At 39.4% G+C, this 144,179-nt stretch overlaps 2 protein-coding genes and 2 pseudogenes across 3 annotated transcripts; 1 reads left to right on the plus strand and 3 right to left on the minus strand.

Annotated features, from left to right (window-relative positions):
- Positions 1–26,548: 26,548 nt before the first annotated feature.
- On the minus strand, positions 26,549–53,526 carry ANKRD7 (ankyrin repeat domain 7). The gene is made up of 8 exons (XM_088800409.1): positions 53,297–53,526; positions 48,708–48,822; positions 48,379–48,552; positions 47,380–47,486; positions 46,677–46,814; positions 43,353–43,456; positions 27,006–27,058; positions 26,549–26,761 (listed from the first exon to the last, which is right to left on the minus strand). Exons 1-8 carry the CDS (start codon positions 53,524–53,526, stop codon positions 26,549–26,551), a joined length of 1,134 nt encoding a protein of 377 aa, XP_088656535.1.
- Positions 53,527–66,260: 12,734 nt separating this feature from the next.
- On the minus strand, positions 66,261–73,256 carry LSM8 (LSM8 homolog, U6 small nuclear RNA associated). Its single transcript, XM_088799958.1, has 4 exons — positions 73,087–73,256; positions 71,903–71,943; positions 69,072–69,199; positions 66,261–66,528 (listed from the first exon to the last, which is right to left on the minus strand). The coding sequence occupies exons 1-4, from the start codon at positions 73,115–73,117 to the stop codon at positions 66,438–66,440; spliced, it is 291 nt and encodes a 96-aa protein (XP_088656084.1). The 5' UTR covers positions 73,118–73,256; the 3' UTR covers positions 66,261–66,437.
- An 80-nt stretch (positions 73,257–73,336) lies between these two features.
- Positions 73,337–112,002, plus strand: LOC141567629 (serine/threonine-protein kinase MARK2 pseudogene; annotated as a pseudogene). The gene is made up of 3 exons (XR_016021957.1): positions 73,337–73,425; positions 102,983–103,231; positions 108,280–112,002. The product of XR_016021957.1 is annotated as a serine/threonine-protein kinase MARK2 pseudogene (transcript).
- Positions 112,003–130,369: 18,367 nt separating this feature from the next.
- Positions 130,370–132,500, minus strand: LOC109453468 (uncharacterized protein C8orf34 pseudogene; annotated as a pseudogene).
- Between the last annotated feature and the right edge of the window lie 11,679 nt (positions 132,501–144,179).

Raw genomic sequence — 144,179 nt, forward strand, 5'->3', positions numbered from 1 at the left:
AAAAATCTTTAAAAAAATAAAATAAAGATACATAGCTTGCAACAACCATGAAATCATGGAAATAGCATTGGACTTGAAATTAGTATATGTGACTTTGAATCCAGTGTCTATAACTTGGCCTGGTAAAGTATCTCTGAGTCTTGGTTTGTTCACTGCTGGCATGAAAACAACACCTACTTCACAGCCATTGTAATGATAAATTTAAACAAAGTATGTAAACCCAAGTAAGTATCCAAAATGTGTGAATTTTCTAGCTACAGATATACTATCCTAAGGCTATTTACTTTTTAAGTCTTCAGAGCTCCAACTATATTGTAGATGTTCATAAAGTAAAAATTATTATCCGGGGAACTAAGAGCCAATATGGTAACAGAAGGTGGCAAAATCTCTACTGAGTGAATTAAACGTTGCTACTAACAGCACTTTACTTACTGAAAATATTATTAGGAAAAATCGCAGGAGTATTATCTCGCAAACTTTTTCGTTAAAGTCAGGAAGATTTATTTTCAAAACTCCATATTTTCTATTATCAGATATATAGGTATTTATTTTTGTATTTCATAACATTGTAAAGGAAAAACAAAGTATTTTTTCCATGGAAAAATCTAGCGTGGGCAATCCTGAACCCACTTCTGTCAATCCTCAGAGAAATCATGGCTCTTAAAAGTAGCCTATGTAATGGGGCTGAGAGGGCACTAAAGACCTTCCAGTGTAAAATTTAAATAATGGGAGAACTTACTCAGAAATCTTCTAGGGCATTAATGTGTTCATAAAATGAATATATTGATAAGAGATGGGGGCATTTTCTCATTATTAACACAAACTGTTTTTCTGTGAGGAATAAATGATATAGCTACTGAAGATTTCCAGTTCACTTAAAAAGGCATACAACAAAGCTGGACTTACTTGAGTTCAAATTAAAAAGAAGCCAACTAAGGTTTCCAAATGTAAACACTTTTTGATATTGGTAAGAGGGTCCAAGAGCCTGAAATCCTAAGGTAAGGTGGAATAAGAAAGCTGTGAGATATGCATTCAATATAGACTTTGTTGTGTCATCATCTTGGACTTTCTGGCCTGCAAGCTCTCCCTTGAGGGCCCCAATATATTAAATTTGCAGAACTGAGCAAAAGAACCATTGACCTAAATGAACTGGAGTCTTCCTTCCAATTGGAAAATAATTGTTGCTTTCCTCCCTAAAGAAATCTGGTGCTACTTTTATTTACTAATGCTATGGGCAGAATTATGTCACTTACCTATCGATATTAATAGTACAGAGGGGGCTCTACAAGCTGTTAGCACTTAACTTTGACAGATACTCTCAACATATATGACATTACTTTAGCAGCTACTCACCATGAATAATAATTTTGCGTAACAGGTTATTTTATAATGAATCTCTAAGTATTCTACTTTTCTTCTCATCCAGTGTGTATTTAATTATACTCAGTTATTAGTTTTCTGTACTTACTTCATGCACTATGCCTTGTTTTAAATTTTAGTATATAGTTGTCCATTGAAAACTGGCAAATATGCCTAAGGAGGCATGCACTGATGCTTCTCTGATACTCAAGAGAACTGAGATACTTGCTGTGATTTACTTTTAGTGAACTTTTCTTTGAGTTTGAATATGAATTCTATTATTTCTGTTCAGGTAGTAACTTACACATTATTTTTCATCCCTATTAAAATCTTTATCAAAGGACTATTTTCTGTCCATTTAAAACTCTGTTAGGAAAGTTGGTAAGGTGTGCTCCATCCTTTCCTAATGCTTCAAAGATAAATCTGACCCATTAGACCCCTCAGTGTAAAATGAGTTATTTCTACAGATCATGATTTTTGAAGACACTGATTTTGTTTTGCAATTTCCTGGGTGGTCACCTTCTGAAATGTGTCCTGTATAGCAGTGTCAGTCCATGTGCTGCTTCACCTAATAAAATGTGGCATAACATAGCAAATCAGAAGCACATGCAATTAGAAAACGTATCAAGTGTCAGACAAGGTATTTCCTTTTCTAAATATGTGAAGCTCAGTTCTGGAAAATAAATATCTCATTTAAGGATATTTTTAAATACAGAAACCAGTTTTGTCCGGTAAGGTAGCAGGGTTGGGAAGAGGGAAAGGATAACCAAGAACAGGAAAACATGCACACAGAAGTCTGCCAAACCATCTTAGATAACCAAGTTGTCCAAACACAACTAGAGACAACGAGTAACTCCTCAGTATTCTCTTAAGGAGCACTTCCTGGAACATTTTTTAAAATCCCGAGATTTGGGAAGTAACTCTTATCATACTAATATAGTTGGGTGAGGCAGAAAAGGACACACCTAGGGATATTTTGTACTTTTACCTTCTGCCGGGCAGCAGTCCAGAAGTCCCCGAGTAGCAGCGCAGGGGTCCACCGCACTTCCACAGATTCACTTGGCAAGGAGTTAACTAGTCCGCATGGATTTGGAGCGTTTATTGCTTATTGCACCGGAAACAGCATGACTTCATGTTTGCATTAGTTCCCTTTGCCCCAGCAAGTCCACTGGGTGGTGAAGAACCAGGCCCAGGTAGATACTGCACAAACCGTGAAACTGCTAAACGGCTGAGAAACACTGAATTTAGGAAACTGTCAATCTGCCTTCGTGGCTCCACCCAGCTGTAGGGACATAAGGCCCCCAACCTGTAGTTCAGGTCTATACAAGGCCTGCAGTGGTCCTGCCCGACTAAGTCCAGCAATATGTCCTCAGGCTTAAAACGTATTTCCCTGCCCCAAGCTTGCTATGCCTAGGGGAAACCTCTGAATAACTTTAATTGAAATCTTAAAATGAGCTACCTTATGTAAATTACCTAACATATGATAGTATCCTAACATTCTTTTTAACACCAATAGGATTTTTTTTCCTCCTTCCCCATGATAGTTTTGACTTCATGAATTTGGTTGTCCTCTAGTTTCCCCTGTAAAGCAAAGCAAAACAACTAAACAAACACAAAACCTGGAGGCCTACCTAAACCCCAGTTGATCTGGCTGGTACACTGGCGTCTTATCTGACTCCTATTTTCTCTATTAGCTTACATGCCAATCTCTGCTAGGTGGAATCCTATTATAACTCAGATACCTTCCAAGTTCAAACCATCATCATGTAGCTAACTATAGCCCCTATACCCATCCCCCAAGATGCCTCTTACCACCCTACTGCCTTGGAGTAGATCCACTGTGACACTAACCTAGGCCAAGCCTGAATACAGATTGCAACTCATGCTTGGATACAGTGATTTCTTTCTGACCCTTTTATAGGGCGCTGTACTATAGGATTAAAGACCTTCCCCAACCTCAGCTACATCCCTGTCCTACTTATCTTTCCCTCCTTGCCAAGGCATAGCATACCTCTAGTGCTAAAGTTTTGTGAATTCTAAAGCAATGAGGAAAAGAACAGAGCCTAATTTTTTAATATCGCCTACAAGTTTCCTTCATTCATTGATTATAATCCTACTAAAGAATTTTCTGTAATCCTTTCAGGAAACAGGTGTAAGATTTCTGCTTCCAGTATTACTGATTAAGCTCCTTTTAAATCAACCTGATTATTCAGTATGACACAATGGCAGACATAATACCATAGCACTCCAGGGGTAAACTACATGGTGGAATATTTTTCAATTTTTTTTCTTCTTGAATTTGTTTATATACATAGGTCATTCTCTTATTCGGTTAGCCAGTGCCTCAGAGAAGGGATGACACAGGAAAAGACAGAAATAAAATAGTCCTTTTGTTTTAAAATTTCTACGCTTTAGAGCTCATTATAAAAACTTGGCTTTAACTTGGAGTGAGGTAGGAAGTCAGAGGAAATCCAAGAACAGAGGAGTGAGAAGACAATGCCTTACTTGAAAAGATATCTCCAGATGTTCTGTTAATAAACTGAAGGCAAAGCTGGAGTGAAAGCAGGGCCTCTGATTTAGAGGATATAATACTCCAGGTGATTGATGGTGGAAGCTGGACAGGTGTGGCAGCAGTAGAGAGAGTAAACTGCAGTTCTGTCCTGGACATATTTCAGAATGGTAACCTGTTAGTGAAATGAAGAAGTCTAATTAAGAGACCAGCGAGGTTGGCAAGACAATGTGAGTTTAGACACATAGCTTGGGATGTTCTAGCTGTCTTCATCTTTCTTATCTGAAACTGCTCAGGAATTTTTCTCAAGGACTTTGTCTAATGAACAACGTTAATCTTCTCCAGCTATCTGACTATATAATTAAATGAACCAGGATTATTTTATCTGTTTGGAGGCCTGCATGATTTTCCCTTGAGAGGAAACACACAGGTAACTTCAAAGTCTATGCAAACTTCAGTTGGATGCAACTACACAAATGAGTAATGTATGTGTGCATACCTGCTGGGCTGTGTCATGCTGACTGTATGGTAGAAATATGGTAGAAATTCCAAGACAAGCCTTGTATGGTAAGAATATGCTTCATGGAGAAAGAGTCCTTGATCTGGCATCTTAAGACAAGACAGATGGAAGGAAGCAGAGGTTTTCTAGATGAACTCAACCAGGAGACGAAAGCCTCAGAGGCATGAATTACTGTAGCAGTTTCACAGGACTCTAATACCCTCTTCTGAGTTCCAAAGCTTCTGAGTCTTGAGATGACTGATTTTCCATGGGGTGGGGGCAGGCAGGTGTTCAACGGGGACTCCCTCTGAAGAAGAGTGTGCCATAATTTGTGGAAGATGGATAGTTTGACGAAGCACATTTGCCAACAACCCCAACTGAAAGTATGAGTGCAGATTATTTATAAGGTGGTTCAACAGATGTAAATATAAAGTAAGAACACAGTCTCTGCAGTCGAGGAGTGCTACAATTGCTTAGCAAGAGCGGTACCCCACAAGCCAGAGAGGGAGAACATCATCCACTATTTTTCAGAAAACTGCTCTGTTTGAGACACTCTACTAGGCTCTTTACACTATTATTTTGCTTAATCCCCAGAACAAGTTAGGAAGTAGGTATTTTCACCCTCGTTTTACAGATGAGAAAAGCGAGTGTCTGTAAGATTATGTAATTTGTCCAAGAGGTGAATGTTGGACTCAAATACAGGTCTGCCTGATGCCCCTTTAAACTGCTGATGCTTTTTCCACCAGTCTTTTTGTTCCTAATCGCCCTTTATTCAAGAATTTTTTCTCCTGTTTTGCTTATATAGATACATACATATATATGAGATGTATATCCATAGATATAGATAAGTAGATACAAATTAATTTTCTACTCATATAAAACAAACAAAACAGGTAAGTGATCTGTAACCTGAAGCACAGAAGATTTCAGATCATTGCTTTCCTCTATCTACTCTAACACATAGTAGGACTTTTTTTTTTTTTTTACTATTTTTAATAACTGGAGTTTACAAAGCACTTAGCCCCATAATAGCATATAATAAATGTTTATTACATTTCATTGTTTATCACCTATTACTTTGTTTTAACTACATGTTGTTTGTCATACACAAGTTAATTGATATCACTAATTATAACAGATCCTCAGGGAAAAATGCGATTCTCTTTAGAAGTCTCTACTTCACACTGGGATTTGCAGGAGTATATCAGAGTAAAAACGGCAGGGACTGAATGCAGCTTAATTTCAGAAAACATCTGGAAAAGGAATGTGATAACCAGCATCAAATTTCTCCAAGAAAATTTCTTCTGAAAATAATGTTTCTTTATTTCCCTATGCACAGCTGCTGCTCTTCTTGAAGTTAGGAGAGCACACAGAAATGGGACTTCCGTGTCTAGAAACACCCACAGCCACAAACAACCACTTGGCTTTTTTTTTTTTTTTCTTACCATCTAGTTGTCCTTTCTTTCCACTTCCTTCATAAATGCCTCCTCATTCACTATTCTTTCTACAGACCCTTTTATGCTTGTTTCCTAAAGCCTTTACCATCACCTGCCCTTATAAGCTCCAGGTGATTTATGATTTAATTCTGCTCAAATTTGCATTCCGTTCTCTGGTCTCCATTAATATGTTCAGCCTTAAGACAACCAGGAAATCACATGTCCTTTCTTCCCACACATTTTGTGAATAATGGCATTTTGGTTGATCACTTCTGTGACCTGGCTTCACACATCTAAAGCTCTCCAAATGCCAGGCTCACGCTCAGACGCTCTCATATTTTAAATATGTGCAGCAGCCCTATAAATGCAATGACCTCTCTCTTCCCTTGTTAAAATTTTGCATTAAATATCTTAGTCCTTTTTCATTTTTCATAGATAAATATCTACCAAACTTTAGCCTTCTTGCATTTAGGCATCTTTCCAGTTTCCATACTATTTTACATTACTGTTGTAGCTATATTATAATGCTCCTATTATTGTTTTGTTTCAGAACAAAATGTAATCTGGGTGATTTAACACTACCAGTCAATTTCCCAAAACCCTTTTTAATTCAAGAATCAACTTTCTATATTCTGAATACAATGTGATTTTCAAATATATTCTCCAAGTCCATGGCTTGTCCTTTCTCTTAACTGTTCTTTTCAGAGCAAACATTTTTACTTTCAACATGCACATGAATATTTTATATCAGCACTATTTACAATTGCCCCAAATTGGAAATAACCCAAATATACTTCAGTGAGTGAATTAATAAGCAAGCTGTGCTGCATCCATTCAAAGGAATTATATTCATCAATAAAAATGAATGAACTACTACTATACACAACTTGAACCTCAAAGGCATTTTGTTGAGTGAAAGAAGTCTCAGATGGCTATATACCACATGATTCCATTAATATGACATTCTAGGGGGAAAATTTTAGAACAAAGAAAAAAATCAGTGGTTGCCAGGGGTTAAGGGTAGGGAAGAGGGTCTGATTAACAGTCAACAACATGTGTTAAAACTAATGAACCCAACGCCAAAACAATCCATACTGCTACTGTGTTTCCCTGAAAATAAGACCTAACCAGAAAATAAGCCCTAGCATGATTTTTCAGGATGACACCCCCTGAACATATAAGCCCTAATGCATCTTCTGGAGCAAAAATTAATATAAGACTCGGTCTTATTTTCAGAGAAACACGGTATATGCAATTTAAAAAGAAAAGAGTAAGATACTGAAAGCTGACAGGAAATCAACTTTGACTCTACTCACAATCATCCATCAGCCACACCTCGTAGCTCCCTCCACGTGGTAATAAACCCCGAGAAAGAATGCACTGCCCTGTGTACCAGCCAAATAATTTATACTGACAATTGCAGTTATGCTTACATTAATTACCAGAAGTCATTCCAATTGGAAAACAAATGTTCATTATCATTATCATAATTATATAATAACAATAATCATATAATATTCGGATTAAAAACAATATGACTGTATGACTTATTCAGGTTTGTATCCACACAAATCATCCTTTTTTTCTCTAAAATCTTGACCTTCCACTTGCAGACTTACTCACTTCTCTTACTCAGCCTGTTTCATCTGGGTTTATCATTTCCATGTACACATTCCAAAGTCCAATCATTTTTATTTACACCATTTTTTTCCACTAAATTGCAAATTTATTAGAAAATAAATATTTTAAATTCCTTTTGTATCTACCACATTACTTAATTTGATGCTGGGAACATCAAAAGAGCTCCGTAAATACTTGCTATGTGATTATTTATTGTGTATTTCTTCAGTCACCAGATAACCAAGGGCACCTTCTGGACCCCGTCCCCAGACTGAATCCTGGTTCTCCTTAGAACACAGGCTAGAGGGCTCTTTATATTTTTAGCTTTGTTTTTGGTTTCGCATTTCTTATTGCGTAAACTCAATGCAGATCTCAGATATTTCACATCTTTTCATGCTTTTATTTATTTATTTTTCTTATATGAAAGAGATACAGCTCAAATTAATGAGTAGAGTGGTAGTCAGTTCTCATTTATAAACAATGATGTTTGTCAAATGTTTACTGGAACAACTAGATATCTCACAATTAATGAATTAGTAAATTGTTTTGTATTGACTGTTCAGTTTATAACACTTTTATTCATTTAACTAATGGTATTATTATAATGAAAGGATACTAAAACATAAAATTCATTGCTATTGAACTTAAAAATACCTCTGGAAGGTTGGGAATTAGACAATAGCTATCTTTCAGCTGAACTGATGGCATAAAGTATAATTTAGGAACATGAAAGTCTGGAATCAGTGCTGTCTAATAAAGTAGTCACTAACAATATGTGACTACTTAAATTTTAATTTTAATTAAATAAAATTAAACAATTTAAAAATTAATTCCTCATTTGCACTAGGCACATATTAAGCACAAGATAGCCACACATGGCTAGTGGCTTCCATTTTGGAGAACACAGACTAGAACATTCCCATCAATGCAGGAAGTTCTATTGGAGCACCAGTAGTTGGTGGGCATGAAAATGCCTAAATGGAGAGATACTGTTCTTTGGAGTAATCTGTAACTAAATTTATTAAGTAAGTTTAGAATGGCTTACTTGGAATTCTGTTAAGTAAACTTTGGTTAACTGAATAATAATTATACTAAAAATTGTGCAGAAGTACTAAAACCAAAATTAATTTCTATAGTCCCTAAACATATTTCATGACTAGAATATTTTCAAGAAAAAATATTGAAAACTCAAAAAAAAATTTTTTAAATTAAAGTTTATTGGGGTGACAATTGTTAGTAAAGTTACATAGATTTCAGGTGTAGAATTCTGTATTACATCATTTATAAATCACATTGTGTGTTCACCACCTGGAGTCAGTTCTCCTTCCATCACCATATATTTGATCCCCTTTATCCCTCATGTAACACCCCTCTCCCCCCTTACCCTCTGATAACCACTAAACTATTGTCTGTGTCTATCAGTTTTTGTTTCTCATTTGTTTGTCTTGTTCTTTTGTTGTTTTAGGTTTATATACCACATATCAGTGAAATCATATGGTTCTCTGCTTTTTCTGTATGACTTACTTTGCTTAGCATTATAATCTCAAGATCCACCCATGTTGTCACAAATAATCCTATTTCATCTTTTCTTACCACCGAATAGTATTCCATTCTGTATATATATACCACAACTTCTTTATCCATTCATCTATCGAAGGACATTTTGGTTTCCATGTCTTAGCCACCATAAATAAAGCTGCAATGAACATTGGAGCACACTTGTCTTTATGGATAAATGTTTTCAGATTTTTGGGGTAGATACCCAGGAGAGGGATTGCTGGGTCATATGGTAATTCTATTCGTAATTTTTTGAGGAAACTCCACACTGCCTTCTATAGCAGCTGCACCAGTCTGCGTTCCAACCAACAGTGTATAAGGGTTCCTTTTTCTCCACAGCCTCTCCAACACTTGTTATTATTTGTCTTGTTGATGATAGCCATTCTGACCGGGGTGGGGTGATATCTCATTGTGGTTTTTATTTGCATTTCTCTGATGATTAGTAACGTTGAGCATTTTTTCATATGTCTATTTGCTATTTGTATGTCCTCTTTGGAGAAACGTCTCTTCAGGTCCTCTGCCCATTTTTCAATTGGGTTGTTTGGAAAACTCAAAATTTTCCAACACTTCCAAGCCTTTTTACTGATGTAAAAAAACTGTTTTTAATTATAAAAAAATGAATTTTTAGATAAGGATACTTAAAAGTCACAGGAGGAATCATACATTTTTATTTTTAGTTAAAAATAATTCTTTGCTACTTTAAAATTATAATTTCACTGTAAGTAAAATTCATTTTTGTTGATACAGTGACTGTTCCATGTCAGGAATTAAAATATGAATATGGATACATAAGCACTTGGCAAAATCAGACATTTGCTGTATTTGAATATTGAATAATGCAGCATAATCTTGGATATTTGATCATTCAAATGGAGCTGGACTGAAATGTATCATTTCACTCTCTATAAAGAATAGGTTTGCTAAACAAATTGATGATTTCCCCAAATGATAAGTGATCTCCAGTCATTATTAACACTAAAATTCTAAATCTAGTTCAACCTTTTTAAGAAAAATAAATTTTATGGGCTTGTAGAAGACTTACTGCTTAAACCAAAGTAGATGCAACTATTTACAAATGTAGTTCATCAATCTGTTAATTAAAGTAAATCCACTGAGATTTCAACCTAGAAACAGGTTAGTCATTAAAAGTTACTGCATTTGCTTGAAGCCAAAACTGTTCTTTTTTGTGTGATGCTATAATCTATCCATTTAACTTTAGTCTAAAAAAAAAAAGAATCTTTCCAGTCACACCCCAAAATAATGAGTTTTAGCTGTAGTAGTACATAAAAACAGAATAAATATGAAGGTAGCTGACCATGATTGGGATTATCTAGTATACAATCTTAATAAAAAAAAAAAAAGAAAGTAAATTTGTCCAGATATGGCAAGCTACAGAGTTCCAAGAAAACTGGTGGCTACTTTTAAGATGATTATGTTTGTTTGTTTGTTTGTTTGTTTGTTTGTTTGTTTGTTTGTTTTTAATAAGAGAAGGTCCAAGATGGCAGATTAGGTAAATGCTATGTCTACTGCCTCCCAGGATCACATCAAAACTACAAATAAATTATAAAACGAACAAGCTCAAGAATCATCTGAAGACTGAATGCAATAAATAAGAACATAAAGAAGAGCCCACATTGAGACTTGTAGGAACGGTGGAGAACAGATGGAGTTAAATGATATTTTTAGAGGATTTCACCCCAAAGCAGCAGAATATATATTCTTTTCAAGAGCACATGAAACATTTTCCAAGATAGATCACATGTTAGGCCACAAAACGAGGCTCAATGAATTCAAGAAGATTGAAATCATATAAGGCATCTTCTCTGACCACAAGAGTATGAAACTAGAACTCAAGCACACAAAAAAAAAAAACCTGAAAAACACACAAACACATGGAGGCTATATAACATGCTACTAAATAACGAATGGGTCAACAATGATATCAAGAAAAAACTCAAAAGATACATTGAGACAAATGAAAATGAAAAATCTATGGGACATAGTGAAAGCAGTTCTAAGAGGGAAATTCAAAGCAGTGCAGCCCTACCTCAAAAACAAGAAAAATCTCAAAAACACAGTGTAAATTTAAAGCTAAGGGAACTGGAAAAAGAACAGCAAACAAAGCCCAAAGTGAGTACAAGGAAGGAAATAATAGAGATCAGAGCAGAAATAAACAAAATAGAGGCTAAAAAAAGCAATGAAAAGACAAATGAAACCAAGAGATGTTTTTGAAAAGACAAACAAAAATGACAATTCTTTAACCATACTAATCAAGAAAAAAAGAGAAGACCCAAATAAATAAATTCAGAAGTGAAAAAGACGAAGTGACAATGGGCATCACAAAATACCAAAAAATGAAATTTAAGAAAATTCTACAAGCAACTATACAGCAACAAATTAAACAAGCTGGAAGAAATGGATAAACTCCTAGAAGCTACAAATCTAAGGCTGAATCAAGATGAAACAAAAAATCTGAACAGACCAATTACTATTAAAGAAACCAAATCAGTAATCAACAAGCTCCCAACACACGAAAGTCCGGGACCAGATGGCTTCATAGATGAATTTTACCAAACACTCAAAAAAGAATTAACACCTATTCTCCTCAAACTATTCCAAAATGTTAAAGAGGGAAGGTCCCCAAGCTTATTTTACAAGGCCACCATTACCCAGATTCTAAAACCAGACAAAGACATTCCAAGAAAAGAAAAGAAAAAGAAAACTATAGGTTGATATCCCCAATGGACATAGACGTAAAAATCTTTAACAAAATAGCAGCAAACCAAAATCAGCAATACATTAAAAAGATCATACACTACAATCAAGTGGGATTCATTCCTAATATGCAAGTCTGGTTCAATATCTGCAAATCAATTCATGCGATACACCACATAAACAAAATGAAAAATAAAAATCATATGGTCATATCAGTAGATGCATAAAAAGCGTGTGACAAAATTCAGCATCTATTTATGATAAAAATTCTCAGCAAAGAGGGAATAGAGGGAACATATTTCAACATAATATAGGCCACAAACCCACAGCTATTATCATAGTCTTAGGGGAAAGCATTCTCCTTAAGATCAGGAACAAGACAAGGATGCCTATTTTCGCCACTTTTATTCAACGTAGTAATAAAGTCCTAGCCACAGCAATCAGACAGGAAAAAGAAATAAAAGGCATGATACTATATATAGAGAATGATACTATAGATAGAGAACCCCAAAGACTTTATCAAAAAAACTATTAGAACTGATAAATGAATTTAGTAAAGTAGCAGGATACAAAATTAATAATCAGTAATCAGTTGCATTTTTATACACCAATAACAAACTCTCAGAAAAAGAAATTAAGAAAATCCCATTTACAATTGCATCAAAAACAAACAAACAAACAAAAACCTTAGGAATAACTTTAACCAAGGAAGTAAAAGACCTGTACTCAGACAATTATAAGACATTGAAGAGAGAAATTAAAGAAAATAAAAATAAATGGAAACCTATACCATGCTTATTGATAGGAAGAATTAATATAGTTAAAATGTCCATTCTACCCAAAGTAACCTATAGATTCAATGCAATACCTATCAAAATACCAATGGCATTTTTCATAGAACTAGAACAAATATTCCTAAAATTTATATCCAACCATAAAAGACCCCAAATAGTCATGGCAATCCTGAGAAAGAAGAACGAAGCTGGTAGTATCAAGCTGTCTTATATCAAACTATACTGCAAGGCCATAGTAATCAAAATAGCATAGTATTGGCATAAAAATAGATCCATGGAACAGAATAGAGAACCCAGAAATAAATCCATGCCTATATGATCATTTAATCTATGACAAAGAAAGCAAGAATTTGCATTGGAATAAAGACACTCTATTCAATAAATGGTGCTAGGAAAACAACAGACACATGCAAAAAAATATTAAACTGGATCATATTTTTATGCCATATACAAGAATAATCTCAAAATGAATTAAAGACTTAAATGTAAGACCTGAAACCATAAAAGTTCCAGAAGAAAATACAGAAAGTAAACTCTCAGACATTATCCTTAGTAATATTTTTATTTATATATATACTCGGGCAAGGGAAACAAAAGAAAAAAATAAACAAATGGGACTAATCAACCTAAAAATGTTTTCACAGCAAAGGAAACCATCAATAAAATAAGAAGACACCCTACAGAATGGGATAATGTATTTGCCAGTGATACATCTGATAAGGAGTTAATATTGAAAATTTATAGATAGATAGATAGATAGATAGATAGATAGATAGATAGATAGATATTTTTAAAAAAACCTTATACAACTCAACACCAAAAAACAAACAATCCAATTAAAAAATGAGCAGAGGATATGAGTAGACATTTTTCCAAATAGGACATACAGCTGGCCAATAGACATAGGAAAAGATGCTCAACATCATTAATCATTAGAGAAATACAAATAAAAACCACAATGAGATACCACCTCACTCCTGTCACGTGGCTATCATCAATATATCAACAACAAATGTTGGCAAGATTGTGTAGAAAAGGAATCTTTGTGCTCTGTTCATGGAAATGAAAATTGGTACAACCACTATGTAAAACAGTATGAAGATTCCTCAGAAAATTAAAAATAGAACTTACCTTATGACCCAACAATTCCACTCTTGGGTATTTATCCAAAGAAATCCAAAACACTAATTCAAAAAAATATATGCTTACTGCAGTGCTATTCACAATAGCCAAGCTACAGAAATAACAAAAATGCCCATTAATAGATAATTGGATAAAGCATTGTGGTACATTTATGCAGTAGATTATTTCTCTGCTTAAAAAAGAATGAAATCTAACCATGTGCAATAACAAGGAGGGACCTAGGGGATAGTATACTAAGTGAAATAAATCAGACTGAGCAGACAAATACCATATGATCTCACTTATATGTGGAATCTAAAGAACAGAAAAAAATAAACAAACAAAACAGAAATAGACTCATAGACACAGAGAACAAACTGGTGGTTGCTAGATGAAAGGGGGTTTGGGGGATGGGTGAGAAAGGTAAAGGGATTAGGAAGTAAAGATTGGTAGTCACAAACAAGTCACAGGAACATGAAATAGAATATGGGGAATATAGTCAATAATGTTGTAAAAACCATGTGTGGTGTCAGACAGACGGGTACTAGAGTTATCAGGGGGATCTCTTCGTAAATTATATAAATGCCTAACCACTGCACTGTACACCTGAAACTAATATAACATAATATTGAATGTTAACTATAATTAAATATATATATATATATAGTCACAGGATGTAAAGCACAGCATAGGGAATATAGTCAATGGTATTGTAGAAGCTATGTACAATGTCAGATGGGTAGTAGTTCTGTGGGGTTATCACTGAGGGGTCTAAATGTCTAACCATTATGTTGTTTTGTAAACCTGACATTATTAATAAAAAAAGAAAAATCTAAATAAAAGAAATATACCATAAAAATCATGATTTATTTTTTCCAATTTTTGGGTCTTGACATAACTATACTTTTCCAGTACAGAATGATGATTGTAGCCACAGGGAACAAAGTTTTAGAATATGATGTTGAAAATAAGTACTGGTTGTTGACATTACAAACTTTAGGAAAATCGTGAATGTGATTTCAAAGTCAGAAAATGGATGCTGATAATAACTTTATATACCTGTTTATCTTCTCTATATTATTTCTGGAGTAGAATAATTTTTAATTGGTTTACTGCCAATGTTATTTATTTGATATCTATTACTTCTGTCAACTAGAAGGAATTATCTTTATGACAAAAAAGTACAGGGCTAAGTTTTCCTTCTTGTTGGTATTTCCATCTCTCTGCTTACATCACCCCTTTATTCTTGCATGCTGTCCATCCATTAGAACCTTTAGCATATTAATCATTGCTATTTTAAATTTCCAGTCTGACAATTCTGACATCCCTGCCATGTTGTTCTGATACTTGCTTTGTCTCTTCAACTGTATTTTTTCATATTTATGCCTTGTAATTTTTTTCTTGATAGCTGGACAGGATGTACCAGGTGAAAAGAGCAACTGTAAATGGGCCTTGAGTGGTGTGGCAGTAAGGTGTGTGGGAAGGGAAGCAGTCTCTAGTTCTATGATTAGGTCTCGGTCTTATAGTAAGCCTGTGCCTCTGCACTATGAACTTCATAAGTGTTTTAGTAGTTTTCTCCCCCCTTAAGTGAGATGTACGCAGTTGGGTATTTCCCTTCCCTCAGGTTAGGCTTGATAAGCTCAGGTTAATTAGTTTCCCCTGAGGGCAGGTCTTAAGGAGACTAGAGTGCTCTGGCGTATTTCAAGGTGGTTCCTTTCCCCTCCCTCTGCCTCAAGGATGACGGGATTTTTCTCCACTATTTACTGTGGGAACCTGGTCGAGCTCTGATGGTAAATCTTATAAAATTGTGAGGGTCCCCCTGGAATTTTTGACTCTAGACTTGTCTACACAGAGCCTCCAGAAATTCATCAGTTCCAGTTTAGGATTTCATACCCTGGCTCGGGTTCCAGAGGCACTTTTCTGCTTGTGAGTACCCGCTCTGATAAGTAGTGATTCCCTGAATTCACCTGTCTCTCCAATTTTGGAGGCACAGGTTTGCCCTGTGTTCTCCCCTCTTTTAAGGACCCAAGAGGAGTTGTTGATTTTTCTGTCTGTTCAGCTACTTACTTGTTGGGACAGAGTGGTGACTTCCAAGCAACTCATATGCCAAACCAGAAACTGGAAGTCAGCAATTTACTATTTTTTTTTCTTTTGTAATATTTATGTACCACTGGTCATTTTTTTTTTTTTGGGGGGGGGCATATTGGGGAACAGTGTGTTTCTCCAGGGCCCATCAGCTCCAAGTCGTTGTCCTTCAATCTGGTTATGGAGGGCGCAGCTCAACTCCAAGTCCAGTCGCCAGTTTCAATCTTACTGGCAGGGGGAGGCGCAGCCCACCATCCCATGTGGGATTTGAACTGGAAACCTTGCTGTTAAGAGCCCGTGCTCTAACCAACTGAGCCATCCGGCTGCCCCAGCAGTTTACTCTTGATACATAAAAAACTAGAAACTGCACAGGTGTTGATTAATAAGAAAATGGATGAACAAAATAATGGAACACTATTCAACAACAAAAGGAAAAATGTAATAATACATGCACAAATTTGATGATTGTCAAAACAATATGCTGAGAGAAAGCTTTACCCAAGACAGTATATACTATATGACTCTATTTATAGGAAGCTCTAGAATAAGCAAAACTAACTTAGAGTATAAAAACATCAAAATAATTTTGTTGGAGGAAGAGACATGAGGGAATCTTCCTGTGTAATGTTCTGTACCTTGATAGGGGTTTGAGTAGCATAGATACCAGGTATGTGCATTTGTGGGTGTTTATCCCTTAGAGTACTTGAGATTTGAGCATTTCATTATATATAAATATTACCTTAAAATATAAGTAAATATTGCACTCTAGTTAACAATATGCATGCTGAAATATTTAGGGGAAGTGCACTGATATCTGTGACTTAGAAAAGCATCAATTAAAAATGAATTGATGGATGAATAGATGGCTGTGATAATGCAAGTATAAAACACAAGAATCGAGCTAGAGGGTATATGCAAATTCTTTCAAATTTTCTGAATGTTTGAAAATTTCTTTAAAAAATGTTGGGGTTAAAAAAAGGAAATCACAGAAATGTGATGAAGCAGACAGAGCTTTGGCCTTCAATTCGTAAGAAGTGAGGTTTAAATGCCAACTCAACTAATTTCCATCTGTAAACTCATAAGCAGTTTGTCTTCCTCAGCTATGGTTTTCCATTCTATAAAATGAAGATACTAATACTCAGACAACAGGGTGGTAACGATGTTTAGCCAGAAGAGGATACTAGCCCTTAGATAGCTTCAAATTCCTCACCATTTCTTAAATTTCCTCATCGAATATTATTCCAGTCATCACCATGCTTTTAGAAAAGATTTTTGCAAGGTGTTAAAGTATTTGATCTTGGGGACCTCTACTGGTCTATTTCAACTCTAGGATTTTCATGTGATTCCTAACTTAATTTTTAATATTTTTTTGTAAAAGGCCTCTATATTTATTTTTCTCTATATATGTGCACAATTTATTCATCAGGACTTTATTGAACAATGCTGTATATCTCTTCCATTCATTAATAATATAAAATGCTGTACACAACTTTGAAAATTCATAGCAAAATGGTAGTAGCCTCCAAAATAAAACAGAAAGCATAGTTTTTAATTTTATACTTAATTTATAGGTTTAGTTCTCAAGATTATTTAAGCTATCATAAGCACTTTGAAGAAGAAATTGATATAATGGAGGAAATTTAAGCTCTAGTATATAACCCAGTTTTAAACTTCAAAAACCAGTCAAGAACTTTCAGATTTATGGGTCAGAAAGAAAAAAAAATCAAACTGGAGGGTTTACTTTTTTCAATGATTTTGTTCATTCATTGTAAAAACTTAAAAGACTGACACATAAGTGATTGCACAAAACTTCTTACATGAGATATTCTCTCTTTACGCATCATCATCATCGTCGCCATCACATAGTTCAATAAACTGACTCCAAAGAGAAAGAGCCTGCGTTGAAACACCAACACAGCCGGGCAATACTGGGAAGATTTGACGAGCAGAACACAGTTTCGATTTTTGCTGTTTTCTCTTAGAAGAGATTTTATAGCCAAAAAAAAGTAGCGTAATAGATGTGCTTAACACAGTCATAAAAGAGATTTAAAACTAAACTTGCTTGTCTTTTGGAAAAAGCCTTTTGGGAAATAACCAAGCACTTTTATAGTATGAGTTTTAGGAATTTCTTAAGAATGAATAGTATTTATTAGCAAATTAAATCTGTTGACTGTAAAGTTTATTGTCTTAAAACTGGAAAATTCTGTTAGAGTACAACTTTCAAAATATTACCTTTTGAGGAAATCTGAATTTTCAGTATCTAAAACAAACTACCTCAAAATGCTGACATTTTGAGTTTTACTATGATTTCTTAGCTTCCCTTTTTTTGGGTGGGGTGTACTAAAATACTAAATACAATTTCCTCCATTTTATTATTTAAACTAAACTCCACTATTCATTTGTATTTCTGTTTATATTTATTATATTTAAATATAATAGAACAATCAATTTATATGTGAACATATTCACACCAAAATATACAAGAATAAGTTACATTTGTATGAATTTCTGTTTAATCTAAAGGTTGCCCTCTTAAAAGATCCTCCCCGAAGGTTTATATCTATAGAGCTAAAAGAAACTGCTGTAATATAAAATATTATTAATGCATTTTTCCAATGCTAAATAACTCATCATACAAATGAAAGAAAAAAGGGAATACAAAATTTTCAGTATGTGTTGTGCATATTAACAACATATCGAAAAAGAAATTTAGCTATGAGTTTTCATACCAGCTTCTTCAGAACAGTGCTTCTCAACTGGAGGTGATTTTTGCCCCATGGGACATTTGGTAATATCTAGAAACATGTTTTTGTTGTCATGATGGGGGTAGAGGAATGCTTATTGGCATATGATGCTAGAGGCCAAGGGTATTGCTAGACATCCTACGATGCCAAGACAGTCTCCTAAAGTGAAAAATTACCTGTCCCAAAGTGTCAATATTGTCACAGGTAGAAACTTTGTTCTAGAGGGAGAAAATAAATTCCAAACCCCATGTAATTTATTAAGTAGAGACAATAAAACCATTGAAGAAGATGGTAACATACATAACAATCGACAGATCCTAATTGTACCAGTTCCAGTTTACATTCCCACCAGCAGTATACAAGGGTTCCCTCTTCTCCATGCTCCTTGTCAGCCAGCATTTATCGATTGTCTTTTTTATAATAGACATTCTAAAATGTGTGAGGTGATATCTCATTTTAGTTTTGGTGATTAATTTCCCTGACAAGTAATGATATTGAGCCTTTCGTATACATATTGACCATTTGTGTTTTCTTTAGAAATATGTCTAATTCCTGTGCCCATTTTTTAATTGGGTTATTTGGTTTTTGCATTTGGTTTTTGCTATTGAGTTGTATGAGTTCCTTATATTTTTTTGATATTAACCCCTTATCAGCTGTGTGGTTTGCAAATATTTTCTCCCACGCCATAGATTGTTTTTTTTCATTTTGTTGATAATTTCCTTTTCTCTGCAAAAGCTTTTTAGTTTGAAGTAGTCCCACTTGTTTATTATTGCTTTTGTTGCTTGTGCTTTTGGTGCTAAATCAAAAATATCATGCCATGACCAATGTCAAGGAGCTTATCCCCTATGTTTTTTCTAGGATTTTTACAGTTTCAGTTCTTACGTTCAAACCTTTAGTCTATTTTGAGTTGTTTCTTGTGTATGGTGTAAGGAGGGGGTCCAATTTTGTTCTTTTGCATGTGAATATCCAGTTTTCCCAGCACCATTTATTGAAGAAACTATCTTTTCCCCATTGTGTATTCCTGTTTGCCCTTGTCAAAATTTAATTGACCATGTATGCCTGGGTTTATTTCTAGGCCCTCTATTCTGTCCCATTGAACTATGTGTCTGTTTTTATGCCAATACCATACTATTTTGATTACTGTAGTTTTGTAATATAGTTTGAAATCTGGCCCCATGTTATCTTACACCTCATACGTACCAACAATCTAGAATTGGGTTTTCAAATGCAAATAAGTGAATAATGAGAAAATTGAAACAAGATTAAAGCATGCACAGTCAAGAGTCATGGGGAAGGATGAGATAGCCATGGGAGGAGGGGTTTGGAGTACGATGTGAGAAGATGAGTCCCCTGAGCCAAAGAGAAAGTGGCTTTAATGACTTTTTACATGGTTCTGCAGACATAGGAGGAGACATGTCTTGAGGACGTTAGGATGTAGACTGAGACTGAACACAAAGTAAAGAAGTAGGGCAGATACCCAGCATTTTTCAAAAGCACATTTAGTAGGCAGGATTTCATAGGTCTCACTAGGTGAAGGCTTTGCTTAGAGAAATCTGAGCAGGTGCATATGTAGAAACTGAGAACAAAGGTCCTAAACAACCACATGAGGATTTCTGTGATCTGAGGTAGAAAAAAAAGAGGAATCCAACTTGGACAAGAACAAAGATGACTGACACCTCTGGCCACACTGGCTAAAAAACTTTTAACCAGATTCTATTCAATGACTTGTGGAAATTTAGTAGAAAAAGCCCTTATAATAGGTCATAGAATCTCAGTCCACACACTCAATTATTCAAGAACTGTATCAAATTTATGTAAACTAATTTAATTACGATTCTGAACCCATTGATCATGCTGATAGACAATTCAACCCAATTACACTTGAGGCTCCTTTTTCACTGCAAGGTTGTACAGAAGTACGGGTAGGCCCCTTGGTCGTTAGCAATCAATCTGTACTGACAATCATTCTCCCAGTTGTCCTGCTCCTCTGACCTCTGCTGCATCCACGCCACATTCAGGACATGGGAACCTTGAGGGACAATGGGAAGGAACCCCAGTTGTAAGGGCCTACTGTCACTCGGTGATGCCAACAAGAAAAAAAATGAACCATCCCTGAACACACAAATATCTATCCCCTTCCCAATCTCTGGGAACTTTTCCGACCTCTCTGTGTGCTCAGTAGCCTTCTCCCTCTAGCATTTCCTCTTCAAAAGGCTTAGCTTTTGGGGGTCCAGTTTTGTTCTTTTGCATGTGAATATCCAGTTTTCCCTACATGATTTATTAAAGAAACTATCCTCCTTCGCTTTTCTTAAAGAGGATTCTTTGAGTTCAGGACCTTCTGCTTTCAGTCTTCCTCAATTCCTAAGGCAAGATATCACCAACTCTAGCAACCTATTTAAACTAGAGAGAAATAAAAGCTGGAGGGAGAACACACACTCAATGTTTTAGTAGATTGTCCTTTTACACATAGTTTATTTATTTATAACTTCAGTATCACAGCTATAACTTCAGTATATGAGCTCCACCTGGTGGTAATTGCAGATATAGTCACATCAGTATTCAAATCTCGGTGTTCAATTACCTACCCACTAGACAATACCAAGTCCAAAACTCAGGACAGGACAGCACCATGGAAAAGCACTGCCCCTGCCTGGCAGACTACTTCCTCCAGTTCCAGCACCACCAGCACTATAACAGTGTCAGCACAGATTTCCCAGGTAATAAGGGGAGAAATGGTCAAATTGCCCCAAATCAGAACCTATACTTCCTATACTGAGGCTCTACTGTTAGATCACCAGGCCCCATTTTCCTTTTCTCTGCAAACTAGGTTTTATTGGAGCTCCCTTAACCATCAAATTGTCTGAATCCCATTGATGACTTTTCTTGCCGTTGGTTTCATGACCTCTGTATACAGTAGAGATGCAAATGGATATTTGGGATTGAGGCACCACCAGAGCTGCTGAGCCACAGCACATTAAGTTCTCATTTAAAGAACCTCTTAGAGTGTTGTTGCATCGATCTGCCTTACAATTAAGGTACCCAAAGTAGAAAACTTCATGTAAGAAGTAGCCATTACAGAGGGTTATTTTAGTAGTTTATTTTTGTCAGTTTGCTGGTTATTCCCCTTTACCACCTACCTTGTCCCAGATTCCTTCTTAGCCCTTCTTTGTGCCTTATTTTATACTCCATGGTGCTGAGTCCTGTGCATTGCATCTTGCCAGCTGGCTCCCATTTGTATTCAGCCGATTGGAAACATCAGTAAATGAGAGGGTGAGAGGAGCAAGAGATTCCCTATGTTCTTTGAGATATGTTCACGGCAGTGTTTTGCATCCCTCCACTACTCCAGTTTCTGTCCCTGTCTATGGACTCCAGCTTTCACTGGGTTAGTTAAGGTATCTCTGTGTTGCTAGTCTCTAAATTCCTCAATGTCTTTGTTGATTTCCTTAATCTTGCCGTAATTCCTTAAATCCTATGTCCATTAAAGTCTCCTATCATCTGAGTTTGATTCTATTTCTTTCTGGGACTCTGATTCTTACAATGGATATTCTACATGTTACACATATTACTTGTGTTTTTTATCACTTCATTCATGTTGTAATTTAGTCTTCTCAAGCTAGCTAGCAGATGAAATTCTCCATAAACAGCACTGATCAGATGAGGACTAAGCAAGGAGATAACTCACTGCTAATCACCACCAAAAACATTACAGTTGCTACAGCTTAGTGGTGAAAGGGTTAGCTTCGATATTACTAAAATGAATAAGGAACAGGAATAACAAGATCTCCTCGATACTTTCTACAATCTAGAACATTCACTAATGCCAATAAGTTGAATTAATCTTAGCACTAGATCATTTTGTATGAACAGTCATTTCCGCTGCTGATGTGTTTGTCATATCACTGTGTTATTTGCAGCGTATGGCAGGGCTGGTGATTTATTGGACAGTTTACAGCACCAATAGGTTATGCTGAATTCAGCAGAGTTACCCAGCAAAAAGAAATATTATATGAGGGCAGTATTTGTTTGATATAAAAACATCTAAGCATATTTCTCCCTTATTTAAATTTGCTCATGGAAACCACTTACAGATAAACTCATGTTCACAGATAAGTGAACAGTGAATGTGTTTCCAATGTGCTACTGCATTCCAACCCAGTGCCAAAAACATGGGAACTGTGTTTTCATAAATAAAAAGTGACGGGCCATGTCATGCCCTTCTCTTTAAATCCTCTCCCCAGGAGTGTATGTGTGGTGGGGAAGGCTTAGATTCACACTGGCAAGGGAATTGAATATTGATAGAACGTTTGACAGTTTGTGGATGAACGTTTCAGCACAGAACACAAAGATCATGTTCACTCGAAATTTAGCAGGTTTCATTTGATTTGGCCAGTTAATTAGAAATATAGTGCTTGCAAAAGTAAAACAGAACCACACCACAAGAAATCCATATACTATTTAATACTCAACCATGTTCTCCCCAGTTCTTCCGCGGTTCTGCTGCCGCCGGGCCCAGTGAGCCAGCGAGCGCGCTTACTCTCTGGAAAAGCCACCCGTTCTCTAGGAGGCTAGGGTTGGCGTCGTGCCAGCCCACGAGTGTGCGCTTATCTGCGTGCCAATCTAGTGACATCAAACCAGAAACCGCTGGAGGCCATTTTGAATGAAACGGAAACATTTATTGAAGGGTATGCAACAGAGGTGGGCGTTAGATGGGGCGGGTGAGGTAGTGGGTGCCGACGGCAGGAGGCTCCACCTGCTCACCAGCGGCGTTGGGGGCAAACTCGAGGTCCCAGACAGACGAGAAGGTCTCGGTGTACTGCACCTCGGGGTTCCAGCACTTCGAGTCCTCCCGCTGCAGCTGCCACTCAAGCTCTACTGTCACCTGTCCAGTGCTGTCCTGGTTGATGAAGCTCTGGAACTTGCTGGGGGCAAAGTCGACGGGAGGATTGGTGGGAACCAGCATATTTTTTATGAGATCTGAGGAGGAGCTTCCTGAACCCGAATCCTCCCATGAGCGGGGACGGGTGGAAGCTGCCGCCTGTGTGGGGAATCTTGGCCCAGATCGGGCCCTGCAGGTAAATGCCGCGGTTCTGCCAGACCATGCCCTGCAGCACCGCCATTGCATTCAGGATCGCGTTGGTGGGCGCCACCGAGGCCATCTGTGTGTTGGTGGCCACCTTCCCCACTGATTGTAGGCAGTGGGATTTGTGGGCCAAATCTTGTCCTCATCCCTGTACATCATCTGGTCCCTGGTCACCCCCGTACGGGGAGCACCGTTCTTGCCAAAGATGAGCACGCCTGACACAGGGAACGTCGACACGTCTGGGCTGGTCGCCTGAGCCATGCAGGGGTTGATGGCACTGGCCCGGCAGTCAATGTTAAACTTGTTCATCTGGTCCCGGGCCATCCACTTGCTGTGCGCCTTGTGCTGCGGGAGACTCTCGGGGCCAGGCAGCCAGTTGCGGTACTGGGGGGCCATGTTGGCCTTGCGAAACTGCAGCCGGTTGACTGTGTTGATATTGGTGGACTGCATCCACGAACTGGGGTACCGGTCCATGAACGGGTTAACCAGGTGGTGCATGCTCTGGAGGTGCATGTACATCGAGTGAAAGGGTACGTCCTCAAACTCGTACGTGGAGGCGTAGTTGTTGCCCATCCGCAGCATCTGGCTTGGCATGTACTCGAGGCAGTAGAAGCTGCTGCGAGCTGCGGCGTTGTCCCCGTTGTTGAGCGTGTCGTAGGCGTACTGGGGGACCGTGAAGACGTGGGCCGGGAAGGGAGGCAGCGTTCCCTCGTGCGCGTTGCCTAGCACGTGCGGGAACTGGTAGTCCGAGTCCGCAAAGACCTGGATGGTGCTGGTGAGGTTATTGGTGATGGTCGTGGCTCCCTCCTGCGTAGTGACCTCCTTAACCTGGACGTTGAACAGCTTGAAGGAAAGTCTCTTGGACCAGATACCCCAATTGTATTTGACGAAGCACTGCCAGTCTCGGGGTGAAAAGCAGTACTGGAAGCGTTAAAGTCAAAGTATCCCCACGGAGTAGAGTAGCTGTAGAAATTGTCCTTGCTGGTGGCTCCCTTTGAGTCGATGCGCTTGTACTGGTGGTGGTTGTAGTGGGCAGGACCCAGGTCCCGGCGGACTCGGTGAGCACGTGGTTGCCAATCCATTTTGAATCGCAACGCCAATTTCCCGAGGAGCTCCCACTGCATCAGCACCCCGCATGTCGTCCTTGGTGGAGCGCTGCCTCCTGTAGCCATGACAGCAGACCCAGCAGGCGGGGGCACAGGGACGTTTGGATGGACGTTGGGATATGAAGAGGCAGAGTCTCCTCCTTCTCTAGTTTGATTGGGCTGCGGCCGCTTTATGGGCGTTCTTGGTGGCTCCTGAGGTCGCTGTTTCTCCCGAGTCTTCTCCTCCGGGAGGGGCCTCTTGCTCCCAGGAGCCTCCGAGGAGTTTCTGGTTCAACGAGGCCAAAAGGCTCAAGCAGTCGCTTTTTGGCCTGAAAGACTGCTCTTCCGAGGTTTCTCCCAAAACAGGTGTCGTCAGAGTGCTTCTCCTGGAATTCTCTGTCGGCATGGTTGCACTTGAGGTAGGGGTTGTCTCCCGCCTCGAGCTGCTCGCTGTAGCCGACGTGCTCTAGAGCGATGGCGTCTGCGCGACTGACCCGGTCTCCCTTATCCAGACCATTGAACGGTCCGAGATATTTATATCCCGGAAGGACCAGACCCCGAGAAGAGTCTTGGTGACGCTGGTGAGGCCACGGTTTGGGCGCTCCAGCCTTGCATTTATTCCACTGGCGCCGACCAGCAGAGAAAGTGTCCTCCAACCAGCCTGGAAAATGACCATCAGCCATGTCTGTTGAGTCAATCATTGTGCTTTATTGCAGTTATTGAGATCAACATTGTCAACATTGGTGAGATTACAGGCAGAACACTGGCCCTCCGCCCCCCCCCCCCCCCCCCGCCCAGAATATGATGAACTGCGCATAGCTTTTTATACTCTGGGCGTGGGATATTTACATCAATTACAGCAAAGGGATTTCTGCCAACTTTTGGCTTTTCAAAAACTGGCAAATTCTCTACAAATTTGACCCCCAGAAAGCATTCTGTAGTTTTCTGCCCCGTGCTCCAGACAAATATTGACATCCTGATTCATTTTCTCACAAATTTTACACAGAAAGAGCATTTTATCGAGCCCCAAGTGTTTAGAACACTTTGATTTGTACCTGAGAGCAAAGTGGATAAGATCGTCTGTCTCGGACGAGTGTGAATCTCCAGCTGCGACCCACGCCCGCTTCTCCGGACTTTTATACTCTTCCGGGGTGGGCCTTTTGGAGGAGACTGCCTTCCTCACAAAAAACTCGTGAGACCGATGCTCGTTGGCGGTGGCCCAGGCGAAAAAGTCTTTGACCTCCCGCTTAGTCACTTTCCCAAAGTCTGGCTCCAAACGGTAAGTCAGTTCCAACTTGAACATGCGGTCCTGTAACGGCTGTTGGTGTTCAAAGGTCTTCGAGTTTCCGTCAGTGACCACGCACATGTTGGTGTTGGAGGTGATGATGACCGGTGTGGGTTCAGTCTGCTGCGAGGCTTGCATTTCTGGTCCACTCACACTGCCGAGCCCCCAGGATGGCCTTGGCCAACTCCATGACCTTGGCCGTCATCTTGCCCTCCTCCCACAAAATCACTGTCTTGTCCACACAATCATGAAGAGAAAGTTCTCGCTGGTCCAGTTGACGCGCCCATAAAAGGGCACAGCATGGGCAATAGCCACCGCAATGTTGGTCTTGCCCGTGGGCGCAGGTGCAAAGAGCCAGACGGTGTTCCGCTTGCCCAACTTTCTCCGGCACCAGCCCAGCACCACTGAGCCGGCGTAGGCCGGGTCGTAGCCGTTGAGGTGAAAGATGCGGTGGACGCGGTTGTCCTCGATGCTCTGGCGATGCAGACCCGACCAGGTAGTCCGAGGCCGTCTTGGTCAGGCTCACGATTTTGCTGGCGTTGTCCAGAGCCGACTTGATTTGCGAGCGGGCATTGCCCGTCGCGTTGTAAGAGATACAGGCTTCCTGGTTCTCCTGAATCCATTGCTCTCTGACGTAATGCCGTTCTCCACCAGCCAGTTAACGAGCTCCATGTACTGGTGAGTAGCGCGACTCCGGTACACTGGGTCTCCCGAGGTCCTCGAGGACGAGGAGTTTTGTCGTCTGCACTCTCGAGCAAGCTGGCCACGGTCTCTGCCAGGAGCTCCTTCCTCCACGAGCTGTTTGCGGCTCCTGGAGGTTGAGGGCGGCCCGCTGGAGATTAGTCCACGCCCACTGAAGTTCGGGCTGCTGCTTCGGCAGCAAATAAGACGGGCTGTAGCCCTCGTTTCACACGCGATTGGGTCCCCCAACTCGCGTTTTTGAAATGCTCAGCCAATCAGGAATGCGCGGGATGACGCCGCGGTAAATTTGACTCACCAACCGTTCCTCAATCTGCGCCAGGTACCGGCCTAGCACCATGCTCTTGACGCCATTGGTATCGATGAGCACGTGCAGGGGATGGCAAATTTGCCGGTGCTCAAACTGGATAACGTACCTGGGGTCGGTACTCGTTCAGGAACTCGTGCTGCAGCTTCTCTGGTGTATAGCCTTGGTACACCGGAAGAGTTACACAACTCCTTTGGTACGGAATCCAAATTTTAAATAAATTAATGTAGCTTACTTAAAAAAAAAAACTGGATATGTTATTAAATTGTTTGTAAATGTCTTTAATAATTTACAGACAGCATAAATTTAGGAGTAAAAGGGAAAATGTTGAGACATGATTCCTTGAGATACCTAAAAATTTATCCTGTGTCCTATTTAAATCAAATTCATAGTAAATTCTGAGACTTTTCAAATAAGTGATTGTGTCACCTCCATTGCTACAAGGATGTTTTTCACTTATAAGCTAATTATGTGCAAGGTCTTAGGCAAACATTTGCCTCATTACCTAGATCTGGTATCTACAAATATGTTTTAAAGATACCCGCCATCTCAAGTAGAAAATATAGTTGGGGGCCTCACTGTCTTTCTATTATAGTGCATTAAATTTAAATTAAATAAATAACTCTTGATTAAAGAGATTTAGCTCCAGTAAATCCTTAAAGAGCATAAAAGTAAAAGCTAAAATAAAACTTCAGAATTAAATAAAAATTATTGTGTAATCTAGATAATTTCAGAATTTATTTTTACAGATGGAAAAGCTAATTTAAGTCACTACATAATCAGATTACATATTACCATGCTAGACACTCTAAGGGACACAAACATATAAAGTACCACCACTCAGAAAGCTGTCCTTACAGGAGTAGATATATAGCACATATCCCACAACAATTATTGAATATCGGTTATTGAATTATATGACTGTGATTTGATAGCATATTGCTGTGAGGTGATGTCTTAGTTTAGGTTTTTAAGCCATGCCTTCTCATCCCTGATTCAGTTATGACACCCCCTCTCCCCTAACACACTTCCCAGAGTTCCAAAGCCTTTCCAGCATTGCTCATCTCTCCTAACGTCTCTCCTCACTTCTCTAGTGAAAATTAGCCCTCTTCTTGATGCTGCTGCTTTTCCAAAGTCCCAGCTCGAAGATTTTATAGCAGTACTTAGATCGAGCAGGGTGAGACTGTGACAATGCAAAACACTTGTACGTTGAGCATTAACTTCCAAAATGGAATGAGAAAAATTTTCTTCCACATTTTCGTTTTTTTTTTTTTTTTTAATTTCCTATAGCTCACAGTTGCTAGCTGAGTATTACTAAGAATTTGTATTTAGTACTCTTCTAACAATAGCTTGAATTTATAAATTGAATTCATTTTAAAAATTTTATTTTCTAATGAACAGCAAAAAAAAAAAGAAAAGAAAAAAGAAATGAGTAAGTCCTCTGTTATAGAATAGCTAACACATAATTATTTAACTTAATTCTCACACCAGATCATGTAAATGAAACTGAGTCTTAAATAGGCTTGGAAATTTGACCATGGTTTCAGAGCTCAAAAATGGCAGGGCATGGATTCAAATCCAATATCTCAATGGAAAACCTGGGACTGTTTCTACAACTCATTGAGTTGGGGTTTAGGTTTTTATCTTAGTAGGCTGGGGAGTAGACTGAAAGCCAGGACCCAGGTAGTCATGGCACAGCTCGAAAGTAGCTTTCTTCAAGGCCTCCCCTGAATGTGAATGTGCTCACAGTCACCATGAAAGAATGACAACACAAAATATAAATATATTCAGTGCAATATAGCCTAGTGGTTCTTAAGCAAGAATAAAGTCAACAACTCTGAATATGTTTGTGAGATTATACCTAGAGCAATGACACAGAAGGCTTCAGCGTTTGTTGTTATTAGGCTCGGCTAGTGAATGACCATCAACTGTGATTGGTTGGCCATCAGCTGTCTCCGGTTAGCCAATTGGCTACTGATGTAACTGCAGGGCTGCCGTTGATTGGTTGATTGGTTGGCAGGCAAAGAAGTGAATGGTGGACTACCGATGGTGTGGCTACTACTGTGTGTGTCTCCCCGGACTGCCAGAGAGAATATAGTGGTATGACTCCCCTATCTGTGGCTCTGTGGGTGTTCCTTTTTGGCCTCACCATGTCCTGCGTTCTTATGCGGGGAGCGGGACCAGAGGCCCCACAGGCCACCCCACACGACAACTTGATATGAGAATTTGCTGGATTTTAGTTAAAACTTCCAATACGATTTGATAGAAAAGAGTATTCTCAAACAATGTATAAATTGTACTCAAAGGGACTTAAATGTGCATTATGAAATTATTTTCATATTTTTCCAAAAAAAGCAAAATTCCCAATGTTAATTTTAGAAAAAATATATATTCGTTCAGTTTACCAATAATTATAAACATATTATAAACTATGAGTACTGTGTATGTAAATTAAATTTAAATGAATTTTTAAAATGTAATTACATTTCCTGATACAAAAGCAAGAATCATCAATTTTACTTGTGAAACTCAGATGCCACCTATTGTTTAGAAAAATAATACATCATCTTTGTTAGAATTTTATTTTTACTAACAATTTGCATGTCTGGAGAAACATGAACATTTATACATAAAACAGAGACTGGCTCTTCAACTGTATAGAATAGAGCATTCCAGGACATAAAATCATTAAATGAAGCTCTCTGAAATTGATGTTAGGTGAGAAAGAGTAAATTATCTTTAAGTACCCATACTTTCAGAGGAGTACATTTTTCCCTAATAATTGGTTTTATATGTATATAATTTTTAATTAAATTTCATATTTTTAGGTTATTGTCATTTCATATGCTGTTGTAAGGAATAAGAGAAATCTTATTGACCCTTTATCCTGGGTTGTCCCATGCTAAGCTATACTTTAATAGCCAGGATTTGGTCATTGATAAGGTCAAAATATAGAACATTTTTATCATCACAAGAATACTTGTGTGGCCTTCTTATAGCCACACCCATTTCCTTCCCACCTCCCAGCACGTCAAACCTTTGCAACCACTAATCTGTTCTTCATTTCTATAGTTTTACATTTAAAGAATATGATATAAATGGAATTATATTGTGTGTAAAGGTTGGGGACTCGCTTTTTCACTCAGCATGATTCCCTGGAAATTCACCCAGGTATGTATCAATAGTTCATTCTGTTTTACTGTTGAATAGTATTCCATGGTATGGACATAGCAGAATTTGTTTAACCATTTACCCCTTGAAGACATCTCGGTTGTATTCAGTTTGGAGCTTTTATAAATAAAGCTACAGTGAACACTAGTGTATAGGTTTTTGTGTGAACATGTTTTCATTTCTCTGGGATAAATGCCCAAGAGTACAATTGCTGGTTTCTATGGTAGTTACATGTTCAATATTTAAAGAAACTGCCAAATTATTTTCCAGAGTGGCTGTACCATTTTATATTCCCATTAGCAATGTATGAGTGGTTCTGTTTCTGTGCCTTAGCCAGAATTTGACACTGACTCTGTTTTTATTTTAGCCATTCTGATAAATATACAGCGGTATCTCATTGTAGTTTTAATTTGCATTTCCCTAATGATGTTGAAACTATTTTCATGTGCTTATATTTTCCATCTGTTTACCTTCTTTGGTGAAATGTCTTCTCATGTGTTTTGTCCTTTTTCTAACTGGATTGCGTTTTTTTGTTTGTTTGTTTGTTTTTACTGTTGAGTTTTGAGAGTCCTGCATACAAGAGTCCTCATGTATTCTAGATACTATGAGTGTTTTGTCAGATGTGTAATTTGCAAATAGTTACTTCCAGATTGTAGCTTGTGTTTTTATCCTTTTAACAGAGGATAAAGCAAGGTCTTTCACAGAGCAAAAGTTTTAAATTTTTATGAGGTCCAATTTATCAATTTTTTTCCTTGAGTAGCCCATGCTTTTGGTATCAGGTCTAAAAACTCTGCCTAGCTCTAGAACCCAAAGATTTTTCTCCGTTTTTTTTGTTTAAATCTAAAAGTTGTATAGTTTTATACCTTATATTTAAGCAGTGATCCACTTTCAGTTCATTTTCATATAAAGTGTGAAACTTATGTCAAAGTTCTCTGTTTGTTTTTGCCTGTGGATGTACAATTGCTCCAGCATCATTTTCTGAATAGCTTATCTTGAATTGCTTGAATTGCTTTTACACCTTTGTCAAAATCAGGCATATTTGTGGGGGTCTATTTCTGCATTCTTTTGTCTAATCCACTGATCTATATATCGATCCTTCCACCAATACCACACCATCTATATTACTGTTGCTAATAATTAGTCTTTAAATCACATAGAATTATTCCTCCCACTTTATTCTTTTGCAAAATTGTTTTAGCAATTCTCATTCCTTTGCCTTTCCACATAAATTTTAGAATCTTGCCTATGTCTATAACAAATCTTTCTGGAATATTGATAAGGTTGCATTAAATCTGCATCTGCTTCAAGAGAATTGTCATCATTACTATGTTGAGTCTTCTAATCTGCAAACATGTCTCTCCATTTTTTGAGATTTTCTTTGATTTCTCTCAATGAGGATTTTGTAGTTTTCAGTATATAAATTCTGTGCATGTTTTGTTAAGTATTTCATTTATGAAATTGTATTTTTAATTTTGGTGTCACATGTTCATTGCTAATATATAGAAACACTATTGATTTTTTTATATTTATCTTGTTTCTTGAAAAGTTGACAAACTCACTTAGTTTCAGTATTTTTGTAGACTGCTTCAGATTTTATATTTATACAATCATATCACTTGCAAATAGGTACAATATTTTTTTCTTTCTAATCTTTGTGACTTTTTTGTTTTCCTTGACTTTATTGCACTGTCTAGAACTGCTAGCAATATGCTGAATAAGTAAAGCCATCTGAATCTAGAGTTTTCTCTGTGGAAAGTCATTTATTTAGCTATATAGCTTTAATAAATGTCTATGTTATGCATTTCTTCTTGAATGACTTTTAATCGTTTACACATTTTAAGGTATTTGTTAATTTTATCTATGCAATCATATTTATTGGAATACAGTTATTGATATTATTCTTTATAATCCATTGAACATCTGTATAATCTGTAATGATCACTCCTTATTTATTTCTGATATTTGTATTTTCTTGATCATTCTTGCTATAAGTTTAATATTTTTAGTTTCACTGATTTTTGTTGCTATTTTATGATTTCCGCTCTTTACTTCTTTCTTCATGCCTTGTGTCTGCTCCCCTCCCCCCCCCGAAGTTTGTTAAGGCAGAATCTTAAATTATTCATTTGAGATAATTATTCTTTTATTTTATTTTATTTTTAACATGTTTTATTAGTTTCAGGTGCACAAAACAATGTAATAGTTAGACATTTATCATTTATATCCCTCACACAGTGACAACCCCCCTTCCCCCATCCACTACCCCTCTGACATCACACACCGCCATTACATTTCCACTGTCTCTATTCCTAATGCTGTACTCCACTTCTTGTAACTATATATATATATATATATATATATATATATATATATATATATATATATATATATGAAATTGTAGTTGACATTCATTATTATTCAGCTTCAGGTTCAGATGTGCGGTGCAGTGATCAGGCATCTACATCATCCCTAAGGTGGTCTCCCTAATGAGACAAGTGTCCATCGGATACCCTACAAAATCTTTACAACATTATTGATTACATTCCCCAAATTGACTTTCATAACCCCATGGCAATCTTGTGGTTACCGGTTGTGCTTTTGAATCCCCTTACCTTCCCCTTTATCCCCCCTCCCATCTAGCAACCCTCAGTTTTTCCTCTATGTCTCTGAGACTATTTCTGATTAGTTCATTCATTTATTCTCTTCTTTAGATTCCACATATAAGTGAGATCATATGGTATTTGTCTTTCTCTGTCTGACTTATTTCACTTAACATAATGTTCTCTAGGTCCATCCATATTGTTGCAAATGGTAAGATTTCATTCTTTATGGCTGCGTAATACTCCATTGTATAAATGTACCACAGTTTCTTAATCCAGTTGTCTACCAATGGGCATTTTGGTTGTTTCTATCAAACTAAAAAGTTTTTTCACAGCAAAGGAAACCATCAATAAAACAAAAAGGGATCCTACTGAATAGAAGATATTTGCCAATGAAATATCCGATAAGGGGTTAATATCCCAAATGTATAACAAACTCACTCAACTCAACTCCAAAAAATCAAACAACCCAATTAAAAAATGGGCAGAAGACATAAAGAGATATTTTTCTAAAAAGGACATACAGATGGCAAACAGACATATGAAAAAATGCTCAAACTCATTAATCATTAGAGAAATGCAAATAAAAACCCCAATGAGATACCACCTCACCCCAGTCAAAATGGCTATCATCAATAAATCAACAAACAAGTGCTGGCACAGATGTGGAGAAAAGGGAACACTTGTGCACTGTTGGTGGGATTGCAGATTGGTGCAGCCACTATGGAAAACAGTATGGAGGTATCTCAAAAATCTGAAAATGGAACTACTTTATGATCCCGCAGTTCCACTCCTAGGTATCTATCCAGAGAAATCCAAAACTCCAATTCAAAAACTCTATGCACCCCTATGTTTATTACAGCACTATACACAATAGCCAAGACATTGAGATGATTACTCTTTTAATATAAGCATTGAGGGCATGACTTTCCCTCTAAGCACTGTTTTAGCTGTCTTACTAAAGCTGCTTTAGAAGCATCCCACAAATTTTGGTAAGTTCTCATTTCATTTTTTAAAATTCAATATATTTTCCAATTGTCCTGTGATTTCTTTGGTATATGGTCAATTAAAAATATGTTGTTTAATTTCCAAATATTGATGGATATTCAGATATATTTTTATAGATTTTAGGTTTCATTGTCATTTAATCTTTGTAAATCTGTTGAGATTTGCATTATGGTCCATAATATAGTTTATCTGGGTGAATGTTCTGTGTGTACTTGGGGAAAAAATAGTGTATTCTATTGCAGGTGGAATGTTTCATAAATGTAAATTATGTCACATTTGGTGATGGTGTTTCTAAATCCTTGCTGATGTTTTCATCTACTTCTTCTACAAATTATCAAAAGAAGAGTGTTGAAGTTTGAAACTATAATTGTAGATTTGTCTCTCTCTCTCTCTCTCTCTCTCTCTCTCTCTCTCTCTCTCTCTCTCTCTCTCTCTCTCTCTCTGTCCTTTTGGTTGTATCAGTTTTACTTAATGTATTTTGAAGCTCTGTTACTATATATATATACATTTTTAGGGTTGGATGTCCTCTTAGTGAACTCTATGTTATTATACAGTGTCCTTCTTTATCTTTATAGACAGTATAGAATGGGATCTTGCTTTTTTATCTGATGCTGATATTCTCTGCCTTTTAATTGGGATGTTTAGATCCTTTACGTAAATGAATTATTGATATGTTTGAATTTAAATCTGCCATGTTATTTTTTTTCTATTTGTCCACACTTTTTTGGTATTTCCTTTCTTTCCTACCTTTTTTTGGAATACATACATATATTTTTAATGGTTCCGTTTCATCTCCACTATTGACTTATGGTTGTATCTCTTTTATACTTAATTGTGTGGTTGCTCTTGGATTTAATACACACAACACACACACACACACACACACACAACACACATACACACATACACCCCTTATCACAGCCTATCTTCCAATAATATTATAGGACTTCACATGTAGCATAAGACCTCATAATAGTACACTTCTGTATCATCTCCACTCTGTGTCTCAAATTAAGATATCTACAAGCTGCTCATCTGGTCCTCAGTGGTTTCTTACAAGCTCATATAGATGCTGGGAGAATTCAGTGGTTTGTATCTGCAAGACTTAGGCCTCCTTTTTCTTACTGGGTCTTGGTGAAGGGATGCCCTCAGCTCCTAGAGGTCATTCTCATGTCCTTTCCACATGGTCCCTTTCATCTTCAAAGCCAGCAGGAGAATTTCCCTATCCACATCTCTCTCATACTTACATCTCTAACTTCTTATCAGACTTCTAGATCTAGATTTAAATGTCTTATGTGATCAGACAAGGCCCAAACAGGATCATCTCCCCTTTCTCATTTAAGATCACATAATCACAGGAATGATATCTCATCATATTCACAGGTTCCATCCACACTCAAGGTAAGAGTCACTGGCGGTCATTTTATACTTCTGCCTACCACACAAGGCATGGACACTCTTGTAAGCTAAAATATAATTTGTTAAATAAGAAGGGTAAGAGATTTTCAATCTGTAACTTCTCTAGTATTTAAAAAAATCTTACTGGACGTATAATGGGAACTCACTAAGTATTTGTTGACTGAAACCCCTGCTTCTCTTTGTGCATAGCAGACTTCTAAAGTGTACACTGATTGACATTATTCTCTAGCACTCTCAGTTGCCTTAATTGTTCAAGGCAATCAGGTGTCCTAAATTCCACTTGTATGGCCTGCTGGTTGAATACTCCAACAAAATCCCAAGTGAAATAATAGTTCCTAGGAAAAGAAGCATGACTTCACTCACTATTTCCTGCATTATGGAAACTCTAAATATAAAAAAAAAGTAAAAGGAGAAAATCAGTCAATACACATACATGTGTAATCTAGATCTATATACTGATCACATAATCAGGAAATAAGATCTAGTGGGAATTTCTTGGAATCTTGTAGACAAAAATCAGCGAGTTGGTGTTTCTAGATACCTGACACACATTGCAAAATAAAGCACCATTTCTATTATCTCTCAATTCATTTTTAATCTCATCTTTCTTTTCTCTTGGACGTATTTTTAATGCCCTTTCCCACTTCAACTTTGTCTAGTTACTACCTCTTTGCCTCAGCTCCCCCTGTTTTTTCTTTGCAATTTCTTCTTTCCATCTGTTCAGGTATTTTCTGCACTCTGGACTGGTTCCCACCCATCTTTTCGGTCCATGTATCCTTCTCTACTCTCCCCGTCTCTGCTCTCTCTCTCTCCTTAGACCCCAGTTCTCACTACTGTCCTATCCTCTGGTTCACCTCCTATCTCCACTGTCTCTTTAAAACAATCACTTGCTTACTTTTATATAAATTAGTTTTTAATCCTCAGTTCCTAAGTATTATGTCTGTAACGAGACACTACGTTTTATCTAGGATAAGGGTACATATCTATAACATCAGTGTATAAAGACAAGACATAAGAAAGATAAAGTGTTTTTATCCTGTATAATCTGAACCGGTAGACACTATTGGAAAACACACATAGCTCCCGAATATCTCCGATCAGTTTCTATCTCTATCTCTGTGTATCCTGCATAGAACTCTAGTATACAAAGCTGAGCAGTACTTAGATTGTCCACTAGATGGCAAACAATTACACGGCGAGACTGACAAGAGACAAAAGCTTTTATAGAATTATAAAGAAAAGGCAGTTTTGTTTTTTTGGTTTTTTGCTTCTTTTTACAAATGACACATGTACCAAATAAATAAAATATGCTTAATGAAATAAAATCACCTTAAAATAAATAAAATCACCTTAACTTTCTATCCAAGACAAAATTCTTCCAAATTCCTGTTACCTTATAATTATTTATTAATCAGAAGCAAAGCAAAAATAAACAGGAGCAAGATTATGTAGAAGAAATGTTTCTGAGCTATAGGGAATAATAAAGGTTTATAATAATCATTCATCATTATAATAAATAAAATGAAAATGTACTATAAGTAGCTCTGTGAGTAAAATGGTCTAGAGTTAAAAACACTATAATTATACACTGATGAGTAATAACTATCTATGTCCATAGGGGAAATATTAATGATCGCATGAGGTGGTTGTATTCAAATAACATGACAGTTCAGTGAAGGATGAGTTTACTATTGGGGGTAGAGTTGATTACTACACGGAGTCACTGACTTAATAATCTGTGAAACCTAATTAAAATGATCTCTGCCACATGCAATCAAAATGACATACGCAATAAAATGACAATAGGTCAGTAGCATTGATATATCAGATATTCATGCAAGTGAATAAACAAGTGGGACTACATCAAACTAAAAAGCTTCTGCACAGCGAGAGAAACAATCATCAAAATGAAAAGGCAACCTATGAAATGGGATAATATATTTGCAAATCGTATATCTGATAAGGGATTAATATCCAAAATATATAAAGAGCTCATACAACTCAAGAGCAAAACAGATAACAACCCAATTAAAAAATGGGCAGAGGACTGAACAGTTTTAGTAAGACACACAAATGGTCACCAGGTACTTGAAAACGTGCTGGAGATCATGAAAAATCAGGCAAATGCAAATCAACACCATAATGAGACGTCACGTCATACCTGTTAAAATGGCTGTCATCAAAAAGTACCTGTTCACAAACAGAGAAAGACAAATACCATATGTTTTTACTTATATGTGGAATCTAAGAAATAAAATAAATGAACAAACCAAACAGAAAAAAAATACCCATTCACAAGACATAGTATATGAGTACAAAGGGGAAAAAGATATAACTAGGTTAAAGGTGTTGATGTCGGAAATTATCTTGGATTTTCTGAGTAAACCCAGTGTAAGTACAAAGGTCCTTATCTGTGCAAAGGGGAGGCAGGAGAGTCAGAGGAAGAGATGTGATGATAGAAGCAGAGGTCAGAGTAATTCACTTTCTAGCCAAGGAATGTGGGCAGCATCTAGAAGCTGGAAAAGGAAAGGAAACAGATTCTTCCCGGAGCCTCCAGCAGGAAATGCGTCCTGCTGACATCTTGATTTTAGACCTGTGAGACCCATTTTGGACTTCTGACCTTCAGATCACTAAGATAAAATAATTTGTGTTGCTTTAAGCCACTTATTTGTGGTAATTTGTTAGAGCAGCAATAAGAAACTGATATAATTCCTTAGGAAAGAATATCAGGTTATTTCTTTTCAAGCAAGAAAGTGATTACCTGAATTAGAGTCAGATGCACTTACATCTCAGAAAAGACTGCAGGATACAAGCACACCTCAGGTAGCGCTAATGAAAACGGTTCCCTTGCAGCTGGTAAAATAATGGTTTGCAGAGAAAGGTCTGATTTCTTGAGAATGTACTAGAGTAAGAATTGCCAGTGAGATACATACTCTGGAGGCGACAAGACACTTGCAAGTTTCACTAGCAAAAGAAAAACGATTCTCATAATAAAAGAGACCAATGAGGGAGTAGCAATGAGCTGTGATGGGACAATTAGGGAAGCGGAAGGGTGTAGGATCCAGGAATAGGACACAGATTCTGTGTCCTGAGGACTGTATGAATGAAATGGCCAGGAGCTACATGCTGTGACGCTCTCCTCTCCGGTAGTTTTTGTATTAGTCAGATTTTCCTGGGACAGTAAACCATCCCAAAGTCTCAGTGGCTTAAACAATAACAATTAGTTCTTACTCAGGAGTCTTGGCTATGGCTCTATTGGGCCTAAGTGGGTTCCTGGTATCGAGTAACCTTCAGTTCAGGTCTATACTATGTCAAGCTTGGACCCTGGCTGAAGTAGCTGCTATCTAAGCTACTGTTCTCGAGAAGATGTAAGAGAGCAAGATGGTGACGGGCTTCTGCTAGAAAAAGTCCCCAGTCACTTCTACACATGGAAGTCATATGGGCAAGCCAAGTCAGCGGGAAAGGGAAGTGGGTCAGGAGAGTGAATATTCGCTGAACAATATTCCAATCTACTGTAACACCGTAACACTTCAGTAAAGCTAGGAAAATACTGACATACCTGGTGTCATGTGAAACTTGGTGAAAACCAAGTTTATGGTGCGTTTTGTGTTAAGATCTGCACAGAACTGAAACTGTAAGCCCAAGGGAGTAAGGAAAACGGCAACAGAAAAAACTGGATAACAGTTTAATTTCTTCAACATAAAGTAAAAGGAAAGTAAACTAATATTTTGATAAGCAATGTCTCTTTATTACATGCTGTGCTGAATAATTTCATTCTCATTTACTTTCCCAAATTTTTCAGATGAGGAAACAAGTTCAGACACTTTAAGTTTCTTGCCCAAGTTCCTCTAGTTTGTGTTCCATGACGGTAACTCAGGAATGTATCATTAAGGAAAAGTGAAGAACTAAGGAGCAAGGGACTCTGAGTGGAGTCAGCGGGCATTGTTAAAGTGACTCTTTAACAACAGAAGAGTAGAAAAATACAAAAAGATGGCAAATCCCATCAAAATTGGAAAGCATGTGTTTTACATGGAAATGAGGTTCAAATAAGCTGGATCAGTAGCCCAGGCAAAGGTATGCCCATGGGTTTCTGGAAGACAACAATAAATGCAGCACCAACATCCAGGAAATTGGCTGGTATCAGCCGAGGCTGCAGTTTCTCAGAGACATCCAAGGAAACAAATTCAGAAAGGTTTGTGGCAGAGTTGAGACAGGGCCGCCACCAGCCCACAGAAATCCTTTTAGAAATTAGGACAATGTGTCCTCTCTTCCTCTGCCACAGCCCTGTGTCAGGGCACATGGTTTGGTCAGTCCCACTGGCTCCCTCCAAGAGAATGGCCTAAATCTGCATAGCTTTCTGCCAAGACCCTCGTTTGGTTGTGATAAGAAGTGGGGTGGATTGAAGATTGAAGACTTCAATCATAAAGGGTATTTTCCGCCAAGCTGTCCACTGGGTGAGAAAAATAGTCTATTTATATGGCTGCCTAAAGTCAGATATGTATTAAATAGTTGTTTCCTGTTGTTAAGCTGCCTAAAGGAAGAGTAGTTTAGATATTACCAGCACACTAAGAAGTAATTCATACTTTGACAATATACTAAGATTTTAAATACTTGGGAGAATTCACACCAATGAGCAGGCAATTATACTCAAGTCAAATATGTTGTGCTAAAACATGTTGTTTCAGAGTACGAGTACGCATGTTCCCAAATGGGCAGTCTGCACAAATTCAGTTACAAACTACAAAGTTCTTTCTCTGTCACATCTAGTTTTTTATTAGGTATCCCATGTCAAAATTCCACCCAGCCTTCAGGACCTGAATCAAATTTCTTCTTCTCCACCAGGGTTAGCCTTGGTGAAGCTTCCACAAATGATCTCTCCCTCCTCTGATTCTTGGGTGTATTGCTCCTGCCTTTCTTCCGAATTAGCTTTTATTATAATGAGTAAGTTTTCATTGGAAGACCCAGTGAAATCTTGTTTGTCCTTCAAACCCAGCCAAAAGCTTCTCTTTCATTTGAAATTGCTCCTGACCGCCCCTAACCCACCCTAGGTAATTTATCACTCCCTCCCTCTATGCTAATGGTAAATGTAGTATACATATACCCTGTTTCCCCAAAAATAAGACCTAGCCGGACAATCAGCTCTAATGCGTCTTTTGGAGCAAAAATTAATATAAGGCTCTGTATTATATTATATTATATTATATTATATTATATTATATTATATTATATTATATTGACCCGGTCTTATTTTACTATAAGACCAGTCTTACGTTAATTTTTGCTCCAAAAGTTGGATTAGAGCTGATTATCTGGCTAGGTCTTATTCTCAGGGAAACACGGTAATCTGAGCCTTGTTGACTTACATAGTTGAGAAATACTGAACATTTGTGAGCTCACCAGGGGCACAACGTATTAGATATCTTTTTCATCCACAGGACATTATAGAATCTAGATCAGTGTTTCTAATCAGGGCACTGTTGACACTGGGAGCCAGATAAGTACTTGCTGTAGGGTCTGTCCTGTGCATTGTGGGCTATTTAGCAGTATCCTCCATATTGACAACCAAAAATCTCTCCAGATGTTGCCAAATATTCCCTGGGGGACAAAATTGCTCCCAGTTGAGAACCACTGATCTAAACTGTAGTGGAAGTAAAATGTGCAGTGACTCGATGCCAAGAAGTGTCAGATTTGTTTGTTTTTTTCTGCTATATTTCTTTCACATCACATAGTATTAGAAGGGGGTTCAGCAAACATATTTAAATGAATGAGGGGTTTAAATAAGTTGCAAATAATACTGAGTCATTAAAAACAGAGTTTACAAGGATGGTATATATTCGTCTATTCATGGGAGAAACGGTGTGTGGTATATTGGTTAATGGGGCAAATCTTAGATCAGACTGGGTAGGTTCAAATCCAGAATGCATGGGTGTATACCCCAGCTGTCAGCTTCCTAATTCAGTAACTGGAGCACATCGTTAAACCTTGCTGCACCTCCCATCTTCATCATAAAATGAGGTGCAAGTAGTACTTCCCCCAAAAAGCCTACGTGAAGGTTACCAGTTAAGGTATGTCAAAGGCTTGGAGCACTGCCTGACGAGTGTCAGTTATTATGATGCGTTCAACAAATTGAGTACCTGTTATACACCAGGCACTTTATAAGTGAGGGGGATTTAGCTATGAACAAACAATTCAAGCTCTCATGCAGCTTGCAATCCAAAAGCAACGCGGACAGGGATAAATTATAAAGCGCTGCAAGCGATAGAATGGCAGGGCAGCCTGAAGAGGCTTCACCACGGGCTCCTACGAGGCGAGGAAACTGCAAGGAGGCAGCTAAAGGAAGTGTCTTCTGGGGGAAAGCTCTTTAGTCAGATCGTAATGCACGTGTTTAAGGTATGGCAAGGAGCAGTGCAAACTGCTTACCGTGTGTTGTGTTTTTAAAAAGAAAAATGCAAAATTGTAAACTCTCTTTGATGGGGAAAAAAGAAAACTGCAAATTTTAAAAGACTACAAAAACATGCCAAAAATTTAACAAATGTTTTGAGTGATGACACTACGGTTAATGTACTTTTTTCTTTCTATAATACCCAAAATTTTCTGAATATGCATTAATGTAGTATTTTTTAACAATCAAAAAGTCTTCATCAATGAAAATATTTGTAAATAAAAGAATTTCTAATCACACAGGATTATTTATAATTTTTCCTCTACTTTGTAGCTGAAATGTGAATATTTTTACTTTATTTAAATATTCTAATACACACCTAACACAATATGTTGCAAAGTTTGCTCTTACTTATATTCCATTTAGTATTTTGACTAAAAAGGTTTTTTTTCTGCCTGTATACTGAACACAATTGTATCTTTTCAACAGATAGTTCATAGGCTAGACATTTGTCTTTTGAAATTTCTTCATATCTTCTACTGTGAAAACTGCTCTCAGTTTAAGAAACTTTTCTTTAAATGAGTAGTCAGGAAAAATGTTATGATAGTTCACTTAACTGCTCTTTCAAGATAGACTTCTAATTCAAGGCAGCAAGCAGCAAAGGATTTGTAGAAATGTGGTTACACATCTAGAAAGCAAGTAATATTTGTAATGTCTTCATTGATGTTCAAATATTTTTACTCCTAAGTACATTTCTTAAAGTCTATGCCTCAGCTACAACACAATTATAATTTAGCACTGATACTTTTGCATTTTATAGTAACTTTTAAAAATGAATAATTATCCCCTTTGGATCTGACAGAAATACAACTTCTCAGGTTTGACATCTTTTGCAATATTTTTTGGTAATTTTCTTAACCCAATATTTCTATTATGCTTTAAAACACACAAAAACTAACATTTTGCTAGAAGCTGGAAACGTATTACCATGAGTGAAAGGACCTCTGGAGGTGGTTTTAAAGTGTAAACCACAGAAATTCGTTACTTCTTATAGCTATGTGGACATTTAAAAAAAGAGAGATGGTAGGAGAGCAGTATATAAGGATATCAATCAAGAATCCAGAAAAACAAACTTTCTTGAAAAAGTGTGTGAGAGTAAGTTATGAAAAAGGAACTCAGGGAAATTCTCTCTTAAATTTACTCCCTTCAATTCAATAGGGCCAAGCATTGTTGTAGGTATCATAACTACAGACTCGAGAGGATGGAGAGTGTTTAAATAATGTGGTTCCTAGTGAATACAGAGAACAATTGCATACATTTCTATTTCATCCAACAATAAAAAATGCCAATGTAAAATGTATTCACACAAAAAAGCTGATTTTCACAGACCTAAATAACTATATATATATTTTAAAATAGCACCAGAAGTTATTTTAATAGATGCATGGTATTTTCAGTTCTTCACAAATATTGTTATTGAATTTAAGTTTTATGTAATGATTAGGTACATATTATATTAACTATTATCCAATGTACTTATCTGAAGTGTTTTTAAAATAATTTACCGATAGTTTTATATCTATTAAAATCTCTATGTAATGCAAAAAATATTTTATTTTTATAACTAGTCAAGAGACTAGGGATAAAAATTATCCTTAATCATTCAGTATATCTTTACATTACATTTTCAGTAAACACAGAGCCAGAATATTTTAATCACAAATATTCTTAAGAATAGTTCTTAAAAATATTTAGCATTTCAAAATAGCAGAAAATTTCAATCTCAAATATATTACTTGAGAAATCTGTGTACTTTCCTAAAAGATAAACAAATAAAAACCAACAAGAAAAACTACATATTCAGTTTTTATTTTCTTACCATCCTCCAGTTCTTCTGTATTAAGTGTAGTGCCCAAGGTTGTATCTTCAGATATCTTTTTAATGTTCTTATCCTTTCTATAATTAGCAATTAATTGATGATATCTATCCATAAAGGAAAAAATATATATGAATATCAGCATTCATAAATAGTCAATTCAATACATAACTCTCAAATTAAAACCTCAGACATTAGTTAACGCCTTCCCAAGTATGTCACATACTGGCTGCTGACCTCAAGCTTCCTCTTACGCCAACTCCATCAACAGACACCGTGTGTGTGTGTGTGTGTGTGTGTGTGTGTCTTTTTATTATTATTAGTTTCTGGTTTACAAAACAACATAATGATTAGACAGTTACACCCCTCAGTGATAATCCCACCAAGTCTACTACCCATCTGACACCGTACATAGCTATTACAATACCATTGACTATATTCCCTATTCTATACTTTATATCCTGTGACTATATATATGTCTATATTTAATTATAGTTGACATTCAGCATTATTTTATATCAGTTTCAGGTGTGCAACGCAGTGGTTAGGCATTTATATAATCTATGAAGTGAGCCCCCCAATAAGTCCAGTACAGATCAGATCTGACACCCTAGATAGTCTTAAAACATTATTGATTATATTTCCCATTCTGTATTTCCCATCCCCATGACTGTTTTGTTACTACCAATTTGTACTTTCTAATCCCTTCACCATCTCACCCATCCCCCAACCCATCCCCCAACCCCCCTCTCATCTAGCAACCATCAGTTTGTTCTCTGTATCTATGAGTCGATTTCTATTTTGTTTGCTTGTTTCTTCTCTTCTTTAGATTCCACATATAAGTAAGATCATGTGGTATTTGTCTTTCTCAGTCTGACTTATTTCATTTAGCATAATATCCCATAGGTCCATCCATGTTTTTGCAAATGATAAGATTTTATTATTTTTTATGGCAGAGTAATACTCCATTGTATAAATGTACCACAATTGCTTCATCTAATCGTCTATTGATTGGCATTTCAGTTGTTTCCATATCTTGGCGCTGCAGTAAACATAGGCATGCATACATTTTTTCCAATTCGTGTTTTAGATTTCTTTAGTTAAATACCCAGGAGTGGAATTGCTGGGTCATAAGGTAGCTCTGTTTTTAATTTTCTGAGGAACCTCCGTACTGTTTTCCACAGTGGCTGCATCAATTTGCAATGCCATCAACAGCACATGAGGGTTCCCTTTTCTCCACATCCTCACCAACACCTGTTGTTTGTTGATTTATTGATGGAAGCCATTCTGACAGGTGTGAGGTGGTATCTCATTGCGGCTTTTATTTGCATTTCTCTGGTGATTAGTGACATTGAGCATCTTTTCATATGTCGATTGGCCAACTGTATGTCCTCTTTGGAGAGATATCTATTCAGGTCCTGTGCCCATTTTTTAATTGGATTTTTGAGGTTTTTTTGGTGTTGAGTTGTATGAGTTTTTTTTTAAATAAATTTTGGATATTAACCCCTTATCAGATGTATCATTGGCAAATATCTTCTCCCATTCAGTAGGATGTCTTTTTGTTTTGTTGATGGTTTCCTTTGCTGTGAAAAAAAACTTTTTAGGTTGATGTAGTCCCATTAGTTTTTTCTTTTGTTTCCCTTGCCTGGGGAGATATATCAGTAAAAATATTACTAAGGGTAATGTGTGAGAATTTGTTTCCTATATTTTCTTCTATGAGTTTTATGGTTTCGGGTCTTACATTTAAGTCTTTAATCCATTTTGAGTTTATTCTTGTATATGGCATAGGAAGGTGGGACACTATTTTCATTTCATGTACTCCCATTCTCTGGCACTTCTTTTCTTCCTGCCATCACAAATGAGCCACTAGCAAGGTAGAAAAGGTGGCTTTAGGTTCTATTTGGTCTATTAGTTTGCTTGGGTTGCCATAACAAAATACCAGACTGAGTGACTTAAATAATAGAAATGTATTTTCTCACAGTTCTGGAGGCTGGAAGTCCAAGATCAAGGTGCCAGCAGGGTTGGTTTCTTCTAGGGACCGTAATGGAAGGATATGTTCCAGGCTTCCCTCCTTGGCTAGTGGATGACTATCCTCTTGCTGCTTCTTCTCACACAATGGCCCTCTGTGCATGAGCACTTCTGGTGTCTCTCTGAACGTCCTAATCTCCCCTTCTTATAAAGACACCAGTCAGATTGGATTAGGGCCCAACCTAGTGCACAGTCATTTTAACTCAATGCCTCTTTAAAAGCCGTTTCTCCAAATACAGTCATCCAAATTATGAGGTACTCAGGGTTAGGGCTTTAACACATGAATTTGAGGGTGGGGGTACACATTTCAACTCATAACACTTGGGCTTAACAGTAAATTGACAAGTGAAAACAATTAACTTGGACTGAAATATACCCAGTAACGAATATGCCTTTCTCTATGCCTGAAAAGAGCCCATTCTAGTCACGCATTAATAGACATACGGTTTCAGAATTTCAGTGAAAGGAATAAGGCAATGTATGGATTAAAGCTAACTGTAAAATAAATATCTAAATACAATTCCCTCATTTGACAGTGTCACTGATTTTTCAGAATTCTACATATGAAACCTATGTAACTTTCTTAACAATTGTCACCCCAATAAACTTTAAAAAAAAAAACCACTATATGAGAAACATTTTCTATGCTTCCATCCTAAATAAGCTGTAGAACCTATGTAACAAGGAAGAGAGCTAACAAATGATACAAATAAGCATCTGTTAAATATGGTAGATAGGTAACAGCTACTCAAGCAACCCAAGTCACCATTACAGAAAGCTTCATTCCCATTGCAGAAGAGGGGCAACACAGAAAAAAAATCTAAATTGTTTTTTGGTTTTTTTCTGTTCATTGCATCTTATTTTCTCATTGACTATTAAAATAAAATAAAAACCTATTCATACATGAAAAGTTTTATCTTTTGGGTTAATGAGAATATATTTATCACATTGCTGATGTGCAAACACAATGAAAGGAGCTTGTGTGGATTAATCCTCTTTTGCCCAAATATTTTATTAATGGCTGTGTCACTAGTTGCTGGAATTCCTGTCCTACGTAATTCAAATTCCCATGCCACTAGGAGTCAATCTGTAGACTCGGCTACCTGTAGTTCTTATATTGATTGGACCCTGCAAATAGGTGAAAGCAAACGGTCCAAGGATCCTTGGGACCAGAGTCCTAGTGTGGTCACCCCTTCTGCACAGTCTATTCCAGCTTTGTATTTTGGGGCTCATTTCTTTCCTTACAGTTGTATGGATCAAATTCCATACAACTGTTAAAAGACATGCAGTATCACTTACATAGTAAAACCATTAAAAGAAGCGTATTCCTCAGCTGTGAATCCATAAATATCTTGGCAAGACAGGTCCACTTCTCGCTGAAGAAGAAGACTGACTAAACTTGATGGTTCATTACCTAGAGCAATCATAAGGCCTGTTCTGGAGCAAGAGACATAAATGTCTGTTATGGATCTTAAACGTGTCTTGTACTTTTCCTTTTCTTAACTTAGTCTTCTAAATTTACTGTTCAAATGTAGAAACTCTACCAGGAAAAGAGTCAGGGCAAGAATGTAAGAAGTGGGGTAGATCTGCTCAAAAAGGAGTGCCAATCCAGGATCACATCATGGACTCTGAAGATAAAGGGTCTCGAGGAAGCAGCTAGCTCAATGATTTTCAATCCCTGCTCCCCGAAACCCTAGTGTTTTCAAGACGTTTCAAAATTCTATGAATGAATGTGTCTAGGCCACTGGGTCCCCTACACCCATTTAGCTACAGCATCTAGGATTTAGACATTGAGTTTCTGTGTAAGATTATTATTATAAGTAGTAATAATAATAACCCACCAATGTGGTCCAACTGTTTGATTTTACAGACAAACAGATCTCGGTAATTTGCCCAACATCATATGACCAGAACTTTTTCCAGTAACAAAAATAGCAACAGTTATATATAAAATCCCATTAAGTAGCTGTAATTATATGCTCTTATTTAGCATTAATTATACCTTTGATTCTTATCTGAAGCATTCACATCTGCCCCTCTCTTCAGAAGAAATTCTACCATTTCTGCATTATTTTCAGTAATGGCAAGTAAAAGCGGAGTATATCCATCCTGAAAACATTATTTCAAAATGATTATAAATATTGTACCAATGTTAACATGCCTTTTAGATTTAATTTAAAAGTGTGCTCATAATAAACCTCTGATGTATACTTTAATTTTTAAAAGCTTTTGAGACATAACAAAATATGATTTCAAAGACCAAAGGAATAAATTGGACTTGGGCCAGTCAAAAAGAAAAGTCTCAACTTTAGGTGTCAACCTTGGGCCAGAGCAGCCTGGATTACTTAAGTGATGAGCACCTAGCATTTAATGTAAGTACTGCAAACCATACATTCACATTTCATAACACTATTACAGTTGGACTTCCATAGAGTTTCATTTAAACCTCCAAGGCTGCCACTTATTTGGGGCTGTTATGTAGACAAAATATCTACAGTGAACTAAAGTGTTACAAAGTTTTAAAAAGTACTCATCAGTTATCCATAACGTCTCAATAGAAGATTTGGATTACTTTTAGTATTGAAAGTGATTTTCTAATTCAACCCTATTCCTACCATTATTAAGAGTTCCTACCATTTCTATTTATACATGTATAAACAGAAAAAAATGTAGACTTTATGCTTTTCAATCAATATTCATTTATATGAAAATCAAATATTTCTCATACAGGCTTTTAAACAGTTATCACTATTAAATGTGATGTTGCTTTGGAAGTCAGGATTATGGTCTGAAACAAAATGAAGAAAGACTTTTAAACAAGGAAAACCGTATCAGTATTTGATAATGTCATTCTCCTTCCCAATTTCATTTTGGAAAATTCAAACTTTATATAACACGGGTTTCAACAGATGTGAATTATCTGCAATGAACACCTTCTTCCAATTGCCTTCTAAAATATGAGCTTTCTAAAACATAACGTATCATTTTTCATAGAGACGACCTTATTTTGAGCTTCAAGATTCGCATTATGTTCAAGCAATTTTCTGACTAACGAGACACTTTGACCACAGACAGCATAATGAAGGGCAGTGTTGCCATCCAAATCCACCAGATTTGGGTCTCCACCTTGGTCTAGAAGAATAGTCGCACAATCCTCCTTTTCAAACTGTATCGCCTGTCAATACAACAAAAACATGATAAACCAATTTATTACGCAAGATATGATATATTAAACTAGTGTTTAATATTATTTTTAAAAATAAATTCAATAAAAGTTAACTAAGAAAAGAATTCAAACACATTCCAGTTGAAAAGGAAAAATGAACACACCTTAATCAATGGAGACCTGTTTTCACTATCCCACACATTTATTTTGCATTGTTTCTCAATTAAGAGACATACAACATTTGAATATCCATAAGTACAGGCCAGGTGCAAAGGTGTTCTATATCAATTCAAGAAAACACAAGTTCGAGAAGTTACTTACTCTACTCAAGAACATGCCAGATCATATATTATTAAAGTATTTGCTTCATGTACTTATTTATATCTAAACAAAATTTACATTAATTATAATTGCTTTTTACTGAATTATTATTTATGTAATAGGAAGTTGCTCCAGCCTCAACACAAACACACAGGGCCAAACAGTTTTAAGCCCATCTAAAATAACTCCTGGCCGTAGCTTAGCAAATCATAGCAAATATTTTGATCCACCTCCTTTATCCACTACTATACTTGTACATATCTCAAGAATTCAGTCCCAGGGAACTCAGGTGGCTTTTACTCAATCTTTGGATCCACCTCTCTTTCCAACTCCAGTTCTCTATTTTAATTGATTTTAAGCAGGAGAAGGAGAAGAAGAAAAAGCCTGCTGAGAGAACATAAATGGCATTTGGGTCGTTCCCAGTAGGTCTTCCCAAAGTGGCTGCTGCATGCCTGCTAGATAATTTCACTCTTCTAATTGAAGTCTAGACTGCACTGTGACATGAAACCTTTTGTAAACATCTCAGAGTCCCAGAGAACATAGGAAATCAGCCACAAATTCAACAAAATAAAATAGCTCTGAAAACTTCAGCTTTCTAGGGAAGTTCTGAGCAGTATAGTCCTGTGAGCTTTTACACAAAATCTGAAAACAAGACGAATCTGGCCTGAGCAGGCCTGAAACATTACAAAGGTGACAGTACCACTCACACCTTCAGCACAGCCTTTACAAGATTGTTACTTGGAATATGTGGCATCCTGTTCAATGAGCCACCCTGGTTTAAAGAGACAAAACGTCTGCAGAACATACAGATTCAACATCTGCCTTCATTTCATTTTGAGTTTTAGATTTAATGTAGATCTAATGTAGGTCTGAGTAGTGTGGCTAAAAGCATTAATTTGGAATTGAGCCTTCACCTACCAGGCTATATATGATCTGAGGGACTTTTTTGTGGAAAGCCATAAAGGTGATTCAATTTTATAGCTGGAATAAATAAACATCTCCTGTTTATTTTCAAACTTAGTCAGCGCAGTACTCTGGAAATAAAAGCATAAATAGAAGCCAAATAAGCAAAGCACATTAACAGGGAGCTACTTTGGTTTAATGAGGAGCCTGCAATGAGGCTTTGCAGGTCTTGGTTTAAAGAACACTGATCTAGTCACAGCTCTGATTTGACAGATGAGGAGAGTTAGGGTCAAGGTTAGATAAATGCTGAGCTGGTCTCAAATTCAGATCTTGAGGCCCGGACAACCTGCTCATTAACTGTCATGGTGTTTCCCCCATTCTCTACTAAGCAGAAATATCCACTTTTCATATCATTATTTCTACTAGAAAATGTATTTAGAATATTTCCATAAGGCCATTCTTTAGATGTACATATAGTTATATGAGGTATCAGAGACATTTATCATAATGCTCTGAAAATGAGTTTATGAAACATTCTATAAAACATTTTAGTTCATCTGTTAAAAAAATTTAAGCAGCGCAAAGCAGAAGCCTCCCCTGACCATTCTCATTCTACCTACTGCCTCCTGCCCAAATCTCATCTCCTCAGAAACAGTGATTTTAATTTTAGTATGTATCCTTTCAGATGTTATTTCTCTCATTTTCAACCTTTCTACACACACACACACACACACACACACACACACACACACACACTCAAATAAAATATACAGCTTGAGATTTGTTACTGACCTCAATCGAGGTATAATTTATATACAAAATTTTAAGTGTACGATTTTCTGAGTTTTGACCAATATACAGTCATCTAAGCACCACCATAAGTATGACAAAGAACATTTCCGTCACCCTAAAAAGTTCCCTCACGCTCCTATACAATCAATACCCCTTCTCATCTGAAACCCCAGGTAACCACTATATTTTTGCCTCTTCTAAAGAGGCTATACTTTTGCCTCTTCTAAAATTTTACATAAGTGGAGTCATTTAACATATAATCTTTAGTATCTGACTTATTTCACTTCACATGACACTTTTGAGATTCATCCACATTATTGCATGCATCAGTAATTCATTCTTTTCACTAATAAAAGATATCCCTTTATTGCTGAATAGTTATATGGATGGATGGATTTATCTTATTTATCTATGCACGGATGTACGTATTCGTTCATCAGAAAACATTTATTAAGCACATACTATGGCTAGGCAGGGTTCTAGATGACGAGGATAGAGCAGCAAACAAAACAGACAAAAATACCTGCGCTTATGGATCATACACACTACTGGAAGGTGGTAAACACAAAACTTAAAATACGACTATGCCAGACAGTATTAAGTGCAAAAGAGAAAAATCAGGCAGGGAAGAAGGATAGGAAATGTCAGCAAGGAGAGGGGCTATAATTGCAGGTGGAGTAGCCAGGGAAGCCCTCACTGAGAAGGTGACAGACACCTGAAGTGAGTGAGAGCGAACCATGTGAGTATCTGTGAGAAAAGCTCTCCAGGCAAAGAGGACAGCAAGTCCGAGGGCCTGGGTGCACTTCTGGCATTTCTGTGGAGCACTGAGGAGGCCATGGTAGCTGGACATGAGTGAAAGGGAGAGTTGTAGAAGGTGAGATCAGAAAGGGAACAGGGTGACGGTGAAGGTCATGTAGGAAGGTCACGTAGGAAGGACTCTGGCTTTTACCGCTAATGAGATGGAAAGCCAGTGGAAGTTAAGGCAAGGAGTGACATCGTTTGACATACATTTTATATGATCTTTGTGGCTACTGTGTGGAGAAGAAACTGAAAAAGTTAAAAGGCAGAAAACTACTTTGGAGGCCATAAATTCTGGTTAAGACATGATGGTGACTTTGATTGGGGAGGTAACTGTGAAAGTGGCAAGAAATGGTTGGATTTTAGTTATATTTTGAAAGTGAAGCCAATGAGATTTGCTGTCAAATGGAGGATGTGAAAGAATGAGAGGAGTCAAGAATTAATCTGGGGTTTCTGGCCTAAACAACTGAAAGAAAGGCTTTGCCATTTATAGAAAAAGAGCAGATTTGAGGCAGAATAACAGGGCTGCAGTTTGGGGATGTTGGAGACACGGACCAGTGATGTGACGGAGCCAGTGGCTCTCACAAACCAACTGTTCAGTTTCCAGGAATCATTAGAGCCAGTTGACCTCACACTGGTAGCTTCAAAGCAGGGCTTCTCCTTGCTTTCCCTCTCACTCCTCCAAGGGCCTGTTATTAAACATTTAGCAGCATACCACAGCCTATTAGATACCCAAACGGAAGTATCGGCATTTATAAATATATGACTCTAGAGTTCAGGGGAGAAGTCTAGCTGGAGATAAAAAGTTGGAAAGACTGGAATATAGATATTTAAAGCCAATCTCTCTTCACCATGCAAGTGAAGATTAAAAGAGAGAGACAGAGAGAAAGAGAGAGAGAGAGAGAGAGAGAGAATGAGAATGAATATATCATTTTAAGGTCTGAGCCCTCAGATTTTTACTAGGCACAAAAGTGAGGAGAAACCAGCAAAGGAGTCTGAAAAGTGTCCAGAGAAGTAGGAGAAATGCCAGGGGAAGCAAATGTTCTGGAAGACAATACAATACTTCCAATACTACTGATAGGGTGAGTAACGTATTTGGCTGAGATGCCAGCCAAGTAAGACAGAATTGACCACTGAATGAAGTCACATTCAGGTTAACCATGACCTTGTAAAGTAATTCCATGGAGTGGTGTAGGGTAGAAGGTGAATTAGATAACTCTGTCCTCGTTACAAGAGAAGGAGGTAAAATTGTCAGCAAGCTGATACAAATCCTCTTTCTAACCAGTTTCCAGTGACACAATTATAATGAAAGATGACCCTGTTCAGACCCTATGACTTAAAAACTTCCCCAAAGATTTCAAGATAGGCACAGATAGTACATATGCTCTGTTATTAATGCCAAACACATAATTTTTAATATACAAAATTAATTTTGTTTTGCAGTAAGTGGTCTTGATGGGATTCTCGAAGATACTGTGCAACTGAAAAAAAAAGTTTCATAGACAATCCACATTAAAAAGTTGTTTTGCTGTTTCAAAGGTCAACATCTTAATAGCCACTGTCTGGGACGTCACCTCTACTCGTTTCCTATCAGTACATTCGTAATATGGTAAATTTGAGGTGGCTGGGGACAATATACTCTCTAGGGAAAAAAAGAGTAGCCGATGGGGAAAGGGGGGTGCCCAACGGAGAGTGAGGCAGTGGGAGGGGTGGAGAGAACCAGAGAGGACGCAAATGCCCTCAAGTATCCAGGTAAGCATTTTTTAAAACAAGCTGAAAGCTGGGATTGTGACGCTCTGCCAGTGGTTACCAGACCTCTTCGCTATGGGAGACCCGGCGTGACAACCAGTCGGGCAGCCCAGACAAGTCCTGTCTCTGGTTAGAAAACCCAGCGGCCCCAGCTTCCGCTCCACGCTCGCTACCTTTCCACTCTGGTCACCTGTATTTTCTGTCCTGAATGTTTACATCGTATTTCTTGAGCTGAAGGTACTCCTTCACCTTCTCCAAATTCCCAACTGCGGCAGCTTTATGAAGTTTTTTTAAATCCTTATCTCGAAGGTTGCAGCCCGGGTCTCCGAAGGTCCGGGTAGCGGCCGGGTCTATGCGCCGCTGGGAAGAAGGGCTGTGGGGCTCATCCTTTCTTTTCCAGAAAGCGCAAAGCTTCTTCATGGCGATGCAGGGGCCAGTCCTTCCGTCGGACCAGGATGCCCCTGGGACTCCTAACCGCCCCGCATGCCCCTCCGTGGCCCCCTGGCTCGCGCCCCCCTGGCCCAGGTCTCACTCCAGTCCCGCCCGAGACAAAGCAGCCAGAGACCGGAAGTGGGCCAAGGCCTGACAAAGGTCGGGGCCCGCTTGCCTGGGGTGGCAGTTGGGACCTAGTCCCAGACCCAGATTCTCACTTATGATCTTAAGCTGACTGCCACGCTCAGTCCTCTATTAGGTGGAGAAACTTTGGGTAGAAACCCAACAACTTTCTTACAAATGGCTTCTTCTCCTTTAAGGATAGACCTATTGGCTTGAACTCTTGCAAACTAAGACTTACCTTCCTCGAGGTAGGACTGGATCTCCTTCAGTGATCTTGCCCTCCAGCCTACCCCCAGCCTCTGCCAACATCATTCACTTGATACAACCCGTCTCTAAAAATTACTAGATTCCTGCCATAATCACAATTCCAAACATCCTTTTAAACACCACGTCTCATATTCCAGCTCACTTTCTCTCATCACAAAACCCCAAAAATCCTCCAGGTCATCGCACCTATAGTCAGTCCATAATTCTGCCACCTTTCACTGACCTTGACCCCACTCTGACCTGACTTACCAACTTAACTAGATTAAATTCCCCAATTAATCATTTCATCATCCCCATGCATAGAATTCAATACCTTTGTCCCCATTCCTTTTCTTATTGTCTAAACCACAGTCCTAATTAAACCTAAAACCCCCCTAAACTTGTCTGCTGTGAGCCATTTAATGTGACTAAAGAAAAAAACAAAGTCATGCTGTCTTGTGTCACTTTCAGTTCATGAAAATCCACCTGAAGTTGGATGGGTGTGGTTCCCAGCAATCCTTAGACATATTTCTGATCCATTCACACTCACACTTGCTTTGACCATTTGCCTTTTTTCAAACCCCTTATTGGCTCGTGACCTGGTTTCTTCATCCACTGAGAAAAGATAATTAATCCAGAGAGAAATTTTACAGACTCCCAGGCCCCACCTCTCTACACCTTGCCAAAAAATATTTCACCTTCTTTCCTGTTCATATCGATGATATGTCCATGTTTCTAGCAAAGGCCAGAACTTCTTGTGTGTACTAGACCCCATCCTCTGTGGCCTACCCACGGACAGTGCTTCAGCAACCCCTTCTGCCCTGCTTTCTCATGTGTCTTTGAAGTCCCCCCTCTGTTGACTAATTCTTATTAGCATAAATACACGCTAGTATTTGTCCATCCTAAAAACAAACAAGCAAACAAAATCGACCACGCTGCCCCTGCAACCATTGCCTCATTTCTTTCCTTTACAGCAAAACTCCGTGTAGTTGTCTATAATCTCTACAATTTTTCTTCCTCTGTTCTCACTTAAGGCAATTCCCATCATTGCCCTTTGTTCCCATCTATCTCAATCAACATTACTTTAAGTACAATTGATCATGACCTCCATCATGTCAGATCCAATTGTCATTTCTCAGTTTTCATATTAATCCAGTAGCACTTGACACAGGTTTCAAGGACCCTTGCTTGCTCCTTGAAACACTTTCTTCACTTGGATTCTAAGATATCACACTTCCCTGCTTTGATTCCTCCCTTTCTAACCTTTGTTCTCAGTCTAGTTTGCTGATTCCTCTTCATCTCCAATACAGGAGAGCCCTAGGATCGGTCCATCGATAGCCTCATTTTTTTCTCCAAAATCTTTGGAGTCATCCTTGAATCTTATCTTTTACACCAACGTTTAAACTGCCAGTAAAAACCTGTCAACACTAACTACTAAATATATACAGAATCCATTTGATTTCTTCCCCTATCCATATTCCCTTCTGAGTGATCTCATTCAGTGCCATGGCTTTAAATATCATCTGTGTGCTATCAACTCCCAAACTGGGAGTTTCAGTCTGGTTCCCGCTCCTGAACTCCAGGCTGGTCTATCCAGTCACCTAGAGATTCTAGAGGCATCTCACACTTCACATGTCTAAACTGACCTCCTGACGTTCCACTGTTGTCATCTTTCTTGCTTAAAGAACAGGTCGGTCCATTCTTCATGTTGCTCAAGTCCAAAGTCTTTGTATCATCCTTGACTTATGGCTCAAAGTCCACATCTAATCAGTTAGTAAAACCTGAGTGCACTACTTCCAACATACATATAGAATTTGACCACAGCTATCAGTGTAGTCCAGGCCAATATCATCTCTCTCCTTGCCATTATTTTAATGTCTTGTAGTAGAATCTTGATTGCTTTCCATGCTTCTTCCCTTGTACAACACCTTCACCCTAGTCTGTTCTAAACCCATCAGACTGAATGATCCAGTTAAAACACCTTCAGATGACGTCAGTTGTCTGCTGAAAAGTCACCAATGATTTCCTAAATCCCTCACAGTTAAAAGCTGAAATTCTTATAATGGACACTAGCCCGAGACAATCTGTGACCCCCTCCCCTCCACACAACCAACTTTTAATCTCTGACCTCAAGTCTTCTGCTTACTTGAGCTCATGTTGCTCCAGCCACGGTGGTTTCTCTGTTTCCTCAACACACGGAGCACGTTTCTGTCTCACAGCCTCTAGCTTTGCTGCCCCCCTTCCCTTTCCTGGAGTGCTCTTCCTGCCACTGTAATGTAAGCTCTCAGAAGGCAGACAGTTTTGAAGGCTTTTTTCCTGGCGAATTTGCAACTCCCAGAACAGGACTTGGCACGCTAAGTGATCTGTAAACATTTATCAAAAGAATGGATAAACATATGAATAAGAACCTCTGTTTCTATATACCTTTTGAATTCTTGAATGCACTTTGAACACACAACTTTTCTTTAACACCATAGAGCAGAGGTAGAAAGCAGGCTGTAATGTTTAATGAGAAACTCAGGGGTGGCAGATGGGAAGGAGAATACAGAACTTCATGTGACACTGGCCCACCAAATGTGACTGTTCTCCCAAACCACAGCCCAGTCCACCTCCATAGGAGCCTTCAGTAGGCAGCTTTCTGGCCATGAGAGGGTCACCATGTGGCAGCGTCAATCCCTTTTCTATCCTCAAGATACTCCTGAGAGCAGAAATCTCCAAAGAACAGTGCATAACACTAAGGTATGGATGGAAAAGGGGCCATATATTAAACCTGACAATCTCAGGAGACTGAAAATAACCACATAGATGGCGTGAGCATAAACAATTTCATAATTAAGTAGGCCCTCGTGGGAAGTCATATCTTTAGCCAAAAGCTTCCTTCATAAAGTTAATCTGTGCCTTTAAGAGGGCCTGTCTGTTGTCTTTTTGCTCCTAAAATGACATCCTTGGAATGTCAATAATCCCTTTTTCCGGACCAGAGCAGGAAAGTACAGAATCCCTCATTACTAGTCTTGTCCTTAGATTAACATTTCTATGCGAACTATTAACTATCCTGTGCCCACCTATATGAAAGAAGTAACCATCTCTCCAATTTTTTCCAATCCCAGAGATTTCCCGCTTTGCTTTCTCCCACCCGCTTAATCTGTCACCAATGGATTTTATGTACCCTTCCTCCTTTGATTCCATGTATAAAATAAGCTGCAAAACGGCCATTTTAAGGAGCATTTTCTCAATCCTTTGAGATTTTGCTTCCCCTCAATTGTCATCAGTTTGGCTCAAATAAACTCTTATAAGTTTTCTCTTAAGCTGGATGGTTTTCATTGACAAAGGGATACAAGAAATAATCCCCTGGGTGAGGAAAGAAAGTATCAGAACTTCTTTGCACCTATTATTATATCTTCCTTTGAAAATGATTGTATATGTCTGTAGGTTCTGTAATAGACATGATATATTAGAATACTGCCACATGTACACATATATTTAGTATGTCAACAAAATACACACAGAGGCATTTCATTTTTTTTTTGTTTTGCCAATCCCTTCTACTTAATTTAGAGAATACTGCCCTAGTGCATGTCTAAAAGCTCGAGTCCAGGCCCAAGAGACCATTGAATTGCCTGTACCTCTTAAGAAAGACCTGCAACTCAGTCCTTCATTTCCAATTTCAAGATGTATCTTTCATTTGGATGACTGACAATGGAAATATCCACACTGTTTAGGACAATATCCCTTCTACCTAACAGAACAAGCCATCACAATGCAGTAGTCCTACGTCCATATGAGGGATATAAAGACACGTGAAAGGGTTATTTTCTCATGAGCTCCCTCCTATATATTCTATTTGGAACCTGTGTCTCATATTTCTACTACCTTAGTTCAGTCTATTTATCTCTTGCCTAGATTACTACTATGGCCTTTGAAACAGTCTCTGTGCTTTCTCTTAAAACACCATCCAAACAGTGGTGAGCTGGAGTTCACTCATATCATAACCTAGAGACTAAATATTCTGGAACAGTTGGAGGCTTGAAATCAGAAATAGGAGTATTTACATGATGAAAATTGGCAAGAACTACAAATCAAGTCTTTTTCAATACTCTGTAATATTCCTATTCTCAGAAATAAAGAAAATAAAAATTTAGAAAGAATAGTCACTACCATCAACTCTTAGATGATCCAAGCAAGATTTATAAAGGGGAAAAAAAATAGCTAAATGAATATGACGGGGAAGTCTCTATGTTTAAATTTATAACGGTTATTTTTCACATTTATTTTTGGTTAATATTTTCCTTTCCTCTTTCCTCATCAGTTTTCATATTTCTACAATTAACATTAATTTTTTTTGCAAAACTTTCATAAAAGTTTAGTGTAAGGAAACTGTCCTGGGAAGTGCAGGAATAGAAATCTCACAAACAAAAGATCATCTCTCTCTTGTTAAAATAATTTCTTTGAATTAATTGTAAGTTGATCATTCCTTTTCTAAATTAAGGAATATATTTCTACTATGTCCTATCAATTTTACAAAGACTAGAATTAGGCCCTAATTGTGAATACTGAAAATTAATAATAGCAAAATTACAAGATGACATTCCAACATCAAAATTATCACTTTTCTTATAAATTTCCTTTTAAAATAGGGAGTTCTCCAAGTGCATTTATCTACTAATTCTTTCATTCACCCATCTGTCAAAAGTGAATTGAGCTCTACTGGGACGTTTACTCCCATCTCTCAGGACTCATCTAGCTACAGACAATTCCTGGCTACGTCTGGTCTGTGTAGGCTGAGAAAACTAAAACGAAAGCATTGTACTAAGTGTCAACTGAAGGTTTCCCTCTTTCTCTTTAACGCAAAGCATTTCTGAATAATGGTAATTATGCTAGATGATCTCTCAAAGTTTCATTTACAATATTATTAAATGTTAGTTTAGTCATTGGAAATGCCTGCTGTACATACCATGTTTCCCTGAAAATAAGACCTAGCCAGACATAATGCGTCTTTTGGAGCAAAATTAATAGAAGACCTGGTCTTATTTTACTATAATATAAGACTGGGTCTTTATAATATAATAAACATAATATAATATGATAATATAATATAATATATATAATACCAGGTTTTCTATTAATTTTTGCTCCAAAAGATGCATTAGAGCTGATTGTCTGGCTAGGTCTTATTTTCAGGGAAACAGTATATTTCACGACAAGTTTCGTCTAGTGAGTTTAATGATACTTGGTGTGTAATGGATAGTTCCCTGGTCTATTTACAAACCCACACTGGTGTTCCTCCCTGTCTTTTCATGGCTCGATAGTGGATTTCTTTTGAGTGTACCATAGTTTATTCACTGAAGGACATCTTGGTTGCTTCCAAGTTTAAGCAATTATGAATAAAGCTGCTATAAACATCCAGGTGCAGGATTTTGTGTGGACATAAGTTTTCACCTCCTTTGGGTAAATACCTAGGAGTGTGATTCCTGGATTGTATGGTAAGAGTATGTTTAGTTTTGTAAGAAATCTTCAAACTGTCTTCCAAAGTGGCTGCACCATTTTGCATTCCCACCAACAATGAGTGTGGGTTCCCATTGCTTCACGTCCTCACCAGCATTGGTGTTATCAGTGTTCTGGATTTTGGCCATTGTAATAGGTGTGCAGATCTCGTTGTCTTAATCAACACACGTTAGATGGTAGATAGATAGATAGATGCTTTACTAGGGAATCTTAGAATAAACCTTTGGAATGGAGAAGTGCTCCATGTTCTTGAACAAGGAGACTCATTTATCTAAAATATGTGACCTTTCCCTTATTATGTTAATAATTTCCTATAAACCAAGTCAAAATAATCAAGATTTCAAAAATTAGAATTATTTGTGAGGTCATTCTGGTATACTGTTATGATGATGTTAAGAAAAGTTATAGAAAAAGGTAGAGATTTATGAATTTCCACTAATTAAATATTGTTTTACTGACAGAATAGACAAATGAATGAAATAGAATAGAAAGCCAAGAAACATATCCAAATATATAGGAGAATTAGTACTTGATCACTGGGGCCATTCGAGTTAGTAGGGAAAGGCTAACTTACTCGTAAGCGCTGGCCCAGCTCTTTCGTCGTGGACCACACGTGGACTCCAGCTCTTTCAGTTCACACTGAAGTGCTCACCTTTGTTTCCAAAGCATTCTTCCAATTCAGCCAGAACTTTGTGTGGAGCCCAAATCATCACCCAGACCTTCACGCTAGAGTCCCAATGAGAACTCTGTTGTTCTTGCCCACAAAGTAGGGCTGGGACTAGGGCGAGGCAGTGGAACATTTAGGGTACAAATCTAAGAATTGCTTATGGGAACCAGCTGAAGCCATCGGATTCAAATAGTGTTGCAAGAAGAGAATCATCTCCTTTCTCTGCTCTCAGATGGTCTCCTGAGAGCTATGTCCTCTGGAGTTACCTGTGTCCAGCTATGAAAGTTCTATGTCATCTTTCCCCAGAGTAGTGGAGGACTGTTTTCCTTAGAGTCCCACAACTAAGGTTGGCCACTCAGGTCATGAATTAGACATAATAATGAAAATCTCCAATGTGACTTTTGTCTCCACCTCAATTTTAGCAAAGGCAGCCATACTTTTCAAGGTTCAACAGGATTCCTGAATATAAAGGACATAAGTCTCTCAGGTGGGGTTCATTCAAATCCATCCATGTATCCGTGTCCAAGTATAAAAGTTAGTTTCCATTTCCTAAGACACTTAGGGATCAACATGGCAACTAAGCATTACTCTCATAAAGATCATCTTATTTGGAATGTATGTAGAGAAGGAATAGTTTTCAAATCAGACTTGACTTCTGTTAAGTCTCTCCTATTAATATGATTGGCCACAATTCATAGAGACCCTAAAGTTTTTATATGTAATCACCAATATGTCACCTAGTGATTAATAATATATATATATATAACTTTAGTTACAAATGAGGTAGTAGCTGAGCAAATCATGAAATTATAAGCCACAAACAAAAACCACCCAATAATCAATATTAGGATTTAAAACATTTTGTGTAGACACAGACAATAGTTTAGTGGTTACCAGAGGGTAAGGTTGGGGGGAAGGTGGTAGAAGAGGGTAAACAGGGTCAAATATACAATGACAGAAGGAGAACTGACTCTGGGTTGCGAACACACAATGTGATAGATAGATGATGTATTACAGAATTGTACACTTGAAACCCATGTAATTTTACTAACCATTGTCACCCTAATAAATTTTAATTAAAAAAATACATTCTGAAAACTGCAGAATTTTGAAACCTTAGAAGCTATGTAAAAATAAGTCAGCTTGAGAGAGCTAAACACTTTTAAAATAACATTTTAATTTTAAAGATAAATAAAATTAATTTTTAAAAATGTAGCTATCATTATTACCTCTTTCAGATCATTTATTTTAAAATATTATATAAGCCATATTGCAGCACTCTGGCAACTTATATGCTTATGAGTGTTCCTCTTTGTAAAATGCAATTTATTATAATCTATGGCTTTCCATGATGAGGTAAATTAGAGAAACATTAGCTATTTTTTGCATATTTTCAGACATCAAACAGGAACGCTTTATTTTCCTGTCTGCCCCCCACCTACTCTCTCTCTCTATCTCTCTCTCTCTCTCTCTCTCTCTCTCTCTCTCTCTCTGTCTCTCTCTCTCTCTCTAGTTTTTTATACATGACATAATGCATCGTATCCCCCAGAGAGTCCTCCCAACACCCACTCCTGGATAATTTTCCTCTTAATGTATTTCCAATGTAATAACAATTTGGTACCACTTCCATTATATGGTGTTTGTAAAGCCAATATATGGGGAAAATAAAACGTAAAAAACATTTACAGTATAATTGAAAATTACCCTAATGAGAATAGAGAAGGAGCCATATTATATAGTTGGAAGAACACTGGAGTAGAAATATTAGGATGGGATTTTGGTCCTAGTTTTAGCATTATTTGACCTGAGCCACTTCTGGCAAGCAATACAGCTATAAACTAAAAGGATGTTTAAAAAATAAATATGTACAGACAAGATGGAAGTAAAAGGGTATAACAAAAAAAATCAATATAAAAATTGAACGTTTTAAAATTTTTCTAATGCTAACCCCAAGAAAAGATGTCTTGGAGAATAGTTCTCAACTCCTCCACTCACCCAGTGTTGACGTAGGCACAGATGGCATACTCTTAGCTGATGAGAGAGAGAGCTGCTGGAGAAGTCCTATTTTGCCTTTATCCTTTGTGTTATGCAACCTACACAGACTTCAATCTTAACAGAAAAAAAGCTGAGAAAATTCATTCCAAAGTATACCCACTTAAAAAGACACTTTTTTAGTCACTTTAAATCAACCCAAGCCCTGTAAATTACATACAAGCGTACTGAAAGAATTTGACAAGACAACTCATTACCTTGGACAGTAAATCTTTGAGTCAAGTTGATTTGGTTGAGGTACTATAGGTAGATACAAGTTTCACAGGGACGAGAAGTTTGTTAATATCGTTCCCTGATATATCCACTGCTTCGAGCACAGTCCCTACCATGTATTAATGGCTTGACAAATGTCCCTGACAAAATTCCAAAATCTATTCTTTTTCAAGTTTGTGGACACACAGAAAAGGAAGCTGTGCTCACAAGGAGGCAGCATCAATTCAGGAAGACCAACTAAGCCCAGGTCACACAGCTTCCCCACTATAGAGAAGAGGGAGACCACATCAAAGCATTGGACTAAATTGCACATGAATAATCCCAGGAAACCAGATGCAGATGAAGACATAAATAGCTCTCAATTTGAAGAATTTGTAGCTAGTTAAATGAGAACACTATGCTCTTTAATGGATCACTATCAACCTGGATGGAAATAGCTCTCTCTGCCTTGTCAACATTTTTTTTTTTTTCACTCTTACATGTAAACAGAAAGTAACTTTTATCAAATTTGCCCACAACTCAAAAACTGAGACTACAGCCCAAGTATTTTTTAAAGAGCCCCAAATTAGTAAAATAAAATTTTAAATTAGTAAAAGTAAATTAATAAAATGAGGTATATATAACTATGCAAATTCCAGTTTCAACGCAAAAGACTTCTGAGTTTTCATTTTCCAACTCCATGAGTCAAGAGCATATGATTGCCATAAAACAGATTTAATCTTGCTGCATATTTGTTAAAATTGCCAACTCATTGTGCATACCTTCCACTTACCCTGAAATCCTCATAATTTATATACTCCAGTCTCTTGTAGATATGACAGCCAGTGGGACTCTGAAAAACTAAGGTGACAAGACCCATGTTTATAAAATTTTCACACTGGCTTTTGAATACCGAGAATAATAGCTGTTTATTATTATGCCCCCCAAATCAAATCATACCAAATTTAAAATACAGTCTAATTCATTTGTCACAACCCCGTAAGATAGATATTATTATCCCTGTTTTAAAGGTAAGGATTCTGAGACACGATTAGGGACTCATCCAGGCAGATAACAAATTATACCTTTTAGTAATTCCACACTTTTCTTACTTAGCTATTTATTGAGTATTCCTTTTTGCCCCATTCCAGAACTACTGAACCACAATAAAGACAGTGGGACCCAATAAAGACAGTGGGACCAGCATCTCAGGTAATTATAATAAAAATGGCGCACAATGAAGCTTTGGGAACTACTTTAGATCATCTAGATTTCTTTCAGTCAGACTTTTGATAGTTACTTGAGAGCAGAGATTTTGAGGCTATACTTTCTGCTGATAGGCAGAATTATATAAGCAGTAGAAAGCTCTGGTTGAATTAGAGCGCTTACTCCCAAGTGCGACCTCTTGTAAGGCCCCTAACGCTGTTGAGCCTCAATTTTCCCATACCGGTTGTAAACTCTTAGCATCACGCTGGGCACGTGATATGCACTCAATAAACATTATATACTAATTTTGAAGGTGAAGCCTGAGAATACACTATATCGTCGTAATATACTACATTAAATATACAAGTTTTTATCATACTTCTCTCACGAGGTTAAAATTTCAAATTTTAGAAAGGTGTTAAACAGGATGTTTGAGTAATTAGCAAACGTTTATCTCTAATATCTCTGATTCTTCTGGCATCAAGATTTGTAATATTTAAGCCAAAACTGTCAGCATGTAAGGTCAAGTAGTAGTTGAAAACATTGCTTTTAGGTTAAATAAAAGCAATGTTTTCAACTATTACTTTAGTGTCTTTTCAGTTAAAAAGAAACAAATTAAGTCCTTTTTGCAGTGAATTACCCTATATGTAAAACTTCAATGAAAAATATCTTGACAAGAAAATTTCTTTGACTCATTATTAAGCTGGGCTTAGATAAATACCTGAGTCACAAAGCACAGAATTACAGATTAAAACTGATTTGAGCCTCTTTATAAATAATAAACAGATTCCAGAATAAAAGCCTCATTAAAGAATATAAAATTGAGACTACATATTAATCATGTTACCACTCATACTTGTGGTTCCCTTAGTCTCTTGCAAAAAGAAATCCAACTGGGTTACAAATATAAAAACACACCGTGCGCACCCAGGGATAAAGAACCACATATACCATTTGGTGTATTTTCATTCATTTCTCTGACCATTAATAAAGACAACCAATTATATTGGGAATGATTTTTCTGACATCAGGAAAATACATCTTTATAAGGCATTTTATTTCAAAAGGACACGGTATAAGAAAGGCGTTCCTGTGAGGGAGGGGGACTGCTTTACTGGTTTATATGTAATTTGTGTTGATATGTCAAGTATGTTGGGAAAACATCTGGCTCTGGACTTCATTTGTACTGTTAGAATACATTTCACTTAGGAATTGGGTGGTCTTTATTCATTATTTGATTTTTGGAATTAGTTTACCAATTTAAAATACCACTATTTATTAAAATAAGTCCCTAATTAAACTTGCCTGTTTGCTTTATCCACTTTGCATTATTTTCATTTTATTACTAAACTGATTACAAAACCTTATGCTACAAAAGCTAAATGTTTATGAATAGCCAATACCAGCTAAACTTCCGCTAATACTCCCAGGGATAGCCCTGAACATCAGAATGTCGACCAAATTATTCTGGGTGATGGTGCTACATGACCTTTGAAGAAAACTATCTCAACAGTTCTCTCCTGAACAATTCTTGTTTCTGTGAGTGAATTTTCTTCCGGAAAATGTTTTATTTGTGAACCAAAATCTACCATGTCTAATTATTTTAAAAATTAAAAAATACAAATGAAATCAACCTCTAAATTCTGAAAGAATCCATTCTGGATTAGCCATCGTCTATTCTTGAGCTTGTATTAAGCCAAGGGTCAGCAAGCTATGGCCTGCAGGCCAAGTCCAGCCTGCCACCTGTTATTGTAAATGTTTCATTGGAACACAGTCATGACCATTCATTTATGTATAATCTATGGCTGTTTTCATGTTACAAGAGTTGAGTAGCTGTGGCAGAGACCACATCGTCCTTAGAGCTTAAAATATATACTATCTGCATCTATATCAAAAAAGCTTGCCAACACCTAAACCTTTATTAAAAAGAAAAAACTATTTCAATTTTGTTTTAATTACAAGTCTGTATTTTTTTTTCCCATTTTCTTCTCATAACAAAGATACACACTTTGGCCTACACGAGTTGATGAGAATTTTTGTGGACTAGCCTGGGTATCTACATACTACATATAATTTGTATGGATTCTTAAAACATATCATCAACAAATAGTACCAAGGAGTTTTAGAAAACTGCCTTTTTGTGGATGAGGGAACTAATCTACTTAATTGATTCACCCAGCTGATCAACCAAATAGGCCTGAAATGCTGAGAAACCATGTTTACTTCTTTTGATATCAGGTGTATGTAATCAGTCATAGAAAGTTGCTGACAACAAGCACTACCTCAATACAAACTTAAGATCTACTCACATTTATAAACAGCAAAATACTTTAATGCTAGGAATTCCACAATTCTTAAAATTGAGAGCGAAGATGGCTTTTAAGATTATATGGAATCAATTTTTTCAAATAATATACAACTTTATTAGCATTTTTCCTTTTCTCAACCAACCGCATTTTTACTCACACTTCTAAGGTGTAGGAAGCAACCCCCAGGGCAACGTGGGAAATGGGCTCAAAGAACTGTAGAAGACAAGGCTTACCTTCCTGTGACGCTCTTAAAATCAAGGAAAAAAACACATGGATCCTGCTTGATTTATATAGCACACAAATTTCTTTTTGAGTAGCTTTCCATAAATATTCCAAAAATATCAGAAATTGTTTTCTAAAACTTCTCAAAATAATTAGATTTTTACACTATTTAATAGAAAAATAAAACAAAGGTACCAAACCTATGTAGGCAAAACAATGTTTATTCAAGAAAATGTAAAAATGTTTTAATTTACATATTACAATGAATCCATAGAGTCAAAATTGCACAATTACACATTCATAAAAATTCCACACATCATCCTCAGAATAATCAGTTTCTGTACAAAGATTTACAGGTGTTCAATGTATGTAATTCTTCCTCAGTGTGCTACTGAGTTTAGAGGTTCTGCTCGAATGTTCCCCAAATCAAGTGCAGAATCTGTTTCTTCATCAATTTCCCCAATGACTGCACTGCAATTATTAGGGAAAAGAAAAAAAATGAGTTAAAACAATCTAATTTCTAACAAAACTGAAGATAAAGTCAACAGAACTACTTAAGGTGAAAACAAACTCTTCAGGAAGTAGTGAATTGCACATTTAAGTCACAAAACTCAAGACAAAATAATTTGAAGGAAACATTATTACAGGAACCAATATTAAAGGACAGATTTCAGAGGTGGCCGGTTAGCGCAGTTGGTTAGAGTGTGGTGCTCTTAACAAGAAGGTTGCTGGTTCAATCCCTACATGGGCCACTGTGAACTGTGCCCTCCACAACTAGATTGAAACAACTACTTGACTTGGAGCTGATGGGTCCTGGAATAAAATAAATAAAAGTTTAGAAAAAAGGACAGATTTCATATAGTGTGATTGGATCATGAGTCGGTAAAGGAAAAAGACACTAATGGGATAGATATGGGAAAAAAAAAACCCAAAACTTCCAACCCTATGATTTCAACTCCAGGGACTGAATTAGGGTAGTTGTGAGAGACAAGAGGAAAATCACAAAATCACTACTAAATAAGCAAATAAAATTGTGTTATTTAAGTAACTTCAATGAACTAAATCCATCAATGGTATGTAATTTCTAATTCCTTTTCATAATTTCTCAGTTTACTCAATTTAAATTCAAGACCAAATGTAGTTTTTTATATACAAAGATAATAACAGCAATTGGTACTGAAGTATCTAACAAATGGTTTTTTCATGTGATTGGCTAGAGTTAAAGCCAGTAAAATTTTCCTTGATTTAAAACAAACCTAATTTCATTAATTAATTTCATTAATACCATACTAAGTGACCAAGGTCACTGTTACATCCAGACCACGGGACATGAATGAAACATTCCACAAATATTTGGTTGTCTAAATTTGTCTGGTTTTAACAGGAAATTCTATACATGAATACTCTTAATACTGAATTTCCCCAATTTTGCTTTAAACTGTATAAAGCCTTCAGTTCTCTAATTATGGAAAGTATCAAACTCTGGGGGAACATAATAAATTTTCTCAATATAAACAAACTGAAGATCTTAATGGCACCCTTAAAATTTAGCATCATTTGAAATCCTTAAGGAAGATAGTGAAGTGCTGATAAATGTTTTGTTTTTTAAAAGCTTGTAAGAGTTTATTTGAGTCAAACTGACAATTGCTGGGAAGCAAAATCTCAACGGATGGAGAAAATGCTCCAGTAAATGTTTTAAAATAAGCTCTCCAAAGAAAAATAGGGGGCTGGTTTGCAGTGTTTACTAACATCCATAGTGCAAATTCTCCCACTATGACCGATTTCAAGCTACCAAAAAGACATCAATCAACCAGCTTGCAAAATTCTTGAATATATAACCATCTGTTTTCGTAAGCTGGCTTCAGCAAACTACTGAGTCTATAGCAAAGTTTTAAATTTTTAAAAATTGCAGTTAAAAAATATGTGGGTGTGTTTTTTTTTTGTTTAAATTAAAGTAGGAGTAATCTTCTTAACATCAGTTATTATGCAGAGCCCCAATATAAACAATTAGTGTTGCTTTGGTCAGGGGACCTGGGCCCTACCTGCTCTGCCTTCCTCTGGTTCTTTACAGCTCACTTTATAACTTCACACCTAAAAGTCATCTCCAGAGAATATTTTTATAAACCCCTCATTTTGATTAAAGATGAAATAATTTATCCATCTAAAGATGATTTCTTAAGATAAACAATTCAAATGAATAGCATTCTTATAGATATCTTCTATATCCTATCTGTGTCCCAAAATATGAGATGTTAATGTGTCTTTTGCTGCCTTCCAGCCATGTTTTAATTCTATGCAGTACTCACTAGAAAATTGATTCAACAATCTTCTAGCTGCTTTAACTGCACTCTCGAATACAGTAGCTACTAGTCACATGTGACTATTAAAATTAGTTACGATTAATAAAATTTAAAATTCGGTTCTTCAGTCACTCCAGCCACTTTCCAAGTACTCAGTAGCTATACACAGTTCGTACCTACCAGAGCCGATAATGCAGATATAGCATGTACCCCAAAAAGCTCTATTAATAAGCTTCACTCTACACTGTTGTAGACATTTCTTAAATTGCTACCACTAAAATATACAATATTTCTCAAACTGCCGTATCAGTGTGCCACAAGTTAACTGAGGCCACCGCATAAACATGGAACACGTTAAGTGTGCCAATTATATTTAAAAAATTAAAAGAAAAAACAAGTAATGGATAAGTACTTGTTTATAAATTCAGCTATATTATAGAACATGAATTGTTTAAAATTGTTCATACAAGAGATTTCAAAGTAATCTTCAAACGCCAGAGTATATTTACAGTCCTCTGAAACTGAGGGTATTTTGGAAGAACATTCTAAAAAGCTTCTCTAATGAAGTATTTCGTGTAAGGCAGGGCTCTTTCTGGACCTTACCCAGGCCACTTCACTATTAGAAATATGGGCAAATCTCAGTAGATGCAAACCTCTTCTCCATATAGCAAGGCAGTACACCTACAGCACTTAAAAAAGACGTATTTTACTTACACATTGTCACCTCTTACGATGTATAACCCTAGTACCACTTGTTCTACTCCCTGTGAAGAGCTGAACACGCGTTCATGGCTTTCATCCAAAATCAAATTAATGGTCTGGTCAAAACCTTTCAGTGTTCCCTGTGGGGGGGAAAAATCAAGAGAAAAAGACAAATATTCGGGTTTACGTGAATGTGTAAATGCAACCACACAACAATTTTAGTTGCTGGGTACTCCAACAGAAGTACCTATTTTAAATATAAGTCCACTGTAAAACAGAATACCTCTTTAGAACTAACAGTATTCATGGGCACAAAACTCATCTCTTGGTTTTTCAGGGGTAAAAAATGACATCACACATCTGACTAGTGCAGAGTTGTTGAGAGTTACAAAGGACACCTATGTACCAGTGTATTCCAAAAAAGTAGCATAAAAGCCCATGTAGTCCAGTCCAAGAGCTAACATTCTAAAGATACAAACTAAAACAAGGGAATTTAAGGAGAAACTACACACACACACACACACACACACACACACACACACACACACACGGAACTTCCCTACATACCAGCTATAGCAATGACAGTGTCACTTCATAATACATACTAGGACTCGGCCCTGTGCTACACACACCATATGCATTATCTCAACTAACCTCTACCCTTTGAGGTAGATGTAATCATTCCCACTTCAGAGAAGAAAAATTGAGGCATAGAGAGGTTAAGTCATCTCTTAAGGTTTCCTGCGTAGAGAGTAGCAGAGCTAGGGTCTGACCTACCAAGGACATGTTCAAAGCCAGACCACTCAACTACTATAATATACTAACTTCTATGAACAAGCAAATATAGTTACCATTTTTCAGAGATTCTAATGTCCCAAAAAAATGTATAAACATGGCTTGTATTCATCTTTTGTTATCCATGTATATTGAGCATTACAATTTAGTAGTTTTTTTCCTCTCTTAAAATGTGTATACATTTTTTTGGCACCCTCTGTTCAGACAAACTTCAGCTGGTATTAACAGCTAACACTTAAGGAGTACTTTCTGTTTGCCAGAAAGTGTTCCATGGGTCTCACATGTATTTACTTATTTAATCCACCCTATAATGCAATAAGGTAGATACAAACATGACTAATAATTAGAACTTGAAGTAAAAATTTAGATAAAGTTTGATGGAAGAATCCCTATTTTGAATAAAGGAAGACTTGGGCTTAGCACAATACAGTAACTCAAATGCTATTCAAGATTCTGAAGAAACATCAACTTATATTGGTTTTGGGTGGTTAAATCCCTCAAGCTCACTATTAAACTGCTTCATGTTTTGAAAATCCAAATATATAAAATCAGAATGAAATAAAGAGGAAATAACCTAGAATTTGAAAGAGAAACAAAATATGGAGTATTTACTACACTAAACTAGTTAGCAAACAGTTATCACACCCATACATAGCCTCTTGGTTTCATTTTACAAATAATTATTATATCAAGTGAACCATGTATCAAAGAAATATAGAACTAATGAGCATTAGGACTCAAAATGCTCTTTTTAAATAGCTTTCTTTCTGTAACATCAAAATAATTTTCCAATTTATTATCTACCATGCTAACAAAAACAGAAAAACTTAAACTTGAGGTTTTCACAAAATCAACTATTTGCAAATATTTGTTAATAGCAATAGGCTTTCTCCAAGTGTTAATATGAGATTAATATATTTCAAACTGTCCTTATTGGACAAAATATAATGGGAGATGCCTAAAACAAAACATGATTGTTCTCTTAAAAAGGAAGCAAGGCAACTGGCCTTAGCTTTGGAGTCAAATTCAATTTAAGTCCCAGTTTGGTTCTGCCACATGGGACTTCAGGAAACCAATTCACTTTTCCTGAGCTTGATTCCTAACCTAGAACACGGGTAAAATCTTCCTCAGAGTTGTATGGAAGATTAAGTGACACAACACATGTCATGCCTGGTACATAATATAACTTGATCAATGGCAAAGTCTAACACTTTGGTAATAGTCACTTACTGACCCCTAAGATCACAAGAATTAAACAGAAAACAAAAACAGAAGTGAGAAATGGGAAAATGAAAGATTAAATTATATGAATTCCATACAGTTAGAAAATGGAGAAAGCTTAGCAACCTTAAGACTTTTTTGAAAGCAAATAGCCATATGAATTATGAATGAAGACATAATTAAGCAGCCAAAAATCATAGGATAAATTCCTCAGATCAATTAACAGGTCAACAAGAGAATCCAAGATTTTTCTGTAATAAAAGGGGATACTGTGATGAAAGAACAAATGAGATGAAATAAATTTAGGGTCAATCAACATAATTTGTCCTACAAGACAGAGGACATACAACCTAAGAATAGTCAAAGAAAATTCATACTATGCAAGCCTTAATTGTTTGTTATTCTATATATGTAGTATCTAAATCACCAAAAAAGTTTCTAAGAGGCATATACAAAATTTCAAAAGAATTATGATTCATGTAGTGAATATCAGAGCACTAAATGGGGAAGGAAATTAAAAAATGGAAGAGGAAGATAAATGTAAAATACAGGCAGGTATCTGCAGACTAGACTAGCCACTCTCTGAGCGCAGCATCTATTACTCTTACTCAGCCCAGCTCCTAGAAGCCTTGTATGTAACTTTCACTCAACATTTAATAATAAAGAAAATAGGGATCGGCAGCTACTTATCAAAGAGATAGAGTTGCATCCGAAAACTGCAATGCAGTTATACATGGTGCCTAGGCATCAGAGATTAGAGGTTTTGCATAAAAATTTAAACCGATAAGCCTCTGAGAAAGCAGAGAATGAATATGCCAAATACTTACCACAATCATTCTCCCGTCAGAAGTAATAACAGCAACAGTTCCTGACAACTGATTCAAGGAAAACATTTCTCAGGGAATGCAAACTGAAAACTTAGAACCCGGTAAGGAAGTGGTTTGAATTACTAGAGAAAAGGTGACAGAATTAAGATACAACTATTCAACACAGCCAGTACATTCACAATATAAAAACTTAGTTTCTGTCTTCAATTCCTTGTGATAATTACACAAAAAAAGGAAAAACTAGAAAAGGAAAATTATTTTCTGTATATGATCAATGTAGCCTGTCTGTAAACAGCTGGGATATTTGGTACTTTTTTACTGGGGAATATTGCAGCTCTAACTTTGAGTAAGACATTCCCCGCTTTTTTAGACCTGTTTCTTTATCTCTAACACGAAAACGGATTAGTGCTGAATTAATGTTGAATGAGTTCAAGCGTTTTAAGACACTGTCTTCCAGGGCTTGACGTCTGGAATTCAAAAGAAAGAAGCTATAACCAGTGTCGTCAGGTAGCACTATGCTTTGCATCTTTAAAAGTCGTAGTGTTTCACTTTTGTCCCAAATTTGTATGTGAGCACAATGCAGTGTTTCTGTCCCGAGACTTTAAAATGTAGCACATGAGGACTTTTAAGAATTCACAGAGGCTTATTTATTTGCCCCTTGCGACGATCCATTGCAACAGCAAGCATTATTTTCATTCTATCAACAAAGAAGTTAAAACTAAAAGGGTAAAGGGACAGAATTTCAACCTGACCATCCTTACTTTTTGCTATCCTCGAACAACGAGCAAAGCCTAAGAATAAAACACTTACATAGATTTACAAGACCATCGTCGCCGCTAGGACTGTTCATTTTATTCCCAAACTTGACCGCCCAGGCCCTAGGGAAGTAAATGATGAATCAATAGCGGGTTTCTACAGAGACGGGGGAAAGTTCAGAATAATCACATTTTTTAAAGGTTAAAATTAAAAGGCGCCTCGGGCCCGTAGGAGCCGCGGCGGGTTCCAGCCCCGGGCGCGGGACCACTCGGTCCGGATCCTTAACCCCCGCACCAGGGCCAGGCAGTGGCCGCGAGTCCCAGCCGCCCGCCGATCCCGACCCGGGCCTCTGGAGCGCCGGCCTCGCCAGGGCGGACGCGGGCCTCGCCACGCTCCGGCTGGCGCCAGCGGCGGCCACCAAAGGATACGGTTGATGTAATTCTCCAGAGCCGACGTCATGGCGCGAGCACCGCCACTGCAGGCAACACTGCAGGCAACACTGCAGGTTACCGACTAGCGGAGATAAAACCCACAGCAGCTCGCGCCAACTGGCTGCAGCAAGTATCGCGAGATTTACCGCACCTCAGCCTCCGCGAGTCCTACCGAAAGTAACCAACTGATCGACCGTACCCGTGAGGCCAAGTGGTGACGAGTTTAGTGCGCGTGCGCAGTGCGTTTCCGCTGATTTCCGGCGGGTGATCTCGGAAGCCGAGAGAGGCAAAGGCCAGCGGGATGCAGAAGAAAGGAAGAACCTTACTGAAGGCGGGGTAGGAGGGAGAAAATGAGAGAGCGAGTTTCCTAGCGGAGTGCAAGGCGATGGGGAGAAGTTACTAAGGGAAAACGTTGAGGAGAAGCAGGGAACGCGCAATAAGGTGCCTTCATCACGTGAAGTAGAGATGAGTGCTGTTCCCGTAGGAAATGTAGGTGCGGGGAAGTGGGATCCCTAGTCTTGGAGCCGACATTAGTCTTTTAGAAGCTGAATGGCCTAGGACGAAGTTGCGCATATTGTGACCATACGGTATACATCTCTGGAGAACACACCAGTAAGAAGCATGTTAGCATATTCTGCATTAGCCTCCAAAAATGCACCAACGTGGAGGCGTTGTTTTCACTTATTTAAAAACTGAATCCAAGCAGGAGGAGGTGTGCGAGCCTCCCTGAAAAAACGGCTTTCCTTTTGTCAGGCCACTAGGTGTTCCTGCCCTCAGGGTTAAATTAGTAAATCAAAGGTCTGCTGCACAGCCCTGGACAGGATTGATTAAGGAAGAGTCTTCTAGATAAGCACCAGGCGGGGTCTAGTCCTGGCTCAGCTTGTGAATTGTGTGGGTGTCCTTGTAACGTCAACTCACCTGGGCCTGTTTCCTTAGGTGCTTAGGTGCTGCGTTAGCTACCATTTTGGGTATTTACAAGTGTTACTAGAAAATGTAACTCATTTTACAGTGGTCCCCTAACTTCAAAAGTTAAAAAAGGATCTATATACAAAATACCAGCGGGAGCTATTTCCTTTTTTTACAAAATCTCTTTGATTTCAGTTAGGCTTGTGATTTCTTAACTGACAAATTGTGGGTTTGAAATAACTCTTCCAGTGTCTTCTGAACAGTGAAGTATCTGTTTGCATTACAGCATTCCCACAACATACAGATCACTCCTAAATGGTTAATATTTTACATACTGAAACTTACTCTGACCTGTTTGAAACCACACGTAATCAGGAATTAGGTGTGACTAACCCAGTATTTTATGGGGGAAAAGTGGAAGTATCTTCCATAAATGAAAAAAATGAAGATATTGTGTGATTTCCAAATGTTAGACATTGAACTGAAAAGAAAGCCAAAGTGTTAATTAGTGATAAATGAGGTATCATTAGTAAGGAGTTTAAAAAACAAAAAAACTGCCACATTTTTTAAATGAATAATTATGTAATTTTTCATCTCTTGGAGTGTGCTTATGTTTGAAAATGTTTATTAGCATCATATAGTAACTTATGGAATAATTTCATAATAAATACATTACATTATAAGTTTATGACCTTGTGTAGTTTCCATTAAATTAATATGCCAGATAAATAACATGTACAATGTTTAAAAGTTTGGTCCTTAAAAGTGGAAGAGGGAGGCGGGAGACGGCTTTGAAGTTGGTGGAAGGGGACCACGAGCCAAGGAATGGTTGTCTTTAGCTGGCAACAGCCTTTAGTTAACAGCCAACAAGAAAACAGGAACCTTGGTCCCACAAAGGCAAAGAACTGAATGCTGTCAATAAGCCAAGTGAGCAGGAAGTGGGTTCTCCCTTAGGGCCCCCAGAAAGGAACATATTCTGCCAGTACCTTGATTTTAGCCTATGGCCAGACCCCTGTCTGACTTCTGACCCGTAGAACTGTAAGATAATAAAGTTTCGTTGTTAAGCCACTAAGTTTGTTACAATGGCAATACAAACTTAGTGGCTTAACAACGAAAACTGCTAGAGATATACAACCTCTTAATTTATTAGTTTCCTGGATTTTGACCAAAGAAAGTCTTTGGGGAAAACAACGGTGCTGTATCTAGATTTGTAGCCTATTTGACAACAGACAACTTAAGTACTATGGCTCGTGACATCTTTCTCTGTGGCACAAAGTCCTATATTCTGAACTGCTCTCTAGAATTCCGTCCACTGTGGAATTGAGGAAAACGTGGGTTTCTTCAACCGAAGTTACTGTTTACTTCATGCGTGTTTCTTATTCATTATACTGTGCTTATAAGGTGATGGCCCCACTGTCAGAGCAAAGAGTGGTGCGTGTTTAACTTTTACTGAAACCCTCAGTCTTCTTGATCAAGAGTCTTCGCTGTATGCTAAGCCTCCATCCCTCCTGTGAACATGTTCCATGGTTCTCCTGAGGTCTTCTCTGGGTTTTATGTTGCCCAAAGTCATTTGTTAGTCAGTGACAGAGCCAGTCTGAACATATACAGTCAAGCTCCACTCATTACACTGCGATTTTAACAGTGTTGTCCAAGGGAAATGTCCAATAGAGTGAAGAAATCAAGACCATGATGTAAACATTTGAGGTTATTCAGATGTGGGTACTTAGGAGTCTTCCTTCAGATTCCTGCTTTGGCAGTTTCAAATAGGCAGATTCAACATTTATCTACCCTGGTGCATTTATTCCCCTTTTCTTCAATATTAGGCGTCTGTGTTATTAATATTAAACTTCTTCTATAGCAGGGGTTGGCAAATTGTACCCCTCAGTCCAACTTTTTTTGTAAATAAGTTTTAATGGAACACAGCCACACCTATTAATTTATGTGTCATTTATGGCTGCTATTGGGTGTCAATGGCAGAGGTGAATAGTGGTGTCAGATCATATGGCCCACAAAGCCCTTAAATAGTTACTGTCTGGCTCTTTACAGAAAGTCTGCAGACTTCTGTTCTCTAATGTCAACAAATGAGATTGCTAAAGCTTTTATATTCGTGTTACCAAATTGTCCTCTACAAATTTTGCACAACTCACTCTCACTCAGAAAGTGAGGTAATTCATCATCTTAGCCTCAGGTATTACTATAGTGCCCATTTTGACGGGCTTTGAGATAGAATTCGGTTGCATTTTTCTGAACTTAACAATTTGCACCATGGATAACAACAAAATAAAACAATTGCAATTAGACTTGAGAAGAATGTGTTGTTTCCTCCGTCTCTCCCTTCCTATTGAAATTTCAGCCTAGAACTACAGGAAGGTTTTCCAAGTCGTTATCCCATGTGACAATAACTCATGCAGTGGGATTTTTCATGCATAAAAATAACGATGATATAAAATAGTGATCTGCATTTTAACATGCAACAGAAAGTGAAAACCACAAACGTGTCATAATAATGCAGTGGATTAAAAGAAATTCTCAGCAGAGAGTTTTTTGGAAACAAAAAGCTGTAATTAAATTAAAGACAACTGTTCATCCAGGATGTTAGTCATCGTTTTCAATTGTTCAGCGTCAGAACTCTCTTTTTATTTCTTGAGAAGTCCCTACTCTATGAGTTTTGGTGGGAGGTAGAGGTCTGTATATCAGGTACTCTTTTTCGTGGTCCTTCTTGCAGCTAGAGAAGCCTAAGATCTGCTTATGTCTACCCCAAACTGAATTGGGTCCTACAGACAACACACTCTGTTGGTCAGAACAGTCGCAGCAAGAGCAAGTCCATAAAGGAGCCATGTCTTTCATGCTACTGGTGGCACCCAGGGCACATGGGCTTGCCAGCAGTATTGGCACCTGCAAGCTTCAGTCTGTATTGTTTGGCAGTGGTGTCCTCAGGGACTCAGCTTTGCTGTGTGTATGGAACTCACTACATGGCTGTGGAACTTCTGAATCTTGTTCTCCAGCCTGGCTCCAATTATGTGAGCTGCTCAGTGTCCTTTTACAAATTCCTTTTCTGCTTCAATCAGCTCAAGTTGGCTTCTGATTTCAAGCTGGCAACTAAGAATTTTGACTTAGAAATGTTCTGGAAGTGGAGTGTTAGCAGTGAGCTACAGGGATCTTAAAACACTTTTTTGCTCATTTAGCTTCTACATTTTTTTAAACAAAAAATAATGTTTTAACTAAAACATCTATACAAACGTACTTTAAAATTCTACATTTTTATGTCATACGTTTATTAACGATAACAAATGTGTGATTTCTGTCAGATAGTATTTTTTTGTGTGCCTTAAATATATTTTCATTACAACCCTAAAGCTGCAAATTTAACACATTTATGGCAAAACCCATCCCCATTAGCAAACTCATCAGCTGACTTTATTTTTCAATGTAAGTCAGTGTATTACCCTGCATTCTGTGAGAACTGTTGGAAATCTCATCCCCCAGGAGCCCTGAACTTCTGTGGACATCCTTTCTGGGTCTGCTTCAAATGTGAAGTCCGGTCACTCTTTACCTGGGCCAGTTGTGTGTCCCTTCTAGCTCAATTTCTAAGTAAGTACATGTATAATAAATATTTCCCAGTTCTTTCAAAACTATTTCAGTGTGCTTTAGTGACTGTCAGTTGTCAATACATGCATTTCTTTAAGGGGTTTTTCTAGAACCCAGCCTACCTCTGTGTCAGGCTGGAAATACTGGGGAATTAGCACCCGTAGGGAGCAGTCTTCAGTGACTGCCAAAGTGGATTTTATAGATACCTCAGCTCTTCTTCAGCCAGGTAGGATAATTCAGGTGGGATATCTCAGTCATTCAACACAGTAGCTGATTTAACAGTGCACCTCTCATTGCCTCCTTCCTTTCCTTGGAACACTTCTCCATTCCCTTCCTGGTTCTCCCTAAATAAACTGTTTGTACTTGAATTCTTGCCTAAGATGGAGATCATGAATACTTCTTCCTTTCGGAGGGACCTGTATGTTCCTTGGTTTGAAGGTACCTGTAGCCCCTCCTTGTCATCGGATATCAACGGATCTTTTACATGATGCAAAGGATGATAAGGGGCTCTGCCCCCCCTCCACAGATCTGTGCGGGCCTCTAAATATCCCTGGGTAGGCAATCACCGCTACCACCAAAATTGATTTAAAAAGGGTTGTTTACTCAAAAAATACCTGTTTATGAAAGACTGTAGCCAGGTTGCTGCACTAAAACTTCAGTTGGGCTCAATGATGTAGCAAGAAATGAAGCCACTAGTCTGTATCGTAATCTCATGTGTATCCTTTGCCCTGCCTGTTACTGGTTCAGAAGCAAGCCAGAGGAAAAGCACCATTAGGTGAGTCTGGGTTGCCATTCTGACCCGTCCCCAAAAACTGACCAGCCTGTGGTCTGGCCATAGGTAGGTGCCACCAATAACCTGTGTCCCGTAAACATATTGGGCTCTTTGGGTAAACAGGGCAAATCTGAGCTCCACTTCCTGACACCACAGTGATCTGTCTAGTCGTGGCGTTCAGAAGCCTGGCCACACTCCAAGCTTGGTGATTGCAGTGGTGATGAAGGTTTGAGCTACCCATGTGTCTTTCCTGGAGGAACTGGGTGTGGGGTGGTCAACCTGCAAGGTCATGGCGTTCACAGAGTAAGTCACTCATGTTGACATTTCCAGTACTAGTGATAGTCAAACACTCAGCAAAATGCTTCTCCTGTCTTTCTTCCTCAAACCATGCTGGGATGGTAATGGCTATCACTTACCTTGTGAGAGACTGTCCCGATCATGTTCTCCCTTGACTCCTGGTGTTTCTTTATACACCTTTTGTTTAAAAGAGTGTTGTAGGATGTAGGCTCCAGAATCACACCTTAAAGCCAGGATTATTTATTTATGTCAGCGATTTATTATGGAGGAGAAATCAGTAAGGAGTGAGGGACGAAGGAGGGAAGGGGAGGAAACCAAGCACGGCTGCATGTGCAGGCTGGGTTTTACCCAGGCCGCCCCTGCAGGGCGGTGCTGGTATGTGCCTTGTGCCTGCAGTTGTGTCCTCAGCTGAGGCAGGGCACCTGGGCTGCGATAACCCCGTTTTGCCAATGCTTAGGGAACGCTGTCTGTGGAGGAGGCATAGTTCCAGCTGCTGTGTGAGATCAAAGCCCGAGCCCCCTACAGGTGGCAGTGTCCTGGAGAGGAGCAGCAGGTCCTGGCTTCAGGAGCTGAAGCACAGGAAGCGTAGGCGATCTGAGGGGGGCTGGGTGGTGTGCAGGAAGTGTCCGTGCCAGGGAGTGATTGAAGTTTCTAGTAATTTAAGTTTTGGGGGACATTTAAAGTGGAAAATGGTAGACGTGTCAGAAGATAATTCCAGTTTGGTAAAAGATTTAAAAAGCATCTTTCCACTTCGTGTCAGCAAGGTGTACAGCTCCAAAAACATTCTCTTGTAATCAGGGCAATTCTTTAGTTATATGGGCAGGAGTAAGAAAAAGGGAGCAGAGCGCCATCTCCCAAAAGTTCCAGAGCTTCAAGCTGTCACGGTTGCCAAAATGATAGTCTATTTCCAATATCTTTCCTGAGCTAACGCTACACTGTATTCACATCGTAAGTGATGAGGTTGGGTCCTTGTCTGTGTATCAGGGCTTGTTACTGGGTTCTGGGGGACAGCTGCCTGTAGACCCAAGGCTCAGAGAATCCTTGTGAAAACAACTCTTTCTTACTTCCGTCTGTAATTCGCCCCCTGTACCCAGAGTTGAGACACAAGACCATGGAAATAGGTGAAGAAAAAGATCCTCTTCATAGTCTCTTTCCACTCCATTTAAATGAACTCCTACAAATAGATGACAGTAAACAAATCCGAAATTCCCAGTCTGACCTGAATTCTAGCAGTTGACACAACTTTATCTTAAATTTGTCTTCCCCTGTAAACTCCTTTAAAGAAATGCACACATACACACACACACACACACACACACACACACACACACACACTCATACGTGCTTACACAGAAAACCTTTCTGTAAATATAAATGTTGCAGTGGGATTTCATTTGTTCTACCTGCTCATTCAAAAATCTTTAATGAAAATATGAAAATGCCGAAAAAATAGAAAGTCATTTGATAAAGAGTATCAAATGAGTAAGACAGTTTTCTTAAGTTTACCATTCTTGTGGAGAATATGTACATACTTACATCTTCATATATAGACATCTATATAAAACCACCATAAGAAAGCAGAAAGAGAAGTATGCAGGGTGTTTGTTACCACATAGTTACTGCTGGGAACAGGATCTCTTTATAGCTAAGCGTTTTTGGTCCCATTGTGGTTAGTATCCCTTGCTGCTGTAGGTTGCAAGGTAACTGGGTATCAGGAAAACACTACTCGATAGAGAACCTTATTATCAGTTTTACAACGTTCGTTGGTGGAACAGAGTGCCAGACGCAGTGATGACCATCACTTATCCAAAGCAGCTCCTGAGTTTACACTGTAACGACATCACTTCTAAAATAAGTAGAGGGAGGTGAGGTTACTCTCCCTATGAGTTTGGGTTGGCAGACACAGGAATGGAGTTGTCAATTAGCTCAAGTTTTAATGGGGCCGAGGTCTTACATGGAAACAAGGAAATAGGAAGGATCCAATGTTAGCCCTAGCTGGTTATTCCTTGTATCCAAGAGGTAGAGGGATAGGCAGATGTCTGGGACTGGTTGTAAGAGACAAAATAAATCGAACTTAGAAGACTAACCCAGCATTTCCAATTGGTTTAGGAATCAGTTACTAATTGAATGTCTCCTCTTGTCTGAGTCAGTGGGATGGGTTGCCTAACTTTGATCTAGAAAAGACTCATGATACCCCAGTCATTTCACTGCTTAGCCTCCCCTACCTCCTGCCACCCGCCCCTCAAGACTGTGCTGTGGCTTCTCGCTTGCTGAGGGGCAGGTTCAAGCCCATCCCCAGGACTGTGCCACCTCACCGTGATCGTCCGTCAGCCTAGTCTCCCGGATTCAAAATCTCCTTTCTCTCGTTTTCAACCTACTGTGTTTCCCCGAAAATAAGACCTAGCCAGACCATCAGCTCTATTGTGTCTTTTGGAGCAAAAATTAATGTAAGACCCGGTATGATATTATTCCCAGTCTTATATCAGACTTGGTATTATATATTATATTTTATTTTATTATATTATACCCGGGTCTTATATTAATATTTGCTCCAAAAGACACATTAGAGCTGATGGTCTGGCTAGGTCTTATTTTCAGGGAAACACGGTAATTGTCACAAACTATAAAACCTGAAAGCTTTCCAACATATTTCTCTTCTTCCATTAAAAGTTATCCTGAAAAAAAGACAAACGTTAAAAGAAATTTGTTTGCATTGATAGAACGGCCTCAATTCAGAATTACGTGACTGATAATTTAAACTGAAATTATGCATGTTTTACTACCTCTATCCTAATGCACACTTAGTTTGTGAAATGAAAACAATCTTACTGTATAGCTTAAGTGCTATAAAAAAACAACTCCCAAATCTTTGTCGTTAAACAGAATTTATTTTTTATTCCCCAGAGTCTGATGTGGGTTGAGAAGCATCCCTGGGTGGTACCCTCCTATTAAAGAGGCAGGGACCTAGGACTCTGTCATCCTTAACATTTGCCCTCATAGTCACTGCAGAAAGCAGAGAGGACTTCGGAATCTCTGAGGCATTTTAAGAAGCTACACCGTGATGTTGTTTTCATCACTTTGTTCTATGTCCCACTGTCGAGAACTGAGTTACAATTCCCCAGCCAAACAGTATGGGAGACGAGTATATGTAGTCAACCTGTATGCCTGGGAAGAGGGGTGGAACTGGTGGACAGCTAGCCTGTCTGGACTGTTTCAGAAAACCTCTGGAACTAATGCTCTCGTTTTACTCGTGGATAAAATGAGTGAAGGATTTGGTTAAGAACTGGCTTCAGATCACACTCACACTCAGTAGAAGAGCTAATCCAGAACCTAGGCCTCCTGAACACAATACTTCTCCGATGTCCCATATTATCTCCCTATATTGGCTGGGAGGCTTCTGGTTGCAAATAATGGAAAACCTGAACCAAAGTGGATTAAGAAAGAAAAAAATGCAGAATACGTACTAGATTCATGGAACTGAGTTGCCCACAGACTTCTGATTTTAGGCTGTTGGGGAGTCCTGACTCATAGATTCATGGTGACATCAGGACACCAACTCCATTTTGATTCTTATAGCTCTGTCATCCTCCTCGTGCTGGACTTGTTCTCGTGCTAGGTCCTCTCATAGAGCCGTCAATGGACTTCACATTCCTCTCACATCGTCAGCTCAAGTCCCTAAAGCTCCCACAGAAGAAAAAGGAAGCTTCATGCTTAGGAGTCCTTCGTAAATCTCTGGCATTTCATTGGTCAAAGTGGGATCCATGTCCCTCCCTGAACTAATGACTGGTCAGGTGTAACAGGCTCTGCTGAACTTGACCTGGGGATGAGATCTAGCCTTTCAAACCACATGGCTGCTTTGGACTGGGGATGGTGAGTTTTCCTGTAGAAAATGAGGCCCTTTGGCTTGGAAAAAGGGGAAATTTCCCCTTTGGGATGGAAAAAAGGGGAAATGGATGCTAAGGAAGGAGACAACAAATACCCACTCTTCCCTAAGATGTATTTAAAATGAATGCAACAAAGTTTCAATATTAAGATACCTAAGTAGGTCACAGATGCAGTTATAGTGAGTCAAATCATATTCTATATATAATAGTTTTCATCTTGAATTTGCTTGAGGTGTTTTACATAACCATGAAGCTACGTTTGGAAATAAAGATTTAAAGATACACGGCCTTTACAATTGCTATCTTCTTAGTGGACATCCTAAAAATCTCATGGTTCACGATATAATATTTATTGTTTCCTACGGACTTATGCTCACAGACTTTCTGGACAAAGCATTACCCCAGGACACTGGTAACTCAAAGGACAGAGGAGCTTTTCTGAGGCTTTTCTTACTGTTTTGTCTGTACCTGATCAATCCCTTATACATTTTCCAATAGCCGCTGAAAATGTACTCTTTGTACCTTTGCCAACAAACCTCATCATCCCTTATTCTCCTCTTTTCCTTAATAATTACTTTCAAACATTTTATATCTTAGGGTTCTATACATATTGAATAGAATGAGCTGTGCAAAATAAACATTTTGTTACAGGTCCAAAAGAGCTATAGCTGTTTATGCCTCAGAAAATGTTTTAAAACTCGCCACCTACGCAGCAATAAATGGTTTAAATGATGGCCCATTAAGTACACAGTCAGAACTCAGAGAATTCATGAAAGACCGCTAGATTATTTCCAGAGAATTGGTCTCATTTTAAAGATAATATCCTCGCGAACATTCCATATAAACAACTCATATTTTCTATGGTCTTTTTGTTGTTGTTTCTTTTAAAGATTGAACTAGCAATCACACCACATCAAGGTTTGATGAGTCAGAGCAGTGCTGATGTTACAACAAGGTAATACTTGTGTAGTCTTCAGTAACAGGCCAGGATTGCATGGGCTATATTAGACCTCATAGAAGAGAGAAAACAATATGTTCTATTTTAGCAGCTGTGGTAATAAGTAATGATATATGTGCAGTAGTGAAATGAATTGTTAAAGAATATTTTCATTTTTACCTTATTGGTTATTTTTACTTCTGTCAAGTATAGATTGGGTTACTAATTAATGGTAGTAAGAAAGCATCCTTTAAAAATAAATTTAGGCAAAGAAGTGAGGTTATCTGAAGACAAATAAACAATGGCATTATAGTTGTCCTCAGATAATAGTAAAAATCATGAAAGTCGTACAGGTATGACCGACGTTTGGGGAATGTTGACTCTGCCCTTCAGCGTGTGCTAATGGCTTTGCACGTAGGAATGAAATGTTAGCTTCTATATGGAGGTGATCCTAGGTGTCCCCAGAGAGCTCCGAAAGTTAAACAGCAGTAAGTGTAATGTATTCAGTGCAGAGAAAAGCAGCATCACCTTAACGAGATGTATGTGCTCATAGGCAGAGGGGTATTAACATTGGTAAGGAATGGATTTGTACTTTAGAAGAACGCTAGGAAATAAAGGTATGAAAAAAGGAAATTTGCAAGAGCATGACTTTACCTGAAGAGAGAATCTTGTTAGGCCGATTCAAAAAGCCACTTGACAAGGATATGCTATTGTCACATGGAAGCCAGTTGTCATGACACACTCCAGTAGTGTAACTCCTTACTCTGCTTCCTTGTTTCCCAGGATGACATTTCCAGACTGCTTGGCCATTACACTCCTTATTGTAAATAAGTAAAAGGCTTACATAGCAGTCTCTGGTGAGCTGTGTCAGTTGTGTTCACATTGATGAGATTAAGTTTCTGTGTCTGAAAGGCTGCGGGACGGATCCTGGGCCTGGTGATTGCATCAAGATACGCGTTCACTTTGTGGGGATGTATCTGGGTGAACGGCACACCCGGAAAATCCCAGGTCTCATGGCTCACCTTTTCTCAGCTCTTTCAACTCTACTGTTCATGTTATGTGTGACTCAAACCAAGCTCTTAATGTTATTTTTATACCATTTAACATACCAGATACTTTGCAGATATTCCCTTAAGGAAAAAAGATGAGAGGACATGGTCACTTATTAGAGAAATGTCACAAGATTTCTGGACCATATCAAGATTTAAACTGTGACCTGAAATTACAAACTGAAAAGTGAAATTAGTTGCCTGATCATGTGATTTCTGTGATTACTAACACTTTCCTGTTTCGGTGTAAACAAGGAGTAGGTCTGAAGCAAGGTTACATTATGCATGGATTGGGGTTTTATAAGATGAATTCAATTGAGGGACAGCGGGCACTGGGAGTTGAAAGTATTTATAAAGGGGCCCTATGTTGATGATAATGGAATCTGCTGAACAAGGTGGGAAGTGAAGACAGGAGGGGACTGATGGATGATAAAGTGGTGGGATGAAAGGATCAGATGCCCTCATGTTGAAGATCTGTGTGGTCGGATAGAATTACCCGCATCAATGAACTGAATGCATAGGAAGCTGCAGTAGGAAAGATTTTTCTATTTGAAATTTTTGAAAAGGTTTGTATGTTTTAAGAGACATAAAAGTCCAGGGTGTGACCATAAAATGGGTGACGGAAGTGGAAAAAGGAAAATGTCGATGGAGTGTGGAAATCAAGAAACTGAGAAGTTGGGGCTTTTCGATGGCTCACCACTTAGGTATTGAAATCACTAAGGATGAAGGAAACTGGGTGAAACGGAAGCCTCCTTGCCAGGAACAGTGCTAGTGAGTGAAGAGATGTGACTAGGAGGTTGGCAGAGGGGTGTGAGAGGTGTAGGAAATGGTGGTCTATCCAGATGACATCAGCATTAAAAGGACAGTGGTTTTGCAGGAGGGAAGGGTTGAGATAATTTGGAAGTAACCATGCAGAGTAAGGAAGGCACCTGCTCAACTCCTGATGCTGACATTCGATGTTTGCTCAGGGCCCACGTAGGTTTCCTTAGGGCAAGACAGTGAGGGGAATGTTTGGAGAAAGGGGAACGGCTGGTTACAGATTGGGGTCACAAGTGACACTGGAAGGGTTTGTTTCTGAAGGGAAGGAAGTAGCATAAACAGAGCTTGTGGGTTAAGAGTTTGTGCGAAAAGAATGACTTAGGCTGGGATTGCAGATGAGTGAGGTACGTAGGGGTGTGAGGTGTGGTGGGATTGGGCCTGAGAGGCTCACCTTGTAATACTGTTGGTGGTGTGTTAGTCCCAGGCATCAGCCTACGGTGTGGCCTCGGGACTAACAGTTATTTTCTCAGCAGCTGAGAGTTCTAGAATTATCTCCCACAATTAGCTCCATTACCTTAGACAAGGTGCTAAACAGCAAAACCTCAATTTCTCCATTTATGCCGTGCCGAATTGTTCTATGATCAATCATCTCTTGAATTTCTTCAGACAGTTTAAGTATCTGGAGTACAGAAATGGGGTCATGCCACTGGTAAGTTTTCTGTATTAGAAATAAATATTCATCTTGCAAATCAGTGATGTATCAGGAGCTAATATTAGGAAGAATGAGAAATATCTGTGAGTTTGTACATCTGCTGCATTTGGCTTCAAAGCATGTTAGTGATCTCAACAAAACAGATAAGTGACAGAACTATTCAGCATACTTTAGAGACATTTGGTTATGCCTTCCTGCTAAAGCAAATACACTTTATTACCAATTCATAATTGGCCACTAGATGGCAGGGCTGTGATTTGAGTAAAGGTCACAAGACATAATAAATAGGCAGCCTGTAGGCATAGGCAACTGAAAGAGCCAACACTCGAATCCTTAATAATACAGTATAAAAGCACATGCATAGGTATTAGGATTGTTGTAAATGCTATAGATGCAAAAATGAATATGACATTATCTCCATCACCAAAGAGATGACAGTCTTGTAGCCAGAAATATATAGATACAAATATATATAGATAGAAATAAAAAAATACAAATACAAATATATCTGTATTTTTAAGCACTGTAATAGAATGTGAAATAATATTACAGATTTTTTATTTCAAAGTATAATGGGAATGTAGCAACTATTAATTTAACCTGTGATGATGTTAAGGCAAGGAGTTCTTAGAACTTACATCTGAGAACAGGTTCTCTTCTAAGAAAACAAAACAAAACAAGAAACATTCTAAAACAAAACAAGAAACATTCTAAAACAAAACAAAAATTCTACAACAAAAAGATAACTTGAATTGTTACAAAATGGCAATATAAAATTTAGAGTAAGATTTAAAAAAGTAAAATTGAATCCTTACGTCTAATAGTCTAATAGTGGTTTCCACCAGGGACAAGTTTGCCTTCCACAGCACATGTGGCAATGTCTGCAGACGTTGTTGGTTGTGACATTTGGGGAGAAGGTGCTACTGGCATCTAGTGGCTGGAGGTCAGGGATGCTGCCAAGCAGCCTAGTAGTCACAGGACAGACCTCCACAGGATAAAAATCACCTGGCCCCAAATGTCAGCAGTACCACAGTATTGTGAGTAGAGACACATGTATCTCGAGGTTTCAAAATGGGCAGGAGAGCACCATTAAAACTTATACATTGAGGAATTGGTCCTGGGAAGCTGTGTGCTGCTCAGCACGTTCCAGGGAGCTGAGCTGCTTTGGCCAGTGAGAACTTGGGTCATGAATGAGCCTGACGTTGGCTTTTTCCACTTTCTCAACTCACTTTCCCTTGTCCATCATTTCTGTGTTTTAGGATCATCACTCACATAAACCAGCTTGACCAGGATCTTCTCTCTGACTCTTCTGTTGTGTGGGAACAAACTTAGAGAGGTATTTTGTTTGATAATGAGAAAAATCCTTTCATGTCTCGATTAAAGAACATAGTCCAAAGTTTGGATTTGTGGAAATGATTGAACTTGTGACTATAAGTTCTATTCTTTCTATTTCAGGGAAGTGGCTGATGTGCTTCAGGGTATGAAAGAGCGGGGAGGTTTAGTCCTTTGTCAGTTGGGAGACCACCTAGAAAGGATTCCTCATTCTGTCTTGGCCATGCCTACAAAGAAGTTGGATGTCTTCAGATTTAGGAACAGTGCATTTAAACGTGCATGCAACTTTCCTTTTTCAAGATAGATTAAGCCGTATTGGAAAGACATGCTGTCCCCTTTGGAAAGGTGATCGTTACAGATGAGTGGACATAGTCCTGTAAGAACAGAAAGATGAACATTGTTGTATGGACTAATGATGTGCTTATGTTATTACCTCAAATCGTGATTGGGTTGGAGGGGGACTATAAATTACCTAACTAGCTGATCAGGCAATTCCTGACTGACTGGTTTAGGATTCCATTTCTGGGAGAGCTGAAATTGTAAGTTAAGTCTCAGTTTGTTTTGGGGGCTTAACATAAATGACTCCATTGTGGGTTTGTTGTTCTTTTTTTTGAACAGTATATGTGTACATTTACAGTAATAGTTGAATTTATATTTGAAGAAATACAAATGCATTTGAAGTAATGTATTTAAAATATATTTAATTTCTTTCACAATTTATATCTTACCTTCTTCGAAATTGATTTACAGGTACTTACAATGAATGATACATAATATGTGACCAGGTAGGATATATTACAACTGAAATAAAAGAAGAAAGAGTAACAAGAGTGGGGCCAAAAGTAGACATGTATCCAAATGTGATATGTGCCTATATGCTGGCTTTCGTCATATCCACTCCACTTGAAATGAGTTAGAAAAATACTTGCAGAGGGCTAAAGTTTTCCCCAAAATATAATTTTGGATCTCTTTTAGCACACAGGTGAACATAAAATGGAATCCAACAGTTCTGCTCTGTGTAGCATGGCAACGATTAACTTGAAAACAATATAAAGCAGGTATAACAAGATGTTTGCTTCAGATAAACCACAAAAACAAAACTTTAAAAACCCTCCTTTTAGCACCCATAGAACCTGACTTTGAGGAGAGCTGCTTCTGCACACATCCTCTAAGATGCTCCCTTTGTTCAGTGTGCACCAAGATAACTGACAACTGACTGAGACAACTTACTGGATTGGCTTGTTGTTTATAAACTAGTTAAAAGTTCTGGGACATCCTCCAGAAGTAACTGTTTTCACATTTAAGAAGTTGGCCTTGTAACTCTCTTCGGGCAATAAGAGCCTGCTGTGTGTTCAGGCCACTCCCAACTTGAGATAATAATACAAGCACACTATTAGTCTACACATAAAGCGGTGTTCATCTTTCTCTTCTCTGTGGTCATCCCCAGTGGCATCTGATTGTTAAGAATCAAGTCACAGAGAATACTGGGAGTGATCGTTTGCTTTACGCTTTGGAAAAGTTTAGCTCTTCTCTCAGAAATCCATTTTTTATAAACTTCAGGGTTGTTATGGGCTGCTGTTTTAGTTCGAATTCATTTTGTTGTTACGATTTTTAAGAAAAAGTAGATATGTTTAATAAGCAATCAATTATCTGGGCAGCCCCAGGATAACTTTCATAAACTTTTCAAAATTCCATCTTATCTAGGTTGATTGATCCACAATTTTAACACCAACTCAAGAAGCATGGTATTTACTCTTTTTCCCCCCTTTTGTTCACTCACTGTCATGCAGGGTGGCATGCAGGGTCTCTGGTCCTGCTCCCCTCATAAGAACACAGGATATGGTGAGACCAAAAAGGAATACCCACAGAGCCATAGATAGGGGAGTCATACCACTATAGTCTCGCTGGCAGCTGGGTTGGAGACACAGAAAGTAGGAGTCACACTATCTGCAACCCGCTGTCCACTTCTGTCTGCCTACCCACCTCACTTGCTAGCTGCAATCCGCTGTGCTAACTGCAATCCGCTCTTGCTAGCTCAGCCACCATCTTCTTGCTAGCCCCCATTTTCTGCTAACGTAGCCACAGAAGTTATATTAGTGGCCAGTGGCTCACTGGTTATAGCTGACGGCCAACAAGCCACAGCTGATGGCCATCCAATCACAGTTGATGGCCATTTACTACCTGAACCAGCACCTTTCCATGTGAGTCCCAGAGCCTGGAAACTGCACTCCTGGCTCTGTCCCCACACTCACCCTTCCCCTGTCCCCACAACTGTCATTCCCACTCTAGAACTTGACTGTTTTCTTCAGGCTGTGCCGTTGTAATAAAGGCTGTAGCTAAACCACTTATGATTTTCTTGTCTCAGATTTCTCAGCTGAAGGCAACTGCCTCACAAAAGATAGAATAGAGAAAAACAAGTATATCAGCTTGTGCATGGCACATAACGAGGAAACACTGGGAAATGAGTAACTCGAGGGGGTGTAGAGAATTTGGGGGTCTATACAGCTAAGTAGGAGAAAAGCAGGGCACATACAGAAAACCAAACAACTTCGGAAAGATAAGTGAATCCATGGGAGATGCAATAGCTTTGTGACAGTGTGTGTGTCTGGGTGTGGTGCCAACTTCTTATCTCCTTGATCCTAGGAGGGAATGACAGTTGAATTCTTCTGGGAGGCGTGGCTTTTAGAGGGATAAGGGATTTCAGGAACTCAAATGTCTTCTGATCAAAATAATCCTATGTAAAAGTGGCACATTTGGGGATGACATATCCTGTTCCCCTTTACTATGTAAGACCACGTAATATTCTTAAAACATTCCTGACTAATAGCTAGCCATCTCTGAGTGCTTATTGCTGTTATCGCAATGATTGTGTTGACGTAAGAAACATCCAAACCTGTAGAGAATTTTTATGAGTTTAGTTGAGCAAAACTGACAACAAATGTCAGAAAGCAAAATCTCAATGGACTGAGAAAATGCTTCAGAAAATGATGGGTTTGCAACTTATTTTATGCATTAGAATCAAAGGAGGAGACATGAGGGTTACATGAAGTCCACTGGTGGTAGATTAAGGGGGTGGGAGAAAGCAAAGCGGGGAAGTCTCTGGGATTGGATAAAAAGTAGAACAGAGAGACCATACTTCTTTTACATTGGTGGGTACAGGCTAGTGAATAATGAACATTTACAGCACGTAGAGATGCTATTCAGCAACAGAATAACAGTGAAGTGCTCTGTGTTCTCATGCTGTGGTACGGTGGGTTGTGCCCAGAGAGATCCAGAGAGAAGTGGTTACTTTGACATTCTGAGGGTATATTATCTTAGATGCAAAAAGACACTACATAGGCTCACTTAAAAGATTGACCTTTGTCAAGGAAGCTACAGGCCAAGGATGTGACTACCGGCCATGACCTGCTTTTAGGAATTTTTATGTTCAGACCATCCCATGTGGTTAATTTTGGTGTCTGAATTTGTAGGGCCCACCATGCAGGCCTCCCCTAAGCTTGTCAGGTTTAGTGTGTGGCCCCTTTTTCGCCCTCAGTTGCAGTGGTGGGATTCTGTATCAGCGTCCAGAATGGAGGCCTGGGTTGAGATTTGCCTGTGCCAGAGCCTGTGTGTGTCCACAGAGTTAAAGGGCAGGGAGACCCTAATCCCTCTCCTGTCCTTCCTACAAGATTAGGAAGCAATCGAGAACAAACATAAGAAGGCAGGAGTACTGGACGATGCAGAGACAATGTGGATCTCTGAGACTGCAAGGCAGGCAATTGAGGCACCATTGCTGCCTGAGCCAAGACTCATGCAAGGTCCAGGCCCCTCTCTGAGGGGCAGGTGTTTACTTCACACTGTAAAACGTAAAGCCAAAGTATCCCTGCTGCCACTGGAGAAGCTGGCTTTTTTCTTTGCTGCAGAAGCTTATAATTTTCCTGTTCTCCTTTTGCTAAGGAAATGTGGAGTATGAACCAATTTGACTTCTGAGTTACCTGATATCACTCCCCTATGTACTAACTGTATGAGCTACATCACATTACAGTGATGGATGTGGCAGAACTATCCTATGAGGGTATGACTCATGTTTCCTCTTTTGTTTTAAGATTAAATCTGAATGCCAGCTGTTTATTCGTGCGGGTACAAGGCGAGAAGAAGCAGGACCCAGCAACTCGGGGATTGTGCAGGCCTAACAACAACAGAAGGTGTGGGCACACATGATCAGCTCCCCCAAGGGCTCATGGAATGCGTTACACGCACACACACACACACACACACACACACACACACACACACGTTACCCCGTGTCCAGAATTTTCACTTTGCTGGTGTTTTTCTGTCATTGTTCATGCATTTAAAATGCCCTCTGGCATCCTCTAGCCATGAAGAGCTGTCTGTCTGGAAAGCCCAAGTTTTCTCTGAAATACTAATTCTCATTTTATTTGTGGGTTTTTTCATGCTCTTGTCCATCAAGTCACATAGATTTTGAGTGGTCTGCTCACACCCTATTTTTCCATAAGCTCAGATAACTTTACTGAGCAACTAGTTTTTAGCAACACATATATTTTATATCTCTCTTTCATGTGACACAATCACAGCATCCCAAGGGAATATGGAGAATGGAGCTGCCCTGCTTGGTCTGACCTGTTCGGTCTATAGGTAGGGTGGGCCTACTTAGTTAGCTGTTTATCTTATGGGCGCCAGAAGTAACAAAGAACTCGAACCTTTTTTAAATTTCCGGAGGGAATAAGTAGAGGGGAAAATGAGGGATCTAAAAGAAAGGCCATGTCTGAACTCTGACCTGTGATGTGGTTAGAAACGTGGTCTATAGTCCAGTTCCCTGGGTTAAAATCCCAGCTCTCCTGTTGACTAGCTCTGTGACTCAGGAAAGTAAGTTCCATTTCCCCACCAGAAAGAGAGAAATGGTATTACTGGTACTCATCTTCCAGACTGGTGTGGTGATACTTTGGAGAGATAGTCCATATGTAGTAGGTTGAAGTATAGGCCCTCAAAAGACACGTCCGTGTTCTAATCCCCAGAATGTAGGAATGTGGCCTCATTTGGAAAAACAAAATGTCTTTGTAGATAGAATGAAGTTAAAGACCTTGAGTTAGGAGATCCTCCTGGATTATCTGGGGGGCCCAACACCTGCGGCCTGTGGCCTGCCAGGCTGCCACTTTCCATGGCGCCATGCACTCCACACCCAGCCAGCGGAGCCCATGTGGGCCAGGGAGGTAGGCGAGTCTGCAGGGTAGAAACTGGACTGCAGCTCACTGGTGAAGTGGCTGGAGTCAGGCAGTGGGCAGCTCCCTCCATCTGGAGAGAGCTAAGTGACCTCCCACGTTCGGAAATTTGTGGTGCGTTTGAGATGGCAGGGTGGAGAGGTAGGAAGAAGGCAGAAAGATTATTTAATGTTGGGCAAGAATCCTTTCAACGGGAAAATCTTTCATTCGGAGGACACAAAGACAACTGGAGATTTAGGGCTAAGAGGGAACCATTATCAGGATTATCAGTTTGGCTTCTATCCAAGTTTGATAAAGCTCCCTTTGAAGGATACATAGCATCCTGTACTGCCGAGGGACAAAGGACAAAGACTGGAAAAGCCCAGCTCAGCCATATCCCTGTACTTTCAGAATTTGAGGGAGTGGAGGGATTTGGGAACAGGGTAATGGAGATAAGGTGAGACATAGATTATGATCAGAAAGGGGGACAGACGCAGACTATGTAAATATCACAATGTGTAATGTGTACTGTATATTGTTGGTAGACACACAGATAATACAAATATACAAACATGATAGGAAGAGTCCACATCCACAGTGGACTCTTCCTATCATGTTTGTATATTTGTATTATCCCTAGGGAGAAAAGGAGGGGACAGAGATGGGCCCTCGGGGAGGTTTTAGTTGACTCTGTTATCATTTTCCCAAAATGCTATTGGAAGTGATTACTGTGAAAGTAACAAAGCCGTGAGAGGAACCTGACTTGCAGGTTCCTATACTCCTGTGAGGCCCGCCGAGAGCTCCGCTGCACCTGGCTCCTCACAAGGGTCACGCCAGAGCTGCATGTTCTTGGGTTAGAGGTTCACCTGGCTCTTCCCTCCTAGCATGCAATTGCCAATGTTTGTCTAAAGCCCTATCACTATATGTTTTCAATACTGTGGATTCAAATTCATGTATTTTCTCTTAAGGAGAGGGTGTGAGGCTTTAATAAGTAACCTTTTCTGCCAATCAATGACCCATATACAGAGAGGGTGTTAACAACCTTGGGAAAAGTTCCACGTGAACAGGGAGTGGAATGTGTTGGGGAGAATTCAGTGAAGCATGTGAGTGTGTGGTAAGAAGCGGGTTAAGGGGCATGGAAAGTGTTTCCCTAGTTTATGGTAAGGATGCTGTCCCCTACTCATACTCGTCCAGACCAGTGCATCTCCAAATGTGGTCCCCAACCAACAGCAGCAGCATCAGCTGGGAACTTGTTAGACGTGCAAATATTGGGGGCCCCAACCTAGACCCACTGAATCACTCAGGGCAGTGCCATTAGTCTGTGTTTTAACAAGCCCTCTGGGTGTTTCTGAGGGACACTGAAGCTTGGTAATTGTTTCTCTAGACTCACTTCTGTTGCCCAGAATGAAGACAAGTCATTAAAAATGACTACTCGCATTGCCACCCTCATCCAATCCAACCAAAAAGAAAAAAATGGGACAACAAAGAGGGTCAATAAAACCCAAGTGAAGGACAGGCTTAAATGAGTCATTGAAGTAAATTATTAGAAAATGGTAACAGTAGAGTAGGCCAAATTAAACATGATTTAAAATGATAGAGAAACCTGAAAAACAGAACTAAGATAATGCTAAAATTAAAATTCAATAAAATAAGCTAAAAGTTAAAAATAGAATAAAGGGGAAATAAGTGAAATTTTCCATAAAAATAGAAACATCTGCCCCATTTGGTGCTTTCTTCAAATCAGGCACTGTTCTAAGAAAGGTGCCTCTTCTAATTCATTTAATTCTCCCAATGACGCCGTGAGGCAGGGCCATTACCATCTCCATTTTACAGCAAGGAAGGAAGGCACAGAAAGAATGGGTACTTTGTTCCACAGCTTGGTTGGTAAGGTGAAGAGCAGCACTCCAGCTAGGAAAGCAATGAAAAACATACTTATTAAGAGAGGTCATGTTCAAAATAAAAATAAAGCCCCTGAGGTTAATTAGTTTAAAATGGTAGGTCACGAATTAAGAGAGGAAAAATACATGAGTGGGAAGCAGAGAAGAAACAAAAAGAACAAGGTCCCTAGTGGCATCTGGAGGTGGGTTTGCCTTCCCAGCGCTGAGGCAGACGCCTTACTGTTCTTGGAGAAGAAGCGAGGGGTGGAGAGCCTGGCATCACCTCGTGGCTTGCCTTCCACTTAGCCCCTCTCAGGACGTCTCAACTCCACACAAGTCAGAAGCAGATCTTCTTACACCAGTACATATCTCTACAGCACAAATACCATGCCTGTTACAGTGACAGGTCTTCATTTGGTGGTTTTCTGCAAAGGTAGAAAACTTTTGGTTTGTCTTGATTATGAGGAGTTAGTTTTGAATAATTTCAAAGTTTTGTTTTTTCTCTGGATCTAGGACATGATGGCTTCCAAGTTTTGGAAGACATACATTTTCCACTAACCATCTAGCAGAGATAAGAACGTTGAGCCAATTGAAAGGACTAATACTATTACTTGGATTTAAGGACAATTAAAAGGGCTTTCCTAATTTAAGTTTTGTAAAGTGTTTTTCCTCCTCAATGAAGAGTCTTATTCTGACTCTTCAGAATAAAGGCACTATTCTGATATTCTAAGAACAAGGACAGAATCCCAGGGCAGCTCACACCCCAGCAGTCCAGCAGTCTCAAAAGTGAAGGGAGAACAAGGCTGTAGCTGATGTATCCACATGTGTCCTGTGTGCAGGCCAAGGCTGAACTGCCTAAAGCTGTGACTGATAAATAACTGCCTTGAAAGCTGGTGGGAAATTTCATTGTTTTCTCTCCTCCAGGAGAAACCCAGAGAGAGGGGAATTCCTGACTAACCACAGATGATCAAAGCTGGAGGAAATGCTCAATCAAATTGGAGTATAGACTGCAACTGGGAGTGGCTATCTCTATGGATTAAGAAACTGATACTTGTACTACTTTTGAAAGAAAATGTTTAGAATTAGTGTTCTGTTCTACTAAAAGAGAAACAAAAAGAAATGTTGGGACTAATACAGCTAAGAGGGAAAGATTAATTATGCAATATTAATATGATTCAGGGTGGATACATTTTAATTAATAGAACATTTTGATTAGATCATGTCTAATATAGTACAAAAATTTTAAACTACCATCAATACCGTTAAGATGAATTCTCCCTCTCACTCCAGTTTCTCATTCTCTAGGTTTTCCCACTCAGGAGGCAACCAAATACGTGTTGTTTAGCTCAAAGATTCTGAAATGTTGTAAGTTGTCGATCAGTTATTTTACATTTCATTTTCTTTTCTGAGTGGAGTGCATTATGCACAGCCTTGAGGGAACCACTGTGCATCTAGCCTACGCGCTGCTTGGCAAACGCCAGCCAACAACTTTCCTCCTGCGTTCGCTAAGTGCTGAAAACCTCTATTTCCAGTTGTACCTCTCCTCTGAAATAGGAGTTTCTGCATCTTGGGATAAGCACGTGGGTGTTTTCCTGTTAAATAGAGTTTGACAAAGTGACTTTTAATAAAATGTGTTGGGAAATGTCATAAGACCAGCCTTAAGGGAAGAACCAAACATGAGAGAAGGAATACTAACAATGGTGACTATTATTAACCTAGCACCTCTGGTGTGCTGAGTCCTTCAATGCATTACTTCAAATTTTGAAGCTTAAATATTCACAACAACTCTGAAAGATAAGCATCAGCATGCCTGTTTAAAGATTCAGTCACTCACCCAAAGCTCTGAATTAGTGACAGCCAGAATTTAAACACAGACATGGCCAGTTCCACAATCTTCCTCTTATACAGTTTTGTTTCTCACACTGGTCCACACTAACTTTTAAAAGGGGGTGGCAGCAGCTATGGATAGTGCCAGGTGAGTGCTAGACTTATCAGGGGATCACTGCGTAAGTTATATAAATGCTATCCATTATGCTGTTTATACTTGAAACTAATATAAACTAATATTGAATGTCAACTATAACTGGAAAAAAAATAATTTTAAAAAGGGGAACCATTGTTACCCCAATAAATTTTAATTTAAAAACAGGTGGGGCGGTAGCATACAGAATTGCTGAAATCAAAAGAAAAACAAAAAAGGACCAGTCTAGGAAAGCATGTGAGAAGAAACCATAGGGTTCAAACAGGGGTTGGGTTATCCAAAACGTCTTAGGCTTTGTTAAAAAGAGCTATTCCGTGATTTATATAGCATCAAAAACTGATATTTCCCTTTGCTATTGTAATTTTCTGTGGTCACATGAGATTCCCTCTGGGAGAAGGATGGTTTTTCTTTCTTTCTGGATGTTTCCCTTGTTGTGTCTGCAGTTTTCATTGTGGTCCACCTAGAACCAGATCCTCTGAAACAGATTCCTGGACAATTAGGCTGAAAAGTAACAATATTAGATGCAAGAGCCCCCACTGACCCTAAGCTTGTGGTTACTTATGGGGTACCTATGATAGAATATTTTAACAGTTTTCCAAGAAAAAAACAGACTATAGTAGTTAGCTATTGTTGCATAGCTACTTACCCAGAAAGCAATGGCTTAAAACAACTACATTCATTATCTTACAGTTATGGTGGGTAAGCAATCTCGTTGCCTCTCTGGTTCAGGGGATCTTACCAGCTTGTGGTTAAGGGGTTGGCTGGGGCTGCAGTCATTTCAAGACTTGACTGAAGGGAGATCTCCATCCAAACTCATGTGTGTGACTGGAGACATCAGTTCTTAGCCACATGAGGCTCTCCATAGGGCAGCTCACATGGCAGCTGGCTTCCTCAGAGCCAGCAAGTAAGACAACACGAAGGGATGCTCAACCCAGGATTTATAATTTAGTATAACCCAAACTTGGAAATTGTTGTGTTCGCTAGCTCGCAGGTTGTGAAAGTATTTATAAGGCACGAAGGAGTAGAAGTTAGAAAATTTATTTAAGGAGAGAAGTACCAGCAGAGGAGTTGCTGGGGTCAGAGTCTAGAGTAGACAGCTCCCCCGATGAGAAGGTGTATAGGGGGTTTATATTTTTCTATGCAGGATACTTCTCAGCTTGCAGGGAGTTTGCTGTTACAATTAGCTTCTTCTGGGAACCGTTCTGTTCCCATCTGTGATGGATGTAAGGTGCCTGTTAGCTTGCAAGGGGGGTTGCTACAGTCAGCTTCTTCCGGGAAACTGTCTGTTCCCACAGCTAGCCGAGGGATTCATAGCCAAGTGGTTAATTTTTAAGTTCGTTCCTTTTAGCTCACAAACTCGTTCCTCTTATATCTTTACCTGTCTCCTCATACAGTATTGATAATTGTGAACTAAAATGTTATTTGTAAATACATAAGAAAAGCAAAGTGCATTATCTATGCATTGTTATTATCCAATAATACATTTTTTTAGAGATTCCTGGGAGGTCATGGGACATGGTGACCTGCTAACTACACTAACAGATTATACTATCAATGCTAACTATGCTAGCAAACACTACTAACTATGCTAAGTATGTTAACTAGTAGTAACACTACTAACTATGCTTACGAATGATGCTAACAAATGATACTAACTATACGATGCAGATACCAATACTAACAATGCAAGCTATGCTTATTAACGATGCTAATAAGTAATAGTAAACAATGCTAACTGTACTAACAATGCTAAGTATACCAACTAAAAAAACTTTAAAGAAAAAGAACAAGGAAAATGAAAAATAGAGAAAAATGAGAAAAGAACAAAGGAAAAAATGAGAAAAAGAAAAGGAAAAGAAACTGAGAAAAGAGAACCAAAAAAAATAAGAAAATTGAAAGTTATAAGGAAAAAAGAAAATGAGAAAAAGTGTAAAGACAAAAGAAAAAATAAACAGTACAAAACAAAAACAAAAACAAACAAACAAACAAAAACTCACTGGTCCAACCACAAATCAGCTTCCTAGGCTATAAGGACAAAAACCTCAGCCCAGCCAGGATCTTATACAGGACTTTTTGTAATTCCATCACAATGGTGCCTTATGAGGCTGAAGCAAGATACAAAAAATCGTGACAGGGCATAAGATACAGTGTTTTTCTCTTACTAGTTAGAAGATCCCTTCACTTTGGAAAAAAAAAAGGAGGGGGGACCCCAAAGAGCTTTTTGTTTTTGTGGAATATTAAAGGCTGATATTGACTTTATTAGAAATTAAAATTTGTAAGATGCTTTGGTGAACTTTTCATTTATAATTTGAAAATCTGTCATAAGTTTTGTCTTTTAAAGACCTTATACTGCCTACACTTTAAATATTCAATTCCTTTTTCTGAAACTCTGATTGGTCTCAAAATGATGCCACAACTTAACTGATATCACGATATTATAGGAAAATGTTGTGTTACATAGGACCAGATAAGGTACATCTATAAAGCCGTGAGGTGGTATCTTTCATACTATTTTTGCCAATAAGTTAATGAGCAGATTCCTCATCAGACACCATGGAGATCAGAAGGCAGTGAGTTGATGCATTCAAAGTGTTGAAGGAAAAGAGCTGTCAACTAAGAATCCTATATCTGGCACAACTGTCCTTTCAAAATGAGGGAGATACTTGGACATTCCCAGATGGAGAGAGCTCTTTACCACTAGACCTGCCCTGAATGAAGGGTGTTCTTCACATTGGAATGATAAGACACTGGGCAGTCACTCAAAGGCTTATGAAGAATGAAGATCTCTGCTCAAAGTCAATATGTGAATGCTTATACAAACCAGCACTACTGTAATTTTGGTTTGTAACTCCACATAGTTGCTTTCTACATTAAGAGACTAATGTACTTGGTTTTGGTTTTGTTTTTTTCTAACTTTACGTTTTTAGACTTGCAATGCATAAATATGTAATTTTGTGATATCAATAACTGAAAAGGCATGAGGTCAGAGTTGTGAAGGAGCAGAGTTATTTTGAAAAATATGAAATTGAAATTAAGCCTGTATGAAGTCACATAAGAGTGTTAAATGTACTCCCCATGGTAACCACAAGGAAAAGAGCTGTAGAATAAACACAAAAGGAAATGAGAAAGGAATTTAAACATTTCCCTACAGAAAAGTCAACTAAACACAAAAGAAGACTGTCATGTGTGAAATGAGGAACAAAAGACTCATAGGCATATAGAAAGCAAACAACAGAGTGACAGAGAACTGATAAGTCTCTCCTTGTCAGTAATCACTTTCAATGTAAGTGGGTTAAATAGTCAGATTGGCGGAATGGATCAAACACATGAACCAGCTATACACTCTACCTATATTAGGGACTCACTTTAGATCCAAAGACACAAAAAGGTTGAACATGAAAGGATGGAAAAGGGTAGCCCATGTATGTAGTAACCAAAAACGAGCAGGGCACATTTAAAGGAAAAAAAAAAAAAAAAAACTGGATTAAGAGACATAGATTGGTAGAATGGGTTAAAAAACATAATGTAAGTATTTGCTGTCTACAAGAGACTCACTTTAGATCAGAAGACATAATTAGATTGAAAGTTAAAGTATGGAAAAGATATTCTGTACAAATAGCACTCCAAAGAGGGCAGGGGCAGCTATACTAACATCAGACAATATCAGCTTTAGATCAAATATACCCATGTTCATGGCCAACTTAGTCACAGTAACTAAACTGTGGAAGCAACCCGTGGCCATCAATGGATGAGTGAATAAGCACCATGTGGTCTATACATACAAGGGAGTATTTTTGAAATTTGAGAAAGGAGGACATTCTGCTACAACATGCATGAAATTTGAGGGCATAGTGGTAAGTGAAATAAGCCAGTCACAAAGAAACAAATGCTGTATAACTCCTCTTCTATAATACTTAGAATAGTGAAACTGATAGACAGAAAATAGAATAGTGGTTCCCAGGGGCTGGGGACTGGGAGGAATGCTTAGTTATAGTTTCCTGGATATAGTGATTCCATTTTACAAGATGAGAAGAGTTCTGGAGATGGTGGTGGTGATGGCTGCACAATGATATGAATGTATTTAACACCACTGCAGTGTACACTTAAAAATTGAAGGTGGCTTTCTTTTTTTGTAATGTCTTTGCCTGATTTTGGGAACAGGGTGATAATGGCCTCGTAAAAAGTGTTTGGGAGGCTTCCCTCCTGGATTTTTTGGAATAGTTTAAGGAGAATAGGTGATAATCCTTTTTTCAATGTTTTGTAAAATTCACCTGTAAAGCCATCTGGTCCAGGGCTTTTGTTTGTTAGGAGCTTGTTGATTACTGATTCAATCTCCCTGGTAGTAATCAGTCTATACAGGTTTTCCGTTTCTTCTTGAGTTAGCCTTGGAAGGTTGTACGCCTCTAGAAAATTGTCCATTTCTTCCAGATTGTCTAATTTGTTGGCGTATAGTTGCTCATAGTAATTTCTTAATTTTTTTTTTGTATTTCTGTGGTGTCAGTTATCGCTTTTCCGCTTTCATTTCTGATTTTAGTAATTTGGGTCCTCTCTTTATTTTTTTTATGAGTCTGGCTAACAGTTTGTTGATTTTGTTTATCTTCTTGAAAAACCAGCTCTTAGTTTCATTGATCTTTTGTATTGTTTTTTGGTCTCTATTTCATTTATTTCCACTCTGATCTTTATTATTTCCTTCCTTATACTCCCTTTGGACTTATTTTGCTGTTCTTTTTCCAGATCCCGTAAGTATAAGGGTAAACTGTTGCTTTGTGATTTTTCTTGTTTCTTTACGTAGGCCTGCATTGCTATGAATTTCCCTCTTAGGACTACTTTTGCTGTATCCCATAGATTTTGGGTCATTTGCTGCACCCCATAGATTTTGTGTCATTTTCATTTGTCTTGAGATAGCTTTTGATTTCTTCCTTGGTCTCATTGTTGATCCATTCATTACTTAGTAACATGTTATCCAGCCTCCATGTATTTGTGTGTCTTCCAGTTTTTTTCTTGTAATTGATTTCTAATTCATACCATTGTGGTCAGAGAAGACACTTGATATGATTTCAATTTTCTTAAATTTATTGAGACTTGTTTTGTGGCCTAAAATGGGGTCTATCTTGGAAAATGTTCCATGTGCTCTTGAGAAGAATGTGTATTCTGTAGCCTTGGGGTGAAATGCTCTAAAAATACCGATTAAATCCAATTTTCAACCTCACTAATCATTAAAGAAATGCAAATAAAAACCACAATGAGATACCACCTCACTCCAGTCAAAATGGCTAATCAATAAATCAACAAAAAACAAGTGCTGGCGAGGATGTGGAGAAAAAGGATCCCTCATGCACTGCTGGTGGGATTGCAGATCGGTGTAGCCACTATGGAAATCAGTATGGAGGTATCACAAAAAAACTGGAAATGGAATTACCTTATGACCCAGCAATTCCACTCCTAGGTATCATCTAGCCAGAGAAATCCAAAACACTAATTTGAAAAAATGTATGCACACCTATGTTTATTGCAGCGCTATACACAATAGCCAAGACATGGAAACAACTGAAATGCCCCTTGGTAGATGACTGGATCAAGAAACTGTGGTACATTTAGTCAATGGAGTGTTAGCCAAAAAGAAGAATGAAATCTTACCATTTGCAACGATATGGATGGAACTAGAGGACATTATGCTAAGTGAAACAAGTCAGACGGAGAAAGACAAATACCATATGATCTCACTTATATGCCGAATCTAAAGAATAGAATAAATGAACAAACTAATCAGAAATAGTCTCAGAAATATAGAGGAAAAACTGAGGGTTGCTAGATGAGAGGGGGGTGGGAATGAGGGAGAAGGTGAGGGAATTAGAAAGCACAATCGGTAACCACAAGATTGCCATGGGGAAATGAAAGACAGTTTGGGGAATATAATCAATAATGTTGTAAAGATTTTGTAGGGTATCCAATGGACACTTGTGTTCTTAGGGAGACCATTTCAGGGACAGTGTAGATGCCTGATCACTGTGCTGTACACCAGAAGCTGAAGCTGAATAATAGTGAATGTCAACTATAGTTTTATATATATATATATATATATATATATATATATATATATATATATATAAATATATATATATATATATATATATATATATATATATATATATATATGGTCACAGAAGTGGAGTACAGCATAAGGAATAGAGACAGTGGAAATGTAATGGCTGCATGCGATATCAGAGGGGTAGTAGATTGGGGGACAGGGTTTTTCACTCTATGAGGGGTATAAATGTCTAGCTATTACATTGTTTTGTACACCTGAAACTAGTAAAAAAAAAAAGAAGAAGAAAATGGTGAAGGTGGGAAATTTTGTAATGTGTGTGCTACTATAGTAAGAAAAACTGGGATAGACAGTTTTGTCTCACCCCTCCCTACCCAGCTGTCTTCTGACTGTGTGTTGTATCCAGACAGGTGAGAAAGTGAGTAGGAGAGGCCAGCAGAGAAATTCCTGGCTAAAGATTCCTGACCTTACTGCGTCCTCCTGAGCCGGAGAGACTTCTCTGTCCTGGTTTACAATCTCATTGATCTCCATCATTTCATTCCTCTTTTCCAGAAAATCACATTAGACTATGAAAACTATGAAATTGAGAAGACCTAATTATTGGCACTGGAAAACATGAAAGTGGGTTGTCTATGGAAAAAACTCTGAGCAATTCATTCACCATGAACAGAGGTGATCTGCGTGGATTAAAGTTTCACGTCAATTGAGCCCATCCTTCAACATCTGCAGAGAAGGACAAAGGGAACTTGGAGAAAAGTCAGCTAAACTGAATCCTGGTGCATAGCAATCATGAGGCAGTGAGTGAGTGCTGTTTTTATTTTCTTCTTAATATTTTTTATTGGGGAATATTGGGGAAAAGTGTGTTTCTCCAGGGCCCATCAGCTCCAAGTCGTTGTCCTTCAATCTAGTTGTCGAGGGCGTAGCTCAGTTCCAAGTCCAGTCAACATGTTCAAATCTTAGTTGCAGGGGGCACAGCCCACCATCCCATGCTGGAATTGAACTGGCAACCCTGTTGTTGAGAGCTTGCGCTCTAACCAACTGAGCCATCCAGCTGCCCCTGAGTAAGTGCTATTTTAAGTGTGCGGATGGACTCCCCGTGGAGAGGACTCACAGCCAAATGGGGGGTCCCCTCTTGGGCATGGCACTCGTAGGTTAGCAAACACACAAAGGTCCCCTTCACCGAGGCGGACAGACCCTCACTATCCCAGGCAAGTGAGTTGGGAGAAAAGGGCCTAGCCATGGTGTTATGGGGCTGGTCATTGTAGGCGCTCATGAAAAAGCTTTTCAGGAATGAGGACCGGCATGGGCCATCCTGTGAGGGATGCTGAGGAGACCTTGAACCTGACCGTAACCCTTTGTGGGCTCTGGTGGTTGGAGGCTCCTCCAGGGAAGTTTGAGATGCGTGTCTCACTCAGGAGAGAGGGATCAGCTTTTGCACATGCAAGTGGCCTGGGATGATGCCCGAGGCTGAGGAACATGACCGGTGGTAGACCGGTCAGGGACAGGCAGCTGGCGGGAGCTGCATGCCTTTGCCTGCCTATCCCATCCTTCTCCTTGACTTTCTTGGGGCAGTTGTCGGGTCTCCTTTGGGCTGGCGGCTTTTAGGTCAATCCAGGAAGATAGATGAGATGGCCAGATGTCGGTGGGGGTGATAAAAGAATAAAATGAATTAGTTGAAAGTGTTAGGGTTCATTCATTGCAGTATGAAAGTTACTGAGGAAAAAACTGCGGAGGTTTATAGCAATGATAAAAATTACCACCATTACACTTTATTGCAATCATTACCATTGTTTTCACTTAATTGTTTTTACAAAATAACTGAATGAAGTTCATCCATAAAAAAGTCTCTTACCTATTGAAGGTGAGAAAGGAAGTGTGTCAGTCCATGGAATATTCTAAATCTGCCAGGGAGCCGGGGAACCACTCACTCCAGCAGGTGAGCACCTGAACCACAGCCTGCAGGCAGCCATCAGCCCAGAAGGCGAGACCACCGTCTCCACAGCAATCAGCCCAGTGTTGGGACTTAGCCAATGACTGACAGCTTCCTCATTTTGAATCCCGCTTCCAACTGAGAAGCAAATGGAGGATAGCCAAATACGTTCCCCTGAGCAGTCAGGCAGGAAGTCCATCTTCTGGACAGCCCACCTCCAGCTCAGCCACGCCCGTGACCCCTGATCACAGTGTGCCTTCCTTTTTGGCCCCCATGGAGCTTTCTCCCTCCTTCCCTTGTCTCGGAGTCTCTGCCAAAGGCAGGTGGTGGTGGCCAACTCCCTTGCTATATAGGACAAGCTCTCCGTGTGCCATCCTACGTTGTGAGGTCTTCTTCTATCTCCACAGAGGTCAGGAGTGTATAGGAAGCAAAGAAAGCACTCTGAATAATAGCCATGCCTGCGTTCACTCTTTTCACAAATGTATTCATGAATTTATGTATTTATTCATTCATCACAATTGTTTCAATGAGATCTAATTCACATGCCACAAAATTACCCTTTTAAAAGGGTCCAGGTTAGTGATTTAGAGTCTGTTCACAATTTGTGCAACCACTAGCTAATTCAAGAACATTTTTACGATCTCGAAAAGAAACCCTCATCTCTTTAAACAGTCACTTATCTTCGACCCTTGATACAACCCCTGGCAACCACCACTGTGCTTTTTGTGTCTGTGGATTTGCCTATTCTGAATATTTCGTGGAAAAGCAGTCGTACAATATGTAGCTTTTATGTCTGGCTTCTTACACTTAGATTCACATTTTCAAGACCATCCATGTTTCTGCATGTGAGTTATTCCTTTGTTTGGTTTGTTTGGCTTAGAATTTTTCACTCTAAGCAATATATATATATATATATATATATATATATATATATATATATATATATATATATATATATGTCATGACTGTATGTATGTGTTTGCCAGGAGTTAAATAGGCAGATAGATAAAGAGATAGATGATAGATAGATGATAGATAGATAGATAGATAGATAGATAGATAGATAGATAGATAGATAATACATAGGTAGAACTAGATATATTTTTACTTTGATGTAGAGAACACACAGAATATACAGTTGGCCGTTATAACCATCTTAGGGATCCTCTTTCATGCCATTAAGTACTGTCTTCCTACTGAGCTCCATCCAACTTGTCCCACTACCAAGCTCATAGGGCACCATCTCAGCGGTCATCACTGAGACCCCCATTTCTTGGAACCCCTACACCACAGACCCTAATGAGGACTCCACTCCTGGGAATCCCCAGCAGTAGCCAAAGAAGGAAGCAACTTTCAGGGGGGAAGAGGGAAGAGTGCAAAGGAGGGAGACACAAAGAGGGGGAGAAAACAAGAGGTGGGAGGCGAAAGCCTGGAGCACCTGTTATTCCCTGGAGGTCTCCCAACCAAGTACTCACCGGGCCCAACCTTGCTTAGCTTCTGAGATTAGAAGTGATAAGGCACTTCAGGGTGGTCATATGACTATCAGGTTGGCAGCTGAGGCTGGGACGCCAGAAGTGACCCCAGGCTCCACTCTCCAGCAGGCTTTGGAGCCCTGGGTCCCCAACCTCCTATGGAGAGGTTGTCCTGACCCATCGTCCAGTGCTCTGTGGGGTAGCCACCAGGCTGCACCGTCTGAGTTCCCAGGACTGTGCACACTCAGGTGTGTGGCCAGTGGTTTCACTGCCACAAACAGCTGGAACTGCTGGGAGGAATGACAAGCCCCCTGTATTCCAATGCTGCCCCAGAACTGGCCACCCTTCTCTTATTCAGTATGTGTTGCTCCTTACGGGCATTCCACAAACCCAGCTGGGTTGCCATCTGGGATTCCAGGGGCGGCACTAACAGGATACAGGAAGAGCTACAGCATCTCACAGTGACTGGTCGCTTACTGGACAGGGAACTCCCAGAGCACATTGAGCCTGTGTTGGGACTCAGCACCCAGATCCAGAATGACTGTTGCTGTAACCATGGAACCTTTCTGGTAACTTATCTTCAAAGATGGTCATCGATTCCTTTTGTCCTTATGTACATGACAGAGCAAACAAGGCTTAAACACACAGAAGATACATGCAAAGTACATATGCATACATATATGATATATGTGTATGTATACAATTCAAAGATTGATTTTGGAGGTGACAAACTTTCACTCTCTTAAAAGGAGGTGAGAGGCATTCGAGAAACAGGAGCAAGTAGGGGAAGAGAGGTTAGGCAGTGTCGGCCTGGAGCCCTCTGGGGGCCAAGAAAAGAAGCCGCCCTATGGAGGGTCCACCCCCTCGCCCCCACCTGGGTGAAACTTCAGAGACTGGCCTGTTGTTCCTGGATCCCTTCACCCCATCCCTGCTCTTTTATTCCATGTATGTGGGGTGTGGGAGGTTTTTCTTAAAGTACCAGGTTCTTCCAGATCTTGAAACAAACTGATGCTGCAGGAAGAGGTCTCAGACACACTGTTTTGCCTCTCCCTGTACAGAATTAGGGATGTGCATCCTCCAGGCTGAGAATCGTGTAGTGATGTAGAGGTGACCATAGTAGAGGTGACAGAGCCCAGGTACATCTACTTGGGGGTTTTGTAGTACTAATGATACATATTTTAGGTGTACAACATGGTGTTTTTGCATACATAGTAAAATCATTACTACAGTCAAGCTAATTCACATATCCATCTCCTGATAGTTACTGTGTGTGGGTGTGTGGGTGAGTGTGTGTGTGTGTATGGTGCAAACACCTGAAATCTAGTCTCAGCTGATTGCCAGTATATACCACAGAACTGTGAACTAGAGTCACCACGCTCTCCATTAGACCTCTAGACTTATGCATCCTTCCTAACTGCCACTCTGGACCCTTTGGCCAAAATCTTCCCATTTCCCTCAACTCGCGGCCCTTGCTGTCCACACAGACCTCATCTTCTCTCATCCAGGAGTGGCAAAAAAACACTGTCACCTTTTAGGTTTGGCACCATCTCCTGGGCTATACATCTCCTTGACCTTGAAGCATGTATCGGCCAGCTCTTTCTCTGAGCCAATACAACCCCACATAGTGAAGACACCTGGCAAAAGCACACAAAAATGTGAAAGTCAGGCCAAGCTGTCCCAAACCCCACTGTCTGTGGCTGGTTCCTTTGTGACCTGTGCACAGGGGTTCCATGACTGGGTTTGCAGAGGAGGATGTGGTTTTTTTCTGGAGTGAGGTCTGTGGCTTGAATCGGATTCTCTAGCAGGAGACAGCCTGAGACCCACAAGTGAAGGGCTCAGTCCCAAAAGACTGCACGCCCCGTTCAGAGGCCAATCCCAAGTCCGCGGTGTCACCTGTGCTACTGACTGACTGGCTAGAAATCATAGCTTCTCCTGCCCCCCCCCCCGCCCCCTGCTCCTTGGGTTTGATTAAGTGGCCAGAGCAGCTGGCAGGACTCAGGAAGCCAGATTACTAGATTACCAGCGTATTACAAAGGATATTAAATGATCCACATCAACAGCCGGATGAAGAAGACATACATGGGGCAAAGTCCTGAATAAAGGAGCTTCTGTCCCCTTAGTCCAGGGCCTAACATCGTAGCACAAGCAAGCGTTCTGTTTCCCCAATGTGATAGCAGTCCTCTTTTGGGTTTCTTGGAGGCTCCATTGCATAGGTATGATTGATCAACTCATTGGCCACTGGAGCTTGATCCCCCTGCGGCCCCACTCCCCTCCCTGGAAATCCGGGGGTAGGACTGAAGTGTACAGCCCTCTATTCATAACCAGTTTCCCTGGCCACAGGGCTTCATCCTCAGGTGTTTTCCAAAAGTCACCCCATTAGCACAAACCCAATGGTGGTAAAAAAGGGACTTATTATGACTAACAAGAAACTCATGTCACCTTTATAGCTCTGAAGTGATTTCAGGAACTGAGGACAAGAGACCAGATATTGAAAAAAGAAAATGTTCCCATTGCTCAAATCACTCAGGAAATTCCAAGGGTGCTGGGAGCCAAGAACACCGGACCAAGACGAAACATCCACAAGAAATATATCTTTGTCACCTGATGACCTAACATCAAGTCAGAACATGCGTATGTGAATTTATACCAGTTTAACTTCTAGAACCTATGAGAACTGCTCCTTCACAGCTCTGACCCCACGCAGTTATTGATGTCACCAGATTACGTCTTGATGCATCGTGTGTCCCCACACGTAGACTCATAGTGGCTTTTATACGTTGGTGTCTTAAGTCAAGGAGCAAACACAGAGGAGAGCCACAGACCAATGACACAGTGGTACCAGCTTTTATAATCGTCCATGCGTTGACTTTGAACAGTGATCTTCATGTCCTCATAAGCCTGCGAGTGACAGCCCCGTTTCCTCTCATTCCAACCTGAGGAACGCCCTTCATGCAGGGCAGGTCTAGTGGTAAAGAACTCTCTCAGCTCTGGTTTATCTGTGAATGTCCAAGTGTCTGCCTCATTTTCAAAGGACAGTTCTGCCCGATATAGGATCTTAGTTGACAGTTCTTTTCTTTCAACGCTTTGTATACATCAACCCACTGCACTCTGGTCTCCATCATGTCTGAGGAGGAATCTGCTCATGAACTTATTGGCAAAAATTGGATAAAAGATACCTCCTCACAGCTTTAGAGATGTTAACAACGAACCTTATCTGGTCCTATGTCACACAACATTTTCCTATAATATCGTGATATCAGTTAAGTTGTGGAATCACTTTGAGACCAATCAGAGTTTCAGGAAAAGGAATTGAATATCTTAAGTGTAGGCACCATAAGGTCTTTAAAAGACAAAAGTTATGACAGATTTTCAAGTTATAAATGAAAAGTTCACTGAATGCTTACAGAAATTAAGCATCTTAATTTCTACTAAGGTAAATATCAGCCTTTGCTATTCCACGCAAACACAAAGCTCTGTGGCTCCTTTTTTTTTCTTTTCTGAGTAGAATCGTCAAGAGTAATTGGGAGAACCCTGTGGCTTTTGCCCAGCTGTGATTGCTTGTATCTTGCTCTGACCTCATAAGGCACGATTGTGATGGAGTTCCAGAGTATCCTATACACGGTCCTGGCTGGGCTGAGGTTTTTGTCCGTTGATAGCCCAGGAAGCTGATTCGTGGTGACCTGTTGGACGTGGACCAGTGAGCTTGTTTATATAGTTAGCATTGTTATTACATTTAGTACAGTTAGCGTTGCTTACTTTTACTTATTGGATCGTTAGTAAGTCTAGCTAGCATTGTTAGTATTGGTATCAGCATAGCATAGTTAGTATCTTTTATTCTCATTGTTCGTAACCATAGTTAGCAGGTTAGTCTCACCATAGTATAGTTAGGATCATGTATTGGCACCGTTTGTTAGCCTAGTTAGCGTTGGTAGCGTTAGTATCAGTATAGTATAGTTTTTATGGTTTATTAGTATTGTTTCGTATCAGCATAGTATAGTCATTTATTGGCATCGTTCCTAAGCATAGTTAGCATTGTTCACATACTTAACGTAGTTAGTACTGGTTGTTCGCATAGTCAGCATCGATACTTAGTATTATCCGCCAGTGTAGTCAGCGGGTCACCATGGCGAATGGCCTTCCAGCCATCTCTCCCCATAAGGAGCCCTTTATTGACCACTACGAGCTCCTGCACACCATCGGCCAGGGAAGCTTTGGCAAGGTGACGTTGGCCCGGCACATTTGGACAGGGTCGGAGGTGGCTGTCAAAGCCATTGGCTCTCAGGGCTCGTGCGGACAGACGGAAGTCAATTGTCTGAGGTTATTGAACCATCCCAACATCGTGAAGCTGTGTGAAGTCATTGAGACGCCGCAGAGACTCCTCGTCGTGATGGGGCACGTGCGCGGAGTGGACTTGCATCGCTGTCTGAAGGACCACCACCGCCTGAGTGAGAAGGAGGCCCGCCACGGGTTCCGGCAGGTGGCATCCGCCAGGCGATACCTCCGCCAGCGGACCGTGGTGCACAGAGACCTGAGACCTGAGAATGTGCCGCTGGATGCAGAACTGAATGTGAGAATCACAGGCTTCGGCGCAACCAGAAATGCACTGGCCTTAAGCCGAGCACGCTCTGGGGCAACTTCTCCCGCGTAGCCCCGGGGCGCTTCCTGGGCAAAGACTGTGAGGGCCCCGGAAGCGACGCGTGGAGCCGGGGGTGCTGCTCTGCAAGATGCCCACGGGGCGGTGCCGTTCGCCGGACGACGCTTCTCCCGCTGCGGCGGCGGGTTCTCAGAGGGCACTTCCACGTGCCGCTTTCGTATCCCACGAGTGCCCAGGGATCTTGCGGCGGTTGCTGACCCTCAAGCCCAGCGACAGACCCGCGCTGCACAACGTGATGAAGGAGCCGTGGCTCAACTGGAAGCAAGAGGAGACGCTCAGGCCATACCGTGAGCCACCCTGCGAGAACATGGACCCCGGGGTCACGCAGAGGATGATGGAGATGGGGTTTCAGCCGGAGAACATAGAGGAGTCAGTGACAAGCAGGACTTATGACGAACTGATGGGCACGTACCTGATCCTCTGCACAAAAAACCCGAGCTCCAGGTCCGCACCATTAAAGTTAGGCCCTTCCCTGGCTCGGACTTGAGCAGCCCCAGGCCTCCCGAAACCCGCCAGCTTCAGCCATCAGACCAGGAGACCGAGGAGCCTCCTGTTAGTTCTCCCGTCAGCCTGCAGTCGGGGGACAGCACTGCCACCCACAGCCCGGAATCTGGCACCCGCCTTCCCCAAGCCAGCTGGGAATCGAGGCCCAGCTCTCGCCAACCCAGCCTTTCGTCGATGCCCAGGTATGCCTTATTCATGAGAGTCGAGGACCAGCTCAGTCATTAGAGACTTACTCCATGCTGGGCATTGTGATAGTGTGACCCCCAGCAGCACGTCCTCGGGCCAGAGCAAAGGCTGTCGGCGGGTGGCTAGGAGGGTCTTCACCCGTATATTTAGCCACCTCTGCTGTTGGCCGTCCACCAAGTGGAACCAAGTTAAGCCAATTTAATCCTTAAACAGTGGACGGCCAAGGCCGGGCCACAGTCAAATACTGTCAAAAGGTCAAGCCACTCTCCCTGCATTGATATGCTGCACTCAAAAATGCTGAGCGCCAGGCACACTGGCCACATGGCGCGGGACATCGGCCAGAGGCTGGACACAAAACTGCGGCTGGGAGCAGTGCGAGAAGTACACGCCGTGTGTGAAGCACTGGGTCCGGCGGACGGTGGAGGAGTGCCAAGTGCCCCAGTGTCCTCTGCACCTGATTCAAATCAGGACGGTACCCAGCCTGTCTGTCTGTGGCCTTAGGGAAGCATCGTACCCAAAATACCTGGGGACCGTGGAGGTTGGCCTGGAGCCCCCTGGGGGACAAGGAGAAGCCGCCCTCACGGCAGGTCCACCCCTCGCCCCCACCTGGGTGAAACTTCAGAGCCTGGACTGTTGTTCCCAGGCCCTTCTCCCCACCCCTGCTCTTTTCCTCCATGTGTGCGGGGTGTGGGTGGTTCTTATTAAAGTACCGGGTTCTTCCACATCTTGTAATAAACTGATGCTGCAGGAAGAGGTCTCAGACACACTGTTTTGCCCCTCCCTGTACAGAATTGGGGCTGTGCGTCCTCCAGGCTGAGAAGCGTGTAGTGATGTAGGGCTTGTACTTAGTCAGAGCAACTAAAGAAAAATGACTGAAGACAATAATCACGGCAACTCCCAATAGCAACGAATATGGTTCCAGAGGGAACAGGCTGTGAGTTGTGCCGCAAGGCGGAAGGCAGAAGTTGTGTGTCACCTTCCTGCACTACACTGCCATGACCTAAAGTTTTCAGAAGGACCGAGGGGGCCTGTTGGTCCTGAGGCCTGTGGTGTTTGGGAGGAAGGGGTCCACAACGGTAAGCAAAGTCCCATGAACCAGCCTGTGTGGGGCGTCAGAGAAGTGGCAGGGGTGTGGGCCCCAAAGCAGCTTAAGGGTCACTGAGTTGTGCAGCCATTTCCCGTCTCTAAGGCAGGAGTCGGGCCTTCCCGAGTCCCCAAAAAGCAGCTTTGGCCCATGAAACGGAGAGGAGGCATGAGGGCAGGAGGAAAGGGGTGTTAGATGCATACAGGACAGAGGTGCAGGGCGAGGCTGGGCAAGGGGGGGATTTGGCCAGCAAGCCTTTTTTTTCAGGACTGCCCCCACTGGTGCATTTTGCTCTGCGTCTCCAAATTTAAACATCCCGCAGCTCAGGGCCTAGACGGCAGTCAGCTCCGATGACAAGACTCTGCTCAGGAGCCTTTCTCCTTCTGAGGGCTCTGGCGCTGGCTGGCTGGCCACGGGGCTGCCTCTGAGCTCCCTCCTTACCCCCAGCTCAGTGACACAGCAAGGGCTCTGGGTTTTGGTCAGAAGAGCAGGGGCTCCCAAGCAGGGAGGGACACGATCAGCTGCCATGAGACAAGACGCCTCTGGCTGTTTGTTCACAGTGGGCTCGCCGTGGGGGGGGGGGGGGGGGGAGAGAGAGAGAGAGCCTCCCCTCCATGTCAGTAAGGGCATCCCATCAGCGACGTACCAGCAAATCTACTGAAAATCACACACCGGTCCATGGTTTCCTGCTGGTTCCTGAATTAGGAATTCCTTAATGCAATTTTCAGTGGACACTCTCTCATAAAGCATGAACTCAGGATAGGGTGTGGCAGGCGGTAGGAGGGGACATTCAAAGGTGTGTGGCAGACACCCTGGGAGGCTCCCAATAACCTTGCCTGCTTCTCTCTCAGAGCAACCTCTCACCCGACTTGGAGCTGGGCACATGGCCGCCCAGCACTACCGAATTCCCAGTCTCTTCCAATGCGAGGCTGGGAAGGTGACCAGGCTCTCCCTCTCCGCACATGGACGTCTACAGTTGAAAGATCGCTGTGGTATAGACCTCTGTGTTCAGCAGCCTAGTCAGTACCTGGGACGTTTCCAGTAGCCCAGAGCCACTAGTGTCTCTCCTGACAGCAAGCCCTCTCCCCAGGCTGACCGGATACACCGACTCTCGTGACATGTGTGCCCTGCCAGCCCTCATAGGTTAACTCCCAGGTGGGCACCTCTCAGCTGAGGCATTGAGTTTGCCTGTGCTCCTGCATCCGGATGGATTATGACGCGGGCCCTGTTTGGGGACTGGCTGCCTGGGGACTCACCCTGCTCCTGGGAGCGGCCGGGGCTCCTGCATTCCCTTGGCTGTTCAGTGCTGTGTGCGCGGGACTCGTCTGTCTATTCTCCTGTCAGACACGCCAGGCCCGGTCCAGCTCGGGCTCCGGGAGCACAGGACCCCGGGCTGTGTCACACATCGCCCTGGTCACTGTCATTATATCGAGGAGCGGAACTTCTGAGTCAAAGGGAGCCCTGACTTCCTGGGCTAAGCGCATGTTTTTCAACGGAGCACTTTTGTGTGCCAGGCCCTGTGCTGAGCTACAAGGTGGGTAGGGGCAGCATGAACCAAAGCATGATTCAAAGATATCTAAGCCCCAGGCTGGCCCGTGGTGTGTGGGAAGGGCAGGCTGCTTTGAGAGGGATCAAAGGGGAGGCCTGGCTGCGTCTGTGGAGGGCGGTCAGAGATGCCCCCTAGTTAGGGACAGCTGCTGAGAGTCAATGCTGGTCAGGAGGTGTTAACCGTGGAAAACGTTGCAGGCAGTTGGACCAGTGTGTGCAAAGACTCTGAGGCTGGAGCAGGTTCGTCAGTCACTCTGGCTACCAGACCAAAGTGACACAGAGGGGGCAGCTTAAACAACAGAAAGTTTGTTTTCTCACAGTTACGGAGGCTGGGTATCAGCAAGCACCGGCGTCTCTTCCTCTTCTTGTAAGGGCGGTAGCCCAACCGGATCAGGGCCCCACCCCAACGACCTCATTTCACCTCCAGCCACCACTCACACGCCCCGTTCCCAGTACAGCCACACTGGGGGTTAGGTCTTCAGTATCTGCATTGGAGGAGACAAACTTTCAGTCTCTAACAGGAGGTGAGGGGCATTTGAGAAACTGGAGCATGTGTGGAGCTAGTTAGGCAGTGTCTGGGTCACCTGCTGTGTAAGAAACCACCCTGAAATTTAGTGCTCTAAAACAATAATCTTCATCTATTTAGTAATCTCCTGCACAGGAAGCTATAAATGTGTACATCATCTAAGATAGTTTGTTGGAGAGATAACTAAGCCCTTCCTTTGCTTCTCCCTCAGCCCTACTTCTGGGACCATGAGCTCTTGCGCTGGAACTCAGTCCTGGCCCGTGTGGTGATGCCAACTCCCTTGGGACATCAGAGCATCCGTGAGAGGAGCTCCGGGAGCTGCCCTGCCAGTACAGTCCTGGACTGTCTGACACCGTAATGCACTGGAGAGTGATGCAAACTTCTGTCTGCCACTCTCATGTGGGGCCCTTTGTTACAGCAACTGAACCTTGTTTTAAACAGAAGAGCACTCTTCGAGGGGATTTTTCTGTGTGGTTCTCTTGGGTCAGTGTATTCCAAGAACCACAGCTGTCTTAAATTGTCAACTCTCCTTTCCATGGGGTTACAGGCAAGCTCGGTGTGGGGACAAACCCCCAGAGAGCAGTTTCCAGGCTCTCGGCCTCATGTAGAGGGGTGCTGGCTCGGGTAGTAGATGGCCATCAGCTGTGGCTAGTTGGCTGTCAGCTGTAGCCGGTTAGCCAATTGGCCACTGATATAACTGGTGCAGCTGTGCTGGGGAGTGGGGAGTTGGTCGGTTGGCAGAAAAGCGGACAGCATGTCGTAGGTCGTGTAACTCCAGCCTCCAGTGAGACTATAGTGGTATGACTTCCCTACTTATGTCTCCGTGGGTGTTCCTTTTTGGCCTCACCATATCCTGCATTCTTATGCGGGGAGCGGGACCAGAGACCCCACATGACACCCTGCATGACACTCGGCTCCAGCCCACTTTCCTCTCCTTGTGCTTTTACGGAAATCTAACCTGTGAAGTTGGATGTTCCCCAACTAAAAGAGTCTGGAGCAAATCCTTCCAGCGATGTCCTCTTGTTCTTTCCACTGACACTAGTGTCCCCACACCCCACCCCCATGGAAGCTGCTCATGAGCTCTGTTCTCTGACTGGCTGGCTCTCCGTCTTTGGTCTGCGAACACCTCTGGGCGGTCCTGTGCCTTTTCTGCTTTGTGCACTCTGAGCCTGTGCACAGTGGGCCTTCAGGACACCTAAGGGACATTGCCACACGCCCCCCCACTCCACCCACTCCATGGCCAGAAGCCTCTCACCATCCAAAAGCCTGTTGATTCTCTGTGGCCCAATGTCATGGGGGGTGTCATGCGGAGTCTCTGCTCCCGCTCCCCACATAGGAACACAGGACATGGTGAGGCCAAAAAAGAACACCCACGGAGCCATAGGTAGGGGAGTCATACCACTATAGTCTCACTGGAGGCTGGATTCACACGATGGGCGATCTGCTATCTGCTTTTCTGCCAACCGACCGACTCCCCGTTTGCTGCTGCAATCCGCCTCTCTGCAATCCGCAATCCATACTCCGCCACTTGCTAGCTCAGCCACCATCTTCTTGCTAGCCCCCATTTTACTGCTAGCGTAGCCACAGCAGTTATATTAGTGGCCAATGGCTCACTGGTTACAGCTGACGGCCAACTAGCCACAGCTGATGGCCATCCAATCACAGTTGATGGCCATTTACTAGCTGAGCCAGCACCTTTCTATGTGAGGCCGAGAGCCTGGAAACTGCTCACATCCAAACACTATTTCCACTCTCCAGGGGCTTCTACAGCCTCTTCCATGGGAAGTGTGAGGTCCCAGCTGTCAGATCTCTCCTCACATGTGCCTTCAAGTGCTGTGCTGGTCATTTATTGTCAGCTGGTCTCTCCTGAGGTATCCACAGGAGGCCAGGGTGGCGAGAAAGGAGTACATGAGCTGAGTTTTCACGGAGCCATGGAAAGGGCAGTGATGGATACATCCTGTTCCCAAATGACTGAGGTTTCTGCATTTTCTACAAAAGACTGCTTGTGTACAGGTGGGCTTTCTCTTTGTGGAAGCAAGTGGGCCCCAAGGTCCAAAGGAAGGAGCCTTCCCCCAGGGACAGTGAGGACAAAGGCTCTTGTTGGAGCTCCAGATGCCGGCCTGTGAATGGGCTCCTACCTGTATAGTCACATGAGCATGACCCTGTAATAACTGCTAAGCAAAGCAGGAGAAAGGCATGCCGGGCATGGGGGAGCTGGGAGGGTGTGGTGGTGCCGGTGAAGGAAGGTCTCCTTCCTCCCTTCAGTGCGAATTGCTTGTGGGAGTCACCTGAGGGCCACACAGCAGTTACCAAGTCTCGGGCTCCCAAGTGCGCTGTGCGCGGCTGGCAGCCTTAGCCCACATCACATGGACAAACAACGTCATGTGTCTTCTCCAAGTGTGAGCAGCAGAATCTGGGGGTGCAGTCTGGCTCCACATTTCCTCACCACAGCCCCGTTATGTCCCTTCTCTGAGCCTCAGCCTTACCCTCTAAAGGGGGGACATCAGTTGCTACCTTAACAGGGTTAATCCCACAAAGACTAATTTGGGTAACGTGAGTGGCCCAGCCTGCAGCCGGCCCTCAACAGACGCTGCTTGCATCCATTTGGAGCTCCACGTTAGACTGGACTTTCACAGTGTTATCTGGAAGTGCTTCCTTGAAGCTAGCCTACATCCACACTGTTGCGGTTCCTGGGTTCTCCATTTAGCCAGCTGGAAGGAAGGGTCAGAAGTTTTTGATAGCCAGTGACAGGAATCCCAAAGCGGCTTAAACAAGCAAACAATCAAAGCAGGAGGAAATAATTTATGTACCAGGAAGTCTAAAGGCTGAGCGCTTCAGACCAGGCTTCACCTGGGTGCACAATAACCCCAGCAGCAACCACGTCTCTCCTGACCCCTTCGCTGTGCTCTCTTCCCTCTGTGCTGGTGTCCTTCTCAGGGGGCCTTTCCCTCCGGAAGCAAGACGGCCACCAACGCACACAGGATGACGTCATACCCCCTCAGCACCTGAATGGGAATTGAGCTCCACTTGTCCCACGATTCCTACACGAGGGCCTATCCCCACCCCCGACCCCCAACTGATTGGTCACATGCCCAGCTGTGAGCCAATCACTGTGGCTGTGGAGGATGGGTGATGCTGATTGGCCAGCTGACGGTCATGGGATCGGCCTCTCCAAGAACACTTCTGAGCTGTTCCCTCTGTTTTCAGGGTGGGAGGTAGTGTGACGCCTGTGACAGCGGGTGCAGTGTCCAGCATTGTGTTCCCCTGGACTTAATTTCCTGGGATATACCTGCTCATACCCTCTTTCCACACCGCACTGTCGTATGTTTATGAAACAATTCATGGCAGCACCTTTCCCCTCCCCAAGACCCTTTTTACCCAGACTGAAAATGAGAAAGACCTTTTGGAAGACAGGATTTGGGGTCCACTCCCAGCTTCAAGACCTGCTGTTCGTATCCCATCATATCGTTCATTCAATCCCCCCACGTCCCTGAGCACCGACGACATGCTACTACTGTGAGTTTCAGGACTGGTGATTATTCTGAGTGGTCATCGCCTGGGAGTCTTCCAAGGAAAATGAGTTTCCTCAGAGCAAGCATCTGGAAGCAGATTTCCGTCCTACTGTGCCACTTACTGTGTGGCCCTGACAGCATTCCAGCCCCTCTCTGGGCTTCTGCTCTCTCACCTGCAAAAACGAGGCACAGGCGAAGATGGGATTCTGGAACGCCCTCAGCCCTGACATACTGTGGTTGGGCCTTGAACAGGTCTCTCTAGCTGGGAGTCAGCCCAGGACAGAGGAGGGTCTGGGGCTTTCTATATACGTGAGGACCCCAGGCTCTAGGTTCCTGGAAGGTTTCCTGACGCTGCCACTGCTGCTACAGAAAATCTCTGTTGGAGTGTTTGTGAACCCCATGCCCTCCCACCGCTGAAAGTCAAGTTTGGGACTCTGAAAGGGAACTGTAGGGAGGCCACATGGAGGGGAGGAGAGGATGGTGTAGAGCTTCCACGGAGCCCACCCACCCTCCAACTTCCTCTCCCACCCACCCCCCTTTCTGGGTTCCAGCTAAAATTGGTCCTGGCTCCCTGGAAGAACAGAGACCCCTGGTGTTGGTGGGGGAGGGAGGGATTCCTCTGAGGCACACCCAGTGGGGAGGCCTTTGTTTATCTTCTGGTTCAGTCTTGTTTCTCTTCACTCTTTCAACATTTCAGGGCATGAATTAATTGCCCTGGTCACTCTGTCACTCCTTTGTCACTTCACTCAGCGCCTCATCATCTTATCTTATTAATCCATTTGTTCCCTCCTCTACTTAGCTCATGCCTATTTTTTTTCTATTTTTTCTAAAACAATAGAAAAAATTGTCTTGGGAGGAAACCCAAGAACAATCACACTAGAGCAGCTGCTAGACTTCTCAAAAGACTGGAGCCAGCAACTGGTAAGACCTGCAAAACCAAGTCTGCTGCGTCCCTTCCACCAGCCCTGGGCCTCAGAGTCACTCATCTCTGCTCCACTCTGCAACTCACGGGACCCTCCTCTCTTTTAAACCCATTGGTTTCTCTCCATTGCGACTGCCATGACCCTAGTCTATTTTTTTTTTTGGCCTGGAGTTTTCTCCAACATCTACTCTTTCCCATTTCCTGTCTATTCTCATCAGTACAGCCAGAGTGATTTAGACTTTTGATTTTTGAAGGGCCAGAAAATAGTTATAGGAAGTGAAAATCTCAGGATATTGCTGCCAAGGAAACCAATGTGTTTCCCCAAATCACTGCATGTTTGGTGAAGTGCTGGTTAAGGTGCAGAGGCAGAGACTCCAGGGTGCCCTCTTGGGCACACTGGTCCTCCCTGCTCTGCCTGCTGAAGCATCCCTGCTCATAGTTTCCACCTATAATAAATCTCTCCTTTTAAGAAAATATACACTTCACCACCTGTATTTGTTTCCCATTACTGCTGTAACAAATTACTGCAATTTTTTTCTCTTACGGTTCTGGAGGTGAGAAGTCCTCTCACTGTGCCAGCATCAAGGTGTTCTTATCATCATAGAACTGTACTTTCCAATGTGGGCAATAGAAATACCTGCAAAATAAAATTAATGGTATTAGACAGGAAATATAGGTAAGTGTTTACACTTTGCATAATTGTGAAATTTTGCTACTAGTCTATGAAGAAAAATAAAATTGATGTTTAAAGCATTGTCAATTCTTCTCATTTGAAAGGCTATATATTTTCAGAATGACTGAGTTATTTAAATTACTTTAAAAATTATGAACCTTTGAAAATCTGTACTGCAACATTTGAGAGAGAAAAGCTAGATTTCCTTTCCAAGAGCCAGGTTTGCTGTTCAGTATATTATAAACGAAGTACTTTTTAAATTAATTGTTTGAATTTCAAAATATGTTTCAAAAGAACTCTAATGGTTTTTACAAGAATAAAAAGTCTACCGTACATACCTGTTAAAATTCCGTTTATCATCTATTTTATTACAGATTCAGTGAGTAACCATTTTATTTTTATTTTTATAATATTTTTATGAAAAACTACAGCTAACATACAACATTAGATCACTTTCAGTTGTGCACCATAGCTGTTCAACATTTATATACCTATAGAAGTGATCCCAGTAGTTCAGCAACCGTCTGACACAGTACTATGCTATCTCAATATTAATGACTATATTCCCTGTGCTGTATATAATGTCTTCCCCTCTTTTTAAGTATTTCAGTTACAGTTAACATTCAATATTATTTTATATTAATTTCAGGCATACAACATAGTGGTTAGACATTTATATAATTTAAGACGTGATCCCCCTGACTAGTCTAGTACTCACCTGGCACTATACCTAGCTATTACCATATCATTGACTATATTCCCTATGCTTTACTTTACATCCCCATGACTATTTTGTAACTACCAATTTTTACTTCTTAATCCCTTCCTCTTTTTCACCCTGTCCCCCAACCCTCCTCCCATCTATCACCCCGATAAGTCTAGTACCCATCTGACTCCATACATAGTTATTACAACATTATTGGCTGTATTCCTTATGCTGTACACTACATCCACATGACTACTTTGTAACAACCAATTTGTACTTCTTAATCCCTTCCCCTTTTTTACCCACCCCCTTAAATCCTCTCCCATCTGGCAACCATCAACATGTTCTCTATGTATGAGTGTGTTTCTGTTTTGTTTGTTTGTATTGTTCTTTAAATTTCACACATAAAGGAAATTACATTACATCTGTCTTTTGCTATCTGACATGACCACTCGCTACAATACCCTCCAGGTCCATCCATGCCACTACAGATGGCAAGAACCCATTCCCTTCCATGGCTGAGCAATACTCCATTCTATACGAGTATAGGTATCACCCCTCTTTGTCCATTCATCCATCGATGGACATCCAGGCTGCCTTCACATCTTGGCCTTTGACTCTAGTCCCTATGCTGTACTCCACATCCCGTATTAGATGTCTTATATTTAAAAGGTCAACTTAAAAAGATATTCTCAGAATCATCTCGAAGAGATTCTTGAAAATAGGTCTTGAGGAAAGGTAAATTCTAAACACATGGTGATCATCAGACTTTTAAGAATCACCCAAATAAGAGACTCATTATGTAGAATGTTTTTTATTCAGAAAAGCTTTCAACAATTCTAACTTTTTGGTTTATTTTACCTGTTAACTCTAAGTAATAGTTGTGGCTACATATTTGTGTATCATCTTATTGCAAAAGCATCACTGCCATCAGCTATTTTAGGTGTCTTGCCCTGATATCTATGAAATCTTTCTGTTGTGTTCATGAGGCTCTTTGCAGTCTCCCTTTTAATTAATGTTCTAATTATTGTCACAAGTACTTATAGATACATCTTCTTTCTGACACTAGACTGAATGGCCTTCATGTGTCATGGTGGCAAGAACAGACAGTTTTGTTTTCTGCTGTATTCCAGCTAGTAACCATCAGTGTCTGGCACCAAGTTGGTGCTTAATCAATATTTGTTGAAAGAATGAATATCAGACTTGAGGCTGCTAAGCACCAGTGAGAAGCAAGCAGGACGATATCCCGAGGTGGGTCTTTATTTTCCTTAGCAGTCTTCTGCTGTTGACACCATCCACCCACAGCAGTCTGTCAGAAGGCCTATCAGATGACTGGGAAACATGGAGGCTTAAATTACCCACGCCGTGTTTGCCAAGTGTACTTGTGCCACACCCAGCAATGCACCTGACTCCAGCTCACATACTCTGGTGTTGCTGCAGACCCATAATGATGTGAGTGGGACTGTGTGTGAATATGTTCTTCAAGTTTTTCAAATATGAAATATTTCATTGTAATCGTATTCACACATTTTTCACTGAATTTCAGATCTCTGTCTTTGAAAACGTTATTTTATAGTCACGTGATTTCTAAAAATAAAAGACATGGATAGTACCCTGCCTTCTCTGAAACCATCTCTATAAATTATCAAAGATTATTTTGAAACATAACAGAATGAAAAAGCCAAAATCATATAATGAGTATTTCTAATGTTGTTCATCCCCTCTCTCCTAATTATTCATCAGAAAAGGAAAGGGACAATGTCAATATTAGTTAAGTGCCCTCATGTGACAGAGGCTTTATGGGTGGGATCTAATTTAAATTTTGCAACAATGCTAGCACGCAGGTATTACTTACCATAATTCGCACACAAGACTACAGGGAATGAAGTAAATTGTCCAAGAGCACATAGCTAGTGAATATCAAAGCTAAATTTGAATCTACCTGTTTGACACTAAAACCTGTGCTGTGTCCCCAATATCTTAATGCAATAAGCGCACACTGGAATTCGCACAACTCTAACAGAGGTCTCTAATCAGTTTAACCATATTTTTTTCTCACTTGTATTTTAACCACCGTGCTGTTGTCAGGCTTTTTAATGGAGAGAGCTGAGTGTTGGGAGATGCCACTAAGGAATTGACAACATGTAGCTAAAAGCTATTCAGGTTTTTAAGTATCTTTTTTCCTTCTTCAGTTTCACAGTTTATTTAGTTCCAAAAGGCAGAAATATTGAAATAAGTTTTTCACTATGTAGAAATGTTCTCTCAAGAAAAAATTCCCTTCCTCTTGAAAATATTTTTGTTGGAGCAACACAGAAAGGTACCACAGAAGCCTGTTTGAACGAATTGCTTGAGTCAGCAACTCTGTACAGACACAGTGTGAAAGATTCGTGAATTTGGGTAAACACTCCTGAAGGAGACCTAACATTTCAGGGTTCCAGTCCAGTTTGGGGGCAGGGGATTAGATGTAATTTCATTGTCTATTACTTCATATGATTCAGATTAAGAAATAGCAACGTTATGTAATATAATGTTTGCTTCTAAGTATTTCCTGGAGGGGGCAGTGCAGGAAGAGAACAGTAAAGTTGTAGATAGGGAACGTTTTATGAAAAATCAATTCTAACAGACATGTCATCAAAAATAACTCAATTTGTATTTGTTATATAAATTGATTGTTTTTACTCATATTAAGGACTCAATATATTTAATTGAAATATAATCTTGTATATTGTCACACTTGTACACAAAGTACAATCCTTTTTACTCTAGTAAGGTCCACTAAGTCTAAAGCAGTGTTTAGAATGAACTTTGTGTATTACATAAATTACCTTTATCACATAGAGGGTTTTATTTTAAATAAATTAAATTTGGCAACCTCAAGACATTCAGTTTTGTTTTGTTTTGTTTTACCTTCTGGAAAAGAGAAAGGAAAAATCTTATCTTTTATTGATTACCTGTTATGTGCTGTCCCAGGCAACTTGATAAATATTATCCCAGTCATGACACTGTTCATACACCAGCAGATGGCGTTGCTATAACCCGACCCATTAAAACCAGGACAACTTGCTTTATCTTATTCATTTCAAAGGATCTTGGATTACAAAGACTAGACTTCCAAATAATTATTAGCTATGTTGTTAGTTTGAACTAAAAATCATATCTGAGAATCATAGATTTTAGAAAGTGTCTAAATAACTGTCTGTAGCTTGAATTTTCTTTGTACAACCCCGTCAGGTTTTCAGAAGAGGTTCATATTCCTTGCTACAGCGGAGAACTCAGTACCTCCTTAGACAGTCATCCTACCTATGAATTACTTTGGCTCTCAGAAAGTTATTCTAATATAGAGTAAGAATCCTCTTCCTCTAAAATCTATATACTGGTTCTGAATTTATCCCTTAAGGTCATTCAGAAGCAATCCATTTATTATTCAACAAGTATTCACTGAGCACATTAGTCTCCTAGGGTTGCCATCACAAAGTATCACAGACTGGATTGCTTATGAAAATAGATGTTTATTCTCTTCCAGTTCTGGAGGCTAGAAGTCCAAAATCAAGGTGTTGGCAGGACCATCGTCTCTCTGAACATTTTAAAATATTTTCTCTATGCATACATAAAAAACTCATGCAAAACCAGCTAAGTTTGGTATAATGTTCTGTAAACATTTTTTTTTTCATTTAATAGGACCACAGGCATGTTTTTTCACTTCATAAGATATTCTTCTAAAATGTTTTTTTTCAGTTATATAATAGTCCATTTTGCAGATGGATCACATTTTTAAACTATGTTTACAGAACTGTAAACATTTTTAATTTTTTTTGTTCTTAAAATAATGATACGATCTTCATCAGCACAGGAAGCATTTTCCCTGTACTATTGAATAATTCCTACTGATAAACTTCTAAGAGTTAAATGCTTAGAAAAAATAATTTTAAAGTATTTAGAGAAATATTGTCAAATTGCCCTCCAGAAAAAGTGCCTTTAATTTCCATTTCATGAGCTGAGAACCTAGTTCTCTATCTTGTCACCAACATTGCGTATTCTTTTAAAACATGGACATTTGATTGGTGAAAACTTACATCTTGTTTTAATTTTCATTTCTTTGGTTTTACTGAGGGGAAAAAATGTGTATATCTATTGATCATTTGTATTTCTGCTTTTGTGAATTTTTCAAAAGATAAACTCCATGAAGGTGAATATATATCTCTCACTTCACTACTATATCCTACTCCTAGTACAGTAATGTACGTAAGAGTAGTTACTCAATAAAAATGTATTGTATGCATTCAGGCATTACCTAATTTCTTTTTCCATGTTGTTTTCAGTGTATTTGTATTTTTCTTATTGAATAGTGTGTGTTCTGTATATTTTAAATATATTTAGGTTCCTAATTTATACTGGGAATATTTTTTCCACATTGTTGTTTGCCATTTAGTTATGTTTAAAATGTTTTTTGTTAATTAAAATTTTTTGTTTCTATTTCTGTGTAGTAAATCAAGTACTGTTTTCCTTATGTAGTACGTCTTTGGTGTTTGCTGAATAAGGCTTTCTCCATTCCAAGATTATGTAACTGTCCATCAGTAGTTACAGGAAGTAATTCAGGATGTAATGATCAAACCCAATTTTCTCTCAAATTCTTAATCTATATTGTTGTAGAATTATTTCCCAAGTAATTTTAAATTCCAAATTTATTATATAAAAGTGATAATGGAAAATTACAAGAATAATAATCCTAAAACTAGGAATTACTGTGTTAATCATTTTATATGTGTTATATTACCTAAAACTCACATCAATCCTATCATCTTTTTATCATCATCATCATCATCATTTCTTCTTTACAACTGGGAAACCCGGGGCTAAGAAAAATTCATAAAACTCGTACGTATTTGAGCTGTTTTTGAAATACTGCTTTCTGATTGTTATTGCATTAAAACATACCGCTTTAATTGTTATACCTTTATCATTTTCACATCAGGTAAATAAATGGACCAGCTTTCTGAATCTCGGTTTCTGCTTCACATATTCTCCATACACAATTTAGTCTTGTCTTCATCCCTCATCATGTTTGTGTTCATTTGTGTCTTTCTACTTGAAAATAGTAGCTTAAGGCCTGTGACAGATATTCTTGAATATTGTGTAGCCCTCATAGCAAAAGAGATACTTGGAGGTCTGTTGCTTGTCTGTCCTATAAAGAGCATCCTGAATCTTGTCTGCTTCCTGAGATATCAGCTACCTTTCAGGGACGACAGTGGCAAGTTGGTTTTGGTGTCTTTTCTATACCTGGACCCACCTGTACTAATCTAGCAGCACTAGATTTTCTAGTGTGTATAAAGGATTCATCCTTATTTTCCAGCGTTGTCTCTATTTTTGTATTCTTTTGGTCATTTAAATGAGGATATGGTTATAGAATAGGAAGTTAGAGGTTTACCTAGAAATTCATCCTGATCTTTAAAGGATGAGTAAATGTCTGTGAGACAGAAAAGACGAGTAAGGCATCCTAGGTAGGAAAATGATATGTGGAAAATGTAGAAGAAAGAGAAATTGTCTGGAACCGGTGTGGAGGCAATTAGAAAGACATGTCTGAGATAAGTGATGCTCTAAGATCAAATTAGGAGACATCCAAGCTGGGGTCTGTCAATTAGATATTAACGTCTAAAATTCCAAAATTATTTTTCACCTGAATGCAAAAGGATAACTTATTTGGAAACTTTTAACATTGTATTAATATTCCTCTGTTTTCATAATGCTGGTCTTGCAATAGGGCAAAACCATTGATGCGACACTTCCATTAAGCCAAAATCTAAAAAAAACAGTGTTTTCTACTTGTGATATCTCTTAAGTTGTCTCCAGCCATGCTGAGTATCTTTGATGAGTATCTTTAATGGCGTTATCAATAGCTTGCAATGCCATGTAACAACATTTGTGGATGTACCAACTTAAGTAGGGGAAAAAAAATGACTACCTATGATATAAAAGAAATGTGGTACCCCTCATAGCAAACACACTCCAGATAGTTTAAGCAAATTTCCTGAAAGTTATCCAATGGAAATTTGGAACATTGTCTAAGTAACACATTAGATTCTGTAAAAGTGATATTTGATTTGATGTGCTTATAATACAAAGTCTTGTATTACTCAGACACATTGATTAATAAAATAAAGTATATTATGCCACCACTTGGATGAATCTCTCATGATTACTCATTTGGACTGTTCGTAATTACCTGCTCAAATACTTTTTCTTAAATGTATTGAAAACATCACTACTGAAATAACTTCCTGAAGTATAGCTATGATAATGTTACTTTTCCATGTAAACACCTTAGAGAGTTCCCCATTTCCTATAAAATAAACCCAAATTCTTTACTTTGGAATTCACTGCTTATCACAGTATTATACAAACCTTAATAATTAGGTTTTTTTTCCCTCATATCCTTTGTAACACTCATCCTTAGTGGAAATGTTCTCTACATCCCATAGACGCCTGACACTTTTACTCCTTTCTAACTTTGCTTATGAAGCGTTGTCTGCTTGGACCACACCTCCCCTCTCGCTCAACATCCCCCATCCCCACCCCCACCCACCCACACATTTCTTCTTCTTCTACATATTTTATTATTCCTTAAGGATCTATGAAATGGCACCTCTCAATGAAGCCCTGGCCCAACACCAATATTTTTCTTAAACTTGTTGCCGTAGGTTACATTTTAAGGTGTTTGTACAGCTCTTGTTCTACTCTCACATCATACGTTTATCCAATAATAAAATTTATTTAATTGTAATTCACCCTACAGTACTTTGTAGATAAAGTATATACAGTAAATATTTATTGCATGAATGAATAACGTAATGTTTTGGCTTTGTTTGTGACTTAGGGCTCCTTGGAAGCAAACTCATATCATAAGAGATGACGAAACATAGCCTCTAATTCTTTACTTCCAGTTTAAATGTAGTAGCTGACAATAGGAAGTGAATGGTATTACTGCTTGATACCACATGAATAACTCACCAGCTAATTCAGAATCAGTGTAACATCTTTTGCAAGAACAACAACAGCAACAAAAATACATTACAAACCCCATATATTTTATCCTCATAGTGTATCTTTATTAGTCATGCCATTCCTTTGGTGTGATAGTTTAAATTTATAGACAGATAGTTTCACAACAGTCATAAAAAAAAAAGGTGAGTGTTTTAAGTGAGGATGAACCTTATTAACATGAAATTTGGGCAGCACTGGCACCAGATAATTGAACGGATAACTTGTGAAAACTTAAAATAGGACATAGTAGCTATCAGAGCCATAAAACACAAGTCACAACAAAATTAGATTTGCTTCTTCTTTTGGTAGGGTTAGCATATGGAAAATCATGGAAACATTCTGTACCAAGTATATCTTGATTTATTTTCTTATTTAAACGTGTTCTTTATGTACTATAGAAATAATATTATAACAGCAATAAAAAAATTTAAGAGAAGAAGACATTACCATGTAACAATCACTTCTTTGTTTTCTCTTTTTTTCTAAATGCCCTCCTGTTCTTTTTTCCCCCCATTCATTTATTTAATCACCAAACAATTGGTGAACACCTTCTCTATATTTGATGGAATATTTGAATTTTATTAGTTTTTCAACTTTCCAGATATCCACATGGATAAGACAGTAAATTATGACTTTAAAGAGAACACAGCCAGATTAATTTCCAGTTTGTCAAATCACACCTAAAGCTGTGGATTAGTGATTTGGTATCAACCTAAAGTTTCTATTCTTGGGCCCAATACTAGTCAATATGTTCACCAGTCTTAAATGTTGAAAGAAGTAATGCTTTTTCATCAAATGTGCATATGTACAAATGAAACAAAATTGTAGGTGATAAGTAATATCAGAGATGATGAAAACTAGAATTTAATTCTAGTCGCATTATCATGTTATAAGCTGCAGGAATGATGTCTACATTATTGATAATAATATTGATGGCAGCTAATGCTTAAAAGAGAACTGATTATCAGCCATTGTGGTAAATATTTTGCCAATTTTATTTAATCCTCACCAAAATTTTAGGATGAGGTGATCATTTCATACATGAGGAAATGAAGGTTCAAATTGCTTAGGGAACAAGCTAGGGAGGAGCAAAGTCAGAATCCCAAGTCTGATCTTCTGACCGTAAAACCTGTCTTGCTTTTTCTTCAACTTCTTGTAGCTGAGTATACCTAGAACGTTCTCTTGAATTTCCCTGTGTTTCCCCAATTCCTTACTCGTTCTGGAAGTTTTGTGCTGTGTGCACACTGTATTTACATGTCTTAGCCTCCCTAACCTTTAATATGAAAAACAAAAAGATAGATTCACACAGAACTCTTTATGCAGATACATTGAACACTTCAGCTACCTTTGTCTCCTTTCTCAGGAGATTCTTTTGTCGTTTCATTCCACTCCTTCCTATGTGCCATAATCTGTATGGATGACAATGGGGTCAGCCTCGTTTCTTTAAAGTTTTTGACTATTTTCTTTTTTCAGAGAAGTTTTAGATTCACAGCAAAATTGAGCAGAAGGTAGAGATTTCCCATATCCCCCCTGGCCCCACAAATGCATAGCTTCCCTCAATGTCAACATCCCCACCAGAGGGGACATTTGTTACAACTGATGAACCTACATGGACATGTCATCATCACCCAAAGCCCACCGTTGACAATACGGTCCAGTTTTGCTGTTGTACATTGTATGGGTTTGGACAAATATATAATGACATGTATCCATCATTATGGTGAAATACAGAGCATTTTCATTGGCCTAAAGACCCTCAGTGTCCCACCTATTCATCCCTACCTGTCCCCTCCCCCCTCCCAAGTCCCTGACAACCACTGATCTGTTCATTGTCTCCATAGTTTTGCCTTTTCCAGAAAATCATATAGTTGGAATCATACAGTATATAGTCTTTTCAATGGCTTCTTTCACTTAGTAATATGCATTGAAAGTTCCTCCATGTCTTTTTGGCTTGATAGCTCATTTATTTTTTTGTGCTGATTAATATTCATTATCTGGATGTTCCACAGTTTATTTACCCATTCATCTACTAAAGGGCATCTTGATTGCTTCCAACTTTTAACAATTACCAATGATGCTGCTATAAACATCATGGGTAGGTTTTTGTGTGGACATAAGCTGTCATTCATTTGCGTAAGTACCGAGGACTTTTTGTATTTGATGATCTCTGTATTGTACGGTAAGAATATGCTGAGTTTTATAAGAAAGCACCACACTGTCTTTCTAAGTGGCTGCACCATTTTGCATTCCCACGAGCAATGAATGAAAATTCCTGTCACTTCACATTCTCTCCAGCATTTGGTGTTAGTGTTCTGAATTGTGGGCATTCTAATAGGTGTGTAGTGGGACTATTTGGTTTTTCAAAGATTGCTGACCATATTGCCCATGCCTGAAACATACTCCCTTGGCTATTACATTATAAATTCTAAAATGGCATGGTTCCAACCGTCCCATCAATTTCTCTTCATTAACTCTGTCTACTCAACCAAGTTTAGACTAGCAATTGCCTTTATTTCTGTCTCTAAAATCTGGGAGACAAGGCAAATATTTCCTAGATTCACTGATTTTTAGCAGAATGTAGCTTTAGAAGATGTACGGGCAGTTTCAGTTTGTCATTATGTGTCTCTTGTTTCTGGACCAGCTTTGTGAGGTATCTTTGGCAGTGCCTTCTGCACCATCCAGTCCACAGTCCAAGCACCTGGCATCACATTCATGCTTATCCTCATCAAGATATGGTCCTTATACCTCTGTTCTCGGAGGACACCCAAAGTTTGTCCCAGCACTGAGATTCTATATATTTTGTCTTGCATGGTTAAGAGTCTAGAGCTAGGGAAGCTGTCCTGAATGGATAGCTTTGATATTGATTTATTGGTGATATTTTACTTAAATAATAGTAGTCATTTTTTTGAAGCAAACAGACTTGAATCTTTATCACGTTTGTACACAGAATAAAACTTGACTAAGTTGCCGGGAAGGTAAAGGGCTGCATATACAAAGCACAAAATACAATGTAACAATTTGCATGCTTAGATGATTTTAACTTAGATGATTTTATAAAATACAATTTTATAAAAGTCTAATGTAAAGAAACAATTTCTTTCCGCAAAGACAAAATTATTCAAAACTTTTAAAATCTCTTAATCACTACAATTTTTATAATGCCAGAGAAGAAAAAGGGAAATTACTAATTTTTAAAATTACTCAGCAATCACTTTGCATCATCTTCATTAGCAATATCTTCTTCTGTTACAGATATAGTTGGGCTGTGAATGGATTCAAAAGAATCTTGACAGCATTGCTGCCAGAAGTTTCTTATGTTGCTGTTGCTATTGTTTTAATCCCACAGTCTGGAGTTCTACCTTTAAGCTTCCTTCAGACGTAGAGCTGTTGTCTTCACTTTCCCTTTGTTCATTTTTACTTCTTGAAATTGCGGGCTGTAACATTTCAGCAGCTAGCGGATCAGCATCATTTTCTTCTTGACCAATCCATTCTCCAATCACACAAGGTCGCAGAAGAGAAGAGTTAAATGCCTCTCTTTCCTTATCAAGTTCATCTGAAATTGTGATACTTTGAGAGAGACTCTCAAGGCGGTCTCCCAACTTCTTGCATCTTGAAGGACGTGCTTCAGTTCATCACAGTCACGGCTTCCTGCTTTGGTCTTCCAGTTCCACTTAGGATGACATATTGACCTGGGCAATGGTTTGGATCCTGGTGATGGTGGAGAAATATTAGACACAGTCAGGCCACTTTTTGACGTTTTAGTTTCTTTGAATTTTATTGCCAAGGCTTATCATAGCTTCTGAAATCCCTTCTTGTTCCTTTATGTTCTGATGTTTCACTTTCTGTCCAGAGAGATGCAGATTCAGATAAAGTTCTTTGAAGTTTTCTACATTTTCCTTGTTTAGACTAACAATGGTCAATGAGAAATGGATTGACTGGTCAGGTGTTTTCAGTTATTAATTTGGTCCTTAATTCCAGTGTCTCTCTGCAAGTTCTTAAGGCCAGGAAACATGTCTTAGACATCTTTGTTACCCAAGGTCAAAGACCAATTATTGGCACATTTGCATGAATGGAGTTTTCAAGCCTGTAAATTGCTCTGAGTGACTGAGTGAGTGAATTAGTGAGTAAGTGAATTAGTGAGAGAGTGAGGAGGTGACCAATAGTAGTCATATTTAATTATATAATTATGGTGCGGCAGAAGAATGGTATCTGCAGTATTGGCTGGTTAAATGTTTTAAACAGAACACTACTATCTGTTAATAGCATCTACACATGTAAATATTTAATTGAGTTTTCCTAAATGAACTCTTTCGAGGATCAAAGAAGCAATCTCTTCTATGTTGAGAAAAGAGATTCACAATGCTTAGGAAGGAACCTGGTATTAACCCCAATCTTTCTTGACTAAACACAAAAAACTAGTTCTATATTCTTTTTTCAGTTGCTAGAGTAGAAAGTGTAGGTTAGATATTACTATTGATCAGATCCTTTTCTATGCAATTCAAACAGCTTTTATCCAATCAATAAAGAGAGAAGGAAAAATCCTTGGAAAACTCAGAATTATTTTTGATATTTAAAAAATGGTGGCTCAACACCAGCGAAGTCCACAGACATACACAGAAGAACTTGTTTCCAAAGCAACAGTAACCAAGTTGCCCTTATAAATTCAACTATGTGAATTATTTATTTCTCAGAGATTTTTCCGTATGGATAATAAAAACAAGTACACAGTAGCTATCCCATATTTATAGCAGCTGCCATTTAAGAGGAACATCGTGTTGCATTTAGAAGAAATAAATATTTGACCCACCAAATATGTGCCTTATTCTTCCCACTTACTTCATCTTACAGTATGGAAAAAATGTGCAAGAGGATAAATGAATGTTGAGCTTCTTATGCTGTGTACAGGTTAAGTAAGTATACTATTCTCAACGATACATAATTAATGGATAATATCTAAGTGCCATTCTCCCCTCAAGACTCTCTAGCTATTTCTCCATGAAATAAGGTCATTTTCTCTATTCTTTCTGTTGATGAGTGGGCAGTGATTCAGTAGGTACTGGAAGAGAGAGAGGTGATTCCACCAGTTGGGTCAAAAAGACTCAAGTTTCATGTGCATTGAAGCAACCTGTGATACCCATGCTCCATAACCGAGGGATGGAATTTTTCTCTATTGTCCTTCCATAAGGCCCCTGAGAATGATCTCTGGGCATATCGTTGGTTCTTTCACACCTGCACTTACCTTCCTTTAAACCTCTTTTCTCTACATGCAAAGATGCATGGTAGTGTTGAGTGTTTAGTGTTTCCTGTATTAGCATCCATTAGGCATAGCCTCAAAATGCTAGTCTTACAATTTACCCTCTCCTGTCTCTCAAACTCTGACTAAGTGTAACACAGAATATATAATATCATGGAGGGTATCTAGCTAGTTTTTGACATGGGCATGGGGCATGATGCCATGTTTGCCCAGGTCAGTCAGGCTCTCCCTCATCTCTGTCACTGGTTCAGTGCTACCAGTAACAATAGATATTAAAGGTGGATTCAATGGATTCAGTCTTGGATGTTCTCTGTTGAACAGAAAACAGCAAAAGATGATGGAGACATCACATAGCTGTTCAGTAACATCTCATATATATCTGTCTGGAAGAATATAGTTGAACTGAGTAAAATCAAAACTATCTGTTCTAGACCCATGTATTGGAAACATAGGCAAATTACTAGAAGTGATTCCACTATTTTGTAATTGTTCCTTTTAAAATCGCATTGAAGATGTAAAACACTGGCTTCATTTGAAATAGGACACTGACATTCATTTAAGGAGGATTAAAATACCATTTCTCCCCTTAGGTGACATTCAGTATAATTGGTTTTCTAAAATGTATTTATTGATATTTAACAATTACTTAATCAATTTGTGACCATTTAAGTATCAGATTTTCCAGTATGATGATGATGATGATGAATAGTTGCTTTTAAAATAGTCCACTGATGGCCATATACCACCAAAATTATATGACTTTGATAATTAAAAGATGGTAAATGGGCCGCTGGGCTGCTGTCTCACTACTGGACTAGCACTCTAAAAATTAGGAACTTTCTGACTTTTAGCAGCTTATGAATTCTAGTTTTCCTCTAAATTCCAGGGGCTGAGTATCACAACCTAAAATAAATGGTGCAATATGCATGTTCTCCTTCACTCCTAGACTTCGAATCCCAGTATTGATCAAGAGAGAAAGGAAAAAGATCTGAAAACCTATTCCAAGTCTTTTTGCCCAGGATGCATCAATGTAGAGATTTGCTTATCTTTATCATCAGTACCTTCCTGTACCTGTCTTATTCCAATACATCTTCCATGCATTGTTTTATGATCACAGAAGAATGGTAAAAGAATGAGTGAATAAGTGTTGGTCAGAATTATTTACCCATGCCACTATCATTAGCCTGCAAAAAGTGTGAAGTAGATTTTCAGATATAATAATCTGAATTAGTTCTGTGCTCAGTTGAGTTTGGGGGTCAGAGTAAGTGCTTAGTGGGGAGAAGAATGTGGAGAAGAGGGAAGGAATCCTGGAGAGAGAAATAGAGCCAAAGCCCGGGAATGTTGGAGGGGAATGCCAAAGGCACACTCCCCCACCGACAACTTTTGATTGGGGAGTGAGTAGGAAGTCACACAATGGCACACAGTCATTGTGAGTAATTCATGGAAATATGAGGTATCCTGACGTAAATGAAAGCCCTGTTTATTCACTTGACCTCTAAACACTCTAATTTTTCTGTTCACCTAAATTTCACACATTGTGTGAGCTTGCAGTTAATTCTCTTGTAAATTCATTCACACATTTGATGCTTATTGTGTCTCAGAACTTGTGCTAGACACAGGCAATGGGGAACCCAGTTCCCCGAAGATTTGCAATACAGTAAAAATGTGCTAAAGATCAATACATATGTGAGGGGGAAAGGGAACCAGTATAATTTAATTTAGGAAGAAACATTTGAGCTGATGAAGAAGACAGAGGGGGAAGAGCATTCCTGTCCATGAGAACCGCGGGCTGGAACCAGGGATACTCAGGAAGAGGATGTGATTGGGGGCACACCATATATGTATGGTTGCTTGGCAGGTTTGGGGGCATAAGGAGAGAAGGGAAGAAAATGAAACTGGAGAGTTGGGCTGCAGAGGAAAGACTCTGCAAGCCAGGGTTTGGCATTTTGTGTTTTTCATGTGGGCCCCAGGAAGCCCCTAGCTTTTTAATGCTGAGGATTAACATAGTAAGATTTTTATCTATGAACAAAAGGTAGACTGGAAAAGAGAGAAAATGGATGAAAGACCAGTAGTCAGGGCAATGATTTTTGTTTCTTGTTTGGTTCAATGTATAGACTCAGTGAATGTTTCAGGAAAGAATAAATATCAACTAAGAAATTTAAAATATAGGTGTGGAACTCAGAAGAGAGACGGAGGTATATAGGGGTGACCAGCAATATCAGTTGGGTGATGTACCTAGGACGAGGAAGAAAACATAGGATGGGGCTCCAGAAAACACCAACATTTAGTGGCAGGCAAAAGACAAGAAACCAGCAAACAGTCTGGTGAAATGGGGGAAAGCCAGGAGAATTCAATATCCATGATGCCGATGGAAATACATTTTAAGAAGGAAAGAAAAAATATGAATAAAAGAAAATGGTTCAGCAAGGTGTGGGGAGATGTCTATTGGTTTTTGTTTTGTTTTATTTTGTTTGTTTGTTTGTTTGTTTGTTTAGGAGACTACTGCCAGCAGTAATTACAGCAGAGTGACAGCAGAAAGAATGTGTAGTGAAGAGATTAGGAATAGAAAGTGAGGGTGGTTGTGGAGGGAAGAGAAAGATAGGATTGTAGCTAAAGTAGGAGATAGTGTGAAGCCTTTTTTAGCACGGGAAGAGTTAACTTTGTTTATAAACAGCAGTCAGTGGAGAATTGAAGAAGAGAAACAGAGATGGAGAGAATAATTGATGGATCCAATCCCAGAGAAACTCCCAAGCCAAGAGATACCACTAAATTGCTTGGAAGATGCTTTTATGGAAAGAACCTCAAAGCTTAAAAAATATTTAAAATGGAGGACGGGTAGCGAAATCAGCTGGTCATTTATTCACACATCTACCATCAGAAAGTTGATCTAAATTGAATCTCTGAATCTTGGTAAGAGTGGTAAGACACTCAATTTGAAAGCCAACATTTACTTATTAAAATTTTGTAGATACATAGAGTTTAGATTTGAAAGGGACTATATGATCTCTTAAAGTTCCTGTCGTGTCTTCATGACACAGAAAATAGCGGACAGTCATGACCTGGAGGCCTCTTTTTCTGGATCCTGCTTCTAATGGTTGCAGAGCGTAATGAAGGTGTCAGGGAGTGCTACTTTCAGCTCTCTCTTGCAGCTCCCATCCTCCCATCACCGCAGGGAGGTCCAGATGGCAGGTGGGAGGGGATGGGTCTGTATTCTGCTCCTAAATGCCCTGAGGATTTATTTTCACTGCTTATGGGTGGTAGTCTGTCTGTGGACAATGTGCTGCAACAGGCCTTTGGGCCCCATAGCATATAATCAGAAGCACTTTTTAGAAAGCTCAATTGGAACGAGATAATATGAAGTTATAAACCAATAATATAGCAGTTTCAGATGCAAGTACAAAGTAATGATACCATAGCAACTCTTCTTGCACACAGGAAGCTGTATTTAATACAGGAATTTCACAAACGCTCAATAATTTAAAAAGCTAAGTATTAATAAAAAATTAATTTCAATGTTACTTCACTTAAAATGGATTTGCATTGAAAATACATACTTTTTCTTAGATAACTTTCAAGTCTGAGAAATAAATGGTGTTTGAAATGTTTCATGAACTGATTTTTAATCTGAAAAGAAAATATATTTCCTTTTCTTGATTATAAAATAACACACACTATAATTAAAACATTAAAATATATTAAAATATAAAGAAGAATATTCTTTAAAATCATATAAAATACTACCACCTAGAGAGAAATCCTATTCTTATTTAGGTGAACATCTCCTCAGATATATCTCTATAAAAGCACACATACACTTATTATAATTTCACTAAATGATTCTTTAATTTTTAATGATGTCATAAAACATACTGGAATTTAAATTTCCAGAGGATGGAACTATGGCTTCTAAACTTCCTCTGTGTTAGGGCCTCTACTGCAATACAATAAACAGATCTGTTTGGCAGGTAAAGATATTGTATGTTGGTTCATGTTAATAGCCACTGTTTTCAGTTAAAAAGAAACCAGTTAACAGCAATTCTTTCATGTTTCTAAGTGATTCTGCCCCCCCCCACTCTTTTCATATAGTAAATCTTTTACCTTCCCTTCCCTACTAGCCATGATTTTCCTCAGTAAAAAGAGGGAAGGGCACAACACCCAACAATGATGGTATTTTTTTTCCCATGCAGGAACATAAAAAATGTGAAGAAAATAATTTTATTCAATTAAGCTGAGAAGTCTTAGTTACAACTTGAAGACATACTGTGCGGAGACTTATTCAGACTGAAAAGGGAAATCTGATAACTTTTATATACAGAAGGTGCCAAATAAATGTATACACATTTTAAGAAAGGAAAAACTGTATTAAAATGGTAATATTCAATATATACCAATAACAAAAGATGAATACAAGTCACATTTGATTTCTGCAATTACAAGAGGTGCTCAAAGTGGTTACCATCAGCATAATTTTAATAATTTTTTCCTTTCTTAAAATGTGTATACATTTTTTTTGACACCCTCTATATGAGGTCTGACAATTAAGTTCGAGAACTTGTTGCAACAATGTTGGTAATCTTTTTTGATATCAGAGGGATTGTTCATTATGAATTTGTACCAACTGGACAAATAGTTAACCAAGTTTACTATTTGAAAGTGCTGAAAAGGCTGTGTGAAAGAGTTAGACGAAAATGACCTGAGCTTTTTGCCAGCAATTTATGGTTCTTGCATCACGACAATGCACCAGCTCACACGGCACTGTCTGTGAGGGAGTTTTTAGCCAGTAAACAAATAACTGGGTTGGAACACCCTCCCTACTCACCTGATCTGGCCCCCAATGACTTCCTTCTTCACCCAAAGATCAAGAAAATATTAAAAGGGAGACATTTTGATGACAAGGGTAATACGACGACAGCTCTGATGGCCATTCCAGAAAAAGAGTTCCAAAATTGCTTTGAAGGGTGGACTAGGCACCGGTGTCAGTGCATAGCTTCCAAAGGGGAGGAGGGGTACTTCAAAGGTAACCATAGTGATATTCAGCAATGAGGTACGTAGCACTTTTTCTAGGATGAGTTCATGAACTTAATTGTCTGACCTTGTATGTAAGAGATAGGAGTAAAGGTCATTACCATGTCGCCTAAGATTTATTCTGTCTGACAAAAGGAAGATGCAAAAGGAGACATCTGAGAAAGGTGGGAACCTACTCGGAAATTTGCAGAGAGATTAGAACACAAGCCCCAGCATCCTGTTTAGTGCAGTGTTTCAAGGAGAGCTGACTTATCTTGGCGGTGGGGCAAGAAAGAGGACAGGAAAATAATGGAAAGTGAGAGAGAGCAGAGAGAAATAAAAAGGAGTCAGAGAGAAAAGCAAAGGAGAAGATGGGTGTGGATGAGCCAGTACCTCCCATTCCCAGGATCACTAGTTCTCTGCCCACAGGGGCCCAGCCCTTAGCTCCCCAATCCACCCTTGGAAACAATCATGCCTTCACAGGGGACCACACGGGTTTGTTCCCTTTGTTCTTGTATTTACGCTGTTGTGATTTGCTGGCTGGTTCCGGATCCCTATCCTTCCCTTGACCTTTCTTCTGTTTACCAAGGAAAGTAAGATGAAACACCTTGAAGATGAATATCTGGATAAAGATACCGAAGGAGACCAGATATCCTGAGTGGCCAGGGTAGTGTCATGTGTTCATCTCTGATTTCCTTTCACACCAAGTCTCCTGACTTGCACCTACAGCCAAGTGTTCGCCAGGCAGTGACTCTCACCCCTCTTGGAAAGGAAAAGTGACCAAGAACACAAAGATAAGTGCAAAATTAAATCATGGTTGCAAACCTAGGATATAACTTCTATCACTGTTTTTAGCATTTGGTATCACATATTCCGTCAATACTTATCCAACTGTATTACTTACAGTTTTTTAAGAGACTTGAAAGGTTTGTCTGAATAGCCAGTCTTTTTCATAATGTTTCAATTAAATGGCACCTTGAAAGTGGCTTTTCTATGTGAATTCCAATCAAATAAAAACAAGAAATAAAGCACTGTCTTTTCATATACTGATATATGGGAAATCTGATGTTTCTGCTTTTCTGTGGAAACTATAACACAAATTTACCCCCTTGGACTTTTGCAGAATAACTGAATTATGCTCTAAGATTTAGCTTCACTGCAGATTTAATAGTGTGAGGATATCTCAGATTGGAATCGTACGTTCTGGGCTTGATTACCTCTTAATTTAAGAAATGATTAAACCAACTTTAGTCCACAATCTTTGCTTTTGTCCTCCATTTCTGAAACATGCATACACACAATAAGTTTTTTTCTACATCAAATCTTATGAGGTTATATTTTGCTTTTAAAAATGCCTAAAAGTAAATAGGACAATATTAGCTACTGTTAATTCTAATTGGAGGGAATAGAAGTGTTTGCTATGTTATTCTTTATGCTTTTCTAAAAATGTAAATATTTGAAAAGAACATTTTATTGAAATACTTTTTAAATTTTAACCTAATTTCAGATTTACTGAAAAATTCAAGATCAGTGTAAAGAACTCCTATATATCCTTTGCTCAAATTATCAAAAAGTAGCACTTTACTACACCACCTTTATAATTCAGCCTTTCTACACGTTAATTTTTTTCTGAGCCATTTGGGAGTAAGTTGCATGTATGATATCCTTTTTCCCCTCAGTACTTTAGTGTACATTTCCTAAAAATCAAGGACATTTCTTACAGTACAATTACCAAAATCAGAAAATTAATATCTTAGTATTATATTGACATAACACTAGTTGCTAATCAACAGGTTGTATTCAAATTTTCCAACTGTGCCAGTAATGTCCTTTGTAGGGAAAGGAAACCCTGGACCTGACTGCATTTGGCTGTCAAGGCTTCTCCGTCTTCTTTCATCTGGACACATTCTTCAGTCTTTGTTTGCCTGTCATGACCTTGGCATTTTTGATGAGTATAGATCAGCTATTTTTGTAGCATGTCCTTAAACTTGGGTTCTCAGAAAATTTTTTAAAGATGTTAAAAGATTGGAAATGGAAAGTAAATTTATTTTCTGTTTCTCAAACTAACTTTAAACTGCACCGAATATTGGCCTCATTTCCCTCCACCAGACCTAATTCTCTTCTACAGCCAATAGAAGGTGTCATCATGTAACAGTTTTTCATTCCTGAAACCTAAGAATTGCCCTCCTCCTTCTCATCCAACCCCATGAGCAAGGTGCCATCTTATAAACACATTTTTCTGTACTCCTCCCCCCTTCATCCCTACCTCCATTCCTGAGGTCAGGCTTCCACTTCCCGTAGCCTCCCTCTGCTCTCCATTCTGCCCCCCTTTCCACATCTCCCCTCCCCACAATCAGTCTTTCATTTCTAAAGCTTCTCCAGCAAACTTTTACACCTAAAGTATAAATCATTGGTGTTCCCCCAGTACTAATGGTACTTCAAGGATGACACAGAGTTTGTGGGATGAATCACACACGCCCGTTAGAGTATCCAGCGCCTACCTTCTACTTGAGCTACCTGCCCTCCCTCTGTATCTTCTATATTCCACTCACACTGAACTACTTGGAAATTCCCAAACCACCCTGTTGGTTATGCCTCTGAGCCTTTACACATGCTGTTCCCTTAGCCTTCAATATGTTCCTCCTTCCCCACTCACATTCTTTTTACTCGGTTATTTGTCTATTAAAACTGACTTCCCTGTCATCATCCCCCACCTACAGCAGTGGGATTTTGTTCTGTTTTCTATGTTCTCTAGGGGGAAAAAAAGCTTGCAACAATTATAACCACCAGAGAACACTTCCTGGTTGTCTAAACCATTCCTAGATCAAACTAACAGTTCAAAAACCGGAACTCAGTGTGCCACCTAAAGAGTGTAAAGGGGTCATTGGTTTTAGTCTCTCTGTTTAGTCTTGCAATCGTTAGCTTCACCTCTGACTACTCTGAATTTACGTGTGTGACTGGTTATGTGACATCTCTTATGATTTCATTATCACATGTATAGCTCTCAAACTGGGGCTTTTCCTCCTGGGAGTGGCCTCCGGACTGTCTTTTAAAAATCACATCAGTACTAATTATATATATAAGTCACGAAAATTAACATTGTCAGAGTAGTGAATGGTAGCAACGTAAAGGTTAATTACCCAGGAAAAAAATTTTGTGTGATTATTATCGTCAATGCATTCTAGAAATTACAGTAGCTGGTACAAATCGCTTATGGGCCTTGCGTTAGGCTTTCTCTGCCCTCAGTTACCTTGCGCCTAGCAGACTGCCTGGAACTCAATAAATACTTGTGAAATAAATCATTGCTTTGTCAAGCCTAAGACAAAATGAGGCCTATAAAGAAATGAGGAAATTATCTTTCAAGTTATCAGTTTCAAAGAAAAGACTCAGCTTTAGGTACTGTGGGTTAGGGTTAGGACTTAACTTTGATATGGTTTCACCAAGGCTCCCAAGACTGTGGTCAGTGAGCTTATAGTTTCGATAAACTTACTCCAGCTTATGTTTAGTTTTGAGTTTCCAATCCTGTAAATCAGTAATTTTCAAATCCGCCTTCACATAAGAATCATCTGAAATGCTCTGAAAAAATACTGATGTCTGGGACCGACTCCCAGAGGTTCAGATTTAACTATCTCCAACACTGCTATATTTGGAAATTGGGCATTTTAATATAAAGTGCCAGTTACTGCTGGAAAAGATTCTATTTTATTTTTGTCTGGTTTCTTAAATTTTTTTAAAATTTCACTTTGGTATAAGTTTGGTTTATTTTTTTCCAAGATTGCAGGGGGCTGCCATGCTAGAAACTTACATAATCATCCTTGTGTGGATATAGCTATTTCTGTGCTTAGCATATGGTTTCTTCAGAGAATAGCAACATGGAAACACTGAAGGGATTTGACTTTTCATCATTTGAATCCCCAGATAGGATTCTGGGAAAACATCAACATAACTGATGACACTGAACTTATCAACGCATAAAGACATGTCGTAAACTGCTCCGTTGTTGTGAAGGATATGAAAACTACCAATGGCATTTTCTGTGAGTTCCAGGAAAGATAAAACAGCTAGGAACTCTGGTGGCTAAGAATCTAAATACAGTTTAAAGTGGATGGAAAGTCTTTAATTCATGAATAATTGTTGAGTCATTTAGTTTTTAAGTGGCCACATGTCCAATCTTTCATGAAATAAAGATAGCTTTCAGAGATACAACAATAAATGAAAATAGTTAACCTTTATTTTAAACCATCATATTGCATAGCAATTGCCACCAATGATTATTAAGTAACTGCCTATTTCACTAATGTACAGATTAGATGTCGATTCAAAACTTGAAATTGGAAAACACATTATTTTTTATGAAATATTTTTGTTTTTCCTAATTGTGGCAACTGTTTTGTTTCTAAAATCATAGTCTAAATTTGTAGTCTATTTTGGTTGGGCATGTGGAAATATTAAAGAAAGTCTGAACAAATTACATAATAGTCAGCTAGATTTTAAAAGTGTTGACACCAGATTAACATATTAAAAAGTAAAATTAGGGTTATGAAAGTGTTTTTTCTATGTTTAAAGTGACTCAAACCCTGTACGTTGCAAGAAGAGTGGATGAGAGTACTCAGAATAATTTATAAAGGGCCAAATTCAAGTCCCTTGCTCAAAGACATTAATACAAACATTATTTTGGGTATCAACTAACTCTTGCAGAATATTATTAACATTTAAGAGTAAATGAGTTAGAAACATGTACTCTGTTTTCCTTAAAATACAATTATTAAGAAACCTATGTAATTTTACTAACCATTGTCACCCCAATACATTGTAATAAAAAAAATACAATTATTAAGACTGGTAAAAGTACAGAGAACAAAAGAGTGGCCGGTCTCCAAGTACCACCTGTGCACACGTAAATGCTGGCTTTGGTTCTGCCTTTCAAATGGACCCAAGCTTCCCACCATAATGTAGTGGAAGGACTTTTTCTAAATATTCATCTCCAGCAAAAAAAAGAAAGCACCAGTCAGCTGATGAATGGCTTGTAATCCATGTAGCATTTACAAAACACTGTGTAAGTCATTAGCACATAATGATCACAATAATAAAAGAGCTGCTTCAGAGGCTGTGACCTATTGGGCACTATTCCTACAGTGGGAACTTCCTGGCCTGTCACCCAGTTATCTCTTCCATTTGGATCTGACGTTATCATTGGGAGGAGTCGGAGACAATTTGCTACTAGGACTTCAATTTTTCTTTTCTTTTCTTTCTTTTTATCAGTACTCACTTATGAGAAGACTTGCTATTTCTGTGGCTCTGCTTGCTCATTTGTTTGTATTTGAGTGTTCAAATATCCCCTTTATAATGACCTATAAACAGTGGTAATTATGACACAAGGGGCATGAGGTATTTGACTCACCAACACTGCTAAGAACCTGGATAGCATGTAAATATAACTAGCCACATTGAAAACTTCATAAGCTATGGAACAAGTGTCAATTGCCACTCATGATGAAGAAAATCACCAAGCCTCCTAGGCGTACGTGACTTTTCTTTTCAACAACAGCACAGTCGCACTTAGATTTCTCTGCAGTGTTTCTGTTGTCTGGCTGTGCAGGAAACTGTCATGACTCCTCCTTCCTGAGAGCTTCTGTTGGGGACTCCCCCAGTTTTCCTTTATCCATAACCTGGAATAACCTGGCTGTCTGGCCAGAGCAAATATAAGGTAACTGCTTGGAGAGTGCCGTAGGAGAGGTCTTGGAATGTTCTGTCTCTGAAGTGCTCTGTCTTCATAGGGATCAAACATTCAAACACGCTTCAAATGCTGATCTAATAAATTTGGAGTGGAAAGTGGGAAAAAAGCAACAACAACAAGAGGCGGTTTCATTCAGCCAGTATGTTCATCCGTCACATATCAGGTGTGACAGGATGGTGAAGGCTGTCAACCGCACTAACTGGACTCATTTGCATGAGACAAGTGGGCACCATTGTGACAACGCAAATGAAAGTGATCTTGTTAAAACTTTTACACAGTTGAAGGCAAAGCAGACTTGCTGCCAGTCAAGAGGAAGGAGACTGAGAAAACCGCTGCAGCCAGGTTGGGTTCAAACGCTCAGAAAAGAGAAAGACCCGGTTTTCTGTCTCTCTCCTCTCATCACTCTCCAGGCTGTCACCTCCGGTGTGGAAAGAAATTCCCTTTAAAAAGATGACAATGTACACGCTTTCTCCCCACAGCTTGTGGCAAATCGCTATGCCGTTCCCAAGCTGAAAGTTCCTCCTGGCCTCCATTTTCTGATTCCTACATGGTTTTTTGGCATTTCATGCTTTTTTAAAGAAAAATATCAACGTTCTTGTTTTCAAGTGATAAGAAATTATTCCGTTATTTAAGCAACCAAATTCTGAACTATTTGTAACTTGATTTCAAGGAGCATTGACTTAATTATTTCCTGTATGCAGAAAGAGGAAACCAAGGCCAGTCTGCAGGTCTGGTCTCTGCTCCCTGTGAGCCGGGCAGCCCCTGTGCTGCGGCGGGAGGGCACTGGGCCTGAGCACCTCTGTTTAGTCAGACACTTGCCATCAAGCTGACTGCAAACACGGCCTTGACGTTTCAGACACCAGCACTGCGTGGCCCGCTGCAGGGAAACGAAAGAAACTGAAGAGAAGCAGAAATGCTTTACCTGAGAGAAAATCTACAGTTTGCTACTGATAGGAAGCTCGTCGCTCTTGCAACAAAAGGAAATAAAAGAAAACAACC

The sequence above is a fragment of the Rhinolophus sinicus genome, chromosome 8 (assembly GCF_057876585.1).
Source record: "Rhinolophus sinicus isolate RSI-liver-muscle chromosome 8, RSI-T2T, whole genome shotgun sequence".
Taxonomy (NCBI): Eukaryota; Metazoa; Chordata; class Mammalia; order Chiroptera; family Rhinolophidae; genus Rhinolophus; species Rhinolophus sinicus.

Excerpts from the sequence above, each read along its gene's own strand:
- ANKRD7 (XM_088800409.1), bottom strand. The coding sequence starts at position 53,526 with ATGAAGAAGCTTTGCGCTTTCTGGAAAAGAAAGGATGAGCCCCACAGC. Across the intron at positions 46,815-47,379 it reads GCTTCAGATAAGAATCAAAG|AACAGGCCTTATGATTGCTC; the intron begins GTATAATTAATG and ends CTCTTGCTCCAG. Across the intron at positions 26,762-27,005 it reads TGAACGAGTACCGACCCCAG|CAGCAGCCCGAACTTCAGTG; the intron begins GTACGTTATCCA and ends TTGCTGCCGAAG.
- LSM8 (XM_088799958.1), bottom strand. The coding sequence starts at position 73,117 with ATGACGTCGGCTCTGGAGAATTACATCAACC. Across the intron at positions 69,200-71,902 it reads CTGACGGGAGAATGATTGTG|GGAACACTGAAAGGTTTTGA; the intron begins GTAAGTATTTGG and ends TCCCCCCCACAG. Across the intron at positions 66,529-69,071 it reads ATCGTAAGAGGTGACAATGT|TGCAGTCATTGGGGAAATTG; the intron begins GTAAGTAAAATA and ends TAATAATTGCAG.